The sequence below is a fragment of the Elephas maximus genome, chromosome 16, assembly GCF_024166365.1.
Source record: "Elephas maximus indicus isolate mEleMax1 chromosome 16, mEleMax1 primary haplotype, whole genome shotgun sequence".
Classification (NCBI taxonomy): Eukaryota; Metazoa; Chordata; class Mammalia; order Proboscidea; family Elephantidae; genus Elephas; species Elephas maximus.
Window position 1 is genome coordinate 39,766,059 of NC_064834.1, and position 144,179 is coordinate 39,910,237.

The window sequence follows — 144,179 nt, forward strand, 5'->3', positions numbered from 1 at the left end:
CTAAATGTACAATGTTGCAGACCCCCTTTCTATAGTGGGAACTAAAAAATTTTTTGAAGTATTTTTCAGAGTGAGTTAATGAAAAGCTTTTAAGGATGGGTGAGAGAAAACCATTCCCACCTCCTTAACTCCTCTTTAGCAATATTGCACTGAGAGAGAGCCAGACAGCCAAGCAGCCTTTGATGAGAAAGTAATGGAGAACAATTCTCTGGGCTGCTGTACATACAGTGCTTGTCCTGGGAGGGTAATCCAGTTGACAGGAACTACAGACCATTACTTCGCACCACTGGCAAGGAGCTATTATGCTAATCGCAGAAATATCTTCCTCTAATTAGCTCCTATTCTCTGTTAAGCATGGGTTTTTTTTTTTTTTTTTAAGAAACACTTCTGGCTTTTTTTTTTAGTTAGTAAAAATAATTCAGAATAAACATTTACTAGTAAAAGTACAACTGAGCAATGTGAGCCAGTTATTTTCCCCAGCAGTAACATGACCTATGTGTCGGGGGCCACAGGAGCTATGTGTCCTGAATATTGTGACCCCTGTAGCGAATCCCCCAGTACCTTTTCCATGTCGTCCCAGTTGGTAATGATGCCATGTTCTATTGGGTACTTCAAGGTCAGGATTCCTCTTTTGCTTTGTGCTTCGTCACCCACGTAGCTGTCTTTTTGACCCATTCCCACCATCACCCCCTAAAAAGGTTCAAGAGGTAACAAGTCAACCTCCCCCAAAACTTGTGACTTATGTATAATCAAATCAAAAAGGGTTAAATTATTGAGCTAGAAAGCGTCTCTTTTGGTAGCAGCAATAGTACAATGACAATTATTGTCACTTGGCTCTTCAGCAATATCCCTTAGTTGATTGCAAACAGGCTCGAATCTGTGTCTTAACAATAGAGGACCCTTCTCCTGATACAGGGGACCCTGTGGGTAAAAAAAAAAAAAATTTTTTTTTTTTTTTTTTTGGTGGGTAAGGCCACTTTCCATTTCACTTTCTATCTTTATGTTTCTTGATGAGCCCTGTTAGGGCAAAGATGGTGGTGTCACTGTAGCAAATTGCTTGGCACGTATCTGACACTCAGTCCTTATTTGTTGAATGAATATGAAATTTTACGTTTTAGTTAAATGACATTTTGCCTCTTACAAATCCTTCAAGCTGTACTTTTAAGTCATCATCTACTCAAGAGTATATAAATACTGTTTTCTAACCAGAAGCAGAAGTCTACAAATGACTACTTGGTGCTTGATTGCTAGTAGATTAATCCACACCAATCAGCTATTAAGACATTTGCCCAAACCAGTCAGCTGCATTTTTTTTTTAATCATTAAGGTAAAGCTTAGAAAAAAATTTCAAAAAGGAAGGAGAAATCTTGTAGCTGGATTTTAAATTGCATTGGAGTGAGCATTTTAGAATTGCAAAACTTCTGCAGCTAATATAGATCTAAAAAATAGTGCTTGTCACAAATATCACCGTTGCACAAAGTTCAACAAAGAGACAGATTTCATTCATTGATGGAAGCTTCTATCATTTATTCAACTGAGGGTCATAAACATCCATCAGATCAGCTCAAAGCACAAATCACATTTCTGATTCAAATTTCTGAGGTGAAATTGCCCAGTTTTTGTCCTGTGTCTGTCACCAACATTTTGTTTATACATAACATTATGTAAAATTACCATGTGGCTGTCCAGATGAGTTTTTTGACAGGTAACATTATGAAAAATTACATATGGTAGCAATGCTTACTTTGATCTAACCTTAAGTTCTATGACGATGAAGGATCTGGGTTTTTATTTTAGTTTCTTTCCTTACAAAGAGCAGCTATGGGAGATATCACAGTAACTCATAAAGATTTCTGATGATGGTGATAAAGACAATGATTATATTAAATAAAAAGAACACAAAAAATGGGCAGACCGTATGTAGAATAGACAACTGCCAGACAACCTGTCTACATTATATATGAAATTGGCACCTACTCCTGGACATTAATTCTTGAAAGTGTGCTTTTAGCAAGCTTGCATGACCATTGGGCAGAGAGTGACAGACAATCTGTGCATACCCATGGACATGGAGGGACCTAATCAACAGCCCTGTTCCCTTCCGTTCCATCAGAATTTTGCTCACCTGATGTCTGGGACGGCCCACAATGGATGGGAAAACAGCCCTGGGAGCATCGTCCCCAGCGAAGCCAGCCTTACAGAGCCCAGAGCCATTGTCACACACCAGGGCAGTGCTGTCCTCTTCTTCACACATCTTCAGCTGGAGCTACTTCACACAATCCTACAGGGAACAGGAGGAAGGCAGCCTGGCTGTAATCCAGGAGCTCTGGCCTTTACCTGACCACTCCTTTCTTCTGGGTTGGGTTTGGGGCCCCGCCTCTGTTCTCCTCTGCTGACTCTTGTTTAACACTACATTTATTGTATTTTATGCAAAATAACGCTCACCTACATTTGTTTGCCAGCCATGCCCCACCCTGAGATATTTTCATAAGTGCTGCTATGCCAATTTTTTTTCAGATGTTGCTGTAAAAAAAAAAAAGTTAGCATAGTGCACTTACAAAAATACCTTGTGTGGGAGGAGGGTGCAGTTGAAAACCAAATGTAGAAGGCATGCGCTATTTGCCTAAAAATGCAGTACCGCAACAAAAAACAAACCTATTGCTGTCAAGTTGATTCCGACTCATAGCAGCCTCACGGAACAGAGTAAAACTGCCCCACAGGATTTCCGAGGAGCAGCCCGACCTTTTGGTTAGCAGCCTAGCTCTTAATCACTGTGCCACCAGGGCTCCTCGGTTCCTCAAGGCATTTTAATTTAATCTCCCATGCAAGAGACCCAGTTTTAATTCTTGGCCAAGGTACCACGTGTTCAGCTACCATCTTCCTGTCAGTGGAAGTGTGTATATTGTTATGATGCTGAACAGGTTCTAGAGGAGATTTCAGACTAAGATAGACTAAGAAGAAAGGCCTGGGAATCTACTGAAAATCAGGCAATGAAAATCCTATGGATCACAATGGTCCAATACACAACTGATCATGTGGATGGCAGAGAACCTGGTGCAGGACTAGGCAGAGTTTTTTTCTGTTGCGCATGGAATCGCCATGAGTCAGGGGATGGCTTGATGGCAGCGAACAACAACAATTTTAATTAGATTGTGAGCTTCTTATAAGCAGAAACTCTGACTTCCATGTTCATAGGACTGACCCTTAGCACAGTGGCTGGCACATCAAACATGCTCAATAAGCACTTCAAAGATGGACTGAGCTACCGAACGAATGAAGAAACTTTAGATGCAGATGCGAATCCCAGAGCTTGACAGGGCAAGTCAGCTGCTGTTTGTTAAAGAAGTATCAAGTCAGCTGCTGTTTGTTAAAGAAGTATCTAGAATTTGCTGTCTGTATCAATCCAAACTCATATTTTTCTAGATATATTATAACTTTTAATTTTTTTTCCAAAAAGGTAGATGTCGAGAGATAGGAAATGTAAAAAATTTAAAACATTGGAAAATGTTGAATGTAAAATGTTTAAAATAAAAATATCTTTTGGATCTGAGGGATTTATATTTAACCTTCAGAGAAACACGAGATGATTCAAAACTTTTAAGAACGCACTTTAAATTTTAGCGGCTGTAATTATTCTCCATCAATGAATGTCACTGTTTAAACAACCTAAGAGTCCAGCTGTGAGGGTGAGTCCTATGAATTATGCATCTTGTACTAGCACACTGTGCTACAGCTAAGAAGGATAAGGAAAAATAAGCTACAGGTGGGTTCTTTTGTAAAAAATAATAGGTTAGAGAAAATGTACATTATATATGATCCCATTAAAGAATATATTTATATGCATTGTAAAAGATTAATCATATTCGCCAAGATGTTGACTGGGGCTATCTTCAAGTGATGGATTTTATACATGTTTTAAATTTTCTTCCTTGGATTTCCTAATGTCTTCCAAATTTTCCCAGTGGAGCATGCTGCCCTTTGGTAATAAAACAACATTTTAAATAGCCACTCTTAAGCTTGGATGCTTTAACAAAATTTGAAAGGCTGGAGCATAAGTGTTGATTTATTAATTTGGGAAATTGAAGGCCTCCTAGAGGTCATTTTCATCCCATGCCCTCATTTTACAAATAAGAAAACCCAGGGAGAGTGACTTGCTCAGGGTCACAATGGATGTTGGATGCAGAATTCAAACCAGAGATACAGTCCGCTTGGCTACAAAGTGCCTCTTGGCTTCCAATCCAGGACTCTTTCCATTTTTCCAAGCAGAATTAAGGGGAAATAGCCCATAAAGGGAGCTCTGGTAGCACAATGGTTAAGAGCTTAGCTGCTAACCCAAAGGTCGGCAGTTCCAATCCACCAGCCGCTCCTTCAAAACCCTCTGGGGCAGTTCTGCTCTCTCCTATAGGGTCACTATGAATCAGAACAACTTGACAGCTATGGGTTTTGTTTTTGTTCTTTAGCCCACAAAGAGAGTGAGATACCCAGAGTTCTCTGCCTTGGCATTGAGATCTTGGATAGGATTTTAAGTTGAGGAAGATTCTTCTTTTTTTTTTAAAAAAATTGGTGAACTCATTGCACACTCAGACTTCAGGGTAAAAGGCAACTCTTTTAAAGAAATTTCTGAGAAATAAGAACTCAAACTATTATGGCTGGAGTTCTACCAGACTCTTCCCACAAAGTCGAGGCTCTGTCTTTCCAAATGCCTAGACCTGCCACAGCAGTGCCTCATAGTGCATAACCCTTTGCGAAAAATGTGAACCTTGAAGAAGACAATGCATTTAAAACTCCAGGCACATAATATTACTTCCAATTGACATGTGAGGAAACTGAGGCTCAAGCATTGAAGTGAGTTCTACAAGTTTCCAACACTGGCAAAAGTAGGACAAGGGGGATTACAGAGCACAGTGACTATGAGCTTGGACTCTGAAGTCAGACTGCCTGGATTTGGATCCAGACTCCATCACTTACAAGCTGTGTGACTTAGAAAGTCATTTAACATCTCAAAATATCTTCCTTATCTATAAACTAGCAGTAATATTTATACACACCTCATAAAGTTCTTCTAGAGATTAGACTTCTTAAAAAGAAATAAATAGTTTATGTGGCTTACACACATTATGAGCACTCAATAAATATTAATTTTATTTTAATTATTACATAATTATTATCATTATCCACATTTTTAAAAAATTTCTAGCCCTTTGCTTCCTTTACACACTGCCTCCAGGCTTAGAATATAAATCCTTAACTTGTACAAGAATAGAAAACAGGACTTACAAGTGGCTCACCCTTTCCTTTCCCACGCATCCCAGGCACTGAATTATGTTTAGCAGTCATGTGATTTGCCTTCCTTCCTAGCAGGATGGAAACCCCTGGTGGTGTAGTGGTTAAGTACTATGGCTGCTAACCAAGAGATCAGCAGTTTGAATCCACCAGGCACTTCCTGGAAACTCAATGGGGCAGTTCTACTCTGTCCTATAGGGTCGCTATGAGTCGGAATCGACTTGACGGCAGTGGGTTTTTTTTTTTTGTTTGTTTGTTTTGGCCTAGCAGGTTAAGAAGCTAGAAGAGAGGAGAGAACTGAAGGGAGACAAGACAGAAGAAGCAATAGGAGACCAGGGTGCTTGTCGGAGGCAGCCAGCACCAAAGAATTCAGCAGGCTCTCGGTCCATGTACTGAGCATACTTTCTAAACCAAAAACAAGAGCTAAAAACAGGATAAAATATTTGGAATTAGGACGGTCTCTGAAAATGGGAAGGTGTGGTGGTGCAGTGGTTAAGCGCTTGGCTGCTAACTGAAATGCTGGCTGTTTGAACCCAGTCGCTCCTCAGAAGAAAGATGTGGCAGTCTGCTTCTGCCTTGGAAATCCTGTGGGGGCTGTTCTATCCTGTCCTGTGAATAGAGGGATATACTTATAGCCAGTGTGTTGGCCAGGGAGGGTTTGGGGAGAAGGTCTGAGTGTACTACAATATGTCTTCAGCATCAGTAAGTATGTCCAGAAATCTCAGAATTCAGTAAATGTATGTTTATTTGGTCAAAAATGCCCAGGAGGAACTGCATAATCTCTAAAGAAAGCCATGATGTTAGAGAAATCTTTGTGTTCCTGGAAAGAAGCTGCCCCAGTGGCTTACAACTCTTATCTGATCTGAATGAGTAGCTTGGTTTGGAGCACAGCATTTCCTAATTAGGTAAAACACGCTCGAATGTCTGCTTTTGGAACTATACCCGGGTCAGAGGTTTTGCTCCAACCAACTAGAATGCATCTTGTGCCAAAAATGAGTAGTCTGTGGGAAGGGGAGGAGGGAAAGAACATTAGAATTCCCAGCTGGTTAATCTTGAAACACGAACCATATTTAGTCATGAACCACAAAATGGAAGGAAACTCTCAGCATGAAAACTCCAGCCCGGGCTGAAGCTGCTAAGCCCTGATTTAGAACTCAGTTCAGCCTGTGGTGGCAGGACTGGCTCCATGGTCTCGCCTGCATCACCAGGCTGAGGGGAACTTTAAAAGGCTGAGAGAAATACAAACCAGACAACCCCTCACAGCTGTCAGGTGTGCACGCTGCGCCTCCCTCTGTCTTTGCAGAGAAAGATGCAGCTGGTTGCCTGCTGTGCCGGCAGCAAATGATGCGCAGCTCTGAAGTGTGAGCCAACAGTTGCGCTCAACAGACACACTTTTCCAACATAAGGCAGTACCAGGTAGAGCCAGAAGAACCCAGAAGCAAATACACAAATTCAGCCAAAATCAAAGATGAGGTAACTACCCCTCTCCTCACTTCCCAAATCCACTTCCAGATACCAAAACTCCAGTCCAATGAAAACCCGCCACACCAAATCTGAACCACAAAAAAATCCAAGTTCTCTGTGCCTAAATATAAATAAATGTCTCACCTATAGCAAGCAGGTAGGCTGCATGCCTGTAAAGGGCTGCTAAGTTTGGGCTGTTCATTTAGTATAAGCAGATTTTACAGGTGACATGAATAAAGGAAATTTCATTCCATCTTCCCTTCCACCTCCTCCTCTCTACCAAGCTGCATATTAACCTTGTGATTAATAGTTAGAGCTAAAAGCTAAAATCATTTTAGTAGTACAATCTTCAAGCAAAAACATCAAAAATCATGAGCCCAGCCAACCCCCTGCAGTGTCTGGTTATCCTGGGTAATGAAAGAGCCGCTGGAATTATAAGTCATGTCCCTGGGATGGTGTCACTTACCCTGACAGTGCTCAGCTGGGCTTCTCCGCTCTGGGTGGTGGTCAGGGAAGCTCAAAGCTGAAGGGTTATATAGCCCCTTGGCCTGTTCCCCTCCCACTTGCTTCCCAAACAAGGAACAAAGACAGACTTGAGCCTGTCTTTCAGTCTAACACAACCATATAGGGATCTCAGCACAAAACTCTCTAATCTGGGTGGCCGGAGGCCTGGGTCTCTTCCACTGCATTCCACTGCTCTGCTCATGCAATGGGAGGCAGCCCAGCTGCCTGTGGGAGATAAACACCCAAGCCTTCAGAACAACTGCTGAAATACCCATAGATACTGAGCTAGTCTGAGGGGCAGATGCAGACAAGATCTGCACATACCTCAAAAGCTGCCAGTCTGCTGTCATGCTGGCATTTCCCAGTGAGCCGAGGGCAGAATGGGGTTGCCTTCGAGGAGCAGAGGCTTTTTAACTGTCCTACAAAGGTGACCTGCAATGATGAAAGCAATTGCCTGAATTGTCTATAAATATATACATGGAGTGCCAATTTTATAGTAGTCACTCTGTCTTTACGGATTGAGTTCACAAGTGGTGTTAATGGAAATGGTCACTGAAGTAGAAACAGGGTGTGAGGGCCCGTATTTCACAAAGAGGAACTTGGAAGTCGGCATTGTCATAACCATTGTAATCTCTTGGTGCCTTAGATATGCCCACTGATTTGTTACTGGACAATTTAGCATCATGACTAGGGGACATACTTTGACCAAGAGATCATCTAGCATCTTGCCACAGAGAGAAAAGGGAGTGTCCAAAGGCAACCCCTCTAGTCCAACTCTTTCCCCACTAACGCATTTGACAGGTAATAGACAAGGAGACCCAGCCATCTCTCAAAGATAGGCAATGAATGAACAATAATCTGGCCTTAAGCTCTCACTCCCTAGGGTCGCTAGGTAGCTTCAGTAGTGTTACATTTGTCTCCTCCCTCCTTCCAAGCTAAAGTTCTAGCTACATTCATGATAGAACTATTTTTGATGAATACCATAAGTATTTCTGGACTGCTGACGTGTCAGAAAATTTCAGAATGAATGGTTTTGTTTTACAGCTGTGGCCAGCTGTTCACTCATGTTACTGCCTCTGATCTGTTTGATTTATACTATGTACACATATACTTGTTTGTCACTAAGGAATTGCACTGTTGATTATTAAAAATTTTTTTAAAGGGTTTAAGACTAAATCATAATAGGATTTCTCAAGAATTTGTCAATCATATTTAGTTTCTCTCAACCAGAAAACATAACTGTCCAAATATTTAAATATCAAGACTACACAGTAAATACAGAGTTGAGCATTTAGGATTTATCCAATGGCTTTCATCACAGGGGGACAGGTGTGGATTATCCAATAGGCAAGGTAAGCGTGGTGCTTACCTTGCTTACCAGATCATCTGTAGTGAACAATTTCACATTTTTCACCACATCAAAGATTTTCCTTCTAGGTATGGCTGGCATCTGTCTCTCTCCCAACCCCACAGCACATTCCTACAGAATCAAAGCCTCTTTTCAAATTTACAATCCCTTCACAGGGGTGGATGAGCCAGTAAGCAAGGTAAGCACAGGCTTACTTGTGCTTACTAATCTGTAGTGAATGTTTTCACATGTGGTGGTGAAAAGCATGTGAAATTGTTCACTACAGATTAGAAAGTAAGCACAAGTAAGCCTGTGCCTACCTTGCTTATGGGTAATCCTTCTCTGCAGAGGGATAATGTGAAACAAAAATTATGTATTTTCTTTTTTTATTGTGCTTTAAGTAAAAGTTTACAAATCAGTCTTTCATACAATAACTTATACACACCTTCCTATGTACTCCTAGCTGCTTTCCCCTTAATGAGACAGCACACTCCTCCTCTCCACCCTTTATTCCCTGTATCCATTCAGCCATCTCCTGTCCCCCTCTGCCTCTTCATCTCGCCTCCAGACAGAAGCTGCCCACATAGTCTCATGTGTCCACTTGAGCCAAGAAGCTCACTCCTCACCAGTATCATTTTCTGTCTTATTGTCTGGTCCAATCCCTGTCTGAAGAGTTAGCTTCGGGAATGGTTCCAGTCTTGGGCTATCAGAGGGTCCAGGGAGCATGAGCTCCAGGGTCCTTCTAGTCTCAGTCAGACCATTAAGTCTGGTCTTTTTATGAGAACTTGAGGTCTGCTGCCCACTGTTCTCCTGCTCCATCAGGGATTCTCTGTTGTGTTCCCTGTCAGGGCAGTAATCGGTGGTAGCCAGGAACCATCTAGTTCTTCTGGTCTCGGGCTGATGTAGTCTCGGGTTTATGTGGCCCTTTCTGTCTCTTGGGCTCATATTTATGTTGTGTCTTTGGTGCTCTTCATTCTCCTATGCTCCAGGTGGGTTGAGACCAATTGATGTGTCTTAGATGGCCGCTTGCTAGCACTGAAGGCCCCAGACGCCACTCACCAAAGTGGGATGCAGAACATTTTTTTAATACATTTTGTTATGCCAATTGACCTAGATGTACCCTGAAACCGTGGTTCCCAGACCCCCAGTCTTGCTACTCTGGCCTTCGAAGCGTTCGGTTGTATTCAGGAAACTTCTTTGCTTTTAGTTTAGTCCAGTTGTGCTGACCTCTCCTGTGTCGTGTGTTGTCTTTCCCTTTACCTAAAATAGTTCTTGCCTACTATCTGATTAGTGAATACCCCTCTCCCTCCCTCCCCACCCTTGTAACCATCAAAGAATATATTCTTCTGTATTTAAACTTTTTCTTGATTTCTTATAATAGTGGTCTCATAATATTTGTCCTTTTGCAACTGGCTAATTTGACTCAGCATAATGCCTTCCAGACTCCTCCATGTTATGAGGTGTTTCACAGACTCTTCATTTTTCTTAATCATTGCACACTATTCCACTATGTGAATATGCCATAGTTAATTTATCCATTCATCTGTTGATGGGCACCTTGGTTGAGTCCATCTTTTTGCTATTGTAAACAGTGCAGCAATGAACATGGGTGTGCATGTATCTGTGCGTCTGAGGGCTCTTATTTCTCTAGGATATATTCCAAGGAGTGGTGTTGCTGGATCGTATGATAGTTCTATTTCTAGCTTTTTAAGGATGTGCCAAATAGATTTCCAAAATCGTTGTACCATTTTGCATTCCCACCAGCAGTGTATAAGTGTTCTAGTCTCTCCACAACCTCTCCAACATTTATTATTTTGTGTTTTTTGGATTAATGCCAGCCTTGTTGGGGTGAGATGGTATCTCATTGTAGTTTTCATTTGCATTTCTCTAATGGCTAATGATCGTATTTCCTCATGTATCTGTTAGCTGCATGAATGTCTTCTTTGGTAAAGTGCCTGTTCATATCTGTTGCCCATTTTTTAATTGGGTTGTTTGTCTTTTTGTTGTTGAGTTTTTGCAGTATCATGTAGATTTTAGAGATCAGAAGCTGACCATATTTGTTGTAACCAAAAACTTTTCCCCCAACTGTAGGTAATCGTTTTACTCTTTTGGTGAAGTCTTTGGATAAACATAGGTGTTTGATTTTTAGGAGCTTCCAGTTACCCAGTTTCTCATCTGGTGTTTGTGCATTGTTAGTTGTGGTTTGTATTTTGTTTATCCCATATATTAGAGCTTCTAGCATTGTCCCTATTTTTTCTTCCATGATCTTTATCATTTTAGATTTTATATATAGGTCTTTGCTCCATTTTGAGTTAGTTTTTGTGCATGGTGTGAGGTATGGGTTTTGTTTCATTTTTTTGCAGATGGATATCAAGTCATGCCAGCACCATTTGTTAAAAAGACTGTCTTTTACCCTGTGTTTTCTTGATTGGGTTTGAGTAGAAGCTGGATCTCCTCCTTCTCCTACTTTTATCTCAAGCCATGTCTATGCAGTCCTTGGAATGTTTATAAAAGAATGGTCCTTTAAAAACCAAAGAGAAGAGTTTTTGCTACTCATCTTTATTATCTTGCATTATTTTCTTCCTTAATCATAGTGGTGTACATCCATAGCCCTGATAGTAATCAGACTGTGTAATATAAACAGGCATACAAGAAGAGAACTCAGGTTTAGTTTTTCTTACAAGGCTTTTTCTTTTTTTTCCTTCCATCTACGACATTAACCAGAGAAGAGTTGTCACTGAAAATAAATTTCTGAGGAAGTGATTAAATGGTCTCATTGTCTGCATTCTAGATTTACACTTTCATGCACCATCCACGTCTTTTCACTGAGAGAAAGCAGCACTGGACGAGTATGTGTGTGTACAAAGAAATCTGCAGTCAAGTGGCCGGATATCTCTTGATGCCATCAGCCGTGTATCCAAGGAATTATGGAGCAATAAAAAGCAGTAGTGTTTGATGGCTTGGTTGCAGTTCAGGGAAACTATGAAATAAATTCCAAGCTACAAGCACATATTCAAGAATCATTTCCAGACACGATGTTCTATAAACATCACACACCATCTTGGTAACAGTATTTAGTGATGATTTATTATAAATTCCTTGAGGTCTTGGTCAACCACATATTTTTAATCCTTTTGGGACCCAGTCCAAAGCTGAGGAGCAGTGGGTACTCAATAATTACCTAAAGATTTCTTGATTATTCTTTATCCCCAGTGGCTTGTAGATTTAAATTAGGCCATGCCAATATTTACAACTCATAGTGACCCTATAGGGTTGCTATGAGTCAGAATTGACTCGAGGGCAATGGGTTTGTTTGTTTGTTTTTTAATATTTACAAATATCTATATAATATGGATATGTGGTAAGGAAAAAGATTTTCTGCTGCTGTTGAAAAATTGGGCTGTAGGAATTGTTTTCCCTGGATTGATCACGTTCGTTAGCTATTTTATTCAGCTCACCAATTCATTTTGACTGAGGAAATAGAGTGAGAGCAAGGCATACTGGGTTTCCCAGTACATGGGACTTTGATGCTAAAACCAAGAAAGTCCTGAGCAAACCAGGTGAAGTTGGTCAACCTAATCTTTGCCAATGATGGCTGGCCTGTCCTATGCACTACTCCTAAGGATCCTTCAGGAAGCTTCCTCTCAGGTGCAACTTAGAAGATCACAAATGCCCACTCTACATCAGTGGTATAGACCAGCACTGTCTAATAGAGCTTTCTGTGATGATGAAAATGTTCAGTATTCTCACTGTCCAGTACAATAGCCACTAGCCACATGTGTCTATTGATCACTGAAATGTGGCTAGGAACTGAATTTTTTATTTCATTTAATTTTAATAGCTGCATGTGGCTAGTGGCTCCATATTGGACAGCACAGGTATAGACAGTGATTTTTAAATTTGGCAGCAACTAGAAACACCTAATGGGCTTTTTAAAAATACCAGTGCCCAGACCACACTCCAGACCAATTAAATCAGAATATCTGGATGGAGGACGAACATCCAATAGGCCGCCAAGGATAGGAACCACTAGAATAGACCAAGGATCTCAAAGCATGATTTATGAACTGACTGCATCCCATTCAAAAGGAGAGTGTGTTAGTAATTCACAAACCTGAACTGCCCACCCACACACACATACCCCAAACACACACATGCACACCTCCTGAATCACACTGCCTGGGGGAAAGTCCTGAATCTATTTCTCTTAAAATAAACTTTTTACTTTTGAACAGTTTTAGATTTCCAAAAATTTGTGAAGATGGTGCATACCCAGTCTCTCCTATTATTAACATCTTACATTAGTATGGTACACTCGTCGTAGTTAATGAACCAATACTGATACACAATTATTAACTAAAGTCCACACTTCATTCATCTTTTTTTAGTTTTTACTGAAAGTCTTTTTCCACCCCCAGGATCCCAGCCAAAATATCATATTACGTTTAGTCATAGTGTCTCCTTAGGCTTCTCATAGCTGTGACAGTTTCTCAGACTTTCCTTGTTGGTGATGACTTTGACAGTTTTGGGGGTACTGGTCAGGTATTTTGTAGTATGGCCCTTAACTGGTACTTGTCTGATGTTTTTCTCATTACTTGACTGGGGTTGTGTGTTTTGGGGAAGAAGAGCCCAGAGGTAAAGTGTTATTCTCATCACTTCATATCAAAGGTACACATAATCAACATGGCTTATCACTGTTGATATTAACCTTGATCACCTGGCTGAGGTAGTGTTAAGTTTTTCCACTGTAAAATTTCCTTTTTTCACCAATTTCCATTTTATACTCTTTGGAAGAAAGTCACTATGGACAGCCCACACCTCAGGAGTGGGGCAGAGTATCTACATAAATTATCTGAAATTGAATCTATTGTTAATAGAATCCTGAATGATTCTTATCCATACCAAAATTTGGAAATCACTGGTACAAACAGACAAATGGGGTAGAGCCAAATGATGCCTTTGGGTTCCTTCCAGCTTGATGACTCTGATTCGCTGAGTGTGGATGACATGGTGAATGGGTAAATTTGCTGGGCTTCTGAGGAGACTGATTGATTGTCACTTATTGAGTCTAGAAACCAAATTGCAGATCCTCTGGACACAAAACAATGCATAAATATAGAGTTGCTGATATTACCACTACGGGGTGTTTTGAAGTTGGAACCCAGTATATTGGAGGGGAAAAATGCTATACTAAGGAGGCTATATATAGTGCTTTGGACCAAAGTCATAGACAGCTTGAGAAGTAAACTAAAGAAGAGCAAGTATCAACTGCGTCAGCTAGAGAAATGGGTGTTAGGATGGAACAAATGATCCTGGGATACTCAGGGCAGTGTAAGAGGTTCACCATGGAACATGAGCAGTCTAGGGGACTTCAGAACTACAATACCATTATTAACAGGAAGGAGCATATACTGAGCAGTTACCATGTACCAGGCAGTCACTTAGCATTTTGCATGATATGTTTCACTCATTCCTTACAACTAACTGATGAGGTAGGTGTATTAACATATCCATTTTTTATTTTGGGAAACTGAAGCTGGAAGAGTTTAAATTACCAAAGTCACACCATTAATGAATGGTGAGTTTAGGATTTCAACTCAAATCTGTATGACTTTAGGATCAGAGGTTAAAGCAAGGGAGAAGGCCAGATACATTCTTAGGGGAAAGGGTATCCTCAAACATATCTGAAGGATGTAATGAAGAGAAGTAACTATGTTCTTACACAGGAAGGTGGACAAAAGAACCATCCTGATTGAAGTCACTGACTTTGGAGAACAATATAGGGCAGGCAAGCTGAAGATGAAACTATGGGCAAGAGTTTTGGCAGATGAACTCTTCAGAGAGTTTGTGATGTGAGAGGTAATTCAGGAACTCACTTGTGACTAATGGAAGCCTTGAACTTGTAATACAGCTATCTTTCCAAGGGGCAAGTGTTTTGTTATTGTATTTATACGCCGCAGAACCTCTCTACTTCCTGGATCTCTGCTTGGCTTTGGCAAAGCTGCAGCCAGAAATTAATTTATTAGCTTTAGGGCATTGATTAGCAAAATGTTAAATAGTAACAATCAAGGAAATTGTTGGTAACGTGTGGTGAGGATTTTAAAAGGCCTAGAAACCTGGTCACACACAGGAGCAGCTCTGAGTAACTGTGAACGCTTAGTCAGAAGTGAGAACTTGGAGAGATGCAAAGACTTCTTAATGCACACAAGTGTTTTGAGGTAGGAGAGGGGCTGTCTTCCATGTTCCTTGGGAAAAGTATGTCTAGAATTCCTGGGCCGTCTACTAGGATGTAGACTTTACTCACCTTCCCCTAGAAACTCAGGTTAAAATTTCTAACAACTTAGTTTACATTGAGGACAAATTGTCTTATGAGACAGCGAATGCCATGTTCACTGAACTAATTCAGCAGAAGCAAAATGGCTTCAGGGCTATTATAGAAAAGATTCTTGTACTATGTGGGAGATTTGAGTAGCCTTTTAAAGTACCTTTGAACTCTTCATTTCTCCAACCCCTTGATAGAGTATCAGTGACATCATGCTAAGTGATACATCTAGGATGACTGCTACTGCCCACTTCCATTTCTTACAAAACAAAAAAGGTCGATATTGGTAATTACAAATGTGTAGCCTTAAGAGTCTGATACTTTTCTCAGCCTGGCTGATGTACATATATCAGAGGGAAACTTAACAAAATACAGTAGACAAAGAATAGCCTCAGTTTAAAGCAAAGACCCCTGGTATGGAAATTCCATAGTCTTGATTTTGCCACCAAGAAGCTATTGTGACCTGGGACAAGGTCCTCACATGTCTGGATTTTGAATACTCCTAAAACGAATAATCCTCCCCCAACCCGCCAAAAAAAAAAAAAAACCCAAACTCATTGCCATCAAGTGGATTTTGACTCAAGGCAACCCCATGTGTTACAGAGTAAAACTGCTTCATACGATTTTCTTGGTTGTTATCTTCATGGAGATTTGACTTGACTGCAACGGGTTTAGTTTTTTTTTCAATATCTTCATGGAAGCAGATCTGCAGGCTTTTCTTCCTGGTACCACTGGGTGGGTTCAAACCACCAATGTTTAGGTTAGTAGTCAAGCACAAACCATTTGTACCACCTAGGAACCTCCACTACAGCTGCTAACCAAGAGGTCGGCAGTTCAAATCCACCAGCCAATCCTTGGAGACCCTATGGAGCACCTCTGCTATGTCCTACAAGGTCACTATGAGTTGGAATCAACTCAACAGCAACGGGTAACAGAGAAACTTCCTAGAGTGAACAGTTTGGGCTAGATCACCTCTCAGTTTTCTTCAAGTTATTCTATGCATAAGGAAATCCGAAAATTCCCAGGATGCCAATTCTGTAGGCAGAGTTTGAGGAGTACAGAATTTGGAGGAAATGCTTAATAATGCCTTGTTGTTAATTGCTGTCAAATTGATTCTGACTCATGGTAACCCCACATGTGCAGAGTTGAACTGCTTCATGGAGTTTTCAAGGCTGTGGCCTTTTGGACGCAGATTGCCAAGCCTGTCTTCCGAGGTGCCTCTGGGTGGATTTGAATTACCAACCTTTCGACTAGTATTCAATTGAGTGCTTAACCATTTGCACCACTTAGAGACTTCAATAATGCCTTACGTAGTCTGAATTTGATTCCAAAAATTCACCGGGGAACAGAACTTCACATTTGTTTAGTGGCTGGCATGTGCCCAAGCATAGTGCTTATTACAGAGGTAATAAAATAAGTAAGGGATGAGTAAGGGAGTAAGGAATTAACCTACAAGCCTGACTTACTAAGAGCAGGTATGATTAGAACTTAACGATAAACTTTATTTTTTAACAGTCATCTGAGTTTATATAGTCACATAACTTTTGTCCCTCTCTTAGAAGTCACCTTGGGAAGTTAAAATCTTTCAACAATGTCCTTCATTGCTCAGATCTTCTGGGACCTTGACCTATGGAACTATAGGCTAAATCAACTGTAGTGTTGGCAAATCTCTGTACTTTGAGGGTTGATTTTATCAGTATTTGCAGCCAAGGGTCATTCTCATCCAAGGCTGGTAAATAAGGTGAGCGGGCAGGCTTGAGTGTTGCCATTTTGAGTCAAAAGGAGATAGCTTCTGGAATAATCAGACTGATGTCTTGTGTGATTTGTGAAGAACCAGGGTTTACATTCATTTAGCTATACATTCATACAGGTTTTCTTAAAGGTCTCTTATTTCTGGATATCCATACTGTAAATACCTTCATGACAATACTGCAGTCTCTAATTACTTTTTAGCTAGACTAAAAAGCCCTTTCTGACTCTGATATCTCACTTCTGATTCCTGCTATTTCTAACAGGCTCTATCTAAGTTTAGAGTATGCATCCATGCATTTTGCATTAAAAAAAAAAAAAAAGCCCCTTTGTTTGGAATCTATTTCAACTCATAGCAACCCTATAGTATCTACGCATTTTACATCAACTGCTGTTGGGGAAATAGAATCAAAAAATAAAATCGACCCCCAACCCAGAAAACCTCTCCACAAAAAAAAAAAAAAGAAGACAAGAAAGAAAAACGTTATTATTGAATAAGCATTAAACCGGAATGTGAAGCATCATAGGCAATCAGCTAAAGAGATTGCAAAGACAGAGTTTTTATTTTTTAACACTCATCTAAGTTTATATAGTCACATAACTTTTGTTCCTCCCTTAGAAATCACCTTGGGAAGTTTAACTCTTTCAACAAGGCCCTTCATTGCTCACATACATAACTGAGTATGGAGTTCGGTGGGGGAGGGGGGGAGCAGAAATGAGCAAGTGTTGGACTGCTAACTGCAAGGTAGGCAGTTTGAACCCACTCAGAGGCATTTCGGAAGACAGGCCTGGTGATCTGCTCTGAAAGGTCACAGCCTTGAACGTCCTAAGGAGCAGTTCTGCTCTGCATACTGGGGTCGCCCTAAGTCGGAATCAACTCAACGGGAACTAACAACACATATAGCTGAGTGGCTACAGCCTATTACAGTCATGTGTTCAAGATATACTACTTTTCTAGTATCTTTACGGCCAGAGGTAGGTTTGGAATTTGGGGCGTGGGCCACCTGAAAAACAAAAACCAAACTCACTGCCATCAAGCCTATTCTGACTCCTGGCTACCACCCCAGTGTGTGGGGGGGCCACCTGAGGTTATGCTAATCTCCTCTAGGAAGCTGGAAGTTAGGGGAAAATTACCTGAAGTTACATTTTAAAGAGGCGGCTGCCAGGTCCCAGTTAATAAATACACTTACTTTTCAAAGAGACAAAGAAAGAATTTACAACTACAAGTTATCTAAGGTGAATTCTGAAAGAACAGGGAAGAGGCTCCTTTGTTTTTTCAACACGGAGAATGGAAACATCTAAATTTCAATTTGTGTCTGTCCTCGTTCTCTCCGTGTATCTACAAGATTAAACTATTAGGAGAGCAAGAATGTTCAAAGGAGTCTCCCTTCCACCCCCCTCCCATTTGCTGTCTCCTAGCGATTTTCACTTCAAGTTTCACAAGCCATAGCACACAAATTCATAAGCCCCCAGGCATTGCATTTCCAGAGCCTGGAATGTCTTCCCTCTTCTTATTTCACTAAATTATATTTCTGCCTTTTTTCCAAAGGCTGTTCAAAATGCATCTACAGGAAACCTTCCTAATTTTTTCATGTGGAGAGTATTCTAATCACTCCAGTGATTCCCTCCACACATTTACGTGTTACAAGCCATTCTATTTTCTCATGTTTCCCATACACCCTCTATTAGGTTGCATATTTTTGGAGGCAGGGAGTATGGGTGTGTTGATTACTACCTTGGAACACTCTGCTGTTCCACATATAAGGGGAACTCAGGAATGTAGTGAAGCAACTTACTTACTCCAAACCTTAAAAGAGCTGCAATGACCATCTCAGACATTGTTATTTTCAGCAAGTTTTCCCAATTTATTTTAAGTAAAGAATAGGTAAGATGTACAAGATAAGGCAAGTTCTGCAGCCCTAGCCTTTCTTTAGCACGTTTTAAGATTATTACAACATGACAGCTTTGCCATATTTTCCTTAAACGGAGTGTGGCTGCTGGGTGTCCCAGCCTGAGCAGGTCAAGCACATTAGGAATATCAGTTTGAATCAACTGCCAAAACCCACTGCACACAACAGAGGCCCTCTGGGCCAAGCAGGCTGGGCCCTGGTTTGGGAGGTAAGGTCATCAGGCAAAGCATCCATGTTTCTCCTTGAACTCCCACAAAATGTAGTTTTTTCCCAGAGATTACTAAGTGAAAAACCAATTGCCATTTAGTCAGTTCCAACTCATGGTGACCCTACGTGTGTCAAAGTAGAGCTGTGCTCCACAGGGTTTTCAACAGCTGGTTTTTAGGAAAATCGCAGGCCTTTTCTCCCAGGCTCCTCTGGGTGGACTTAAACCAACAACCTTTCTGTTAGCAGCTAATTGATTCCTGGGTGGTGCAAACTTGCTTGACTGCTGAGTGAAGGAACCCTTTATTAAAGGTACAGCAGACTCACTGAAGGAGTCTCTGTTTTATGATATATCACTTGTTTTCGGCTGATTTGCTGCTAACCAGTTATTGATGGCCATAATGGCGGGTCTCTGGGACAGAGTGTGACTCAGTGGCTACAGCCTTACTTGTACCAGTTACTACAGAGACAGTTCTGACTCGTGGTAACTCCATGTGTTTCAGAGTAGAGCTGTGCTCCATAGGGTTTTCTTTTTATTGTGCTTTAGGTGAAAGTTTACAGCTCAAGTTAATTTCTCACTCAAAAATTTATGCACATATTGTTTTGTGACATTGGTTGCAATCCCCACAATGTGACAGCATGCTCCTTCTTTTCACCCTGGGGTCCCTGTGTCTCTCTGTCCAATTCCTGTCCCTTCCTTCCTTCTTATCCTGCTTTTGGACAGGAGCAGGCCATTTGGTCTCGTGTATTTGATTAAACTAATGCCTGTGAACTTTTGAAGGTAGATTTCTTCCAAGGTGCCTCTGAGTGGATTTGAACTGCTAACCTTTTAGTTAGTACCTGACCACTTAAACATTTGTACCACACAGGGACTTTTGGGACAACCATACAAAAAGTAAATTGTCCCTTATATGTAGTTAACCAATGTTTTTTCGCATAACCGTCCTTGAAAGTTGTGAGTGGGAATAGAGTTTCTTAAAGTATGGGCTAAACTTTTGGGACCATAGTCATTAGAATCACTTGGGGAGTTTGTAAAAATATACATTCCTGGGTGTTACCTCAGCCAGAGTCTCTGGAGTGAAGCTGGAGATGTGCATTTTAGCAAGAGGAATCTAGAACCACTGGGACCGAGGGAAGAGGATAACGTGACATACTAAAAAAAAAGCTTTAAAAACCTGATTCTGACTCACAGTGACCCTACAGGACAGAGTAGAACTGCTCCATAGGGTTTCCCAAGGAGTGGCTGGTGGATTTGAACTATCAACCTTGTGGTTAACAGCCGAGCTCTTAACCACTGTGCCACCAGGACTCCTAATGTGACATAGTACTCTCAAAAGTATAGAAGAATACTGAGGGATCACTTTTCATCATGATCATTACCATCTATCATTAGCTCACAGGGTCCCAGCCATATGCCCCGTAAAACAGAGTGGATAAAAGATATAGACAGGGGAAGGAGATTATACCAGGCTGGAAGCCTGTGCTCTATTTTAGGCCTGCCACTAATTGTGTGGCTTTGAACAGTTCACTAACCCTTCTAGGGTTGGTTTTGTCATCTGTAACTGTACATTGATCAGCAAAGTGTTAAATTTTAATAATCAAGGAAATGGCCAGTACCATGAGGCCTAGAAACCTGGTCACACACAGGAGTAGCTCTGAGTAATTAAGCATGCATAGTCAGAAGTGAGGACTTACAGAGTTTAATGTCCTTTCTACCCCTAATACTCTCTGACTGAAATATTGAATTTTGAAACTATAAATAGAAAGTACAAACTCTTTTGTTGGCATCTGCGAGGTAAAGGCAAAAGAGGTTGATAGTTTGCACAAAATGAAAGCGTGACTCAGATACAGAGGCTAAAACTCTGCCCCAGGAGCCAGTAACTCGTCACCTACTGGCTGTGTGATCCAGGCAAGTTATCTGCACCTCAGTTTCCTCATCCGTAAAGTGACAATGATACCCGCTCAACCACTTCCTGGGGTTCTTGAGCAGGTCAAAGACATAAACCGTTCAAATGTTTTGAAAACTGTAAAGTACCTATCAATGCGGTGTAGTATCAATAGTCACATCTAGGTTTGGATTAATTCAGGTGAGGATCAGGTATCATGAGGTGCTTAAATGCTTGCTATCCAGCGTGATGTGGAAAGCACCGTGGAAGTAGAGTTCCATTAGAAAGACTCTGAGGCTTGAGTGAGAAGATCCCAGAAAAAGCCAAGTGGCCTGAGCAGGGCTGAGGGAGGGCAGGCAGACTGTATACCAAGAACCACCAAGAAGTTTATACGACACTTATTTTAGCAGCAGACATATTTAGCCCCTAAGAAAGAAAGTGAACAGGAGAGGCCCTACAATATCTTTGGATGCTTCAAGAATTTTAAAAGCTGCAACTTGGAATTCAAAGCATTCACTTCCTTTTCTAACAAAATTGAGACCCTATAGGGTAATTTCATTCTGAGGACCTCCCTCCCACTTCTTTAAAGCCTGTTTGGAATTTGAGATAGTAGGATGAAAGGCATCATAAGGTAGGAGAAAGAGTATGAGCTCTGGAATTAGGTTGGATTCAAATCCCAGTTTTCCATCAATTTATTCTGAGTCTTTGGGGAAATCACCCAGTGTCTCTGCTCCTCAGTTTTCTCATGTGTAAAATGGCAATGATAAAGCCAGGTGTTGCGAGGGCTGATGAGAAAGCACAGGGAATACTTAATACTGGTGACTTTCACGACCACGGTCCTCAGCATCATTCCATTCTTCCACGGAACAATCCACACTGCTGAAATTGCTAAACGCAGCACATCCCAGCAACCTTCACACGCTACTGAAAATTGGCATAATGGCCTCCTAGTCTTAAACTTTTAAAGATAGAAGATGAACACAGATGCAACGGAACAGTGTGTTTCGGGATTCTCTTCCTATCAGCTGTATCTTGTGAAGGCCAACAAAAGGAAAAGCTGAATCTCTGTGAATCGCTTCAGCCAGTTCAGAAGCATTTTATTCATCACCTAATTCAAAACAAGGTTTTTCTTCCCTCCCCAACCCCTGCCTCTTGGAACAATGCTAGAAATAAATATAAATGTGAATTTCTTTTAAGCAAATGGCTATCACAGGAATTTGTCAGTATGATCATCATACTACAAACTTTTATTTTATCCAGAATTCAAACAACTATAGTGCCCAAATAGCAACAGCTTTTTTTCAGTGACATGTAACAATAATTCTGGCTTTTCAGTTGTGACCTAAACGTGCTTCGTGGTTCAGACATTTCTTCAGAAGTAAAGCATTCAGTTCAGTACTTTTTGTGTATATAATTATTTATATTTAGCTTGTGTCTTATATATATATGTATTTAAATAGGTCTTTGAAAATTGATAAGTCAGATGTGTTAGATACAGTACCCCTCATTGATCCAGGATATTTGCCTAACCAGAATATCTCATTATGCTTGCTGAGTCAGAAATATGATTTTAATCAATTTTCTTATTTTGCAGCAACTATGCAAGTTTTTTTTTTTTTTTATGCATGATATAAGTGATTCCTTCCAGGGACAGGCCTCTAGCAAATCTACATGCAGTCTTTGGTCACCTTGGGTTTAAAACTCATAACGGAACAATTGAAAACACGTTTGTTTTCCTGAATCCATGACAACGACTTTATGCAAAAACCAGCTGTGAACGCCAGTTGACTCCACTGACCTGAAAGAATGCAGGCATGGTCTGTATTTTGCATACGTATTTGTCGGTGGAGTACTTTTTTGGTAGAGAGGAAGAGAAAATTCTGGCTTCTTCAGAGAACTACAAGAAGTAACCCCTCCTCCAAAAGCAGTCAAAATACCACTCTGGAGAACCTTGACTTTATAAGGGAAGGCAGCTTCTGAATCACAGAAAGCCTTTTCCTGCTTAATTCTCACTGGCTAGCCTGGAATGACACTCAGCTAAAAATGTTTCAGGCAGTTGTTGAGTTAGGGGTTTCTGACCTCTTTTCTAATAACAGAACGTGTACATGTTACGGCGTCTGTAGGTCTATACCTTACTCACCCCTTTTAAAGTCCTTTTTTTGGAAAGTAGATGTCGAGGGAGGATTTCCCAGGCTTTGAGAAGGAAAAGTTTCTTTGTATAAATTTGGCATTTTGGGTAAAACATTATATTGTTTGATTTTTTTTCCCCCAGACAGCAAAAAAAAAAAAAAAAAAAAAAAATCCATTGCTGTCAAGTCAATTCTGACTCACAACAATCCCATGTGTTACACAGTATAATGGATCCATAGAGTTTTCTTGGCTGTAATTTTCATGAAAGCAGCTTACCAGGCCTTTCTTCCACAGCATCACTGGGTGGGTTTGAACTGCCAACCTTTAGGTTTGTGGTCAAGCATAAACCATTTGTGCCAACTGGGAATATTTTCAGACACATCTAGACTGAAAATGGATTCTCAGTCTGGGTAGAAGCTCCTTCTGAATAAGGAAAAGTATCCCAAAAAACATAAAAAGTGAAGGGTTGGAAAGCTATTATCTGTGTGTTATTCCAACTTTATGAGGCATTGGTGGTCTAGTGGTGGAATTCTTGCCTTACATGTAGGAGACCCATGTTCATTTCCAGGCTGGGGCACCTCATGTGCAGCCACCACACCTCCCTCAGTGGAGGACTGCTATGATGCTTAGCGGGTTTCAGTTGAGCTTCCAGAAAAGGACAGACTAGGAAGAAAGGTCTGGCAATCTACTTCTGAAAAGAGTCCAGTGAAAACCCTGTGGATCACAACAGTCCTAGCCTCAACTGGCCATGGCGATGGCACAGCATAGGGCAGTGTTCTGTTCTGGTACGCATGGGGTCACCATGAGTCGGGGGCTGACCGGACGGCAGCTAACAGCAACATTGTGACTTTGTCATTTTTTTTTTTCTCCTTTTGGAGCCAAGAAGTAGAATCCAAATGGTGGGGGTGAGGGAAATTGGAGCATGTTGCTGTTTCCACAGAATTAAAATAGATTTTTCAAATGCCCTGCTCACCTCGCCATCTCCCTCATCTCCCAAAAAAGGCCTTTAGTGCCAATGTTCCATCCAAAACACAGTGCATTGGAAGAAATGACTATTTCCACAGTCCAGTATGTCTTGGGGTCACAGCTGTTATTCTACATCAATGGGCCTTGAACATCTCTATCTGAAAGAGCCTGAAAATCCAAGGAAAGACATGCCCAGGATGGCATATTCTCTCTTGTGCAAAGGAGATTATCAGAGCTTCAGCCTTCATTTGTTGTGGTCACTTTGGGGCCGTTTTACTGAGATTTTTCAGATCTCTCAGATTATCAATTTCTCAAGGAAGCCTGCCCTGGTCTCCACATCTCCCTCTCAACTAGACCCATGTATATACTTTAATATCACTCTACCTTTTCCTCGTGGTGTTTATAATAGTATGCAATAATATATTCCACTAAAAAAAAACCACTGCCATCGAGTCGATTCTGACACATAGTGACCCTATATGACAGAGTAGAACTGCCTCATAGGGTTTCCAAGGAGCGCCTGGCAGATTCGAACTGCCGTCCTTTTGGTTAGCAGCCGTAGCACTTAACCACTACACCACCAATATATGTAATAATATATTCCCATCCAACCCACTGCCGTCGACTCATATTACATATGATTATTTCATTAATCTCTGCTGTCTCACAAGACTGAAGCAGGGACTCTGATTATTTACCATTATATCCCAAGTGTCCATCATAGTTTCTGGGCATCAGAAACCAAACCAAACCTGTTGGCGTCGAGTGATTCAACTCATAGCGACCATATAGGACAGGGTAGGACTGCCCCATAGGGTTTCCAAGGAGTGGTTGGTGGATTCGAACTGCCAACCTTTTGGTTAGCAGCCGAGCTCTTAACCGCTGTGCCACCAGGGCTCCAACCGGGCATCACAGGTGTTCAGCAAACTGGGTGTTGGTAAATTATAAACTCTGCCAAGGCCTTTATGATGAATGAATGAATGAATGCCTATACCCATTGTGAAGTTGGTACTTTATGAAAAAAATGCTGATTGCAGACCTCAGATGTAACTGCACTGATAAGTGAGTTGGTGGGGTGCAGGCGTGAATTTAGACAAATTTTTAGAGATAAAACAGTGCTCCCAGTATTCAGGCAACCCATAAACCCCTTATGTTTAGTGTCAAAATGCAGGATAAAAACCAAAATAAATAAATAAATAAACCTGTTGCCATCAAGTCAATTCCACTCATAGAGACCCTATAGGACAGAGTAGAACTGCCCCATAGGGTTTCCAAGGAAAGGCTGGTGGATTTGAAATGCCGACCCTTTGTTTAGCAGCCAAGCTCTTAACTGCTGTGCCACCAGAGCTGTTAAAAAAAGACATTTTTACTTTTATGTACCTGTATCAAGGCACCCTGGTGGCACAGTGGTTAAGAGCTATGGTGCTGACCAAAAGTCGGCAGGTAGAAATCACCAGGTGCTCCTTGGAAACCCTATGGGGCAGCTCTACTTCGTCCTATAGAATTGCTATGAGTCACAATCGACTCGTTGGCAACAGTTTGATTTTTTGTTTTTGTTTTAATAAAGGCACCTACCCCTCACCGGCAAAGTCACTGCCCCTTTCAAGTAGGTCTGGCTCTCCAAGGAGGGCCTCTCCAACTTTTGCTTCCTACTCCATCCTCCAGAGATCTTCCCTAAACCTGTCGCTCTCCGGTCAATTCTGACTCATAGTGACCCTATAGGACAGAGTAGAACTAGTTTAAATTCAACTATTGACTGACCTTCAGGCAGCATAAAAATAAGGGGCTGTCTAATGTTATTTATAATAGCGATTGAGGAACAACAGGAGTTTTGGAAACAGGCAATTTAGGGAAACTTTTGATTCCCATTTATCTGTTAATCCGTTAACATTTGGAAATCCTGGTGGCACTGTGGTTAAGAACTCGGGTGCTAACCCAAAGGTTGGCAGTTAGAATCCACCAGGAGCTCCTTGGAAACCCTGTGGGGCAGTTGAACTCTGTCTTGTAGGGTCACTATGAGTTGGAATCGACTGGAGAGCAACAGATGGATGATTCCCATTTACTTGTTAATCCATTAACATTTAATTTGTTATGTCATTGGATTTAGGTCTACCATTTTATGATTTGTTTTTGTTCATCCCCTCTGTTTTTGTCCTTCTCTTTCTTCTCTCCCGCCTCCTTTGGTACTATTCAATATTTTCTAAATTCCATTTTAATTGACCTATTGCCTTTTTTGGCTATATCTTTTGCTTTTTTTTTTTTTTAGTGGTTACTTTAGGGAATAGAACATACATCCTTAAGTATTCAAGATCCACTTAGAGTTAATGTTATACCATTTCATGAAAATGTAGAAACCTGACAAGGGTCTAAGTCCATTTACCTCCCACTCTGTTGTGATGTACATTGTAAACCCCAAACAATGGGATAATTTTTGCTTTAATATTCTCTGTGTCATTCCCATTTTAGTGTATGTGCTGCCAAAGTGAGCATTCCATTTATCATTTTTTAAAAACATTTTATTGTGGTTTAGGTGAAAGCTCACACAGCAAACTAGTTTCCCATTCAATAATTCATAACACTAATTTTTCTGTGACATTGGCCACGATCCCGGCAATATATCAGCACTCTCCTCATTTCTACTCTGTGGTCCTTGTTTCCATTTGTCTGGTTTCCCTGCCCCTTCCTGCCTTCTCATCTTTGCTTCTGGGTGAATGTTGCCCTTTTGGTCTTGCATACTTGACTGTTCTAAGGTGCACTTTTCTCACAGGTGTTACTGTTTATTTTACAGGTCTGTCCATTACTTGGCTGAAAGGTGACCTCTGAGAGTGGCTTCAGTTGTACGTTACAAAGGTATCTTAGGGGCATAGTTTTGGATGTTCCTCTGGTCTCTATCAGACCAGTAAGTCTGGTCTTTTTTATTAATCTCAGTTTTGTTCTACATTTTTTCTTCCACTCTAACTGGGACCTTCTATTGTGTTCCTGGTCAGAGGGGTTGGTAGCGGTAGTCAGGCAACATCTTGTTTTTCTGGTTTCAGTTTAGCGGAGGCTGTGGTTCATGTGGGTACATTTATCTTTTTATCTGTTCCTCATCCATTTCCCCAATAGCTATTTGAACTGAGAATCTTAAAGACAAATTTGTAGCATTCTAGGCATTTTAGATGGCAGATACAAAGACTGTGTGTGTGTGTGTTTGTTATGTGAGGGCTGAACTATTAAAAAGAACTATTGCAGAATACTAAAGCAAGATAAAACCCATGTAGAATTCATGGTTGTTTTATTTTACAAGCTACACTTCTATGTCCTTAAACCATAACCTGGTTGCCATCAAGTCGCTTATGACTCATAGTGACCCTACAGGACAGGCTAGGACTGTCCCATAGGGTTTCCAAGGAACGGCTGGTGGATTCGAACCGCCGACATTTTGGTTAACAGCTGAGCTCTTCTTAACCACTGCACCACCGGGGATCCTTATATGTTGTTAGTCTCTCCAAAAATAACTTTAACTTCTAAATTTCACTTTTCTATTTTCATTTTGCTTGGACCTTCCCCAGCCCTATGCCTTTCCTCTGTGGGACCCTTAGTTAGGAATTCTCTGCTTGGATAATTCCTGGCACTTCTTTGGAGATGGAGCCCAGAAGATTGACCCCGGAGAGCCTCATTGTGGACCAGATGGATTCCCACACTCGGGAACTTCTGGGTCATCATCACCATCTGAACAGCTTTAAGAGACACAGGAAGAGGAATGTCCTGATGGGGGAGTGATTAGACAGTCCAGAGGTTACCATGATTGTGAAATCCTTTCACTGGAGCTCAATGTAAACAGGACACTTTCCTGTTACGAATCAACTCTTCCTCCCCCTTTCTATAGAAAAATAACATTTCATCCTGATTAACCAATTTAAGTAAGTACCCACAGATGTGAGGCAGCATGCCCTGTCACCTAGGCACTGTTGGGGGTACAATGACACACTTGTCCCTGGTTCCCCAAAAGCCTCTTTAACATGAGCCATTCTTTATTTGGGTACAAAGTGCTTACACTGAACAAACCCTGAACAGTCCTTAGTAATTTAAAGACATATAAGTAAAATCCATATTCATTTTTTGCAACTGAACCAAAGCCTTTTCCAAAAAATCGCCAGGCAAACTAGTTTTGCCATGCCAAATATAAACAGGTACATATGCCCATGCTTATTCAATCTGTATGCTGAGCAAATAATCTGAGAAGCTGGACTATATAAAGAAGAATGTGGCATCAGGATTGGTGGAAGATTCATTAACAACCGACCTTATAAAAATGACACAACCTTGCTTGCTGAAAGTGAAGAGGGCTTGAAGCACTTACTGATGAAGATCAAAGACTACACCCTTCAATGGGCTCAAGCATAACAAGAACCTCAGGATGGCGCAAGACCGGACAGTGTTTCATTCTGTTGTACATACGCTATCAGTCTGAACCTACTTGACTGCGCCTAACAACAACATATGCACATACATGTATATTTCCCTGTCTGTTTTGCATATTTACTTAAACATATACATTCGGAACTATACATTTTTTGTTAACTTTTAAAACTGAGATTAAATTAGACATCGAGAAAGCCCATAAACATAACCTGACTAAAATGATATTTTTTAATTGGCTTAAATCTCCAGTAAAGAAACCAGGCTCTCAAGACCTCTATTTAGGAAACCAAAAACAAACAGAAAAATATTCTTGGCATTTTCCCAAAATAGACGTCCAAGGAGTTTCAACTTTAGTCCAGGTGATTTATGGGTCATAAGTGAGACTGAAGGTGAAGCCTTATCTGGTTAATTTGAAGATGTGGGAAAAGCAACTCTCATAGCATGCAATTTATTAAATGTTCTCAGAATGAACTCTTCTGGGAGCCAGAGAGATCAGTTAATGGTTATTAAGTGATAAAAATATTTTTGTGAAATTCTACCTGACCATTGACCTTGGCAAGTTGTTCCTGTCTCCTGTCTTTAAAAACAAAATAAACGAACAAACAACACCACCAACAAAAAACCCCACATAGACCAATGGAACAGAATGGAGAACCCAGATGTAAATCCAGTGACCTATGGTCATCTGATCTTTGACAAAGGACCAAAGTCCATTAAATGGGGGAAAAGATAGTCACTTTAACAAATGTTGCTGGTAAACCTGGATGTCTATCTGTAAAAAAAAATGAAATGGGAACTGTATCTCAGAGCATACAAAAAACTAACTCAAAATGGACCAAAACCTAAAACAATAAAGATTATGGAAGAAAAAGTAGGGACAATACTAGGGGCCCTAATACATAACATAAATAGAATACAAAGCATAAAACTAACAACGCACAAACACCAGAAGATAAACTAAATAACTGGGAGCTCCTAAAAATTAAACACTGACGCTCATCAAAAGACTTCACCAAAAGAATAAAAAGAGAACCTACAGACTGGGAAAAAATTTTTGGCTACAACATATTCAACAAGGGTTTAATCTCTAAAATCTATAGAATAACACTCCAACAACAAAAAGACAAACAACCCAATTAAAAAGTAGGCAAAGGGTATGAACAGACACTTTACAAAAGAAGCCATTCAGGCAGCTAACAGACACATGAGGAAATACTGATTGTTAGCCGTTAAAAAAAAAAAACCCAGTGCCCTATGGGACAGAGTAGAACCGCCCCATAGAGTTTCCAAGGAGCGCCTGGCGGATTTGAACTGCCGACCCCTTGGTTAGCAGCCGTAGCACTTAACCACTACGCCACCAGGGTTTGCTGTTAGCTGTTAAAAATGCAAATCGAAACTACAATGAGATACCATCTCACCGCAATATTACTAACACGAACTAAAAAATAAGAAAATAAATGTTGGAGAGGTTGCGGGGAGATTGGAACTCTTACGTACTGCTGGTGGGAGTGTAAAATCCTACAACCACAATGGAAAATGATATAGAGTCTCCTTAAAAAGCTAGAAATAGAAATACCGTATGACACAGCAATCCCACTCCTAGAAATATATCCTAGAGAAATAAGATCTGTCATATGAATAGACATACGCACACCCATGTTCACTGCAGCGTTATTCACAATAGCAAAAAGGTGGAAGCAACCCAAGTGCCCGTCAACAGATGAATGGATAAACAAATTATGATACATACACACAATAGAATACTACACAATGCTAAAGAACACTGATGAATTTGTGAAACATCTCACAACATGAATGAATCTGGAGGGCATTATGCTACATGAAATGATTCAATCACACAAGGACAAATACTGTATGAGACCACTATTATAAAAACTCACAAAAAGATTTACACACAGAAAGAAACAATCTTTGATGGTTACCAGGAAGTGTTAACTTTGGTGAAGGGAAAGACGACACACATTATAGAGGAAGTCAGCACAACTTGACCAAGTCAAAGTCATAGAAGCTTCCTAGATACATCCAAACACCTTGAGGGACTGAGTTAGTGGGGCTGAGGGCTGGGGACCATGAACTCAGGGGACATCTAGGTCAATTGGCATAACATTGTTCATGAAGAAAATGTTCTCCATCCTACTTTGGTGAGTAGCTTCTGGGATCCTAAAAGCTTATGAGTGGCCATCTAAGATACATCTATTGGCTGTCTAATATACACCTATTGGTCCCAGCATGATTGGAGCAAAGGAGATTAAAGAAAACCAAAGACACAAGGAAAACGTTAGTCCAGGGCTAATGGACCACGTGAACCATAGCCTCCACCAGCTTGAGCCCAGAACTAGATGGTGCCTGGCTACCACCACTGACTGCTCTGACAGGGATCGTAATAGAGGGTCTCAGACAGAGCGGGAGAAAAATAAAGAACAAAATTCAAATTCGCCAAGACCAGACTTACTGATCTGACAGACTACAGGGATCCCCAAGACTGTGGCCCCCAGATCCCCTGCTAAATCAGAGCTGAAGCCATTCCCAAAGTCACCTTTCAGCCAAAGATCAGACAGGCCTATAAAACAAACAATAATACACATGAGGAACATTCTTGTTAGTTCAAACAAGTATACGAGACCAAATGCACAACACCTGCCCAAAAGCAAAGAGGAGAAGGCAGGAAGGGACAGGAAAACTGAATGAGTGGACACTGAGAACCAGGGTGGAAAGGGAAAGGGGGAGAATGCTGACACACTGCGGGGATTGCAACTAATGTCCTCAATTTGTAGATAAAATTTTTGAATGAAAACCTAATTTGCTCTGTAAACTTACACCTAAAACACGATAAAATGAAAAAGAAAGAAAGCAAACGCACTGTGTGGAATCGATTCCAATTCATACCAGCCCTGTAGGACAGAGTAGAACTGCCCTATAGAGTTTCCAAGGCTGTAAATCTTGTGAATGCTGACTGCCACAACTTTTTCCCACAGAGCTGCTGGTGGGTTCCAACTGCTGACCTTTTGGGTTGCAACCAAGTGCTTTAACCACTGCACCACCAGAGTTGCTCTCTGCTATTCACTGGAGGAAAAGTAAGGTTACAAAACACAGAAGGAAGAAGTAAAAATTAAATGTGCATCAAAAACTGGGCATTGGTAACAAAAAAATCAACTTTTCGTTTTACGTTTAGAAGCATTGTCCACTACCCAAAACACTGAAAGACAGAGAGAGGGAAAAGCACAATTGAAATTACAGATTCTTTAGCTGCTATTAAGGTGACTCTCATGAGCTATGGGAGCCCTGGTGGCACAGTGTTGAAGAACTCAGCTATTAACCAAAAGGTCAGCGGTTGGATTCCACCAGCCACCCCTTGGAAACCTTATGAGGCAATTCTACTCTGTCCTATAGGATTGCTATGAGTCAGAATTGACTCAAAGGCAATGGGTTATTTTTTTTGGTTTTGGGAATGGGCTATGAGCCCTGTTAGTGCAGTTGTTAATCACTGGCTGCAAACCATTGGTTAGTGGTTCGAACCCACCAGCCACTATGCAGGAGAAAAATGTGGCAATCTGCTTCTGTAAAGACTTACAGCCTTGGAAACCCTATGGTGCAGTTCTACTCTGTCCCATAAGGTTACTATGAGTCAGAATCCAACTCGATGGCAGTGGGTTTGGTTTGGTTTGGCGTGGTGTGGTTTGGAATGAGCTACACTGTTGGGAGAGCCCTGGTGGCACAGTAGTTAAGAGCTTGGCTGCTAATCAAAAGGTTGGCAGTTTGAATCCACCAGCCACTCCTTGGAGGTCCTATAGGTCAGTTCTGCTCTGTCCTATAGGGTCTATGAGTAGGAATTGACTGGAAGGCAAAGGGTTCGGGCTCCTTTGGTTCATTGTTGGGGGAGAGGCAGAGTGAGGAATGTGAGAGCTGAGACAAAGGGAAGGAAAAATGGGTCAGTGAGTTCCCAGGCTCCACAGCATGGTGCTTTGCCAGCCTTGGCTCCTAGGAAAGGAGGCCTTGTGATTCATCACAAAGCAGATTCCTGCTGACTTCAAAGAGATATGTTCACCAAGAGAAGATGCTAACACTCAGGAGAGATGAGAATCGGATTAAATAATCATCAAGAACCCTTCAAATGTAGGTTGATCTTTGGATAATATTAAACTCTGGCAAGTGTAGGCAGCAATAACCTTAAAAATTAAGTTTGAGGAAAGAAAACATGATAGTCTAAAATGAGACTGATTTTCCTTCCTTCTTTTCCTGTCTTCCTTCCTCCATCCTTTCTTCTTCCTTCCTTAGTTCTTTCCTTCCTTTCCCCCGTTCCTTCCTTCTTTAGTTCTTTCCTTTATTCATTAGTTCTTTCTTTCCTTCTTGTTTTTATTAACATGTCTGTTAACCCTAAGAGGTGGGGGAAAGACAACATGAATGCAATTGTTTTCATGATTCTATCAAAAAGCAGGACAAAATTCAAGCCCAGATCAACAAGAAAAGGCTAAAAATGCTTGACTGTATAATTTGATCGCCCTCAAGTTCTGAATCCACAATCAAATGGTAGGTGGATTCAAGAGCAAGAGCAAGATCAAAGGACATTTCAAGTGTCTGCATCCTCATTACACACATTCTCCAACATCTATAAAGTGCCTGTAAGGCTTTGGGGTGAGCCCTGGTGATATGGAGTAGTAGAAAACACAGTTTCTGCTTTCAAGGAGCTCCCAATCTAATTATGGCGACTGACTGACAGAAAAGGCAAAGTTCAGTTATAAAGTGGCCCAAAGACTGAACTGGGCTTCTTTCCACTTGAAATTTTTCTTTTCTTTTCTTACCAATTTCACGGCTTCCAAGCTCCTCATCCTTCTGGTCTTGATGGAAGGAAATTAAAGAGGTCTGTTTTAGATACATTAAAGAGTTTGGGGCAATGAGTGGGAAATGGGCAGGAATTAAAAATAATGCACTTGAAATGTAGACCTAAGAAGTCAGAGTAAGAGGTATAGGTGTGAATGTCATCTGGGAAGAGGTGATAGTTGAAGATTTAGGGCATTTTTGAAGGAGTAAGGTGAACAGAGTCTCTGGGTGGCCCAAGCAGCTAAGCGCTCGACTACTAGCCTAAAGGTTGATGGTTCAAACCACCCAGAGGCATCTTGGAAGATCGGTCTGGTGATCTGCTTCCGAAAGATCACAGCCTTGAAAACTCCATGGAGCAGTTCTACTCTATGCACATGCGGTCCTAATGAGTGAGAATCAACTGGATGGAGACTAACAACAAAGGTGAACAGAGGCTTGAGGACAATGCTTTAGTGAGCCTCAGGATGCTGGTCATGACCGGTTTTATAGCAGCAAGGAAGCACCTGCCAGGGAAGAACGAGACCTAGAACAGTGGTGCCTGGTAAACCAAAGAAGAGAAGCATTTTGGGAGGCAAAGAGAGGTTGGGGCTGACTATTATAATCATTAGTTTCATGTGTGGTCCCCACTCATTTGTCAAGTCCATGAATGCAGGGACTGGATATCTAGTTCACAACTATTGCCCAGGGTCTAGCACAGTTCCCTGTCTATCTGGCACTGTCCCTGACACAGAGTAGGTACTCGTAAATATTTATTTCATTGAGGAATGATTGTTGGGAGGCTAACTTAAACTTTAAGTCCCCATTCTGGCTAAGAATATGCTTCATGTGATTTAAAGTCAAGAACAGTTCCAAGGCAATGCATAAGTAAGAGTATGATAGATCAGTTCCAAGTGAATTTGGATTTATCTCAAGTATAAAATTTAAAAAGAAGAGAATTTTCACATATTCCAAATATAAAAATCAGCCTCACTTACTCCTCCAAAGTGCTGAGAAAGTTCTAAGTTTGGAAAGGTCACAATGGGGTGAAGTGAATTAGGAAAGACTACGAGGTTTTGATTTTGACTTATATGAAAAGTGAGATTTGGATTGTCCAGGTGGAGGAAGTTGGTCCTTCCAGAGGGAAGTGCGGATGTCAGGGTGGGAACGGGGTACGAGGAGGCAAAACACCAGGAAGTTGGTTTAAGCACAGGGAAAAGACACGGCACCATAAAAGAGGGAATTGGAATAGGTGGAAAAAGTGGTAAACTAGGAGACACTAGACCTATATCCCAACCCCTGCTCTAACATACACAGGCTGTGTGGTCTTGGGCAAGTTATTTAATGTCCTCAAATCTAAGATTCTTAATCTGTAAAATGAGGATAAAATTCTATATTATAAATGAGAAGATTATATGAGATCATGTGTATGGAAAGCATTTTCCTAGTGTTGTTAAATTCTTGGTAAATGTTGGTGAGTTCTTAATCACTGGAGAGAGATGGCTTGGAGAGAGATGGGTTTTTTGAAGGAAGAGGCCATTCTTTAACCTCCATCATTGTGGTTTATGGACTGTGGCTGTATTTACAACATAAAAATAATCTAGTAAATTCTATTTTGGGTGAGATTTAGACTAGCATCCAAGAAAAGGAAAGCAAAATGGAGAGATGCAATCCTAGGACATGGGGAAGAGCCAAAGGTCAGACATTTCCCAATTTAATCCAATGTATACTTTGCTAATAATGCCACAAAGAGGTAGGTGGACGGTGGTCTGGGCCATGGTGCTGTAGGAAGAGAGAACTGTGGGGTAGGTGGAAGAGGGAGATGGGAAATATGGTAGAATGAAGTTAGGTAAGATATTTTGGACCCTTCCAGAAAAAGTGTCCAGGACCTGGATACTACATATTTCAGTCTGTGCTTGGCTATATACAAAGATTTCAGATTGGTCCTATAAATAAAATAGCATGGGGCAAACTGCCTTATTCACTAAAAAGTTGGGAGATACAATATTGTGCAAAGGACACAGTTTTAGAGTCAAGCAGACCTGGGTCCCTTACTTGCCAGGTGAACTTGATCAAGGTATCTGCCTACAGGAATAAAAAAAACTATTCTTTCCTCATAGGTGTGGATATGCGAATTAAAGGAGATAATATACAAAAAGCTTGACACATAGTGAGTGCTCAGTTAGATAGCATGAATGAACTGGTTCAGGAAGAGGGTAGCACATTGTTAAAGGCAAGAAGCAATTACCTTGGTTCAAATTCCAGCTCAGTAAGTTGCTTGCTGTATGACAATTGCAAGATCCTTAGCCAGTCTGGGCCTTAGTTTCTTCATCTGTATAGTGAGCATTATAAGAGGACCCTATCTCATAGGATTTTTATAAGCATTAAATAAAATCATACTTAAAAGCACTTAGAATAATCCCTTGTTCCTAGTAAGAGCCTTAAACATGTTAGGTATTATTATTTAAAAAAAAAAAAATCAAAAAAAAAAAAAGAGCCTTAAACATGTTAGGTATTATTATTTAAAAAAAAAAAAAATCAAAAGCTTTGTGTATATTAATAGTTTTCAACATAAAAGACAATGGATTATGAGATGAGAGATCTCACTGAGCTTATTTATTTATTTTGAGTAGAGAAAAATTAAGACATAAAAGGCAGAGTATGTGGCATAGAATTGTCCATGTCCCCATGACAGAAAATTTTTTTAAAAAGGCAGAGATTCAGAGGGGGAAATTCATGGACATTTATGGTCACATTATTCTGATTGGCTGAGGGAATCAGCAGGCCTCCAGCCAGTTTTCTTTCTGTTCACAGAAATAAATGCTCAGTGTTGGGAAATGAACTAAGGTTTGTTTCGGGGGTGGGGGGTGGTTCTTTTCCTTGATAGGAAGACTTTATTTATGTAGTCTGAGCAGACTTGTTTCTATTAAGTGAAAGTTTGGCCTAAGTTGTATATTATTAAGCTAAATAGAAACTGGAAAAAATATATTTATTATGAGATTAGTTTTTGATTTTTCTGTATTTCCCATCTAATCTCACTAAGGAAATGCTTAAATAACACTAATAAAAAACAAAAAAACATTGCTGTTGAATTGTTTCTGACTCATAATGACCCTATAGGACAGAGTAGAACTGCCCCACAGAGTTTCCAAGGAGCGCCTGGTGGATTCGAACTGCCAAACTTTTGGTTAGCAGCCATAGCTCTTAACCGCTACGCCACCAGGGTTTCCAAAATAACACTAATCCAACTGGCCGTATATCAAAAGTTGAGTTGTCTTGTTTTCATCTGTATGATATGAAGCAACTGGATTGATGGATTGTTTCCCCAAGCTCACAAGACTTGTCACCTCAAGTGCCCTTTCCAGTGGGGGCATTGGCATCATCCATGAGCTTCTTAAACAAACAGAATCTCAAGCCCCTTCTCAGATCTACTGAATCAGAATCTGGATTTTGACCACATCCCAAGGTGATTTATATGCATATTAAGGTTGGAAAAGCACTGAGTTAGTTTGGAGTTTTGAGCCCACAATCTTATACTGTATTTCAGTCCAATCCAATTTACAGGGGTAAGAGCTATGGTTCTTGGACGGGGAAATGGCAAAATTTCTTTCTCGATGGAATTAGTTGGTACAATAAAAAATCCCCTTAGCTTAATATAGTAAGATTTTAGTACATAAAGTCTGAACTTTATGGAAATAAGAAGACGAAAGTATGCTGATAATCAACAGGAAACCATGCACTCAATAGAACAACCAAAACAACTGGGTTTTGTACTTCCTTGAGGAGAGTTTACTTTTTAATCATAAGGCTGCTGATGTAACTTTTTTTGTGAAGAGGAAGTGGATTCGGCAAGAACTTTAGGCCTCAGCCAACTAGTAACCACGTGACCTTGGTCAAGTCACTGCAAGTGTGTCATCTGTGAAAATGGAAGATGGAACAGAGCCAACTTCACAGGGTAGTTAGGTGTGTGGTTTAGATGAGTTGATAGATATGCAAAGAACACACAACTATCCCTTGTACTATAGAAGCATTGCTGTTGTTGGGAGCCTAGTCCAGTGGATTCCGACTCATAGCAACCCCATATGACAGAGTAGGAGTGCCCTACAGGATTTTCTCGGCTGTAATCTTTACAAGAACAAATCACCAGGTCTTTCTTCCCATGGAGCAGCTAGGTGGGTTCTAACTACCAACCTTTAGGTCAGTAGTTGAGTGCTTAAGCATTGTGACACCAGGGCTCCTCATATATAAAAACCCACTGCCGTATTATTAATGATACCTTATTTTTGTTTGATTTCACAATTCCTCACTCCTTAAACTATTCCTCCTAACATATTCTCATGGTTTAAATAAAAATAAATCTAAAGGAAAAAAAAAAGTTGATAAACCCCTTGGATGACTTGAAAGTTCCCAGAGGATTTCAAAGCCAGATATGGAACGCCTGCTTAGTATCATTCCTCAACGTGGAGGATGGTGAATAAGCCAATTTCCCCCTCAGTTCAGATTAGAGAGTCAGATTGCCCAGATACCCTTTCTGTTTGGATAAACGATAAGATTTCAGATTTGCGAAGAGGTTATGGGGAAGTTTGGGACGGTAAAATGCCTCTTCCTTCCTTGGGTGAGGGGAGCATTACTATCACCCTTTTGCATGCGATTATTCCAATCTGTTTATAAGTAGTATTCTTGTCCAACTACAGGAAGTTATAATGTCAGTGAGAACGTCTTACTACTGGAAAGAGTTCTAAAGTGGAATGAACCTCCTCATGAGGTAGTGGGAGCCAGGTGCTGGAAAGGTTCAAACTGAGGCTGGTGCTTGCTCTTAAGGCTGCTGTAGAAGTGGGTCTAGTTTCAAGTGGGAGGTGTTAATCTGATGTCTCAAAGGTCTCTCTGTGGCTGTAGACTGGAGGCTGTTAGGAGTGGGTGGGAATAGCCTAGGCCCCTAACGAGACTGTACATTGAAGTTTTATGTGTTAAAAGCACCAACCTGCTAAAAGAAACATTTAAAACTCTGCAGTTTTGGTCAACTTGTTTTGGTATTTGTGTTGATTTTTCTTTTGCTTCAATATACTAAAAGAACTTCAAAAGATGCAGGCCAATCTCCCCCAGCCAGGCCTCTCCTGACCTTTGACAGGTCTTGTTCTAAGTGTACATGAATCTCTGGGGTCCACTGTTCCCTTGCTCCATGTTCTGTTGACACTTTCCAAAAGAAATCCAATCCAGCCAGCATATTATGATGGTCCACAGGAAGAGAGGACTCATCAAAAAGGGTACCACAAAGAACACTTCCTTGGGGAAAAAAATATCCCATCAGACAGGTTCTTACAAAGCTATTCCTCTTGACCCTCCATAGGCCTCACTTCCCTGAAGCCTTCCTCACCCCACTGGTACCCCACCAAATATCCTCACCTCAACTCTAAACCTCACAACCATTTCTCATGTAGGGCAATTTTGCTCAGTCCCAGCCTCCCCAAGCCAGCAGACTTAGACCCACTGTAGTACTCGGGACAGTCTTTCAGGGAATCATCCTACTTAGAAGGCAGTGTGGATAAGGGAGGAGGGTTCTTAGAAATTTTAACTAATTTTAAATCAATACATGCCACCTTCTTTTTTTTTTAGAGTTTCCTATTATGGTTTTGAGCTACTTTATAATCATTTAGGCACATCGCAAAGCAGACCATTGAGATTATTGCTCTTTTCTTTTTCAAACAAGACTGTTTAGTGACATAGAACCAATAAATGAACCACCACAGACACAGCACAACCTGGGCCTGCAGTTTGCATTTAGTTATTCATGAATTCATTGGGTATCTGTCTTAATGGCCAGGTCATACACAAAGAGAGAAACATCTCTCCACCTTCGGAACTGACTCTGATCAAAGGTGACAACAAACCACTATCAGGTCAGGAAGTGAAGAGTCTGATCCAATGATTCCTTTTCAGTTCTTTTGGGGAAAGTTTTAAAAATACAGTCTTCTTCCTGAAGAAATCAAGATGATGGGCTGCAGGCAATGCTATGCTCTCTACCTAGTGAGGAGAAGAGCAGCACAGGTATAGAAAAGAGGCACTGAGATTGGTCACTGTGGGCAAGGCCTATGCAAGTTGTCACCCATAAAAGATGTTAGTGACCAACATGGTCATGAGACGACCATTTACAAACTGCAAAAACAAAATACAGTTACAAAATGAAGACAAACTCCCAGACAAATTGTTATTGCTGAGTTTATGTTTACCAGACCCCTAATTATTTGTCATTTGTTTCAAAGTTTATCTTGAATCTTGAAATAAGATCAAGATCAATGCCTTGATAAAACCAGCTGCCGTCGAGTCAATCCTGATTGTTGGCGACCCCATGAGTGTCACAGTAGAACTGTGTTCCATAGGTTTTTCAAAGGCTGATTTTTTTTCAGAAGTAGATCACTAGGCTTTCTTCTGAGGTGTCTTTGACTGGACTCAAACCAACAGCCTTTTGGTTAGCAGCCGAGAGCATTAACCATCAGGACCACCCAGGAAGAGTAGAACTGCCCCATACGGTTTCCAAGGAGCACCTGGTGGATTTGAACTGCTGACCTTTTGGCAAGCAGCCATAGTTCTTAACCACTACACCACCAGGGTTTCCAATGCTGTAAGTAGGGTTTACAAAAGCAATTAAGTCTGATTACTTCATGTAATTAAAACAACAGAGTTGAAACTTCCATATATTGCATGGAGGTTAAGAGCCCCGGCTTTGGACTGGGGTAGACTTGGGAGCAATCCTCCACTCTACTGCTTCCCAGCCACGTGAATTCTCTGAGTCTCAAATTTCTCATCTGTAAAGCAGAGATAATAGTACCTACCGCGTGTGGTTGTTTTAAGGGTTAAACGAGATAATTCATGTAAAACACTTAGCACAGTGCCTGGTACATTTTAAGGATTCAGTAAATGAGTACTAACTGAGGGAGTTGTAGTAGGCCGTGAATCTAAAGTGAGGGGTGGAAAACAAGGCATTTATTTCCCAGTGGTCTCCTCGCACTCAGCAACAGAAGATGGTGGTCTGTCAGTGTCCCACTTAGAAACACTTCAACCACAAGCCTGTGGAGTCAGTTGGCTCACCTGCCATTCACGGCATCCTAAACTCTGATTTGGATTCCATTTCTCTGGGCGCTCCTTTCCTAAGAAAGAGGCCCACCAAGGGCCTGCTTTAGATATCCTTCTCAAGCCTGTTGGAAGGCAGGCCTGGTGGTGGGTACTTAGAGAACCAATCTTCCAGTGCTAGATGAGGCCTAGAAGGCTACAACAACTGCCCTCCGCCTAGTGCTGCTCTGACACCTTTTCTTGCTGTTTCTCATCTCCTCCCTTCCAGCATCATGTGGAGGGCCTGAGGACAGGCCCTGGTGGTCACTGGAGGACAGAGAGCAGGTCTTCTCCTATAGTAAAGTACTTTAGCAATGGTGGTTTGCAGGCAAATATTTTGTTTCAATAGTTGTGTGTTTATTTTTTATAGATACCTTCTAAAAAAAAAAATTTTTTTTTTTCTATTTTTGGCAAGGAATGCTGATTTTCCATTTATGGTTATAATGTAATGTTTCATTTTAAAATAATATTAAGAAACGAAGTAAGTTGATTTAAAAATATGTATTAATTAAATGAACATCCAAGTTGAACACAGAAAGGCAAAAGGGTGGGATGTGAATGGCCAAGATTTAGAAAATAATGCTTTAAACAAACTCCCCCCACCAAAAAAAAAAACCAACTTGTTGCCGTCAAGTTGATTCTGACTCACAGTGACCCTATACGACAGAGCAGAACTGCCTCACAGGGTTTCTAAAGCTGTAATCTTTACAGAAGCAGACTGCCACGTCTTTTTCCTGTAGAGCAGCTGGTGGGTTTGAACCACTGACATTTCATTTAGCAGCTGAGTACTTAACCACTGTACCACCAAGGCTCCTTAAAGCAAGCCCACCCAGGGCCAAACCTCATTTACCCCAGATCAGCACCTCTTCTCTAGCTTTCCATGTGCTGAACACTTGGTGGTAGGCACACTTCTCAAGTGTGGATTCCTAGAATATCTATGATTTCAGGGTACCCTGAGATGCAGAAAACCGAATTATTAATCCAGGGCCTGCAGAAAAGCTGATTTTTCTATGCACTTATGGCCTACATGCTCTCTGGATCTTAGATGCTACAGTTTAAACTTTCTTTAATCCATCGTCTTTTCTAGGTTACTACACCATTTTTATAGTGGGAGAAATTGGGAGATTTAGTAGCTGGCTCCACATCTCAGATGAAGCATGGCCAAAATTTCTAGCCTGGTCAGCCAGGCTACAAAGCACATTTGCTTGGGCTGAGCCGTTCTGGCCTTCAGGCCCAAGTACAGGCACATACAGAAAGTAGTATAGGAATGGAGCTTGAAAGCTGCTTGCCTTTCTTTTCATCTGAACTGTGGCCCCACGTTAGAATCTTGTGTCTGTGAAGGAAGAGCAATGTAAAAGTAGTAGCTAGTATTCCTTGACGGTGCTAGGTGCTTTGCATACATCATTTCTTTGACCCTGTAAGAATGAATATAATTTGAAAACCAAACCCAACCCAACCTGTTGCCATCAAGTCGATTCCATCTCATAGAGACCCTATAGGACAGAGTAGAACTGCCCCATAGGGTTTCCAAGTTGCCGCTGGTAGATTCCAGCTACTGACCTTTTGGTTAGCAGACAAACCAGGGCTCCATATAATCTCAAGGAGATGAAAATGTTTATATGATCAGGTTCACAGATTATCCAAATCAAAGCTCTCCCTTCCTCTTTCTTCTCTTTCCCAAGAACCCGTATTCCCATTAACTGTTAGAAACAAAATTCAATCTGCTTAGTCACTTGGCTGGAGCCTGGTGGTGCCATGGCTAAGAGTTCGGTTGCAGTTCGAATCCATCAGCTGCTCCTTAGAAACCCTATATATGGAGCCGTTCTACTCTGTACTATAGCATCCCTGTGAGTCGGAATGGACTCCACGGCAACAGGCTTGTCACTTGGCTGATGTAGGCTCTGATGCCATCTAGTGATAGAAAGTTTTTGGTAAAAGTAATGTCCCTGGATCTTCAGCTATCTCCACAGGATTGTTTAGGCAAGTATCCTTACATGAGCTGAAAATTATAATTGTTAATTCGTAACAGAGAAACCCTGGCGGTGCAACGGTTAAGTGCTTGGCTGTTAACTGAAAGGTTGGCTGTTTGAACCCATCCAGCTGCTTCTATTTTGCCCACTGTACAAACTGCCCTGCAACCCTGGTTAAGAGCTACCACCGCTATCCAAAAGGCTGGCAGTTTGAATCCACCAGGGGCTTCCTGGAAACCCTACGGAGCAGGTCTACTCTGTCATAGGGTCCCTATGAGTCGGAACCGACTTGACAGCAGTGGGTTTGGTTTTGTTTGACAAACTGCTTCCAAACTCACGCACATTAACAGTGTCATTATACAAACTTCCCTTCTGTAAAAGCCATGCAAAATTATCTAAACAGATAACTACTTTTCCAAAACAATAGTGACTTTGAACAGTGTTAACCAGAGCACTAAAGAATTATAAGTTTTTTTTTTTTTTAAGAAAATTGGCCAGGAAATAATGAGTAACAAAAGAGGGGAAGTAATTGTGAGCGAATGTTACAACCGGAGCTGTGTGACTTGTCATAGTAGTTAACTTTGTTCTCTTGAAAAATAAAAGTTAAGGGGCCTTCCTCAGAATCTCACAGAGCAGTTTCTGAAAATCTTTCCATATAATGTAGTTCTGTTGGGACTCATAGCGACCCTACAGAACAGAGTAGAACTGCCCCCATAGGGTTTCCTATGCTGTAATCTTTAGGGAGCAGATCCTCGGGTCTTTTCTCCCCCGGAGATGCTGGGTGAGTTCAAAGCGACAAGCTTTGGGTTAGCAGCTGAGCGCAACCACGACTCCATGTTCAGTAAAATAGTTGTCAGTCCTTACACCATTTATAGGTTCCTGCAAGCGCCTCATATCGCAGACACAAGAGAGTTTGGTGACAGCCAGGTTTTCCTCTTTGATTCTCCCCAACGATTAACCAAGGACCCCAGCAGCACGGGTGTTCTTTGCGCTCCAGTCTCGGTTCAGTGCCCTTCCCAACCTTCCTGTTTTGTTTGATTGCAGCAAAAGGGTTTAGTACGGAGAGCGTGTGAGCTCTCAGGGTCCTCACCTGAACTGAGCGTGGCAGCGGGTCCCGGAAACGCCCCAGAATGGGGAATGCCCATTTGTGCTCCTTCCCCGCCCCCCCATCCGCCGCGCACAAGCCAAGTTGCTGATTCAAAGGAGCCCTCCCCCGACCGGGCGGTCCCCGGCAAAGTTTGTCCCCACCCCACCCCCCGCTCTACCCAGGAGGCATTTTGTAAGTTGTCTCTCCGGAGAGGAACACACAGGTGGTTACAGACGCTTCTGGGGGGAGAGAAAGGGAAGAAACTTGGAGTCAGTGTGTCCGAGCGCAGGCAGCGGACCCCGGCCGGGAACAACCCCCCAGGCCGGGGCTGGGCAGGCTGTCACTTCGGGATCTGCTCTAAATTCGAGAGGCCCTTTCACTTGGGCGGGCGAGTTGCTCCACTGCCATGCCGGGGTTCTGGATCCTCCTGTCTCTGGTGAGTCCTCCCCTCAGTGGAGACTTCTCCTGGCTTGGCCCAGGGGCGGGCGGGCGCGGGAGCCCTAAGGGGCAATGGCCCGGGGGGATGCGCGCTTGCTGATCCAGGCCGCGACCGGCATTTGACAGACAGGCTCCCGGGAGGCGGCTAGGACTTTCCCTCCCGCCGGGGTGGTCAAGGAGGGGGGAAACTCCCTTTTTTGGGTGCTCGATAAAAATGTGGACCCCGCGGGGCAGGCGGAGCAGCTCTGGGCTCTTCCTGGGAGGGCAGTCCGTGCCGCAGGAAAGAGGTGGGCGCGGGGGGCTGGCAGGGGTTGGGGCAGGGCCTGGGAGGTTTGCGGGTCGCTGGAGGGAGACACTGGCGGGGGACAGGAGGACGTCTGCTAGACCAGTCCTTACTTGTCAAATCAAAGGGGTGGGTGTGTGTGCGGAGGAGCCAGCGAGCGGCCAGAGAGCCTGCGGTCTTGCTCGTTTCTGACAGTTCCCAAAGTTGGGGAATCAATGAGCACGGAGGCAATGGTTAAAGCCGAAGCTTCAGAAGTCACCGTTTTCTTCTTGAAAAAGTTACGTTGGGGCTAACTAAGCCTCAGGAGGCTTGTTTACCCTTTGTCACAAAAGAGAAAAAGAAACTGTTTTTGTTTCCCTTCCGGGAATCCCTTTCCTTAAGACTCTGAGTCACTGTGGCAGGGTTTTTTTTTTTTTTTTTTTTCTCTCCTTCTTCTTTTTGTTTCATCCTTTCTTAGCTTGCAGTCCCACGGTGGTTTCTGAAACCCGTGGTGGGAGAAAGCCCTAGCCTCCCTCCTCCGCAGTGTGCCTATACCCACTGCGCATGCTCCCAGGCGACCTTACTAATTGAAGGTTTGTGGCAACTGGGAGCTGGTTTTCCAACAGCATGGGCTCACTTGTGTCTCTGTGTAACATTTTGGTAATTTTTGTAATATTTCAGAATTATTTCAAAAATAATTTTCATTATTATTATTATATCTGTCATGGTGATCAGAGATCTTTGATGTTACTACTGTAATTGTTTTGGGGCGACAGGAACCGTGCCCGTATAAGATGGCGAACCCTTAATGGATAAATGTTGTGTGTGTTGTGAGATGGGCTATTCCTCTGTCTGTTTCTCTTCCTGTCCTCGGGCCTCCTTATCCCATGAGATAGACAATATTGAAATTAGGCCAATTAACAGCCCTACCATGGCCTCTAAGTGTTCAAGCGAAAGGAAGTGTCATACTTCTCTCACTTTAAATCAAAAGCTAGAAATGATTAAGCTTAGTGAGGAAGGCATGTGGAAGGCTGAAAACAGGCTGAAAGCTAGGCCTCTTGCACAGAACAGCCAAGTTGTGAATGCAAAAGAAAAGTTCTTGAAGGAAACTAAAAATGCTACTCCAGTGAACACATGAATGAGAAGAGAAAAAGCCTTATTGCTGATATGGAGAAAAGTTTTAGTGGTCTGGATAGAAGATCAAAGCAGCCACTGCATTCCCTTATGACAAAACCTAGTCCAGAGCAAGGCTCTAACTCTCTTCAATTCAATGAAGGCTGAGAGAGGTGAGGAAGCTGCAGAAGAAAAGTTTGAAGCTAGCAGAGGTTGGTTCATGATGTTTAAGGAAAGAAGCCATCTCCAATGGCATAAAGTACAAGACGAAGCAGCAAGTGTTGATGTAGAGGCTGCAGCAAGTTATCCAGAAGATCCAGCTAAGAGAATTGATGGAAATAGCTACACTAAACAACAGATTTTCAAAGTAGACGAAATAGCCTCATATTGGAAGAAGATGCCATCTAGGACTTTCATAGCTAGAGAGGAGAAGTCAATGCCTGGCTTCAAGCTTCAAAAGACAGGCTGCCTCTCATGTTAAGGGCTAATGCAGCTGGTGACTTTTAAGTTGAAGCGAATGCTCATTTACCATTCCGAAAACCCTATGGCCCTTAAGAATTATGCTACATCTACTCAGCCTGTGCTTTATAAATGGAACAACAAAGCCTAGAGGAGAGCACATCTGTTCACAACAAGTTTTACTGAATATTTTAAGCCCACTGTTGAGACCTACTGCTCAGAAAAAAAGTTGTCTTTCAAAATATTGCTCATTGACGATGTACCTGGTCACCCAAGAGCTCTGATGGAGATGTACAAGGAGATTAATGCTGTTTTCATGCCTGCTAACGCAACATCCATTCTGCCTGGATCCAGGAGTAATTTTGACTTTCAAGTCTTATTATTTAAAAAATACTTATAGAGCTGCTATAGGTAATGATTTGTAAAATTTATTGTATAGACGGTAAGTTGAAAACCTTCTGAAAAGGATTCATCATTCTAGATGCCATTAAGAACATTTGTGATTCATGGGAGGGGGTCAAAATATCAACATTAATGGGAGTTTGGAAGAAGTTGATTCCAAGACCCACGTAGGACTTTGAGGGGTTCAAGACTTCAGGGGAAGAAGTAACTGTAGATGTGGTGGAAATAGCAGAGATTTAGAATTAGAAGAGGCACTTGAAGATGTGACTGAATTGCTGCAATCTCATGATAGAACTTTGATGAGAAGCTGCTTCTTATGAATGAGCAAAGAAAGAGGTTTCTTAAGACGGAATCTACTCCTGGTGAAGATGCTATGAACATTGTTGAAATGACAAGAAAAGATTTAGAATATTACATAAACTTAGTTGATAAAGCAGCAGTAAGGGTTGAGAAGACTGACTCCAATATTGAAAGAAGTTCTCTGCGGGTAAAATGCTATCAAACAGCATTGCAGGCTACAGAGAAATCTTTTGTTGTCTTATTTTAAGAAATTGCCACACAGCCAACCCAACCTTTAGCAACCACCTCCCTGATCAATCAGCAGTCATCAACATCGAGGCAAGACCCTTCACCAGCAAAAGGATTATGACTTACTGAAGGCTCAGATGATGGTTAGCACTTTTTAGCAATTAAGCATTTTTTAATTAAGTTATGTACCTTTTTAGGCATAATGCTGTTGCACATTTAATAGACTACAGTATAGAGTAACCATAACTTTTATATGCACTGGGAAACCAAAAAATCTGTGTGACTTGCTTTATCATGCTATTTGCTTTATTGCAGTGTCTGACCCCAAACCCACAGTATATCTGGTGATATATAGGCACATAGCCCCATTCTTTACCACTTTGTTTCTCTTTCTGTCTCTCTTCCTTTTTGGAGTTGGTTTTCTCTTCCCTGGTTTCTGGGCATTATTTTTCTGGCGCTTAACAATAAATAAGTTTGAAATCCCAAAACATTAACAAAGTTACCTTAGAAATTTGGGCGAGAAATAGCTGTGAATACTGCTTTTTCTTTTTTAATAACATGTGGCCCCACCTACAAGGTTACTGTTGTTGTTGCTAGATGCCATCAAGTCAGTTCCAACTCATAGTGACCCTATGTACAACACAACAAAACACTGCCCAGTCCTGCACCATCCTCACAATTGTTGCTATGTTTGAACCCATTGTTGCAGCCACTGTGTCAATCCATTTTGTCGAGGATATTCCTCTTTTTTGCTCTCTACTTTACCAAGCATGATGTCCTTCTCCAGGAATTGATCCCTCCTGATAACATCTCCAAAGTACATGAGACAAAAGTATCACCATCCTCACTTCTAAGGAGCATTCTGGCTGTACTTCTTCCAAGATAGATTTGTTCATTCTTCTGGCAGTCCATGGTATATTCGATATTCCTTACCAACACCCTAATTCAAAGGCATCAATTCTTCTTCGGTCTTCCTTATTGATTGTCAAGCTTTCATATGCATATGAGGTGATTGAAAATACCGTGGCTTTGGTCAGGCACACTTAGTCCTCAAAATGACATATTTGATTTTCAACACTTTAAAGAGATCTTTTGCAGGAGATTTGCCCAATGCAATGTGTCATTTGATTTCATGACTGCTGCTTCTACGGGCATTGATTGTGGATTCAAGGAAAATGAAATCCTTGACGACTTCAATCTTTTCTCTGTTTATCGTAATGTTACTTATTGGTCCTGAGTTGTGAGGATTTTTGTTTTCTTTTTGTTGAGGTGTAACCCATATTGAAGGCTATAGTCTTTGTTCATCAGTAAGGGCTTCAAGTTCTCTTCACTTTCAGCAAGCAAGATTGTGTCCCTTGCGTATTGCAAATTGTTAATGAGTCTTTCTTCAATTCTGGTTCCTCATTCTTCTTCATACAGTCCAGCTTCTCAGATTATTTGGTCAGCATATGGATTGAATAAGCATGGTGAAAGAATACACCCCTGACACACACCCTTACTGATTTTAAACCATAAAGTATCCCGTTGTTCTGTTTGAATGACTGCCTCTTGGTCTATGTACAGGTTCCTCATGAGCACAATTAAGTGTTCTGGAATTCCCATTCTTTGAAATGTTATCCGTAGTTTGTTATGATCCACACAACTGAATGCCTTTGCATAGTCAACAAAACACAGATAAACATCTTTTGGTATCCTTTGCTTTCAGCCAAGATCCATCTGACACCAGCAATGTTATCCCTTGTTCCATATCTTCTTCTGAATTTGGCTTGAATTTCTGGCAGTTCCCTGTCAATGTACTGTTGCAACTGTTTTCCCAATATTTTCAGCAAAATTTTACTCATGTGTAATATTAATGATATTATTTAATAATTTCTGCATTGTGTTGGATCACCTTTCTTTTGAATAGGCCCAAGTATGGGTCTCTTGCAGTTGGATAACCAGGTTGCTGTCTTCCAAATTTCTTGGCATAGTTGAGTGAGCACTTCCAGTGTTGCATTCATTTGTTGAAACATCTCAACTGGTATTTTGTCAATTTCTGAAACCTTGATTTTTGTCAATGCTTTCAGCGCAGCTTGGACTTCTTCCTTCAATTCCATTAGTTCTTCTTGATCATATGCTACCTCCTGAAATGGTTGAATGTTGACCTATTCTTTTTGGTATAGTTACTCTGTGTATTCCTTCAGTCTTCTTTTGATGCTTCCTGTTTAATTCAATATTTTGCCCATGGAATCCTTCAATATTGCAACTCAAGGCTTGAAGTTTTTCTTCAGTTCTTTCAGTTTGAGAAATGCTGAGCACGTTCTTCCCTTTTGATTTTCTAACTCCATGTCTTTGCGTATTTCATTATAATACTTTGTCTTCTTGAGCTGCCCTTTGAAATCTTCATTTCAGCTCTTTTACTTCATCATTTTTTCTGTTCCCTTTAGCTACCCTACATTCAAGAGCAAGTTTCAGAGTCTCTTCTGACATTCATTTTGGTCTTTCCTTCCTTTCCTGTGTTTTTAATGATCTTTTGCTTTCTTCATGTATGACGTCCTTGATATCATTCCACTACTCATCTGGTCTTTGGTCATTAGTGTTCAGGGCACCAAATTTATTCTTGAGGTCATCTCTAAATTCAGGTGGGATATACTCAAGGTCATACTTTGGCTTTCGTGAACTTGTTTTAATTTTCTTCAGCTTCAACTTTAACTTGCACGTGAACAATTGTCTGTTCTGCAGTTGGCCACTGGCCTTGTTCTAAATGATGATGTTGAGCTCCTCCATAGTCTCTTTCCACAGATATAGTCAATTTGAAATACCAGTGGCATAACTTCCAGCATCACAACAACATGTAAGCCACCACAGTATGACAAACTGACAGGTGAGCGGTGGCCTAAAAGGGTGGTCCTAGCCTGTCTAGGACTAAGGCCAGGCAACCGCTAGCAGTCAGTTTTGTCTCCTACATTTCTTAGAGGCGTTGTCTTAAAAAAATGTTTGAGAGAGAAGAGAGAGTGTTTGGAAAAGAAACCAAGGTATATAAAAGGTATAGTTTTGGAGAGAAAATAAAGAACAATTATTTTATGTATAGGCCTCTGGGTTGTATAAGTGGTTTGTGCTCGGCAAATAACTGAAAGTTTGGTGCTTGGAACCCACCCAGAAGCACTGTAGAAAAAAGGCCTAGTGATGTGCTTCTATAAAGATCATAGCCAAGAAAACCCAGTGGAAGCCTTCTATTTTGTAATACACAGGGTCTCCATGAGTTGGAATTGACTCAAAGGCAATGGGTAAAGGTTTAATGTAAAGTTTAATCATTCTCCTTAAATCAGTATAAGAAACACAAAACGGGGTTACAATGGGTTTCTATTTATTTTTGTTTTTAAATGGACTTTACTTATCACAAATGACTTGAGAAATTTTATGAACACAATAAAATTATGAAATGCAAATTAAAACATTAACAACCAAGATGGAAAAACACAAATGATGGCAAGATTTTGAGGCAAAAAATAAACTGATATATGGAGACTATCAGGGCCTCCACCAGTAGCTACAATTTAGATGAATGAGAAGCCTTCAATTTTTCATGTCCATAACACAATTACCACCCTTAGTGGCAAACTAGAGTTTTATTTGGAAGAAGAAATATTATTTTTTGAGCTGAGTTTGGGGGGGCGGGGGGGAGGGTGGCGAATTAGAGTCAAAAAGAAACTAGAATTTGGATGTTGCCTCTAAGTCTCTTTGGGACAGCACACGAGTCATTTACTTCTAAATAACTCTTAGAGTGGAAGTATCATTATTTCAAAGGAATCTCTCTGAGGGCTACTAGAATGCTTTAAGGAAAGCAGATCACTTAGCAACCCACACAACTGACAGTTGGAGAGAGTAACCATTTTCTAAGAGATGGTCAGAAACCTGAATAAGGAAATCCCCCCCTTGAAAGCCCCTAGTGAGTTAAGTGCCTTTTGGTGATTTATCTTGGGTCCCAAAAGTCCCTTAAAGAGTACATGTTTCGTAACCTGTTACAAAATCATAAGACTATTTGCTTATGATTAAAAAAATAATAATAAAGAATGGAAGGGCATAATTTAAAACTTGATCCACAAGATAAAAAGCACGTTGAAGGCAAACTTACAACTGTGAATCTGTTTCTTCTTTTTTAAATAGCCAAATTGTAGAAAAACTGAACACATGATGTAGAAATAAAAAGTAAAGCTAATAATGAAAAAAATAAAGTCACTAATTATTGCATCACCCGAATACAAGCATTGTTAGTTTTACTTATAACCTCCCAACCTTGTCTATGCAATACATCATTGCATGTTTAAGCAGTGCTAAAAAAAAAAAAATTTTTTTTTTTTAATTTATAGTCTGCATTTATTTATTTATTTATTTATTAACATTTGTTGCCACTATTTAAATGTTGGGGTCCCTGAGTGGTGTAAATGGTTAATATGCTCAGTTGCTAACTGAAAGATTGGAGGTTTGAGTTCATCCAGAAGTGCCTCAAAAGAAAGGCCTGGTGACCTACTTCCAAAAAATCAGACGCTGATCTTCAACAAAGGCTCAAAGTCCATCAAAGGGGGAAAGACAGTCATTTTAACAAACGATTCTGGCAAAACTGGATGTCCGTCTGCAAAAAAAAAATGAAACAGGACCAATAAACAAAAACACCATACACAAAAACTAACTCAAAATGGATCAAAGATCTAAACATAAAGACGAAAACTGTAAAGATCATAGAAGAAAAAAATAGGGTCAACATTACAGGCCCTAATACACAGCATAAACAGGATATAAACCATAACTAACAAAACAAACAACAGCAGGTAAGCTAGATGTCGCAGATTGAATTATGTCCCCCCAAAAATGTGTGCATAAATTCGCCTGGGCCATGATTCCCAGTATTGTGTGGTTGTCCTCCATTTTGTGATTATAATTTTATGTTAAAGAGGATTAGGGTGGGATTGTAACACCCTTACCCAGGTCACATTCCTGATCCAAGGTAAATAGAGTTTCCCTGGAATGTGGCCTGTACCACTTTTTATCTCTCAAGAGATAAAAAGGAAAGGGAAGCAGGCAGAGAGTTGGGGACCTCATACCACCAAGAAAGCAGCACCAGGAGCAGAGCTCATCCTTTGAACCTGGGGTCCCTGCTCCTGAGAAGCTCCTGGTCCAGGGGAAGATTGATGAGAAAGATCTTTCTCCAGAGCCAACACAGAGAGAAAAAGCCTTCCCCAGGAGCCTATGCCCTGAATTTGGACTTCCAGCCTACTAGACTGTGAGAGAATAAATTTTTCTTTGTTAAAGCCATCTACTTGTGGTATTTCTGTTATAGTAGTACTAGATAACTAAGACAGTAGATAACTGGGATCTTTTAAAAATTAAATATTTATACTCATCAAAAGTCTTCATCAAAAGAGTAAAAAGAGAACCTACAGACTGGGAAAAAAATTTCAGCTATGACAAATTTGACAAAGGCCTAATCTCTAAAATCTATAGGAAAACTCAACACCTCTACAACAAAAAGACAATCTAATTAAAAATGGGCAAAGGATATGAACAGACACTTCAGCAAAGAAAATATTTGAGTAGCTAACAGACACATGAGGAAATGCTCATGATCACTAGCCATTAAAGAAATGCAAATCAAAACTCCAGTGAGATACCATCTCACCCCAACATTACTCACAAGAATAAAAACAAACAAACAAACAAACAGAAAATAACAAATGTTGGAGAGGCTGTGGGGAGAATGGAACTCTTATGCATTAATAGTGGGAATGCAAAATGTGTACAACCATTTTGGAAAACAATATGGCACTTCCTTAAAATGTTAGAAATAGAAATACCATACAATCTAGCAATCCCACTCCTAGGAACATATCCTAGAGAAATAAGATTTGTCACACAAATAGACATATGCACACCCATGTTCACTGCAGCATTATTTACAATAGCAAAAAGATGAAAACAACCTAAGTGCCCATCAACAGATGAATGGATAAATTATGGTACATATACACAATGGAATATAACACAATGATAGAGAACAATGATGAATCTGTGGAACATCTCACAACATGGATGAATCTGGAGGGCATTATGCTGAGTGAAATAAGTCAATCTCAAAAGGACAAATATTATATGATACCACTATTATAAAAACTCATGAAAGAAACAATCTTTTATAGTTATAAGGGAAGGGAGGGGTGGGAAGGGAAAAACATTAAATGGACAATAGGTAAGTGGTAACTTTCGTGAACGGTAAGACAGTACACAGTACTGGAGAAGCCAGCACTACTTGACCAAGGCAAGGTCACGGAAGCTTCATATACACATCCAAACTCCCTGAGGGACCAAATTACTGGGCCAAATGCTGGGAACCATGGTCTCGGGGGACATCTAGCTCAATTGGCATAACAGTTTATAAAGAAAATGTTCTACATCCTACTTTCGTGGGTAGTGTCCAGGATCTTAAATGTTTCTGAGCGGCCATCTAAGATACTCCACTGGTACCCAACCCATCTGGAGCAAGGGAGAATGAAGAAAACCAAAGACACAAGGGAAAGATTAGTCCAAAGGACTAATGGACCACAACTACCACAGCCTTTACGAGACTGAGTCCAGCGCAACTAGATGATGCCTGGATAACACCACCGACTCCTCTGACAGGGATCACAGTAGAGGGTCCCAGACTGAGCCAGAGAGAAATGTAAAACAAAATCCTAACTCACAAAAAAAGACCAGACTTACTGGTCTGACACAGACTGGAGAAACCCCCAGAGTATGGCCCCTGAACACCTATTAACTCAATACTGAAATCACTTCTGAGGTTCACCCTTCAGCCAAAGATTAAACAGGCCCATAAAACAAAACGAGACTAAATGGGCATACCAGCCCGGGGCAAGGATGAGAAGGCAGGAGGGGACAGGAAAGCTGGCAGTGGGAAACCGCACATCGAGGAGGGGAGAGTGTTGACACGTCATTGGGTTGGCAACCAATGTCACAAAACAATATGTGTATTAATTGTTTAATGAGAAAGTAATCTGCTCTGTAAACTTTCATGTAAAGCACAGAAAAGAAAAAGAAAAAGAAAAAAAAATCAGTCACTGAAGGCCCTGGAGCACAGTAGAGCACAGCTGCACTCTTGCACACATGGGGTCTCCATGAGTCAGAACTGACTCGAGGGCAAGTGTTTTTTAATTTAAATATTGGAAGATTTTGATTTCTCTTAAAAAAAAAAGAAAGAAGAACAATCTGGGCCCACACCATGCAAGGCCCCTAGACCAACGGAGCTCATGACTGCCCCTTTCTTCCAGGTAGGCACACTGCAATTAATCTACCCCTTCCACTCCTCATTGTCTATTATACCCAGGTGTTTTTTATTACCTAAGTGGCCCCTCGGCCTTTAAAAACTCTGGGATTGTAGTTTAGGATGTGGTGGCCCTCAGATTACCTGTTTGCAAAGATGACTTTTCTTCTTTTCAGGCTTATTTTTGGAAACCTTATGGTTTCCCCAGGAAAAGTAAAATTCTGATTTGCAAGTATAGAACACTGACACTGTTAGTCTATAAAACTATTCTTTTCTCACATGTAAAGGTAGTAGCCTGCTAATCTTGGATTTTGCTTCCTTTGGCCCAGTTTTTCTCCAACTGTAGTGCGCATCAAAATCATAGGAAGGCATTTGTTAAAGATCCCACTCCCAGAATCCTGATTCATTAGGTCTGTGGGGGGCCTAAGCATCTACTTTTTTGTTTTCGTTGTTGCAAGGATCCCTTCGTGAGTCTGGTACCTGTCAGAGTTTTGAGAATGATTTTTCTAATTCTAGCACTAAGTTTAAAATTAAACCCCAGGTAAAGTTTTCTAGGGTCTCTTATTTATTGCTTAGTCGGTCACAGGCCTCACCAGTCACTTATTCCCACTGCTCCAAGCATCTCTCTTCTGGTCTTTCCAAAAATTGGCCTTTAGGAAGAGAAAGGACATTGCTGGGATAAGATACTTGGTGAATTTTTATTTAGACACTTTGAAAAAATTAAAATGAATGAATCTTCGCTTATCTCTTTCCTGTAGAAAATTATTTTGCTTTATTTTTATTTTAGTTTTTCAATAAAGTACCTGTTATAAAATGTCATTACTATTTGCCTAATTTTTGCACAAATATATTAAAGAAGTGTTATATTATTGGAAACAAGGAACTATTATAATGATCTTTTCAAAATTTCTTTTTCCTCAAGTGTTGATAAATAATAAAAAGTCTGAAAAGCAAGAGACAATGAATTAGTTGGCTAAATGTCATTTCTTGCTCCATTTCTTGTCCTCAACAGCAGAAGACTATAAGCTTTAACCTAGCCTAGCAAGTGCCAGTAAGAGCGTGAAGAAGCAGTTCTGGACCCTGTGGATACATTGATGATCCCAGTTCTAAAAATCCTGGGAAATGTTCTATTTAGCTCAGTGATGGTTGAAGATGAGAAATCCCCCTTGGGCTCAGCTCTAAGACATCCCAGATGCATTATGCATCGCTGCTGTACTTCAAATCAAGAACGTCAGGGAATCAAGAGGCTCTAGTTCTGGTCCCGAATCTCTTGAACCAGATGTGCAACTGTGGGCAAGTCGCTTCACCGGTTTAGGGCATAGCTTCTTCATGTCATCTCTAAAATCCTTTCTGCTCTAAAATTGTGATTATAATGAGACACCAAATTTCAGTTTAAATGAGTAACGTCTTAGGAATTAACCGGAGAATTTGCTGGTGTCAACACCTTTTTAAAAAAATTCTCACTTTTGCTTCTACCATCCTCCCACTGCCCACACTGCCTCCTGTTACTCTTAGCTGAATTCTGAGAGAAGATTTGTGCGGGGGTGGTGGGGAGCTCTTTTCTCCAAACCTCCTAGCCCATCTAGTCTCATCAATGTATCTGAAGTTCAGAACCAGGGGTTTCAATTTCTGCGTTACTACCTGCGATGTCTTTCAAATCGCTCTCTTAACACGCCTTTTTAAATGAAATTCTAAGTATTTTAGTTTATTGTACTTGTATAACAAATAAAAAAAGTATTATACTTGTATAATAAGATTCACTTTTTAAAACACCAGCTGAAAATATAAAATAATATGGCCGATATTTTAAAACAAATTTTCAAAAACTCACACATTGAAATGAATGTCTTTTGTCCTCCCAGAGTACTCTCTGTAGGTGACTAAGGAATGAATCTCTGTATTACTGGAATTTTTTCAGTCAGTTTGTAAGCCACACAAGTCAGCCTATGTCCTTTGTAGATGTGAACAAATGAGTGTTAATCTAAGACATAAATCTACTCATTCACAGTTTGGTAATAGGACAATAAGATGCTAAATTCTGAGATTCATTTTGTTTGTCTTATCATCTTGTGACAGCCCAGGAAGGAATTCAAGTGTCATATTTTCTCTGTAGAAATCTATCAAGGTGTGGTTAAGTACTCTTTAAAAAAAAATGAACCAAGATTTAATGAGAGCTAGAACTTACTGCAAACTATAGTTACCAGTTTGTGGTGATTTGTAGAACTGTGCTTTTAATTTCAGAAATTAAAAAGATAAATTTCCGTGAGCGTGACGCATCTCTTTGTCCAAAGATTTTACTTCAAAAACAGGACAGGATTTTCTTCAAAAACAACACTGCTATTATGAGTGGTGATATACTTCATCTCAGTGGGCCAAACAGAAATAAGATAGTCCTGGTAAATAATTTTGGGTGGGGGTAAATAATAGGTGAAAGAAATATCCAATTAAACAACAGTTAATGTTCATTACGAAGTTCAATTTAGTAAAATTATGACTATTTAAAAAACTTCGAAGAGCAAAAAGATTTATATGAAAGAGTAAATGATAATAATTTAAAGATTAAAAAAATCCAGTTTCCAAATGGTAGGTAAACTCTTGTGAATTCACTACCATCATTATCCATATATTCTAATCTCGTTAAAAAGGAATAATACAAATGAGAAATCAATGTAGATTTACATACAGGGTCGCTATGAGTCAGAATTGACTCGATGGCACTGGTTTTTTTTGTTGGTTTAACACAGTCTTGCTGCCTCTAAACTTGACTCCATTGATTATTTTATCATACAACTAATACAGGTGCATTGTAGAAAAACCAGATGAATTACACAAAATGAAGAAAAAAAATCACTCATAGTATTGCCAACTAGAAATAAATACTATGAACATTTCGATGAGTTAAAAGTAATTTTGGCCAAACATTTTTTTCTTGAAATTTTCCTCTTTTACTCCTTTTCCTTTCACTTTCTTAAACCCTAATACCCAGTATTGAATTGTCTGGAGCATTGTTCTGCAGTAACTGAGCACAATGGTCACCTTGAATAAACTCCCTTCCGAGCTTTGGTTAGAAGTAAAATACTTCACGGTGATGACTGTAGAGCTGGTTGCTGTCATGATAACGTGTTAACCCACTTGCCATCTCGTGTCTGTGCTAAGTATTGAAAAGTCTCACTGACAATTCCTGTTCCAGTCATCTGTCTACTCATTTTTTAAAAAAAAAATTTATTGTCTTTTAGGTAAAAGTTTCAGCACAAATTAATTTTTCATTCAAAAAATTTGAGACATTTGTTGCAATCCCTGCAATGTGTCAGCACTCTCCCTTTTTCCCTTTTCACTCTGGGTTCTCAGTGTCCATTCACCCAGTTTTCTTGTCCCTTCCTACCTTCTCATCTTTGCTTTTGGGCAGGTGTGGCCCATTTGGTCTCGTATACTTGATTGAACTAAGAAGCATGTTCCTCACGTGTGTTATCTTTTGTTTTATAGGCCTGTCTAAACTTTGGGTGAAAGGTAGATGTTGGGAGTGGCTTCACCTCTGAGTTAATAGGGTGTCTGGGGGCCCTAGTCTCAGGGCTTCCTCCAATAACCATCTGACTAGTAAGTCTGGTCTTTTTTTATGAATTTGAATTTTGTTCTATATTTTTCTCCCGCTCTGCCCAGGACCTTCTATCATGATCCCTGTCAGAGCAGTCTGTAGTGATACCAGGCACCATCTAGTTCTTCTGGGCTCAGTCTGGTGGAGGCTGTGCTTCATGAGTCCATCAGCCCTTTGGACTGATATTTTCTTTTTGTCTTTGGTTTTCTTCATTATCCTCTGCTCTGAAGATGCTGGGATCAATAGATGTATCTTAAAGGCTTCTCGCAAGCTTTTAAGACCCAGATGCTACTTACCAAAGTTGGATGTAGAATATTTTCTTAATGAACTATGGTATGCCAGTTGGCCTAGATGCCCCCTGAGACAATGGTCCAGAGCCCTCAGCCCCAGCAACTCAGTCCTTTAAGGTGTTTGGATGAGTATAGGAAGCTCCTATGGCTTTGCCTTGGTCAAGTTGTGCTGACTTCCCTTATATTGTGTGTTTTCTTTCCCTTCACCGAAGTTACCACTTGTCTACTGTCTAGTTAGTGATTTCTCCTCCCCACCACTTCTCATGGATAACCATCAAAGATTGTTTTTTGCTGTGTGTAAACCTTTTCTTGGATTTTTATCACAGTAGTCTCTTATAATGTTTGTCCTTTTGTGATTGACTTATTTTACTCAACATAATGTCCTCCAGATTCATCCATGTTGTGAGATGTTTTACAGATTCATCATTGTTCTCTATCGTTGCATAGTTCCATTGTGTTTATGTACCATAGTTTGTTTATCCATTCATCTGTTGATGGGCACTTAGGTTTGTTTCCATCTTTTTGCTATTGTGAATAATGCTGCAATGAACATTGGTATGCATATGTTTATTCGTGTGATGGCTCTTATTTCTCTAGGATATATTCATTGGAGTGGGATTGCTGGATCATATGGTATTTCTATTTCTAGCTTTTTAAGAACACGCCATATTGTTTTCCATTGGGGTTTTACCATTTTACACTCTCACCAGCAGTCCATAAGAGTTCCAATCTCACTGCAATCCCTCCAACATTTGTTATTTTCTGTGTTTTTGATTTGTGCCAGTAATGCCTAGGTGAGATGGTTTCTCATTGTAGTTTTGATTTGCGTTTTTCTAATGGCTAATGATCACAAGCATTCCCTCATGTGCCTGTCAGCAACCTGAATGTCTTCTTTGGTGAAGTCTCTGTTCATATCCTTTTGCCCATTTTTAAACTAGATTATTTGTCTTTTTGTTTTGAGATGTTGAAGTATTCTATAGATTTTAGAGATTAGACCCTTGTTGGATACATTGTAGCCAAATTTTTTTTCCCAGTGTGCAGGTTCTCTTTTTACTCTTTTGGTGAGCTTAAATGTTTAATTTTTACGAGCTCCTAGTTATCTAGCTTATTTTCTGGAGTTTGTGTATTGCTAGTTATGGTTTGTATTGTATTTATGCCATATATTAGGGCTCTGAGCATTGTCCCTATTTTTTCATTCATGATCTTTATCATTTTAGTTTTATATTTATGTCTTTGATCCATTTTGAAGTTAGTTTTTGTGTATGGTGTAAGGTATGGTTTCTGTTTCATTTTTTTTAACAGATGGACATCCAGTTTTTCTAGCACTATTTGTTAAAAAGGCTGTCTCCCCCCGCCCACCCCCAATTTAATGGACTTCAGTCCATTGTCAAACATTAGCTAGCCACAGGTGGATGAGCTTACTTCTGGGTTCTTGATTTTGTTCCACTGGTCTATGTGTCTGTTGTTGTACTTCTACCAAGCTGTTGACTATCGTGGCTGTATAGTAGGTTCTAAGATCAGGTAGTGTGAGGCCTCCTACTTTGTTCTTTTTTTTTCCGGTAATGCCTTTCTTATCTGTGACCTCTTTCCTTTCCATTTAAATTTGGTAATTAGTTTTTCCATCTTGTTAAAGAATGCTGTTGGTGTTTGGATCAGGATTGCAAAATGCATTTACTTTGAAGGTTCAGTGTGTACTTAACACTCAAGCTTCTTGCCAACAAATTGAATTGTTTGCGTACCTAACTGAAAGAAAAGTAATTATGAAATTGACTTACAAACCTGAGACAGAGCCTGGATTTGAGCCACAAGTGCTGGGTCTGTGTCCTCCCTTAGCCACTCCTAACTGTGGGTTATTGGAAGTTCTGTGATCAGCTTCCTCAATTATAAAATAGGACAATAATAATTCCTCATGCATAGGTGTATTTTCACTACCAAGGAGATGATATATGTGAATTAACTTTGTTAAAAGCCATGCAAGTTTCATGTTGCTCGAGTCAGTTCTGACTCATGATGACCCCATATGATAAAGTAGAACTGCCACATAGAATTTTGCAGGCAGTAATCTTTATTTATTTTTTTTAATCTTTAATGAAACAGATTGATGGTCTTTCTCCCACGGAGCTGCTGGGTGGGTTCAAACTGCCAACCTTTCCGTTAGTAGCCAAGCACTTAACCATCGTGCCACCAGGGCTTCTTTGAGGAATATTAGATATCTAAAAATAGGAGTAGAGATTTTTTTTCCAATTGCGATATTCTTATTTTTTAAGTAGTTATATTTTGATTTCATTAGATTGCAGAAATCAAAGGGCTAGCTATCAAAATGCATCCTAAAAAGTAAAGGTTTAGGGACAGAAATTTTTAAAGGAAAATATGATAGTATACTTAAATTTGTGCTTTTATTGGTTTGGACCCACCTAGCGGCACCGCGGAAGGAAAGGCCTGGCAATCTGCTTCCATAAAGATTACAGCCAAGAAAACCCTATGGAGCACTTCTACTCTGTAACACATGAGGTTACCATGAGTGGAATCGACCTGAAGGCATAAGACCATAACAACAACATTGAACCTGTACTATAATAGAGATAGGTATCTGAAGTTTTTTCCAGTAAATTCAGCAAAAACTGGACAGGAATATCAAAAGAGAGTTTCGACTTTAATAAAAATCTGAAGCAGACTTTACTGATGATGGTATCCCATGTCCTGGCCTGTGCCATTAATTTACTTGTGGACATTAGCCATAGATCCCCACACATGTGCATGCACACATGTGCACACACACATGCACAAACACATACACTGACATGTAGCCACCTCCCTCATTATTTACCATCACTTAAAGTAAAATAAGAGTCATAAGAGTGCTCCAGGTTTGTTTGTTTTATAATACTATTTGCATGGAATTTTCAGACTCTTTATATAACAATACCCGTTAACCAAACCTGTTGCCATCAAGTAGATTCCGACTCACAGTGACCCTATAGGACAGAGTAGAACTGCTCCATAGAGTTTCCAAGGAGTAGCTGGTAGATTCGAACTGCTGACCTTTTGATTAGCAGCCGTAGCTCACTATTTCTTTTAACCACTGTGCCACTAGGGCTCCCAACTGTAATAATAGCTCTTATTAGTTTTTATTTTTAATAGCGCTGGGACATAATATAGTCACATCTATACTTCAAATTGGTATATAAAACCAAACCAAAAACTAAATCCAATGCCATCGAGTTGATTCTGACTCATAGCGACCATGTGGGACAGGGTAGAACTGCCCCATAGAGTTTCCAAGGAGCGCCTGGCAGATTTGAACTGCCAACCCTTTGGTTAGCAGCCGTAGCACTTAACCACTACTCCACCAGGGTTTCCAAACTGGCATATAGGATTCCTTTAATAATTCCCTGTTAAATCAGAATTAATCTTGCTAAAAAATCAAAACAGTTGCAAGGATTAAGAGTTTGAAGCAAAAGCCTAGGGGAATGCAGAGAGCTCCTTTTGTGAATTTTGTTCTCTTTCAATGCACATAGCCCATGCACCAAGCACACCGTCCCCAGGACAACGTGAGTTTCTCTTTTCTCCATCTGCATATGTGCATAATTGACCGAGTGCCCTTGGTATTCAGTGAACCTCTCTGGTCTTAGTGTCCCCATCTGATGCTTATGGTCCCTTTCTGCTTTGTCATTCCAGCGTCCTGTGAGATTATAGCATCTCTGGTTGTAGTAACTGTGTGATCCCACTTTGGCCCTAAGAGTTAAACAAGTTAATTTGTGAGGTTCAGGAGACATTGCTTTTTACTTCTTTTAATAACTGCTAGTGATGTTTTGCTGAGGACCTCAGATACTTGTCCACTTTGGCCAAGTCAAGTTCTTATAAAACCTCTGGTGTGACCTGTCTAGAAAGCCCTTCCCAGATATCCATCCACGCTGCCATCAAGCCACTGCCCAAATGTCATCTTATCCAATGGCTTTCCCAAGCCACTCTTTCAAAAACAGCACTGCCCACACCTCAAACTCTCCATGCCCCCTAAGTTTGCTTTATTCATTTAAATAGCACTTGTCCATCCATAAGGAGCCCTGGTGGCACACTGGTTAAGTGCTCAGCTGCTAACCAAAAAGTCAGCAGTTTGAACCCACAAGCTGCTCCACAGGAGAAAGATGTGGCAGTCTATTTTCATGAAGGTTACAGCTTTGGAAACCCTATGGGGCAGTTCTACACTGTCCTATAGGGTTTCTATGAGTTGAAATCAACTTAATGGCAGTGGGTTTGGGTTTGGGGTATCCCTCCATGGCACTTATTTTTTTGTTTTTTGACCATCTTCCTCCACTTGCATGTAAACTCTGTGAAAGCAGAGACTGTTCACTGCTCTATTGCACATAGTAAGTACTCAATAAGTATTTGCTTAATTAATTAATTAACTAATATTATCCCCAGCAGAATACACATTGAGGTTTCTCTGATTGTTTTAGTCTTTATTATGATGGAGTTTGAAAATAATTTTTATTCTTCATTTTTTTTCCCCCATTTATCATTTGCCTTAACTTATTGACATCTCAGATCTTTGGTTTAACTCATTTTTCAGGCCTTTTCAGCCTTTTCTGAAAGAAAAAAAATTGAACCCTTAGAGCATTTAGTTCTTTGTGGGTTTCCTGCCTTGTTACTGTAAAAACGCGCCAGTTTCTGCCTGGAAAGTTTGGGTTAAATCTTTGCATACTGCAAACCTAAGATCATGCAAAACTTTATAAAAAAAACAACATATCGTAGCAAGCTGTATGGAGAGGAGCTTGTATCACATCATGAAACAGTTACAACATAGTCTTCAGACCCAACTTTCTATTTTGCAATTGAAATAACTCTTTGATGTTAACTGAGTGACAAAGTTTTCCTGTAATTCAACTCTGCAAAGCAGGCATGATTAAATATGTCATGGGGTTGGGGCTGGTAGCAGTGGCTCACGGCCTATATATTTTGTCTCTTCACTGCTCTACCATAAAAAAAAAAACAAACAAACATAGGTTTCTCAAATTCTGAGTGTGGTTTGCACATTGGATTTTGATTTTGAATCAGAAATGTCAAAGCTAATGCAAAATGAATTAGGAAATATGGTACATTTCTTTTCGGCAACTCGACTAAGTTGAGTATATGTGCATTTTTCCAGAAATAGTACTAATGGTTAACAATTCATAAATATACTGTGCTGCTTCCCTGAATACTTGACCATTTAAATTGGGAATGTGGACCTGCTCATAATACCGTCTTATGAATATTGGGCACAATTAGCATATGAAGGAGGGCAGGCCATGCACGCACACACACACTCTATTGGATATTAAGTTTGAATGGCTTTGACATATGAATTTTGTCTTCGTCCAATCCCTGTAAATCCCTTTGAATTTAATCTGTGTCATGATTTTTTTTTGTTTTCAGTTTGAGGTAAGAAACCGGAATTCAAAGACAAGGAAAACTAATATCTCTCCATTAGCTCTTTTCTTCACAACAATGAAGGTATCTGGCAAGAGAAGGGAATTGTTCCTACTCAGTTTGATTGTTTCAATTCAGATTCAATTATCTGTTGCAGACAGGATTTACTGATTTCTTCCAACTACAGAGAAATTTTCACACTGGTCTGAGACTTTCCATGTGTTGGCAATGTCTGGAATACCAACCTTAGTAAAATTAATTCTTGACTGTCAAATACAACAATGAAGTTGTGATGGAATTGTTGCTGTTGGTAGTTGCTGTCCAGTCCACTCTGGCTCAAGGCAACCCCATGTGTGCAGAGTAGAACTGCTCCATGAGGTCTTCAAGGCTGTGCCCTTTCGGAAGGAGCCCCCAAATTTGAACCATTTTTATTTGAACAAACAGATAAAGTTTCAAATTTTTAGTTTTCAATCCCATTATTATTTACCTCGATTGCTGTAAGTGATAATGCCCAAGTGATTGATGCTTTCAATCCCATAATTATTTCCTAAAGTTCTCAATTCAGATACCAAGCACTCCGTATTGATTCTCTGATCTAGAACAACGAGTGTTAGCAGGAGGACAGGATGACCTTCTACTGTAGGAAGTGGCGAACTGATATCATGAAAAAAACAATTGATGCTAATAAAGATTTTTTTTTTGTTCAAAGCTGAATGTTGTGCCTTAGAAAAAGATTACAGATTTGAATGTGTTTGGAAAAATAAGTCATACAAATATATAGAACAACCCCAAATTATTAATACATCACACTTCACATGACCATATGCAAATCTGTTCTTTGAAACTTAACAACCATTTTCCGTTATAATCAATGCTATTCTTCTTTGTATTCTCAGAACTTGGAACATACTAGGTGTTTGAGAAATGCCTGTTGGTTAGAAGAGGTGATGGTTTAGTATGAAGCCCAAATATTTAGGCGTAATTCCTCTGATCTGTGTGCCAGTTCTGTTTATCCCATACATGTAATTGTTCATATATTGAAAATGATTATACTCTATGTTAAATTCACTAGTCTGGGTAGGGGAAAGAAGACTGTAATAGGAGTTAGGAGGCTTAGACAAGTTCTAACTCTACATTTTGCTAATAAGTGTGCCTGGACAAGTCAGATAATTTCTTGGCTTTGTGATGTCATTCTCCTTCTTGGCAGTCTATATATTAGAAATGCATCCATCCAAGGAGCAAAAGTGAACCATCACATCACCGTCATCCTTCCTCCCTCAGTCAGAGTTCCCATGGTATCCTGTGACCTGAAGGGGATACAGGCTTTGGTGACAGAGAGGGAAGGATTAACAGGGAAGAGGTGGGGGCTCCCATGGCAGTGATTTTTAAGTGTGGACCATTTAGTTCTTGACTCAGAAGATGCTGGTATTATTGCTATACAATAAATAAATAAATAAATAAATAAGACGTGTTGAAAGCTGTGAAGAAATAACCTCTGGAAAACAAAACTTAAAACTAACCAGTAGTTAATGTTTTCTGTGTCATTCGTAAGAGAATTTACATATTTTATATAAGGGGAGAGATTATTTGAATATATGTTTAGAGAGACAAAAAATAAATACTTAGGAAACCCAAGAAAGAAATCAACCAAAACTGGTGATTCAGTGGTCATATACAAACAGGGAAGAAATAGAACATGCTACAATGCTATAAGCTAAGTACCGGGTTTGGTGGAAATTATCACTTTTTTATCCTCACAACAATCCTTTAAGACAGAAAGTACTGTTCTTGCTTCACTGACGAAGACACTGAGACTCAGAGAGGTTTTATAACTTGCCTAAGGTCACATGGTATTGGTAGCAGAGCTAGGTTTCAAACTCCAGTCATTTCTAAGTTCATCCTTTTTCCTGCTCCGCTCTGCTGCTGCTCATTGGAATTTGATGATGATGTAATTTATTAGGCATTTCTTTATTATGTGCCAGGTACTAAGCTAAGAGCATTCAGTGTGTTATCCTTTTACATTCTCAAAATAAACCTGTGAGGAAGAGGTGATTTTCACTTTATAAATAAAGAAACCGAGACTTGGAGAGCTTAAGTGACTTTACTCCAGTCACAGGCTTGGTAAATGGGAGCCAGTGTTCGCTTTTGAGTCCAGATCCTTGGCTGCTACCATCCACTGTGCTGTTCCCAGTGTGGCTGGAGGACTGTCAGCATTGGCTGTCATGCAGTTGATCTGCACATTTATCGGACATGAGTTAAGAAAAGAACAGAGCCCACACTAACTTGGGCTATGCCACAGCAGACACAGTGATTTGGGGTAGGTTATACCTGTTTGGAGCCCCGGTGATGCAGTGGTTAAGAGCCCAGCTGCTAACCAGGAGGTCAGCAGTTTGAATCCACCAGCCACTCCTTGGAAACACTATGGGGCAGTTATACTCTGTCCTATAGGGTTGCTGTGGGTCAGAATCGACTGGACAGCAACAGGTTTTTTGGGCATACCTGTTTACCAAGTGGCTTAGTTCAAAAGTCAATAAAATGTTTTTTTTATGCTTTTCTTTTACAGATATTCACATTGATTGCTGGAAACGATAATGCCGGAGCGACTGCCATCAACTTTGAAGGGTCAAAATTGAGGAGGAATATTACAAAAAGGGATTATAGATGCGGGGAAGACCTGCATCTTGCATCCCAAAATCATGACAGCCACCTGTGCTGTCAGTTATGTCCTGCTGGTATGTTACTCGAAATGTCCAGAGCTTAGAATGAAAACCAGGGTGAGGAGTAGAATATAACAGTAATGAATAAAATGCTTTCAGAGCTTTTGGTTCCCCTGCATTATAACATTACAGGAGGAAAAACATCTATGAGATGATTTTCCCCAAACCAGTTTAACTCATCTTTATCACGCTGGGTTGACATGGTACAAATAAATACGATTTACAAATGACATATACCTCTGAAATGAGAGGATTTGTCTAGCTCCATGTTTTAAGAGTAAGGAAGACTCATCTGTGAGTATTGAGTTTTTACATCAGAACTGATGTGACTATATCACAATACTTGTGGCACTCTGAAACCAAGGGATTTCCACCCTTCAGAGATGTGTCTCAGCACTTCCCTTCTGTCAAAAGTTCTCTAAGAAAGCTGTCTGTCCTTGCACTGAAGCCTGCAAAATACATTTGAATTTTTTGCAGTTGAATAGCTAGATGAGTTAGAAAAGCAACGGACAAAAACCAACATTTCAAAAAATCAGTTTTTTTGAAATGCAAAACCAATTTCACATCGGAAACCCTTCAAACATTGGCAAAGTAGAAGCTAAGCAAAATGTAGTGGTGCAAACCTTTTCTCAAGTGAAGTAGAGTCGGCACTGTTTCCTACAGATATAGATCTTTCTCAACAGCATGGTGAAGAAAGACAGGAAGAAAAAGGAGGACAACACACAGGTTGCTGCTGTAGATTGACAGAACCAGACAGGACAACGAGAGGTCTTAGGGTTGACCTTCCAGGCTTCCAGCACTCAAACTGTAAACTCAAGTGGCCCCTGTTTATAAAAGATTTAGCAGTCTCCTTTGGCCTCCTGGTCCATATTTTAATAACCCATATTTTAATAATATGGACAATCTTTGTCATAATATGGCCCATTTATACTAAAGCCAATTTACTTTTATCCTTCACAAAAGGGGAATAAAGAATGACTTCCTAATTTTTTGGAACATGATAAATACAAGCAATTTGTCCCATGATTTGAAATCTTTATTCAATTTTCAGTTTGCAATCAATTTTTAGAAAGTAAAACGCAAATTAAAAAGAAGGTAATACGCATTGCATAGCAAACTCTCAAAGATTTTTGTTTGTTTGCTTTTTTTGCTTTGTTGTGTTTTTGTCTAAGAAGTGATCTCAGCCCTGGTGAGTTTGCTTTTCAGGTGAGAACTGTCATATAACACTGTTGGAGTGTAACTTGTTACAACCTTTTTTAAAACAAAATTGGACATATGGGTCAAAAAATTGAAAATGTTCATATTCTTGGACACAGTAACCCACTTCTAGAAAACTGTTTTAAGAAGATAATAAAAAATATAGGAAAATATTGTATGCATGGCATTTCATTATGGTGCCTAACAATGTGAGATTGGTTAAGTAAATTATGAAATATCCAAAGGCTTGAATATTATGTATCAAAGCCATGTTTTGTGATATATTTCTGGTATAATCCTCAAGTATATAAATCCCTTTAAGTGATTTCCATTCAATCGCCTGCTGGATAACTGACTCTCTCCATCCCCCCTCTAAATGATCCTGAATAGTGTTCAACACGCAGTGAACACTTTTCCCACTTCTATTCCATCTTGTTGAGTTTTAGGCGTATCGAAATATTCAAATTACATCCAGATCTGTCTATGCTTATTGACTTTGTTATATTAGTATATAATTTAATTAAATATTATATAAATCCATGATTTACAAATGCAGGAAAAAAAGACAGGTTTTGTTACTTTGAAAGCTAGGTTGAATGCTTTGGAGAATTTCAGTAAAGGTGAGTTGCTAATTTATTGTTGACAAATTGGGTGAGGGCAAATAACTATGAAAAACTAAGTAAATTTTAAAAATCCAGAAAGACTTTCATGCAGATTATTGGTGTCTTAGCCTTTTTTTTTTTTTTTTATAAAAAAAAGAAAGAAGGAAGGGAGGAAGGAAAGAAAGATAAACAGAGTCATAGGTAATATATTATGGGTATGACTTAAAGCAAAAAGAATCTGGAATTCTAATAAACTGTTGTAAATAACAGGATTGGTAAACATCTTAGTTACCTAGTGATGCTGTAACAAAAATAAAAAAGTTCATGTTTTTATAGGCATAGGAATGCACCAAGTGGGTGGCTTTAAATTAATTTTTGACGGTTCCAGAAGCTAGAAATACTAATTTAGGGTATGGGGAATAGGGAGGTCCCTCTTTGTCTACTTCAGATTCTGGTAACTACCAGCAATCCTTGGCGTTCCTGAGCTTGTAGATACATCTACCATTTCTGTCTGTCTTTGTATGGCATCTTCCCCCTCTGTGTGTCTCTGTCTATTCTGCTCTTTTTATAATTCAGAAGTGATTAGGTTTAGAACTTACCCTACTTGTATGACCTCAATAAAATAATAAAAGAAAACCCTTACACCCTTTCCTCACTTATCAACACAGTTCGGTTCCAAAGACCAGGTCGTTATGTGAAATCGGTGTTATGTGAAAACGGAGGATGACCACATCAGATCACAAAATGGAAGGTAACTATATCATTACATAAGTGCCAAATTACATTGTTACATAACTGACAAACCACTGAGAATCATGGCTCAGCCAAGCTGACACATAACCTTAACCATCAAAGCCAGTGCTACTCTTGCTTTGCACCTCAGCATTTGTTACTGCCAGCTGCACATCATTAATGTGCAGAACAGTAGATAGTAGATTTTTTACTATTTACAGTGTATTGCATACATATTGTATACACACACATACACACATACATATATACATATATATGTTCATGTTTTTATAGGCACAGGAATGCACCAAAATTATAATAGTATCTCAGGAACATTGATATACAGTGCTTTTTATACTCTGCTGCCTTTGCCACATTTTCTACATTGAACATGTTACTATTACACTCAGAAAGAAATTACCTTAAAAATCTCATTTTTAAGAAAACAACCACTCATTATTCATATTTTTATAAATTTAGGTTGTATACTTTGGAGGAAAGAAAGAACCTGCCAGTTACTGTATCCCTCTTATGCTTGGAGTCACTGTGCTAGACACATTCTACATGTTAGTTCATCAAACAGGCCAATTCATTTAGATATCATGTAACTTCACCAGCAATAAAATAAAACTGTACTTTGGTTGGGTTTTCTTTAAAATATTGTTATAACTTTATATAGCTCTGGTATACCATATTTGAATTTGGTTCAGGGCATCCACAGTTGGCTTTTTTTTTTTTTTTTCAATTGACAGACTTTTGTTTACTAAAATACAATGTTAAGTTTCATAATTTGCTTATGTAGTAAATATTTTGTTTTATCACAAAGAATGCTGAGGTTATTTAAAAGTCATGTATCTTAAAAAGACAGCATAAACTGTATTAGATGTATGCAGGATTGGAACTGATTAGGCTTTGCCTATTTTTCTAAATTAGTTAAAAAAAAAATTAGTTAAGCCACTAATAGTCACTTCTAATGCTTTTCTCTTAGATTTCCCTTTATATTTTCTTCTTCATTCTCTGCCACTTTGCCTTAATCTGGTGATCCCGATAGCACTTATCAGAACCTGTCATTATATATTTATTCATATATTGTCTGCCTTTACAGCCATTCTATATTTATTTGCATGTTGTCTGCATCTACCTCAAGAAGGTGAATTCCCTGAGGACCATGACTTTGTCTTATTTCCTCCTCTATCTCAAGCCCTTAGAAAGTTAAAAAAAAAACATTGAATTTGCTAGATGTCTTAGTCGTCTAGTGCTGCTATAACAGAAACACCACAAGTGGATGGCTTTAACAAAGAGAAATTTATTTCTTCACAGTAAAGTAGGCTAAAAGTCCAAATTCAGGGTATCAGCTCCAGGGGACGGCTTTCTCTCTATCGGGTCCGGAGGAAGATTCCTTGAACTCAAACCTCCCCTGGTCAAGGAGCTTCTCCGATGCAGGGACCCCAGGTCCAAAGGACACACTCTGCTCCCGGTGCTGCTTTCTTGGTGGTATGAGGTCCCCACTTTCTGCTCGCTTCCCTTTCATCTCTTGAGTGACAATACGTGGTGCAGGCCACATCCCAGGGAAACTCCCTTTACACTGGATGAGGGAAGTGACTTGAGTAAGGGTGGTGTTATAGTCCTACCCTAATCCTTTTAGCCACAGGCAGAGATTATGATTTATAACACATAGGACAATCACAAAATGGAGGACAACCACACATGGCCTAACCAAGTCGACACATATATTTTGGGGGCACAATTCAATCTATTACACCAGGAGAAGGCATTGCTGCATAATGCTTAGAAACAGCACTACAATGGCCCACTTTATTTTTAAATTGAATGCAAATGTGACTATTATTTAAAATTGTATTACAGTAACAAATTTTATATATTTTTTAAGTGTGTTTTAGGTGAAAGTTTACAGCGCAAATTAGTTTCTCATTCAAAAATTTATACACAAATTGTTTTGGGACATTACTTGCAATGTGTCAGCACTCTCCCCCTTTCCCTTTATAGCCCAGTTCCCCGTGTCCATTTTTCCAGGTTTCCTATCCCTTCCTGCCTACACCTCTTTGCTTTTGGGAAGGTGTTGCCCATCAGGCAGGTTTTGTGTACTTGATTGAGCTAAGAAGCACTTTACTCACGTGTGTTATTGTTTGTTTTATGGGCCTTTCTAATCTTTGGGTGAATGGTGAACTTCGGGAGTGGCTTCAGTTCTGAGTTAGCAGGGTATCTGGGGCCCGGGCCATAGTCTCTGGGGTTCCTGCAGTCTCTCTCAGGCCAATAAGTCTGGTATTTTTTTTTTTATGACTTTGAATTTTGTTCTACATTTTTCTTCCACTTTGTCCAGGACCCTCTATTGTGATCCCTGTCAGAGTGGTCAGTAGTGGTAGCTGGGCACCATCTCTTTCTTCTGGGCTCAGGCTGGTGGAGGCTGTGGTTCATGCGGTCCATCAGCCTCCTGGACTAATATTTTCCTTGGGTCTTTTGTTTTCTTCATTCTCCTTTACTCTGAATGTGATGGGACCAATGGATGTATTTTAGATGGTTGCTCGCAAGCTTTTTAGACCCCAGGCACTACTCACCAAAGTAGCATATAGAACATTTTCTTAATGAACTCTGTTATGTGAATTGACCTGGATGTCCCCCGAGACCATGGTCTCCAGCCTTCAGCCCCAGTAGTTCAGTCCCTCAAGGTGTTTGGATGTGTCTACGCAGCTTCTATGGCTGTGCCTTGGTCAAGCTGTACTGACTTCCCCTATATGGTGTGTTGTCTTTTCCTTTACCAGAGTTACCACGGATCTACTACCTGGTTAGTGATTCTTCCTCCCCCTTCCCTTCCCTCCCTTGTAACCATCAAAGATTATTTTTTTCTATGTTTATATTGAGTTTATATAATAGTGGTCTCACACAACATTTGTCCTTTTGTGATTGACTTATTTCACTCAACGTAATGCCCTCCAGATTCAACCATGTTGTGAGATGTTTTGCAAATTCATCGTTCTTTATCACTGCTTAGTATTCCATTGTGTATATGTACCGTAATTTGTTTATCCATCCATTTGTTAACGGGCACTTATGTTGTTTCCATCTTTTTGCTATTGTGAATAATGCTGCCATGAACATGGGTGTGCATATGTTTATTCGTGTGATGACTCTTATTTTGCTAGGATATACTCCTAGGAGTGGGATTGCTGAGTTGTATTTTCTATTTCTAGCTTTTTAAGAAGGCACCATATCATTTTCATAGTGGTTGTACCATTTTTTACTTCCACTGGCAGTGCATAAGGATTACAATCGCCTGCAACCCCTCCAACATTTGTTATTTTCTGTTTTTTTTGATTAGTGCCAGTAATGTCAGTTGAGATGGTATCTCATCGTAGTTTTGATTTGCATTTCTCTAATGGCTAATGATTATGAGCTTTCCTCATGTGTCTGTTGGCTGCCTGAATGTCTTCTTTGGTAAAGTCTCTGTTCATATCCTTTGCCCATTTTTTAACTGGATTATTTGTCTTTTTGTTATTGAGGTGTTGAAGTATTCTATAGATTTTAGAGATTAGACCCTTGACAGATATATTGTAACCAAATTTTTTTTTTCCCTATTCATAGGTTCTCTTTTTGGCAAAGTCTTGTTCTTCTTCTTCTTTTTTTTTTTTTTAATAATTTTTATTGAGCTTTAAGTGAAAGTTTACAGATCAAGTCAGTCTCTCACACAAAAACTTATATATACCTTGCTACATACTCCCAATTACTCTCCCCTTAATGATACAGCCCGCTCCCTCCCTGCACTCTCTCTTTTCGTACCCATTTCTCCAGCTTCTAACCCCCTCTACCCTCTCATCTCCAGGCAGGAGATACCAACATAGTCTCAAGTGTCCACCTGATCCAAGAAGCTCACTCCTCACCAGCATCCCTCTCCAACCCATTGTCCAGTCCAATCCATATCTGAAGAGTTGACTTCAGGAATGGTTCCTGTCCTGGGCCAACAGAAGGTTTGAGGCCATGACCACCAGGGTCCTTTTTAGTCTCAGTCAGATCATTAAGTCTAGTCTTTTTATGAGAATTTGGGGTCTGCATCCCACTGCTCTCCTGCTCCCTCAGGGGTTCTCTGTTGTGTTCCCTGTCAGAGCAGTTATCAGTTGTAGCCAGGCACCATCTAGTTCTTCTGGTCTCAGGATGATGTAGTCTCTGGTTTATGTGGCCCTTTCTGTCTCTTGGGCTCGTAATTACATTTTGTCCTTAATGTTCTTCATTCTCCTTTGATCCAGGTGGGTCAAGACTCGTTGATGCATTTTAGATGGCTGCTTGCTAGCGTTTAAGACCCCAGACACCACTCTTCAAAGTGGGATGCAGAATGTTTTCTTAAGAGATTTTATTATGCTAATGGACTTAGATGTCCTCTGAAACCATGGTCCCCAAACCCCTGCCCCTGCTTCGCTGGCCTTCAAAGCATTCAGTTTATTCAGGAAACTTCTTTGCTTTTGGTTTAGTCCAGTTGTGCTGACCTCCCCTGTATTGTGTGTTGTCTTACCCTTCACCTAAAGTAGTTCTTACCTGCTATCTAATTAGTGAATACCCTTCTCCTACCATCCCTCCCTCCCCCCTCTCGTAACCACAAAAGAATGTTTTCTCCTCAGTTTAAACTATTTCTCAAGTTCTTATAATAGTGGTCTTACACAATATTTGTCCTTTTGCAACTGACTAGTTTCACTCAGCATAATGCCTTCCAGGTTCCTCCACGTTATGAAATGTTTCACAGATTCCTCACTGTTCTTCATCGATGTGTAGTATTCCATTGTGTGAATATACCATACTTTATTTATCCATTCATCCATTGATAGGCACCTTGGTTACTTCCATCTTTTTGCTATTGTAAACAGCGCTGCAATAAACACAGGTGTGCATATTTCTGTTTGTGTAAAGACTCTTATTTCTCTAGGATATATTCCGAGGAGTGGGATTGCTGGGTCATATGGTAGTTCCATTCTAGCTTTTTAAGGAAGTGCCAAATTGATATCCAAAGTGGTTGTACCATTTTACATTCCCACCAGCAGTGTATAAGTGTTCCAGTCTCTCCACAGCCTCTCCAACATGTATTATTTTGTTTTTTGGATTAATGCCAGCCTTGTTGGAGTGAGATGAAATTTCATTGTAGTTTTGATCTGCATTTCTCTAATGGCTAATGATCGTGAGCATTTCCTCATGTATCTGTTAGCTCCCTGAATGTCTTCTTTAGTGAAGTGTTTATTCATACCTTTTGCCCATTTTTTAATTGCATTATTTGTCTTTTTGCAGTTCAGTTTTTGCAGTATCATGTAGATTTTAGAGATCAGGTGCTGAACAGAAATGTCATAGCTAAAAACATTTTCCCATTCTGTACGTAGTCTTTTTACTCTTTTGGGGAAGCCTTTGGATGAGCATAGGTGTTTGATTTTTAGGAGCTCCCAGTTATCTAGTTTTTCTTCTACATTCTTTATAATGTTTTCTATACTGTTTATGCCATGTATTAGGGCTCCTAATGTTGTCCCTGTTTTTTCTTCCATGGTCTTTATCATTTTAGATTTTATATTTAGGTCTTTGATCCATTTTGAGTTATTTTTCGTGCATGGTGTGAAGTATGGGTCCTGTTTCATTTTTTTGCAGGTGGATATCCAGTTATGCCAGCACCATTTGTTTAAAAGACTGTCTTTTTCCCATCTAACTGTTTTGGGGCCTTTGTCAAATATCAACTGCTCCCATGTGGATGGATTTATGTCTGGATTCTCAATTCTGTTCCATTGGTCTGTGTACCTGTTGTTGTGCCAGTACCACGCTGTTGTGACTACTGTGGTGGTGTAATAGGTTCTAAAGTCAGGTAAAGTAAGGCCTTCCACTTTGTTCTTCTTTTTCAGTAATGCCTTACTTATCCAGGCCTCTTTCCCTTCCATATGAAGTTGGCAATTTGTTTCTCCATCTCATTAAAGAATGTCATCGGAATTTGGATCGGAATTGCATTAAATGTATAGATTGCTTTTGGTAGAATAGACATTTTTATAATGTTAAGTCTTCCTATCCATGAGGAAGGTATGTTTTTCCACTTATGTAAGTCTTTTTTGGTTTCTTGCAGAAGTGTATTGTAGTTTTCTTTGTATAAGTCTTTTACATCTCTGGTAAGATTTATTCCTAAGTATTTTATCTTCTTGGGGGCTACTGCAAATGGCATTGATTTGGTGATTTCCTCTTCGATGTTCTTTTTGTTGGTGTAGAGAAATCCAACTGATTTTTGTATGTTTATCTTGTATCCCGATACTCTGCTGAACTCTTCTATTAGTTTCAGTAGTTTTCTGGAGGATTCCTTAGGTTTTCTGTGTATAAGATCATGTCATCTGCAAATAGAGATAATTTTACTTCTTCCTTGCCAATCTGGATGCCCTTTATTTCTTTATCTAGCCTAATTACTCTGGCTAGGACCTCCAACACAATGTTGAATAAGAGTGGTGATAAAGGGCATTCGTGTCTGGTTCCCGATCTCAATGGGAATGCTTCCAGGCTCTCTCCATTTTGGGTGATGTTGGCTGTTGGCTTTGTATAAATGCCCTTTATTATTTTGAGGAATTTTCCTTCTTTCCTGTTTTGCTGAGAGTTTTTTTTTTTTTTTATCATGAATGAGTGTTGAGCTCTGTCAAATGCCTTTTCTGCATCAATTGATGAAATCATGTGATTCTTGTCTTTTGTTTTATTTATGTGGTGGATTACATTAATAGTTTTTCTAATGTTGAACCATCCGTGCATACCTATTATGAATCCCACTTGGTCATGGTGAATTATTTTTTTGATATGTTGTTGAATTCCATTGGCTAGAATTTTCTTGAGGATTTTTGCATCTAAGTTCATGAGGGATATAGGTTTATAATTTTTTGTGTGTGTGTGGTGCCTTTACCTGGTTTTGGTATCAGGGATATGGTGGGTTCACGGAATGAATTTGGCAGTATTCCATCCTTTTCTATGCTCTGAAATACCTTCAGTAGTAGTGGTGTTAACTGTTCTCTGAAAGTTTGGTGGAATTCTGCAGTGAAGCCATCCGGACCAGGGCTTTTTTTTGTTGGGAATTTTTTGATTACCTTTTCAATCTCTTCTTTTGTTCTGGGTCTATTTAGTTGTTCTACCTCTGTTTGTATTAGTTTAGGTAGGTAGTGTGTTTCTAGGAATTCATCCATTTCTTCTAGGTTTTCAAATTTGTTAGAGTATAATTTTTCATAGAAATCTGATATGATTCTTTTAATTTCAGTTGGGTCTGTTGTAATATCGCCCGTCTCATTTCTTATCGGGGTTATTTCCTTCCTCTCCTGTTTTTCTTTTGTCAGTTTGGCCAGTGGTTTATCAATTTTGTTGGTTTTTTCAAAGAACCAGCTTTTGGACTTATTAATTTTTTCAATTGTTCTTCTGTTTTCTATTTCATTTAGTTCAGCTCTAATTTTTATTGTTTGTTTTCTTCTGCTACCTGTGGGTTTCTTTTGTTGCTCTCTTTCTATTTGTTCAAGTTGCAGGGATAATTCTTTGATTTTGGCCCTTTCTTCTTTTTGTATGTGCATTTACTGATATAAATTGGCCTCTGAGCACCAGTTTTGCTGTATCCAAAATGTTTTGATAGGAAGTGTTTTCATTCTCATTGGATTCTCTGAATTTCTTTATTCCATCCTTAATGTCTTCTATAATCTAGTCTTTTTTGAGCAGGGTATTGCTCAGTTTCCAGGTGTTTGATTTACCTGATTTTCCTGTTATTGATTTCTACTTTTATGGCCCTATGGTCAGAGAAGATGCTTTGTAATATTTCAGTGTTTTGGATTCTACTAAGGCTTGCTTTATGACCTAATATGTGGTTTATTCTAGAGAATGTTCCATGTGCACTAGAAAAGAAAGTACACTTGGTTGCTGTTGGGTGGAGTATTCTGTATATGTCTATGAGGTCAAGTTGATTGATTGTGGCTTTTAGATCTCTTGTGTCTTTATTGAGCTTCTTTCTGGATGTCCTGTCCTTCACCGAAAGTGGTGTGTTGAAGTCTCCTACTATTATTGCAGAGCTGTCTATCTCAGTTTTCAATGCTGATAGAGTTGTTTTATGTATCTTGCAGCCCTATCATTTGGTGCATAAATATTTAATATGGTTATATCTTCTCGGTGTGTTGTCCCTTTAATCATTATAGAGTGTCCTTCCTTATCCTTTCTGATGGATTTAACTTTAAAGTCTATTTTGTCAGAAATTAATATTGTCACTCCTGCTCTTTTTTGATTGTTGTTTGCTTGATATATTTTTTTTCCATCCTTTGAGTTTTAGTTTGTGTCTCTAAGTCTAAGGTGTGTCTCTTGTAGGCAGCATATAGATGGATCTTGTTTTTTAATCCATTTTGCCACTGTCTGTCTCTTTACTGGTGCATTTAGTCCATTTACATTCAGTGTAATTACGGATAGGTATGAATTTAGTGTTATCATTTTGATGTCTTTTTTTGTATGTTGTTGACAGTTTCTTTTTCCCACTTTATTTTATGTGCTGAGTAGATTATATATTGTCCTTTACTCATATTTGTTGTTGTTGATTTTGTTTCTGCTGAGTCTCTATTTTCTTCTTGTATTTTGTTTTGATGAGTAGGATAGTTTGTCTCCTATCTTTGTGGTTATCTTACTATTGATCCCTATTTTTCCAAATATAAACCTAACTTTTATATCTTTGTATCACCGTATCTTCCTTTCCATATGGAAGGTGTATGGTTACATTTCTTAGTCCCTCTTTATTATTTTAATGTTATCTTCTTTTATATAATAACATCGCTGTTACCCTGTTTTGAGCTTTTTTTTTTATAATCTTGCTTTGTTGTTTTTGATTTCCCTGTCTGGGTTGACTTTCAGTTGTTCTGCCCAGTGTTCTAGTCTTGGGTTGATACCTGATATTATTGATTTTCTAACCAATGAACTCCCTTTAGTATGTCTTGTAGTTTGGGTTTGGTTTTTACAAATTCCCTCAACTTGTGTTTATCTGGAAATGTCTTAATTTCACCTTTATATTTAAGAGACAGTTTTGATGGATATATGATTCTTGGCAGGCAATTGTTTCCTTCAATTTTTTAAATATGTCATCCCATTGCCTTCTTGCCTGCATGTTTTCTGCTGAGTCATCTGAGCTTATTCTTACGGGCTTTCCTTTGTAGGTGACTTTTCGTTTATCCCTTGCTGCTCTTATAATTCTCTCTTTATCTTTGGTTTTGGTAAGTTTGATTATAATATGTCTTGGTGACTTTCTTCTAAGACCTACCTTATGTGGAGTTTGATGAGCGTCTTGGATAGATATCTTCTCATTTTTCACAATATCAGGGAAGTTTTCTGCCAACAAATCTTCAACAATTCTGTCGGTATTTTCTGTTATCCTTCCCTGTTCTGGTACTCCAATCACTTGTAGGTTATTTCTTTTGATAGAGTCCCACGATTCTTAAGGTTTCTTCATTTTTTTTTAATTCTTTTATCAGATTTTTCTTCAAACATATTAGTGCCAAGTGATTTATCTTCGAGTTCAGAAATTCTAGCTTCTACTTGCTCAATTCTGCTCCTCTGACTTTCTATTGAGTTGTCTACTTCTGTAATTTTATTGTTAATCTTCCGAATTTCTGATTGCTCTCTGTCTATGGATTTTTCCAGATTATTAAACTTTTCATTATGTTCCTGAATAATCTTTCTAATTTCTTCAATTGCTTTATCTTATGTTCCTTGGTTTGCTCTGCGTATTGCCTCGTTTCCTTCCTGATGTCTTGAAGGGTTCTGTATATTACACTTTTGTATTCTGCATCTGGTAATTCCAGGAACGTACTTTCATCTAGAAGATCCCCGGATTCTTTGTTTTGAGAGCCTGTTGAGGTATCATGGTCTATTTCTTTATGTGACTTGATGTGGACTGTTGTCTCCGAGCCATCTTTAAGTTATTGTATTAGTTTATGCTTGCTTACTGTGTCGTAGCTTCTTGCTTTGTTTTGTTTTGATATACCCAGATGGGTTGCTTGAGTGAGCTAGCTTGATTATTTTTGCCTTTCAGGCTCTGACGTCCTGTCCCCAGCTGGCTAGAGCTGTTATCAGGTACATCAGTCTAAATGTCCATTCTGTTTTCTTGTATGAATTCAGCTCAGGTTTCCAGATAGCTGATCATCAAGTGTGTGGTACAGGCTCTGTCCTACAGTCTTAGAGGGGCAGGGGTGATTGGCGTATATACTGGTACCGGATTGCAGCAGAGGGTCATGCTCTGAACAATGCAGGGGGCTGAGAACCGACCCCTGAGTGTCTCTGAGGAAAGCATGTCCCTGTTCCCTAGAGTGTGCGGGTGGGTGGGTTCTGCAGACCAACAAGGGGCACCCAAAGTTTTTGGTTGTAAGGACTGGGAGGTACCAATTATCCTTGGACCCCTGTCATGGGTGGCTGGGTGACCTTATGTGGGTAGGTGAGGACCTTGTTTAATAGGCAATGTCAAACATCAAACACACATCTCTCCACTGCACAGCTGAAACGGTTGGAGTCTGACAACAAGGGTGTATTCTCCCGAAATAGGCCCACACATGTCCATGCAGAAGGGAAAGGTTCTCAAGGTCCACGGACCATTTATGCCTGGACAGAAACTGCTTCTGTCCTGAGCTCCCCCAGTTAGTGGAGCTGGCAAATTATCTTTTCCCCAATTGCAATTTTTTTCGTTCTTCAAGGCCTGGAGGGGGGCTCTAGGCACCCAACAGGGCCTATTTCAGGCCCAGGGAATTCAGCCACTGAAGCCAGCTTGTGGGCAGGGGGATGCGGGAAAATACGCACAAGTACTCTGCTTTTGCCGAGCGTGCCGCTCTTCTCTGGTTCCAGAGGTATGGGTAGGCTGTGTGGCTGGCTGCTTCTCCCTGAGAAAACTGCGGCAAAATGCTAGTACGAGCCAGTTGCCACCACTGCTCTGGGAATGGTGCCTGAGGGCTCCCCACGATTCAGGTCTGGCAACTCCTCTCCGCTTCTGAACGACCTCTTCCTCCCCTGCCCCTCAGTTCATTTTCTAAGCTTGCCTTTGAAGCTCAGGGCTCCTAGCTTGTCACGAATATACTCGTTTCACTTGTTTTTTCTCGTCTTTGTTGTAAAGAGGGCTCACCGGAAGCATCTGTCTATTCCTCCATCTTGGCTCCGCCCCCCCGGCAAAGTCTTCTGAAGAGCAGAAGTGTTTAATTTTCAGGTGTTCCCAGTTATCTAGTTTATCTTCTGGTGTTTGTGCATTGTTAGTCATGGTTTGTATTGAATTTATGTCACGTATTAGGGCCCCTAATTTTTTGTCCATGATCTTTATTATTTTAGGTTTTATATTTAGGTCTTTGATCCATTTTGAGTTAATTTTTGTGTATGGTGTGAGGTATGGGCCTGTTTCATTTTTTTACAGATGAACATTTAGTTCTTCCAGCACCATATGTTAAAAAGAATGTCTTTCCCCCATTTAATGGACTTTGGTCCTTTGTCAAAGATCAGCAGACCATAGGTGGATGGCTTTATAATTATGTCAGAGTTCTCAATTCTGTTGTATTGATCTATGTGTCTGTCCTTGTACCAGTACCAGACTGCTTTGACTACCGTGGCTGTATAGTAGGTTCTGAGATTGGGGAGTGTGAGACCTCCTACTTTGTTCTTTTTCTTCTATTATGCTTTGTTTCCTTGGCCTCTTTCCTTTCCATATAAGGTTAGTGATTAGTTTTTCCATTTCCATAAAGAATGCTGTTAGTATTTGGATCAGGATTGCATCATATCTGTAGATCTTTTCATTTAGGATGGACATTTTCACAACATTGAGTCTTCACATCCACGAGCATGGTGTGTTTTTCCATTTATGTGGTATCTTTTGGCTTCATGAAATTAGTGTTTTGTAGTTTTCTTTGTACAGGTCTTTTACATCCCTGGTTAGATTCATTCTTAAGTATTTTATCTTTTTACCAAAAACCAAACCTGTTGCCATCAAGTTGATTACAACTCTTAGCGACCCTGTAGGACAGAATAGAACTGCCCATAGGGTTTCCAAGGAGCAGCTGGTGGATTTGAACTGCTGACCTTTTGGTTAGCAGCCAAATGCTTAACTGCTGTGCCACTAAAAAAAAAGGGCCCCTTTGTCTTTTTACTGGGTATTATAAATGGTACTTTTCTCCCCTGATTTCCTTTTTGAAGTTCTCTTTGTTGGTTTATAGGAGTCCAAGTGATTTTTGTGTGTCTTTTTTTTTTTATACTGTATCCTGCTACTCTGCTGAATCTTTCTATTAGTTCCAGTAGTTTTCCTGTGGAATCTTTAGGGTTCTCTGTGTGTGGGATATCATCTGCGAATAGGATAGTTTTACTTCTTTCCAATTTGGATGCATTTTATTTGTGTTTCTTGCCTTATTGCTCTAGCTAGAACTTCCAGCACAATGATAAATAGGAGTGGTGATAAAGGGCATCCTTGTCTTGTTCACATTCTCAAGGGGAATGTTTTCAGTCTTTCTCCATTGAGAATGATTTTGGCTGTGGGTTTTTTATAGATGCCCTTTATTATGTTGAGAAATTCCCCTTCTATTCCTACTTTATTGAGCATTTCTATAAGGAATGGGTGTTGGACTTAAATGCCCTTTTCTGTGTCAATTGAAATGATCATGTGATTCCTTTGTTTTATTTATGTGGTGGATTACATTGATTGATTTTCTAATGCTGAACTATACTTGCATATCTGGTATGAACCCCACTTGGTTGTGGTGTTTTTTTTTTTTTTTTTTGTATAATGCTGAGTTCTATTGGCTAGAATTTTTTGAGAATTTTTGCATCTATATTCATGAGAGATATTAGTCTGTAATTTTCTTTTTTTGTGGTGTCTTTGCCTGGCTTTGGTGTCACGGTTGTGTTGATCTGACAGAATGAATTTGGGATTGTTCCTTCCTTTTCTATGCTTTGAAATAGTTTGAATAGTACTAGTGTAAGTCCTTCTCTGAATATTTGGTAGAATTCTCCAGTGAAGCCATCTGGGCCGGGGTTTTTTTTGTTGTTGTTGTTATGAGTTTTTTTTATACCCTCTTCGATATTTTCTTTGTTTAGATGGTCTGTTCAGATTTTCTCTCATTTTGTGTTAGGTAGGTAGGCAGTATATTTCCAGAAATTTGTCCATATCCTCTAGGTTCTCAATTATGTTGGAGTACAATTTTTCATAGTATTCTGTTATGATCCTTTTAATTTCAGTCAGTTCTGTTGTAATGTCCCCCATTTCATTTCTCATGTGGGTTATTTGCTTTCTCTCCTGTTTTTCTTTTGTTGGTTTACCAATGGTTTCTCAGTTTTGTTAATCTTTTCAAAAAACCAACTTTCAGTCTTGTTGATTCTATTGTTTTTCTGATCTCTATTTCATTTGGAGCCCTGGTGGCATGACGCTTAAGAGCTCGGCTGCTAACCATAACGTCAGGTGTTTGAATCCACCAGCTACTCCTTGGAAACCCCGTGGGACAATTCTATTCTGTCCTATACGGCCGCTATGGGTCAGAATCGACTCAACAGCAGTAGGTTTTGGTTTTATTTCATTTATTCCTGCTCTAATGTTTATTATTTCCTTTCTTCTGGTCGCTGTGGACTTCTTTTGCTTTTCTATTTGTTCAAGTTGTAGGGTTAATGTTTGGATTTTGGCCCATGTGTCTGTTTTAATGTGTGCATTTATTGCTAAAATTGACCTCTGAGCACTGCCTTTGCTGTGTCACAATGGTTTTGGTATGATGTGCTTTCATTCTCATTTGATTCTAAGAATTTTTTGATTCCCTCTTTGATTTTTTCTACTACTCAGTTGTTTTTTTAAGTAAGATGTTATTCAGTTTCCTTGTATTTGATTTTTTTCATTGCTGTTCTTGTTATCGATTACTACTTTTATGGCACTGTGATCACAGTAAATGCTTTGTATTTTTTCAATCTCTTTTTACAGGCACATTTAAGCCATTTACATTCAGTGTGACTGTCGATAGTATGATGGTTAAGATTGTGTGTCAGCTTGGCTGGGCCATGATTCTCAGTGTTTTGGCAGTCATATAATGTGGTGATCACTTCCATGTTGAAACTTGATATGTGATCATCCCCATGATGGGATCTGCTGTGAGTAGCCCATCAGCTGAAAGGTAGTTTCCTTCAGTGTGTGGCCTGCATTGAATATAAGTGGACATTCTGGCAAGGCTCGGTGGCTTTTTGCTCGTGCCGAATCCTGCAGCTGACTCCTGTTCATCTGACTCCGGTCCTTGGGACTTGAGCCAGCAGCTTACCTGTGGTCTTGTCTGCTGATCCTTGGATTCATCGATCTTTGCAGCCTGTGAGCAAGAACTCTGCTCTCTGACCTGTGGATCTTGGGTTCACCAACCCTTGTGGCTACATGAATCAGGAGAAGTCTATGTTCTGACCCATCAATTTGGGATGTTTCAGCCTCGAAAATGCATGAGTCATTTCCTTGATATAAATATATATATATTTATATATATATATATGCTTTACTGGTTTTGCTTCTCTAGAGAACCCAGCCTAAGACAGATAGGTATGAGTTTACTGCTGTCATATTGTTGTATCTTTTTTGTGTGTGTGTGGTGCTGACGTTTTCTTTGTTCCTCTTACTCTCCTGTGCTGAGTACCTTTTGGTTTTGGATTTTCTTTTCTTTTTTTCATTTTTACAGATTTAAGTTTACATAGACTTTATATTTTTCTTCTTTTTTACTGTGAGGAGTAGGTTACCTTGAAATTTACCCGTATCTTCCTAAGTTTGAACCCGTCTTTTATTAACTTGATATCACTTTGACTTCCTCTCCGTTTGAAAGTTCTATACTTACACCATTTATTCCCCCTTTTATTGTTTTGACCTTGTCATTATTTTACAGATTGATATCTCTGTCTCCCTGGTTTAAGTCTTTTAATTTTGTTTTATTATTGAGAGCTCTTTACCTATGTTGGTATCTGGCTGATACTGTTATGTGTCCTAGACTCCAGTTGTTTGATGTTGTTGGTTCTCTAACCAATGGACTTCCTTTAATATTTCTTATAAGTTTGGTTTAGTTTTTATGAATTCCCTTAATTTCTGTTTATCTGGAAATGTCCTAATTTCACCATCGTATCTGAGAGAGAGTTCTGCCATATATATTATCCTTGGCTGGCAGTTTTTTTCTTTAAAGGTTTTATATATATGTCATCCCATTGCCTTCTTGCCTTTGTAGTTTCTGCCAGGTAATCAGAGTTTAGACTTACTGTTTGCCCTTTGTGACTTTTCATTTTTCCTCAAGCTGCTCTCAGGACTCTGTCTTTGGTTTTGGCAAGTGTGATTTTGATATGTCTTGGTGACTTTCTTTTGGAGTCTATCCTGTATGGGGTTCATTGAATTTCTTAGCTGGTCAGCTTTTCTTCTTTCATGATACTCGGGAAATTTTCTGCCAGCAAATCTTCAGCAATCTTCTTTGTGTTTTCCATTTTCTCCCCCTGTCCTGGTGCAAATTTTTGCTCTTGACTATGTCCCACATAATTCTTGGGTTTTCTTCATTCTTTTCTCTGATTTTTCCTCATAGTGGTATCCATGGATTTGTCTTCGGTCTCACTGATTCTGTCTTTCATTTTTTCAAATTTGCCCCTAAAACCTTATATTGAGTTGTCCATTTCTGAAATTTTGTTGTTTATCTTTTGGATTTCTAGTTGCTATTTTCATATGATTTCTAATTGTTTATTTGTTTTGACATTCTGTTCTTGTGTAGTTTTCTGAATCCTATTGTTTGTCTGTGTTATTCTTGATTTTAGCTATGTTTTCAATGGTTTTATCTTTGTTTTCCATAATTTATCTACTTTTTTCCTTGGCTTTGCCTGTGTTTTTCTTCATCTCTTTCCTAATCTCTTACTCGTACCCATTGCCGTTGAGTAGATTCCAACTCATAGTGACCCTAAAGGACAGAGTAGAACTGCCCCATAGAGTTTCCAGGGAGTGCCTGGTGGATTCGAACTGACAAACTTTTGGTTAGCAGCTGTAGCAATTAACCACTACGCCACCAGGGTTTCCTCATCTCTTGGATGGCCCTAAATATTAGTCTTTTGAATTCCATATCAGGTAGTTCCATTGCCTTGCCTTCCACCAGAAGGTCATCTGTTTATTTTGGTCACTACCGGAGCCATTTTGTCCTGGTTTTTTATATGCCCCGATATTGTCTGCTGTCTCTGAGACATTAAGGTACTTTTTTCTGTATTTATTGATTGTGTGTTTGTTTGATTTGTCCTGCTTCTTTGTTTTGTTTTAATATGTCAGGGTTGGCAGGCTGGGTGTGCTTTCTACTTGCTCATCTGTGGGCACAATAGCTCTCACCACCTTGTCCAGGTGTGCAGGGCAGCAGCAGGCAGGGTCAGCCTACTTTGCTGTACACTGGTTTGGCAAGGTGGCTGAGGGCAGACTGTGCTGGTGCTGTCTACCTCCTCGTGTTCGTCCAGTGGCATGGGAGCATTCACACCCCCTCACCAGAGAGGCAGGGGTGTCAGATGGGGAATGGTAGAGTGGCAGGAGGGGAGGGGCAGTGCAAGCCCAGTGCAGTGGCAGGCCTGAGCCGAGGATGCTTTAGCCATGGTGGTACTGCAAGAACCAATAGGAAGGGGGGTGTAGCATATGGGGGCAGGTGCCGTAGCTCTTGTTAGGAGCTCCATAGAGTTTCCCTCCTGTACTCCCTGCCTGGGGTCATTTCTGGCTGTGCTACAAGATGAAGAAGCTTGTGCCATGTAGTTGGCTGGTGATCTCCACTCCATATCTCTCCTCATTCTTTGTTTTTGTTCAGTTTCTTCTTCCATTTGGTCTTTGATTTAGTTGTTTATCCCTTCTTTTGATACTTAGGTTTCCAGGATAGATGTTTGTAACTATTCTACTTAGTTTTTCAGGTCTTTGCTGCAGAGGGAAAGCATGATGTGTCTGTCTAGGGTGCCATCTTGGCTCTGCCAGCTAAATTTTATAAATTTTGCATAATAAATATGTTCAGGTTTGCCTATCAAAACTGACTGTGCCCCTTGATAGAAAAGGAATAGAAGGAAAGGGGAAAGGGAAGGGAACTGTGATTGCTTACTAAGTGGCAGGCCCTGTGCAGTTCTGACAGCAACGTAAGACAAGTATTATTATCCCCATCATGGGGATGAAGAAAGTTAGACTTAAGGTAAGCACTTTGTTAGAGATCTTATAGCTACTGAGGGATTGACCAAGGTCTTCAGAACATGCTCTTTACCTTACAGTACACTATCACTTATCAATATTTGTAGACTTTGGAGAGTAAATGAGAAGTCAAAGCAAGGTGAATTAGTTAAGTCATCTCAGTGGCCAGTGGCAACCATCTCCACCATATGTACTCAAAAAGTTAATTAACTCAAAAAGTTAATCAGTCAAAGCACTGCTTTTTTGGTCACTTGGCCATTCTAAGTCTCCCCTTTTTTTTTTTTTATTGTTAATCCTGGTGGTTCAACAGTTAAGTACTAGGCTTTTAACCAAAAGGTTAGTGGTTTGGACCCATCTAGCAGCTCCACAGGAGAAAGACCTGGCTATCTGCTTTCATAAAGATTACAGCCAAGAAAACCCTATGGGGCAGTTCTACTCTGTCACATGGGTTGCTATGAGTTGGAATTGACTCGATGGCACCGAAAAACAACATTGTTAATCAACAGGTCGCCATGAGTTGGAATCAATTCTAGGGCAACTAACAACAGCAACACTGTTAATCAAGTTCCCCGGGTAGCACAAATGGTTTGCGCTCTACTACTAAGTAAAAGGTTGGCAGTTCAAACCCACGTAGGTGGTAGTGGAACTGATTAGACTTTGACTATTTTCTTTTTTTAATTAGTTATGTCACTAATAATTAGAGTCACTTTTAGTGCTTTTCTCTTAGATGTTCCTTCATATTTTCTGGTTTTTTCTTCTTGATTCTCTGCCAAGAAAGAAAGGCTTGACAACCTGCTTCCATAAAGATTATCCAAAAACCAAACCAAAACCATGGCCATTGATTCGATTCTTACTAATAGTGACCCTACTGGACAGAGTAGAACTGCCCCATAGGGTTTCCAACTGCTTCTTTATGGAAGCAGATTGCCACATCTTTCTCCTGTGGAGCGGCTGATAGGTTCAAAATGCCGAACTTTCAGTTAGCAGCCAAGCACTTTAACCACTGTACCACCAGGGATCCTCCCATAAAGATTACAGACAAGAAAATCCTGTGAAGGAGTTCTACTCTGTAACACATGGATTCACCATGAGTTGGAATCGACTTGACAGAAACAGATTATTGTTAATCATTCTATTTCTGCAGGCAGATTCCTTCAGTCATTCCTTTTTACTTTTGTCGGGAGATTTTTTGTCTCTTGACGTGATTTATACAATAATCGAGCTCTCCCCCTTGTACTTATATATCACTAGCCTAACTCACAAAGAGTCCGGGTGGCATGACAGTTAAGCACTCATCTGGTAACCAAAGGTTGGTGATTCTAACCAGGGAAAGACCTCCAGAAGAAAGACCTGGAGATTTGCTTCTGGAAAGATTACAGCCTAGGAAACCCTCCAGGGCAGGTCTAGCCTGTCATATGGGGTTGCTGTGAGTCAGAATCAACTCAACAGAACCGAACAACAACAGCCTAACTCCCCATTTTGGTAGTTTTTATGGTCATTCCTTCATACTTCCTATGCTCTTGCATGAGCTCCTAACATTCAAACACTTGCCCCCTTTGTCTTGGACAGGCACATGGAAAACTGCTGACTGCAAAGACAATGAAGGACACCCTAGCTGTACGCCCTGCAAAGAAGGGCAGGAGTACACAGAAGAGAAAAATTATTTAGATTACTGCCGCAGATGTGACTTTTGTGATGAAGAACATGGTAAGTGTCTTAAAAAGCAATCGAAAGAGACCAGTCATGATACTCCATGTAGAACCATTTTTATGGACTGAATCTAAGCAATTTTCCCAGAGATAGGAGAATGACTGAATATGGACCCTGTGAATAGGGTTCATCAGGGCCAATTAAAGCAGCAGAAATGATTTGTTCTCTACCTTGACTGATACTTGTGTGATGGCTCTTGTTCTTGGCCAGAAAGATTGTGGAAGCCTGAAGATACATGCACAGAGAAGAAGCCTCTGGATGAAAAAGACTCTTGTCCCTAATCAGGGTCTAAATCAATGTTGTTCAACCATGGCTGTAAACAAATCAAAATCTCTAAGTGAGGGCCTTGACACTAGTCTGATTCAGTAGGTCTAGGGCAGGACCTGCCATTTTGCATTTCTAGCAAGCTCCTAGGTGATGTTGATACCACAGTTTGGGTAGCCAGCCTCTAGACTAGAAGAACAGGTGAGGCATCTGGGAAAAAGGTGGGATTGTCTGTCCACTTAAAAGCCTATGAGATGATTGCTGGCCTTGGTTGCTGGACTGTCTGCCCATTTAAAACTCTGAGATGATTTCTGGCCATTTCAACTTGGGGTTGCCTGTGTTGCATTTAAACACTAGTTGTGTTATGAAAAGTGTGATGGGCATGACTGTTGATATAAACTGTGGATATTTGAAATCCATTCAGCTCTGCCCACCATTTTCATAATCCATTTAAAAGTAGCTTCTGTAATTAATTGTTTGCAAACTGGTTTTCTAGGCTTAGAAGTGGAAAAAAACTGTACCCGAACCCAGAATACCAAGTGTAGATGTAAAGCAAACTTTTTTTGTAACGGTTCTTCATGCGACCTCTGTGAACCTTGCATCACGTAAGTTTTAGTCTTTCTCTGATTAAAACACTAGATAGACCTTGAGGGATGATGTCTCCCGAGGGAGAGGAAACAATGGCTGGGAGTCAGAAATTTGGGTTGTAGTCTTCCCTTGCCTCCAAGCAGCCAGATGACCATTGGTTTATTTAAACATCAACTCACCAAACATTATTTATTTATTGGCACATTCCTGGCACCAAGAGTCTCAGTCTAGAGGTAAAGAGAGTCAAGAAAGGCAATGGTTATTGAGTATCAACACCATGTGGCATCAGAAGAGTCTTGTGCCAGAGTGCTATGAGTTATACAAAAAAGTGTTTCCACTCTGTCTGGGGAGATGGGGGTGAAGCTATGACACATGGCTTGAGTCTCAAAAAAAAAAAAAAAAAAAAAAGAGCACCATCCCATGCACACAGATAGAAAGCGCATTTCAGGCAGGGGAACAGCAGCTGCAGAGAGACAGAAGAAGCTGGAGAAGGCGCCAGGGCCAAATCATAAAGGGCCTTGTATTTCATCCAAAAGAGCTTGGTTTTGATCCAAAGTTAGAAAACCTGATTGTCCAGCTCACTTTTCTGCTGATTAACTGGGTGAGTTTGGGCAGATTGCTTAACATCTCTGAATTTCAGTTTACGCACTCATAAGATGCCAATAAGATTACTTGTCCCATCTGCCACATTTCTGTGAAGATCAGATTGGATAATATGTGTTACGAAAGTAGCTTTTGCTTTGTAAGATATTATTTTGTATGAATATAAAGGTTTAGGATTATCATTTTCTTCTCTTAAAACTTGAAATTCATTTTGAGAAACTTCTAAGAGTTCATCTAGTAGGCTTAAAGAGTAGGGACAAAATACTTGATGTCTCTTCTCACTAGAAAAATGTTGTTATGTGAAGCTACCCTAGCCTCTTCCTTCCAGCCCCAAATGTCTGAGAGGGCCTCGTGGTGGAAGGACAGGTATGGATTTGAGGATGCGGGGGAAGCACAGGGATAACTTAGTAAAATAATAACAGTAATAGTCGTTCTAACTACTGTATGATCTTCAGTTAATTTTTTCTCACCACGACCATTTGAGGTGAATGGTATTATTATCACCTTCTTATTTATGAGCATACATGCTCCCAGAGGTTAAGTGACTTGCCCAAAGTCAGGTAGTTAGGCGAGGGACAAAGCCAGGCTGTGAACTCAGACATTCTGATTGTCAGTGTTTGGCTATCTGAAGACAGTCCCACATGAGCCTCTTGAGTCTCCCAATCACCACTTGATGTTAAAACTGACAACCTCTAATGGCCAGCTGGGCAGGCTCCCTAAGCAGAATCATAGGCAGTGGCTATCATTTGGCCATTTTATTGTTGTATGCAACTTTTTTGAAATTGCTTTGGGTGGTTTATGACTCCTGAAGACATTTGTCATTCGAACATATAAATTATATTACAAACTTGTACCAGCTTTAGATATTAATCTAGGAATCTTTAAAGGAAGAGGTTTGGCAGAGATGCAAAAATGAACAAAATGGCCCCAGATTTATAGTGCATCATTGAAATGATCAAGGAATCAGTCCAGCAGGGTGTTTAGTATTTCCTCTATATTTTTTTCTAGGTGTGAACATGGAATCATTGAGAAATGCACACCAACCAGTAACACTAAATGCAAAGGAAAAGGTTATTATTTTTTTTTTAATAGTTATATTCTCCTTTCTCCCATCCCCAGGGTAAAATATAAAGAAAAGCTGATCCCCTTTGATGCTATTTCTGAGAATATTTTGCATAATCTTAAAGATTGCTTATTTTCATATGAAATGTCCAATGTTCTAATCCATAGAATCTGGATCTAACTTACCGTGGTTACTGTGCCTCCTGGTGATTCCAATAATTCTTGCAATAATTTGGGGTAAGTTCCTACTCTGTTCAAACTGTACATTGAAGTAACACCGCAAGTAGTTGTTCAAATAATTTCTCTCTGTCTCCTACCTGTAAGAAAGCTTCTATTAGGTAGGTATGGAGTCCCTGGGTGGTGCAAATGGGCAATGTACTCAACTGCTAGCCAAAAGGTTGGAAGTTGGAATTCACCCAGACATGCCTTGGAAGAAAAGCCTGGCAATCTACCTCCAAAAGATCAGCCATTGAAAACCCTAGGGAGAAATAAGTCAGCCACAAAAGAACAAATATTGAATGACCTTGCCTACATGAAATAAGCAAGTACATAGAAATCAAAGATTATTATTATTTGGGAGGAAGAGAGAGAGATTTTGCTTAGAGGGGGGCACTGAGTTTATATTAATGGTGGTGGGATAATTTGGAAAAGGATAGTGATAATGGTTGTACAACATGAAGAACACAATCAATGTCACTGAATTATACATGTAGAAATTGGTTAAAAAAAAGAAAAGAAAGAAAGAAGACCCTAAGGAGCACAGCTGTACTCTGACACACATAGGGTTACCAAGAATCAGAATCCATTTGACTGCAGCTGGTTAGTTTACCAGATAGGTAGCTCTATTATACTGTTAAATTCCTGCCACCGAATCCCCCCCTGAAAACTGATAAGAATGGATGATATTATCCTTCAGCTAGTCTTTCCAAGCAACTGTTTGGGGACAATGATTGGTATTCCCATCCTCCCTGCGATCAAGGGTGTTTTCGTCCAGGCAACTGCAGAGTTGACCAAGAATCAGAGATCACCCCATGTATAAACAGAACACAAGAATCAAGGAGCCTTCTATGAGCAGGCATCGCAGGAACACTTGATGTATTCATTCCTTTCTCTGCCTTTTCTCCTTTGACCAAATTCAGTGCTTTTTTCATTCTTAATCCTCCTTACCTTAAAACATTGTGGTGACACGTCATATGTAAAGGTTACTTAGTAAAGTCAGTAGGTAAACTAAAATTGTGTATAATCATAATTGCTGCACAAAATCCCTTTAAGTCACCCATAAAACAAAGTACAGGGCCAAGTCTCAACAACTATGAAGAAGCCAGGTTTTCCTTCTCTGTTGGAACAAGTCCCTGTTTCTTCAGTTCAGCTGAAGATAAAGTGGTTGCCTTGCGTTTAGAGGTTGTTTAGCTAAAAATCCATGCTCAATATTTAAACTATAATTGTACTCAGAGACTTACAGGTTCATGTCTTCTATCTTGCACTTGCTCCAAGGCATATACTTACTGAGTGTGTACACTTGAGTTTTTTCTGAGTATGTGTACTTAAATTTTGAATATTAAATGTCATTCCTCAGCAAGATGATGTGGACTTCCCATGTTCTAAGGCTTCTGTGCCCTGCTGTAGCCATGCCATGCAACTCCACTGGTAGGGGTCAGGGTTGTGTGGTGATGGCCATGAAATAACTCAAAAGCCAGACTCAGGCTAAGCCAGTGTGTAGTAATTGCATAACTCAATTAAGATATGATGTATCTCTAGAACACTTGGGAGCCTCTGGGTGGTGCAAATGGTTAACATGCTCAACTGCTAACCAAAAGGTGGGAGGTTCAAGTCCACCTAGAGGCACCTCAGAAGAAAGACCTTGCAGTCTACTTTCAAAAAATCAGCCACTGAAAACCCACGGAATACAGTTCTACCCTGACACACACAGGGTCACCATGAGTCAGAATCAACTTGATTCCAACCATATTTCTTTGTTTGCTTGCTTTCTGGCTAGAACTCTTGAGGCCATGGGATGGGATTTCCAAAATCAGGACAGTGCTGCCTTGTGTGGAACTTGGCCACTTTGAGTTTCACTGATGAGTTTCTCCTTCTTCCTTTTCACATTTCTTTTAGCATGAGAGTATATTCTCACGTGCTTCCTACCAGGCTGATACCTGAGTCTGACAGAAATTTCTTTGAATTTTCAGGGTGGTTGAAATATAAAAAGGGCAATGCAGAAACCCCTGAGAAGTCTAAATCTACTGTAAGTGTTTCATCAGCTTTCTTTTTTTTTAAAAAAAGCAGTAATTCCTCTTTTTATCTATTTTTTTCAGCAAACATTTATTGTATGCCTACTTGTGTACAAGCGTTAGAAAGGCATCTAAAATGAATTCAGATGTGGTGCTTAATTTATAAGTAAGTCTCTACACAAATAAGAATCAACAAAAGGGGTTAGTGAGAATATGTTCAGTGTGAGTTTAAAAAGGACTTAGTGAACATCCATGGTCTCTGTTGGTATGACTCCTGCAGAGAGATTGCAGAGACATCCCTTTGCAGGGCCTGGACAGTATCAGGGTTCCATATCCAAGCCTGTACCAGGAGATAGTTCTTAAAGCTCATTCTAAAGGGACAGCTCAACCCTCTCTACCTGTTGACCTAATCTCTTGCCATAACTTTTTCCAATACGGGATATCAAGGCATTTCAAAAAGCAAAAAGATACACTGGGAATTAAGTTCCACTTAATTGAATAATGATTTTTGCATTTGGGGACAGTCTCAGTGGGAGTTAAGTTTCTTTAAATCAATATGGTATAAAAATTTCAACTTGAGCCATTTTCTGGTGTCGAAAATAAGGATAATTACAGTGAAGTAACTTTCAGGATGATTATGTTTATTATGCTTATTTTCATGTGTCTATGTGAAAAATAATCTCAAGAATTATTCTCAAGAAATCCTTAAGTTCCTTCCCTTTGTAAAATGTAAGCCAATGTTGCTTTGTTTCTGGCAACACTGGAGCCTTTCAGAGTAAGAATTTGAAGGGTAAAAAAACCCCTCTTAATCAATTAGTCTAGTTTCCTAATTTTATACACCAAGCAACTGGTTATACTTCCTTCTGAAATAAGGAAGAATTAGAAGAGTATCTTAAAACCATTCTAAATATGTTTTTATTTATCTTTCTCCTCACCTTCATTTTCTCTCCCTAGGAAATGGAACCACTGAATTTCAGAGGTAAGGTTTTTATTATAGCCAGTTTTAAAGTAAAATAAAGTTACTCATTTCAGTGATGTATTGCGGGGCCTTGCTACTTCTTGAGCTTATAGTTCTTACTACTCACCATCAAGAGTTTATCAGAGAATTTCTTTAAATTTATAACCATCATACATAGTTAAAATAAATCAGGTAGCCACGCTGTAGATTGTAGATACTTGTTACTTCTGGTGATGGGAAAAGTAGCACAGAATGTGGGTGTAATCAGCACAGCTTGGCCAAAGTAAAATGTCACTAAGAGGTACAAAAGAGAAAATGATGTTTGTGCTAAAGAATATGATATATGTAATTTGGCAACAACACCAACAATAACCAAAAAGGAGTGTATGGACACAGATGTAGGTGCATAGGCATATATGTGTACAGATAGGTACAGGGGCACACGTATGTGTGCACAGATAGAAGTATCTATATGTACGTGTACATACAGATATGTGTGTGCACACATATATGTTCATAGAGAACACAGTTACAGGTACTTCTCAGACATAACCAAACGCTTTGCAAGAATGATTTTCTTGGGTTTAAAGGCTTAGGTCCTTAGTCTTATGGGACAACTCAGTCAACTAGCACTACAAAGCTTACGCTCTGCACCCTAGTGAGTTGAGTAGCATCGAGGATCTTAAAAATTTGCGAGCAGCCATCTAAGATACAACTATCGGTCTCTACTTGTTAAGAGTAGAACAGAACGAAGGAAACCAAAGTCTCAGAGAAATTAGTCTACGGGGCTAATAAACTACACAAGCCACAGCCTCATCTACTTTGAGACCAGAAGAACTAAATTGTGCCCAGCTACCACTACTGGCCATTCTGATCAGGGTCACAATAGATGGACCCAGATAGAATAGGAGAGAAAATGCTGAACAGAACTCAAATTCTTAAGAAGTCCAGACTTAGACCAGTTGAGACTGGAAGGCTCCCTGAAACTATCACCCTGAGATATTCTTTAAACCTTGAACGGAAACTATTCCCTGAGGTCATCTTTTAGTGAAATAACAGATTAGCACACAAAATAAAGAATATTACCTGTGAGTACAGTGCTTCATTAAAAAATCTTCTATATGAGACCAAAAGATCAACAATTACTCTAAAGCGAAGACGAGAAGATAAGGGGCAAGGAAACTAGAGCACTGGAAACGGAATAACCATAACGCAGTTAAGGAGAATGTTGACACTTTGTGAAAAATGTCACTAATGTCACTGAACAACTTGTGCACAGATTGCCAAATGGGAACCTAATCTGCTGTGTAAACCTTCACTGAAAACACAATAAAATATTAAAAAAAAAAATCAGGTAGCAATGGGACACTATATTCTAAGCCTTAAGAGAATTTTTCTTCACAACCATTTAGGCACATAATAGAACTCCTGCCTAAACTGATTTAGAGGTCAATCTTAACTGTAGACTCGGTTTATTATGGGTGTAGCCAAGCTCTCTAACAACATACATGATCATGTTCAGTTCTGTTCTTTGACTTGTGATACATAGATAAGATGATAATGAACCCTTTGCCCTTACTTTTAGATTTGTGAGTCACTGATCATCAGATTCATAAAGGAACTTAGGAATGATCTTTCCCAGCCGTAGCATTTTACAGATGAGAAAAGAAGATAAAAAGATGGTATATATCTTTTTCAGGTTATATAGCAAATTAATGGGGACATAGCAGGAGTTGGGATTAGAACTCAAGGTTGCTTTTGTTCCCCCAATCAGCTCTTGAGATCTCTAGGACTTAGTTGTATTCTTAAGTACCAGAAGGGGAGAAATAAAAATGGCCTGTAGTAATAAGAATTTCTTTTAGAAGAAACAAACTTTCCAAGACTTTTCTATTTTTCAGATGTTGACTTGAGTAAATATATCACTTCTATTGCTGAACTAATGACACTAAATCAAGTTAAAGAATTTGTTCGAAAGAATGGTATGAAAGAACCCAAAATGGATGAGATCAAGAATAACCATCCTCAAGATACAGCTGAACAAAAAGTCCAACTGCTCCGGAATTGGTATCAACATCATGGGAAGAAAGGCGCGTATGATGCTTTGATTAAAAGCTTACCAAAAGATATTGCAGAAAAAGTTCAGGATATGGTTCAAAAGGACATTACTAGTAATGATGAAAATGCAGACTTCAAAAGCGAAAATGAAAGACAAAGCATGGCCTAGAGTGAAAAAGAACTCAGTTCTGAGTATGCGTAATTAATAGAAAGAAAATTAGTGTTTGGATAAGTTTGTAATAGCTGAGGGCTGTAAATATTGCATGGCTTTTTACTCAGTGTGTTTTATTTTTTCATTCATTAGATTTGTAAACCTAATATGTTTACAGGTTTTAAGAATCTAATGATTCTGCCTTCAGGGATGTTTAAAACCTAGTTAAGAAGACAGACATCATCAAGAGAACGTGCAGTGGCATGTTAAATACATAGGAGTGTGCGCAAAGGACAATTGCTGGGATTATGCTCTACTGTCTAAACCCTGGTGGGGTAGTGGTTAGGTGCTACGGCTGCTAACCAAAGGCTCGGCAGTTTGAATCTGCCAAGTGCTCCTTGGAAACTCTATGGGGCAGTTCTACCCTGTTCTATAGGGTCGTTGTGAGTCAGAATCTACTCTACAGCACTGGGTTTGGTTTGGTTTTGGTTTTATCTAAAGTATCTAAATTATGGAGCCCTGGTGGCACAGTGGTTAAGAGCCCTGGTGGCACTGCTAACCAAAAGGCTGGGAATTTGAATCCAACATTCACTCCTTGGAAACCCTGTGGGGCAGTTCTACTCTGTCTTTTGGGGTCTCTATGAGTCGGAATCGATTTGATGGCAACAAGTTTATCACAACCTAGGAAACCCTATGGGCAAGTTCTACTCCATCATATAGGATTACTATGAGCCAGAGTCAACTCAATGGGCACACAACAACAATGTACATGCACACACACATAAATATAAATATGATCAAGTCATATATGCTTGTAACCTGCTTTTCACTCAAGAGTGGGTGGTGGACATTTTCCATGTTAATAAATATAATAAATAAATAAATATAGATACATAATAATTCCTTTTTGGGGGGTGTATGGTATTTTACTATTTGGAGATACCATATTTTATTAATATATAATGTCATAATTTATTTTGCTAAATACAAATGTTACACAGGAATGTGAAGATATTTATCCACTATGGGCCATTAGCAATTTGTTTCTTACTTGATTTTTGTTTAACCTTAAAAACGCAATGAAGAGGCACAAGGACGCAATGACTTAGAAAGCATGTACTGCTAGGATGGCAGGCTCAGGTGAATGTAGTGCTCCTAGGTGGCCAGGGAAGGGGAGGCTCCAGACAAAGCTAGGAGAGCAGACTGATGCTGAAAATTTACTTTTCCAGATAGCTATATTTGGGTCAGAGCCCTGGTGGTGCAGTGGTTAAGAGCTCAGCTGCTAACCAAAAGGTTGGCAGTTCAAATATTTGGGTCAGCCCTGCCTGAGACTTTCCAGCCCTGCCTGGAAACAGAACAACCAGAATGGAAATAATGAGAATGCTGACACATTGTAAAAAGTGTAACCAATGTCACTGAGTTTCCGGCCAGGGAAGGGGAGGCTCCAGACAAAGCTAGGAGAGCAGACTGATGCTGAAAATTTACTTTTCCAGATAGCTATATTTGGGTCAGAGCCCTGGTGGTGCAGTGGTTAAGAGCTCAGCTGCTAACCAAAAGGTTGGCAGTTCAAATATTTGGGTCAGCCCTGCCTGAGACTTTCCAGCCCTGCCTGGAAACAGAACAACCAGAATGGAAATAATGAGAATGCTGACACATTGTAAAAAGTGTAACCAATGTCACTGAGTAGAAACTGTTAAATTAGAACCGAATTTGCAATGTAAATTTTCTCCAAAATCACAATAAAATATTTTTTAAAAACTACAACTAGCATCACAATTAATGGGGAAGGATTGAAAATACATTACCTGAATAGTCCTTTCAAAGCTTCTATGAACTGGGTTCTGATATCCTCATTTTACGGATGTCGATTAACTTGTCCAAAGGCACACAACCAGTAAAGGTTAAAGAATCCTAAAAAACTAACAGCCTGTTTTCAAGCAAAATTGCAACCTTTCAAAGTTTTACTTGGATTCTAAAATTAGTCTAACTGCCCCTGACCTTGAGCTTTGCTTTTTGATAAAATAGAACATAAGCAGCAACTTTAAGATGTCTGACACCAAAAAATCTCAGATTCACTCTGGAGGTTTCATCAGACAGTTCATCAAAGACATGGTTTGGGAGGTATGATTGGAGGGGAGTAAGGATGAGGTTATTGGACCAGGATTAGCCTCATTTACGTGTTCATTCATTCATTCGATAAATGCTTACTGCATTTCTACGCTGCACTGTGTCTCATGAGCCAAAATAAACACATTTACCTCCAGCCTACAGTCTAGAGACAAACATTAATGGATTGGTGATGCGATCCAATGCTAAATCACAACTGTGATGGAAGCTATTAGAAGAAAAGATAGAGGGTAACATGACAGGAAGATTGGACCTAGTGTGCGAGGTCAGGAAAGAGACCAATGGTCTGAAATCTGAAGGAAGGAAAAGCGTGCAAAAGTCTCCATGGCAGAAGCGAGCACACAGAGCAGAGAGAAGGAAGGAAGGGCAGTGTGGCTCAGCAGGGAGACCAAGGCCAGCCAGGCAACCTGGGCTGGTGGGAGGTGCTAACTGTGGCACTTACCATGCAACAGCTTGGGGATTTCTCCATTTGAGACAGGGGAGGGGCCCATGAAGATTTCTAAAACCAAGGACCAGTCAGTAATTGGCAATTTGCATAGATGCCTGGGGTGGCTTAAACAGATTTTTAGTTATCTTGAGGGCTGATTGTTTTATGTCTATCTGGCCAAACAACACTGGGTGTTTTGGGTTTTCTGGACAGTCTGTGGTCTGTATGATGTGTCTGCTCAATGATAGGCTCTAAGATAATTCTGTGTGAGTTTGCAGAGGTCAGTGTGGTGAAGTGGAAAGGAGGAAAGGAGTCCCCTCATCTCTGCATACTCCTGGGAATGGGGGGCGAGGGCATGTCCCACTCCCTGATACTGAGATAAAACCTTGGCCCTGGGATGTTCCACACCCACCTTTACCCTCCCCCCCACCCCCGCCATCAGGGAGAACTTGAGGACAGGCTTATGTCTCATTCATACTGTGTGCCAGCGACTAGCACTGCCAGGACCACGTGCTCCATAAATATGTAGGGAACAGTTGAAAGGATCACCTCTACAGGCACCTTCCCATCTGTACAGAGGAGAAAAAGAGCAAACGAGAAAGGAATTGGGGAGGGAAGCCAACACGGTGCCCTAAACTGACACACTATGCTGTCCCACTGCAGCAAAGACCTAAAAAACTAAGTAAAACAGATATAATCATCAATCCTGGAATCCTAAGCATCTAATGAAAGGATAAAGATCAAACTAGATCAAACATCAAATGGAAGAAAAAACTGTTGGAAAACAGAGAACGAGGAAACATACAGAGTGGTGGTCCCCTGCCAACTAACATAGTGCAGTGACCCTGGACAGGGAGTATGGGAAGGCACCTTCATGGACATCCCAACGGGAGACAGAGCACCCAGTAACCAGAGAAACATGCTTTCCCACTCCTCACCTTTCTGCCCCATATACCACCTGACCCCCCTTCTCACCGGCCCCCAGGTTCACCCTGCCCCCATCCACCAGCTACCCTTTTATTTTTCCTTTCTCTCTTTTATTTTCTTTCTACCCCCCACCTAGCCTCACATACCACCTCCCCCTTCTTGCCAGCACCCATCATACTGCTGTAGCTAGAATGCCCCCAGTACTCAAGCCCACTGCCACACCAGGCCTGCACCACTCCTCTCCTCCTGCCAACCAACCAGCTACTGAATGGACAGACGTGAGCCTGTACCACACCCCTTCCAACACCCCTTCCCATCTGGCAAGGGTCTGTGAACATTCCCGCACTGCTGAACCAACATCAGGAGGCAGACAGCACCCACACAGTCCACTCTCAGTCACCTCACCAAACCAGTGTACAACTAAGTGGGTTCACCCTGCTGCTGCTGCCCTACCCACCTGGACAAAGTGGTGAGAACTATCATGCCCACAGATGAGCAAGCAGCAAAGCATGCCTGGCCTACATGCTCTGAGATATCAAAACAAAACAAAAAAGCAGAACAAAACAGAAGAATGCCAATAAATAAAGAAAATAATATCTTAATGTCTCAGAGAGAGCAGACAATATCAAAACATATAAAAAAGCAGCACAAGATGGCTCCAGCAAGTGATCAAAACAAAGAAAGCCCTCTGGTAGAAGAAAGGGCAGTGGAACTACCTTATATGGAATTCAAAAGGCTAATATTTAGGGCTCACCAAGAGATTAGGAAAAAGGTAAAAAAAAAAAAACAACACAGATAAAACCAAGGAAAAAATAGACAAAGCCATGGAAAACACAGACAAAACTAACAAAAACATAGCCAAAATCAGGGAAAGCACAGAAAAAGCAATAGAGGAATTCGGGAAAATATACAAGAATAAAACATAAAAATAAATAAATAATTAGAAATCATACAAAAACAGGAACTAGAAATCCAAAAGATAAACAACAAAGTTTCAGAAACGGACAACTCAATAGAAGGTTTTAGGAGCAAATTTGAAACAACAGAAGACAGAATTATCAAGATTGAAGACAAATGCATGGACACCACTTTTTTGAGGAAAAATCAGAGAAAAGAATGAATAAAACTTAAGAATTAAGTGGGACACAACTAAGAGCAAAAATTTGCCTGTGATCAGAGTTCCAGAACAGGGGGAGAAAATGGAAAACACAGAGAAGATTGCTCAAGATTTGCTGGCAGAAAACTTCCCAAATATGAAAGATGAAAAGCTGACCATCCAAGAAGCTCAGTGAACCATATATGTGATAGACCCCAAAAGAAAGTCACCAAAACATATCATAATCACACTTGCCATAACCAAAGACACAAAGAATCCTGACAGCAGCTCAAGAAAAATGAAAAATCACTTACAAAGGGAAAACAAGAAAACTAAGCTCTGATTACTTGGCAGAAACTGCACAGGCAAGAAGGCAATGGGATGACATATACAAAATCTTTAAAGGAAAAAAACTGCCAACCAAGAATGATATATCCTGCAAAACTCTCTCTCAATATGATGATGAAATTAAGACATTTCCAGATTAACAGAAATTAAGGGAATTTGTAAAAACCAAACTTACAAGAAATATTAATGGGAGTCTTTCAATTAGAGACCAACCACATCGGACAACAACTGAAGTCTAGGACACAGGACAGCATCAGTCAGATACCAACCTAGGTAAAGAACTCTCAATAATAAAACAAAGCTAAATGACTTAAAACAGGGAGAAAGAGACATCAATTTGTAAATGATGACAATATCAAAACAATAAAAGAGGGAATAGATGGAGTAGGTATAGAACTTTCAAATGGAAAAGTAGTCAAGGCAATATCAACTAATAAAATACTGGTTCAAACTTAGGAAGATATGGGTAAATATCAAGGTAACCATGAAGAACGTTAACAAATCTTCAGAAGAAAAACACAGACTCAGTAATAATGAAAGAAAAGAAAAGAAAATCCCCAGACAAAAGGAACCCAGCACAGGAGAGTAAGAGGAACAAAGAAAACATCAACACCACACACACACACAAAAAGACAATATGACAATAAACTCAAACTTATTGATAATCACACCAAATGTAAGTGGCTTAAATGCACCTGTAAAGTGACAAAGAGTGGCAGAATGGATAAAAAACATGACCCATCAATATGCTGTCTACAAGAGATACACCTTAGACAAAAATATAGATAAATTAAAAATCAAAGAACGGAAAAAATACATCAAGCAAACAGTAATCAAAAAAGGGCAGGAATGGTAATACTAAGTGCAGATAAAATAGACTTTAAGGCAAAAATCAACCACAAAAGACAACAAAGGACATTATATGATGATTAAAGGGATAATCCACCAAAAAGACATACCTTAATAAATATCTACGCACCCAACAACAGGGTTCCAAAATACATTAGACAAACTCTAACAGCACTGAAAAGTGAAATAGACAGTTCCACAACAATAGTAGGAGACTTCAACACACCACTGTTGGTAAAAGACAGAACATCTAGAAAGAAACTCAACAAAGATACGGAGAATCTAACCAACTTTACCTCACGGACATACATAGAACACTTGACCCAACAGCAGCAAAGTGTACATTCTTTTCCAATGCGCGTGCAACATTCTCAAGAATAGACCATATTTTAGGCTACAAAGCAACCCTCAATAAAGTCCAAAACATCAATATAATACAAAGCGTTCTCGCTGATCACAATGCCACAAAAGTAGAAATTAATAACAGGAAGAAGGAAAAAAAATCAAATACATGGAAACTGAATAACACCTTGCTTAAAAACAGCTGTGTAACAGAAGAAATCAAAGAGGGAATCAAGAATTTTGTAGAATCAAATGATAATGAAAACACACCATATCAAAACCTTTGGGACACAGCAAAGACTGTGTTCAAAGGTCAATTTATACCAATAAACACACACATCAAAAAAGAATAGACTGAAATGAAAATGCTAATCCTACAACTTGAACGAATACAAAGAGAACAGCAGAAGAAGCCCACAGGCGCAAAAAGAAAGAAAGTAAAAATTATAGCAGAAATAAATGAATTAGAGAACAGAAAAACAATAGAAAGAATCAACAAGACCAAAAGTTCGTTCTTTGAAAAGATCAACAAAACTGACAAACCACTGGCCAAACTGACAAAAGAAAAACAGGACAGGAGCAAATAACACAAATACGAAATGTGATGAGGGACATTACAACAGACCCAACTGGAATAAAAAGGATCAGAACAGGATACTATGAAAAATTGTACCCCCACAGATTTGAGAGCCTAGAGGAAATGCACAAATTTCTAGAAACATACTACCTACCTAAACTAACACAAGCTGAGATAGAAAATCTGAACAGGCTCATACAAGAAAAGAGATTGAAGAGGTAATAAAAAACTCCCAACAAAAAAAGCCCTGGTCCAAACGGCTTCACTGGAGAATTCTACCAAACATTCAGAGAAGAGCTCACATTAGTACTAGTGAAACTATTTCAGAACATAGAAAACGAAGAAATACTCCTGAATTCATTCTATGAAGCCAGCATAACCCTGATACCAAAACCAGGCAACGACACCACAAAAAAAAAAAAAAAAAAAAAGGAAAATTACAGACCAATATTTCTCATGAATATAGATGCAAAAATTCTAGCCAGTAGAACTCAGCATCGCACTAAAAAAGCAATACACCCCAACCAAGTGGGATTCATACCAGGTATGGAAGGAGGGTTCAACATTAGAAAATCAATCAGTGTAATCCATCACATAAATAGAACAAAAGAAAAGAATCACATGATCATCTTAATTGACATAGAAAAGGCATTTGATAAAGTCCAACACCCATTCCTAGTAAAAACTCTCAATAAACACGAATAGAAGAGAAATTCTTCAGCATAATGAAAAAGGGGCCCTGTACATCATCTCAACGGAGAGGCTGAAAGCCTTGCCTCTGAGAATTAGAACCAGACTAGGATGCCTTTATCACCACTCCTATTTAACATTGTGCTGGAACTCCTAGCTAGAACAATAAGGCAAGAAAATAAATAAATAAAACGCAGCCAAACTGGAAAGAAAGGAGCTAAACTATCACTATTCACAGATGATATGATATTATACACAGAGAACCCCAAAGATTCCACACAAAAACTACTGGAACTAATAGATTCAGCAGAGGAACAGGATAGAATATGAACATAAAAAAATCAGTTGGATTCCTATACACCAATAAAGAGAATGATGAAAAGGAAGTCAGGAAATACCATTTATGCTAGCATCTAAAAAGATAAAATATTCCGGAATAAATCTAACCAGGTACATAAAAGACCTACACAAAGAAAACTACAAAACATTATTGCAAGAAACCAAAGGAGGCCTACATAAATGGAAAAACATACCACGCTCATGGATAGGAAAACTCAACATTGTGAAAATTTCAATTCTACCCCAAAAGATCTACAGATATAACCCAATCCCAATCCAAATACCAATAGCATTCTTTAATGAAATGGAAAAACTATAAACCAACTCTACACGGGAAAGAAAAAGGCCCTAGGTAAGCAAAGCATTACTGAAGAAACAGAACAATGTAGGAGGCCTCACACTACCTGATGACAGAACCTATACAGCCATGGTAGTCAAAACAGCCTGGTACTGGTACAACAACAGACACATAGACCAATGGAACAGAACTGAGACCCAGATGAAAATCTATCCACCCATGATCAGCTGTTTTTTGACAAAGGACCAAAGCCCATTAAATGGGGAAAACACAGTCTTTTTAACAAATGGTAGTGGCAAAATTAGATGGCCATCTGTAAAAAAAAAAAAAATAAAACAGGACCCAAACCTCATACCATACACATAAGCCAATTGAAAAATAGGCCAAAGACCTAAGTATAAAATCTAAAACAATAAAATCATGGAAGAAAAAATATGGAAATGCTAGGGGCCCTAATACACAACATAAATTGAATACAAACCGTAACTAACAATGACAAACATCAGAAGGTAAACTAGATAACTGGGGACTTCTAAAAATTAAACACTTATGCTCATAAAGACTTCACCAAAAGAGTAAAAAGAGAACCTACAAACTGGGAAAAAAAAAAATTTGGCTACGACATATTCAACAATGGTTTAATCTCTAAAATCTATAAAATATTTCAATACCTCAACAACAAAAAGACAAATAAGCCAATTAAAAAATGGGCTAAGGATATGAACAGAGACGTCACCAAAGAAGATATTCAGGCAGCTAACGAACACATGAGGAAATGCAATTGTTAGCCACTAGAGAAATGCAAATCAAAACTACAATGAGATACTATCTCACTTTAACATTAAAACAGAAACTAACAAATATTGGTAAGGTTTCAGGGACATTGGAACTCTTATGTACTGCTGGTGGAAATGTAAAAAGGTACAGCCCCTATGTAAACAATATGGTGCCTCATTAAAAAGTGAGAAATATCAATACTATATGATCCAGCAACCTCACTCCTAGGAATATATACTAGAGAAATAAGAACCATCACACGAATAGACATATGTACACCCATGTTCATTGCAGCATTATTCACAACAGCAAAAAAACCCCTAAATGCCCATCAACAGAAGAATGGATGAACAAACTATGGTACATACATACAATGGAGTACTACACAAAACTAAAGAACAATGATGAATCCGGGAAACATCTTACAACATGCATGAATCTGGAGGGCATTATGTGGCCTGAAATAAATCAATCACCAAATGAGACCACGATTATAAAAACCTAAGAAAAGGTTCACACACAGGAAAAGAAAAAAAAACTTTGATGGTTACAAAGGAGGGGAGGGGTGGGAAGGTGAAATCACTAACTAGGTAGTACATAAGTGTTAACTTTTGTAAAGGGAAAGACAACACGCAATATAGGGGGAAGGCAGCACGACCTGACCAAGGCAAAGTCATAAAAGCTTCCGAGACTTATCCAAATACCTTGAAGGACCAAGTTACTGGGGCTAATGGCTGAGGACTATGGTCTCTGGTGACGTCTAGGTCAACTGCTGAAACAGGTCATAAAGAAAATGTTCTATATCCACCTTTGATGAGTAGCCTCTGGGGTCTTAAAAACTTGCAAGCAGCCATCTAAGATACATGTATTGTTCCCATTCTGTCTGGAGCAAAGGGATTGAAGAAAACCAAAGATACTAGGAAGATATTAGTACAAAGGAATAACGGACCACAGCCTACACAATGCTGAGCCTAGAAGAACTAGATGGTGCCCTGCTACCACCACCAGCTTCTCTGACAGAGAACACAATACAGGGTCCCGGATAGAGAGGGAGAAAAAAGTAGAATAAAATTCAAGTTCACAAAAAAATGCCAGACTTTCTGGTCTGACAGAGACTGGAGGAGCCTCCAAGAATATGGTGCCTGGACACCCTGCTAACTAAGAACTGAAGCCACTCCTGAAGTCCATCTTTCAGCCAAAGATTAGATAGGCCTATAAAACAAGCAATAACACTCCTGGGGAACATGCTTCTTGGTTCAATCAAGTATACGAGACCAAATGGGCAACACTGCCCAAAAGCAAAGACGACAAGGCAGAAAGGGACAGGAAAACTAGAGAGATGGACACAGGGAACCTGGGGTGTAAAGGGAAAAGGGGAGAGTGCTGACATAATGCAGGGATTGCAATCAATGTTACAAAGCAATTGGTGTATAAATTTTTGAATGAGAAACTAATTTTTCCTGTAATCTTTCACTTAAACCAGGAAAAAAAAAAACTTGGCCCTTTCAGGAAGAATTTGCAAGGCCATTTAAATGGGGGAAAAGACAGTCTTTTTAACAAATGGTGCTGGCAAAACTGGATGTACATCTGTAAAAAAAATGAAACAGGACCCATACCTCACACCATACACAGAAACTAACTCAAAATGGATTAAAGATGTAAATATAAAGCCTAAAACTATAAAGATCATGGAAGAAAAAATAGGGACAATACTAGGGGCTCTAATATACTGCATAAATAGAACACAAACCATAACTAACAATGCACGAGCACCGGAAGATATGCTAAATAACTGAGAATTCCTAAAAATTAAACACTCAGGCTCATCAAAAGACTTCACTGAAAGAGTAAAAAGAGAACCTATAGACCAAAAAATACATCTGACAAGGGTATAATCTCTAAAATCTACAAGATACTGCAACACCTCAACAACAATAAGACAGATAATCCAATTAAAAAATGGGCAAAGGATATGAACAGACACTACACCAAAGAAGACATTCAGGCAGATAGTAGACACATGAGGAAATGCTCACGATCATTAGCCATTAGAAAAATGCAAATCAAAACTACAACGAGATACCGTCTCACCCCAACATTACTGGCACGAATCAAAAAAACAAACAAAAAACAGAAACTAACAAATGTTGGAGAGGTGCAGGGAGATTGGAACCTTTATGCACTGCTGGAGGGAATGTAAAATGCTACAGCCCCAATAGAAAACAGTGTGGTGCATCCTTTAAAAACTAGAAATGGAAATACCATATGATCCAGCAATCCCACTCCTAGGAATATATCCTAGAAAAATAAGAACCATCACGTGAATAGACATATGCATACCCATGTTCATTGCAGCATTATTCACAATAGCAAAAAAGATGAAAACAATCTAAGTGCCCTGTCTTAGTCATCTGGTGCTGCTTATAACAGAAATACCACAAGTAGATGACTTTAACAAAGAGAAGTTTATTCTCTCAGAGTCCGGTAGGCTAGAAGTCTGAATTCAGGGTGTCAGCTCCAGGCTTTCTCTCTCTGTCGGCCTTCTTGTCAGTCTTCCCCCAGACTAGGAGCTTCTCCATGAAGGGACCCCAGGTCCAAAGGACGCGCTTTCTTCCTGGCATTGCTTCCTTGGTGGTGTGAGGTCCCCAACTCTCTGCTTGTTTCCCTTTCCTTTTATCTCTTATAAGATAAATGGTGGCGCAGGCCATACCTCAGGGAAACTCCCTTTACATTGGATCAGTGATGTGACCTTTGTAAGGGTATTACAATCCCACTCTAATCGTCTTTAACATAAAATTACAATCACAAAATAGAGAATAACCACACAATACTGGGAATCATGGCCCAGGCAAATTGATACACACATTTTTGGGGGGACATAATTCAGTCCATGACATTCCACACTTTGGTCCCCCCAAAAAATCACATCCTTGCAACATGCAAAACATATTCATTCCATTATATCATAGCAAAAGTCTTAACTCCAAGTCCAAAAGCCAAAAATTCCTCTTCATCTGCGAAATCTAGAATACAAGTTATCTGTTTCCAAAGGTACGATGGCAGAACAAGCACAAGCTAGACATTTCTATTACAAATGGGAGAAATTGGAAGGAAAGAAGGCATAACAGGCACCAAGCAAGTCAGCAGAACACGTTAAATTAGCCCTCAAGGCTTGAAAATAATCCTCTTTTCTCTGAGACCATTTACACCATGGCCCTGCCCTCCAGACTCCAGGTATTGGCGACACTCTCCAGATTATGAGTGAAGGCCCCTCGGCCCCGGGCTTCATGTCCGCCTTCCAGACCCACTGGGACAGCAGCTCAGCTCCCTTGGCTTTAGGGCCCATTCTCCTAGTCCATCTGAGTGGCAAGTCCACCCTTAGAAACACCAGAGGCTGTGGCTCTATCCTTTGAAACCCCAGAGGTCCTGGCCATACCTTTTGAGACTGAGGCAGCTGGGCTGCTGGTGTTCCTTGTCTCTTCAGCTTCTGCTTTCTGGTTTCTTGGCCTCTTGGCTCCTTGGGCTTCATGCCCTCATCTGCACCGCTGTGGCAAGTGTTTCAAAGCTCAATAGCTCCACTTATAAGTACCTGGAGGAACCCCACTCCTCCAGGAAGCCTCCTGCACACAGGCACTCAGCTCTCTCGCTCTGTGGGTTGGCTCCAGCGCTGTCTTGTACTGGTCTCCTGGTTCTGCTGTCGCTGTTGGCCCTCTGCTGCTGCCAGTTCTCTCTCTGCTGCTGCCTGTTTTCTACCATTGCCAGGTCTGCTGCTTCTCGCCATCTATGTCATCTCCAGTGTAACAGCTCTTCTCATTTCCTTCTGAGTCCTCTATCCATTCGCAGTTTCAAAACCATTACCACATTTTAGGTATCTGTTAGAGTAGCATTCCGCTCTCTTGGTACCAAATTCTGTCTTAGTCATCTAGTGCTGCTATAACAGAAATACCACAAGCGGATGGCTTTGACAAAGAGAAATTTATTCTCTCATAGTCCAGTAAGCTAGAAGTCCGAATTCAGGGCATCAGCTCCAGGGGCAGGCTTTCTCTCTCTGTTGGCCTTCTCATCAACCTGCCCAGTCCATGACATGCCTGTCAAGAGAGAAATGGATAAAAAAAATTATGGGACATACACATGATGGAATACTATGCAATGATAAAGAACCATGATTAATCCAGGAAACATCTTACAACATGGATATATCTGTAGGGCATTATACTGCATAAAACAATAACAAAAGAACAAATATTGTATGAGACCACCATTATAAAAACCCAAAGAAAGGTTTACACACGGAAAGAAAATAATCTTTGATGGTTACAAGGGAAGGGAGTAGTGGGGAGAGGAAATCACTAACTAGACAGTAGATAAGTATTAAGTTTGGTGAAGGTAAGGACAGTGCACAATATAGGGGAAGTCAGCACAACCTGACCAAGGCAAAGTCGTAGAAGCTTCCTAGATACATCCAAACACCCAGAGGGACTGAATTAATGATGCTGAGGGCTGGGGACCCTGGTTGCAGGGTCATCTAGGTCAATTGGCATAACAAAGTTCATAAAGAAAATGTTCTACATCCATCTTTGGTGAGTAGCCTCTGGGGACTTAAAAGCTTGTGAGCATCTAAGTTACATCTACTGATCCCATCCCATCCTGAGCAAAGGAGAATGAACAAAACCAAGGACACAAGGGAAATATTAGTCCAAAGGAATAATGGGCCACATGTACCACAGCCCCCATCAGCCCGAGCCTAGAACTAGATGGTGCCCAGCTACCACTACCAATTGCTCTGACAGGGATTACAAAATGTAGAACAAAATTCAAATTCACACACACAAAAAGAATAGATTTACTGGTCTGACAGAGACTGGGATAACCCCGGAGATTATGGCCCCTGGATACCCTTCGAACTCAGAACTGAAGCCACTCCCAAAATTCACCCTTCAGCCAAAGATTAAAAAAAGATTAGGCGGGTCTATAAGACAAACAACAGCACACGTGAGGAATGTGCTTCTTAGTTAAACCATGTATACAAGACCAAAAGGACAACACTTGCCCAAAAACAATGACGAGAAGGCAGGAAGGGACAGGAAAAATTGACTGATGGAAACATGGAATTGGGTTGTAGAAGGTGAGAGTGTTGACACATTGCGGGGATTGCAACGAATGTCACAAAACAATTAAAAAAAAAAAAGGACGTTCAGTCGGCTAACAGACACATGAGGAAATGGTTGTGATCATTAGCCGTTAGAGAAATGCAAATCAAAACTAAAACGACATACCATGTTTTAATTATCTAGTACTGCTCTAACAGAAATACCACAAGTGGATGGCTTTAACAAAGAGAAATTTATTCTCTCACAGTCTAGTAGGCTAGAAGTCCAAACTCAGGACACCAGCTCTAAGGGAAGGCTTTCTCTCTCTGTTGGTTCTGGAGGAAGGTCCTTGTCATTAATCTTGCCTTGGTCTAGGAGCTTCTCTGCACTGCTTTCTTGGTGGTATGAGGTCCTCCTTTCTCTCTGCTGGCTTCTCTCTTTTATATCTCAAAAGAGATTGGCTTAAGATACAATCTAATCTTGTAGATTTCACCAATATAACTGCCACTAATTCATCTCATTAACATAACAGTGATAGAATTTACAACACATAGGGAAATCACATCAGATGACAAAATGGACAATCACACGTGACTGGGAATCCCCTGGTCCAGCCATATTGATACACATATTTTTGGGGGACACAATTCAAATCACGATACCATCTCACCCCGACATTACTGGCACAAATTTAAAAAATCAGAAAATAACCAATGTTGGAGAGGCTGGGGGGAAATTGGAACTCTTGTGCACTGCTCTTGAAAATGTAAAATGCTATAACCCCTTTGGAAAACGATATGATGCCTCCTTAAAAAGCTAGAAATAGGAATACCTTATTATCCAGCAATTCCACTCCTAGGAATATACCCTAGAGAAATAAGAATTGTCACACAAATAGATATATGAATACCCACGTACACTGGATCATTATTCACAATAGCAAAAAGATGTAAACAACATAAGTGCCCATCAACAAAAAAATGGATAAACAAATTATGGTACATACACACAATGGAATGCTATGCAAAGATAGAGAACAGTGATGAATCTGTGAAACATCTCACAACATGGAAGAATCTGGAGTGCATTATGCTGAGTGAGATAAGTCAATCAGAAAAGGACAAATAACTGTATGAGACTACCATTATAAAAACTCAAGAAAACGTTTATACATAGAAAAAAAAATCTTTATGGTTATGAGCGAGAGGAGTCAGGAAGAGGAAATCACTAATTAGATAGTAGATGAGTGGTAACTTGGGCTCAGTGGTTAAGAGCTTGGCTGCTAGCCAAAAGGTCCTTGGAAACCCTATGAAGCAGTTCTACTCTATCCTATAGGGTTGCTATGAGTTGGAATCGACTCAAAAGCAGTGGTTGTGGTTTTTTGGTTTGGTTGGTGAAGGGAAAGACAGTGTACATTACAGGGAAAGTCAGCACAACGTGACTAAGGCAAAGTCATAGAAACTTCATAGATACATCCAAACACCCTGAGCAACCAAATCACTGGCCTGAGGGCTGTGGTATCATGGTATCAGGGAACATCTAGGTCAACTGGCATAACAGTTCATAAAGAAAATGTTCTACATTCTACTTTGGTGAGCTGCCTCTGAGGTCTGAAAAGCTTGTGAGCAGCCATCTGAGATACATCTACTGGTCCCATTCCATTTGGATCAAAGGAGAATGAAGAAAACCGAAGACACAAGGAAAATGTTAGTCCAAAGGATTAACAGACCACAGTACCACAGCCTCCACCATGGAGCCCAGAGCAACTAGATGATGGCTAGTTGTGGCTACCACCACTGACTCTTTTGACAGGGTCGCAGACAGAGCAGGAGAAAAATGCAGAACAAAATTCAAATTCACAAAAGAAGACCAGACATACTGGTCTGAAGGAGACTGGAGGGACACCCGAGACTATGGCCCCCAGACACACTGCTAACTCAGAACTGAAGTCACTTCTGAAGTTCGCCCTTCAGCCAGAGATTACACAATCGTATAAAACAGTAACACACATGAGGAATGTGCTTCTTAGCTCAGTCACGTAAATGAGACCAAATGGGCAACACCTACCCAAAAGCAAACACAGGAAGGCAGGAAGGGACAGGCAAATGGGACATGGAAATGGGGAACCCGGGGTGGAGAAGGGCAGGGTGTTGACACCTTGTGGGGATTGCAACCAATTTCACAAAATAATTTGTGTATAAATTGTTGAATTAGAAACTAATTTGCTCTGTAAACTTTCACCTAAAGCACACACACACACACACACAAAACCCCACAAGATCTAGAGGTATGTTGACTCCAGAAAGTACTTCATGAAGTCCCTTGTATCTGTTGGTTATTACATGACACTAATGTCCCTGTGGAGTCCCTGGGTGGTCCAATCGATTAATGTGCTCAGCTGCTAACCTGAAAAGTTGGCAGTTCGAGTCCACCTACAGGCAACTCAGAAGAAAGGCCTGGCTATCTGTCTGTGAAAAATCAGTCATTGAAAACCCTATGGAGCACAGTTCTACTCTGCCACACATGGGATCACCTTGCCTAAACATGTAAATTAACTTCATCTGGGAGAAAAATCTCAGCTACAGAGCCAAAGCCCATCTCTCTCCCAAATTCATGATCTAATGAATCATTGGAACGTGAAGTTGGCTCAATACATCCAATTTCCATCTCCATTGCTGAAAAGTGATTGGCATGCCTACTGTGCCAAGACTGAGTGATAGGAAATCACCTCCTGGTCAATGACAAAGTTACGCTTAGGTTTCAGGTGGCCACAAGATGGCAGTGTTTCTCCTAGTACTACATTCGCTCAGACTTGGAAGAGTTCCTACGTGGCGCAGATGGTTAAGAGCTGGGCTACTGACTGTAAAGCTTGGTGGCTCGAGTACACCCAGAGATGCCTCAGGAGGCAGGCCTGGTGACCTGCTCCTGAAAGGCCACAGCCTTGAAAGTCCTGTGGAGTGCAAAAGGTTGTTATCCCTATGGAAATATATTCCAGTCATTGTGTTTTCTGATTTTTTTTCCCCCCACCAGTGAAGCATAAAAAGCATGGGAGAGGGCAAAGACTGGATCTGCAGTCAGACAAATTCACGTTCAAATTCTAGCTCTGTTGTGAATAACTGTGTGACCTTGGATTTAGCATCTCTGAGTTTCTATTTTCTCATCTATAAAATGAAGACACACCTCACCTGACCTCCTCACTCAGTATACACTGATGAGGCACAGATAAGAAAGTATATCTGCAAGTGCAATCAATTAGAATGTACTATGACACTGGTTCTTAGCCTTTAATGTGCATGAGAATCACCTGAGGAAGTGATTAAAATGCATATTCCCAGGCCCTGCTCCCAGAGATGATACAACAGGTCCAGCTCTGTGTCTGAGAATCTGCATTTTACCAAGTACCCTTGATAATTATGATGCCGATGGTCCTTGGACCCCAGTTGGAGAAGCTGTACAGTGCAAATATATACTAGCGGAAGGAGAGAAATCAAGGCACAGAAGTTATTCTTTGCTTCCATTAATTAAAAAACCAAGCCAGTTGCTGTGGAGTTGATTACGACTCACAATGGACCCATGTGTTTCAGAGTAGAACTGTGCTCCACAGGATTTTCAATGGCTCTGCTATTTCAGAAATAGATTGCCAGGACTTTCTTCCAAGATGCCTCTGGGTGGATTCAAACTGCCAACCTTTGAGTTAGTAGCCACTTAATTTTTAATTAAAGTTTTTCAAAATCTCCACTAGTCTTAGATTAATTAATTGAGGATAGAAACCTGCGTTTGATTCATCCTCTTAGGTTCGGAAATGCTTGTTGGGTGATAGTCACACAACAATGGTGGACAGTCTGAGCATCCCTGGCAGCGTTTTCCCATCTATAGGTATATTTGGGTAACAGGACTTGGCAGACCCAATAAAATTGTCTTGGGCTATGCCTTTGGGCCCCCATGGACCCTACTTTGCTTCCAAATAAGTAATCTAGTGCTTCCTGGTGACAGCTGAATCGTGGGCTTCACCCTGCTGAAACAGGCAGTTGTGCAGAAAGTTCAGCAATAAAGTTTTATGAACCTCCTGGGGTTCTTTCTTCGTCATCCCCTAAGCCCTTCCTAGATAGAACATATTCTGTTCTGAGCATTTTCTCCACCCCCACTGCCCCCTCTCCACTGGTTGACCTTTCCAGTGGTTGACCTATGCATCATACCTCACTCATCCTTTCACTGAGAAAGGGCTTTCTCAAGAAATTGTATTTTGGAAAGTCCCTTAACTCTAGAAACCCTCAAGTGAGGCTGTGAATTTTAATCACCACAGAGTCAAAAAGAAATGCATTGGCAGCTAGTTACTGTCCAAAAAAAGAATCGCAGGCTTTTCAGAATTTTTCAGCATCAGAAGATGACATGAGAAAAATGAAACATACGTAAAGCTCAGCCGACTTCTATTTCTTAAGGCCAGTTTGCTTTGGATAAAGATTCAGAATACGGATGGCATCACCAAGAGCTTTGACAGGTCATCTCATAGCCGCACCTGAGTTTTTTCTCCTTGCTGTCTAAAAGGTCCAATGTGCAAATAAGGAGACTTACTGTGCTAGTTTCCTGCTATTTGTCTGTGTGTTCATTTGTTTTTTGAGGCGGGTGCTGGAGGTAGGGTCTCAGGTGTGGAGAGGGCTGAGGTCCTCTTATTCTCCAGTTTATGGCACATTATCATCAGAAGTCCATGCAAGAATCCATCTTTGTTTTATTTTCACTAATGCGCTTAATTCTCAGATTCCACTTTCAATCTCATCTTGAGTCAGTAACCATTCTAACGTATTTAATGTGAGTCTTTTTGTTTGTATGTGGTCTTACAAAATAGTTATTGCTGTCTTGTGTATCTGCCTTTTTAATTTATATAAATGACACTGCGTTTGTTACATAGCTCATTATGTTTTTACTCAGGACCACGTTTTGAGGATCAATCCATACGTGTGTGTGTGCATATATATAAATGTATGTGTGTGTGTATACATGTTTATACATACATACATATATGTGTATATATATATATGTAAACCCTGGTGGCGTAGTGGTTAAGTGCTACAACTGCTAACCAAAATGTTGGCAGGTGGAATCCACTAGGTGCTCCTTGGAAACTCTAAGGGGCAGTTCTACTCTGTCCTATAGGGCCACTATGAGTCAGAACAGACTCGATGGCAGTGGGTTTTTTACATATGCATACACAGAACACCTGGCAGAAAGTTGGTGTTAAATAAATATATGTTGACAAAAGGATCAACTTTTGCTTCTCATACCCACAAAGTACTTGGGTCTTTTTCAAAACTAATCTACCTTTTGAACTCCAGGATAGATACAATTATTATTAACAATAATAATAATTACTTCATATATATGTTACCTCTTTTTATTTTCACAAGAACATTCTGAGGTAAGTATTATTACCTCCATTTTAAAGATGAAGAAAATGAGGCTCAGAGAAGATAAGTCCTTATACGAATACAGACAGCGTTCTACTGAGAACTCAAACTGGGTCTTTATACTCCAGGGAGATTTCTAAGATAATAAGAGGTGCCATTAGGAATCTCTCTGGAGTATAAAAAAAAAAAAAAAAAAGAACCCAGCAAATCTCAATCATGCCCTCACTGGGACCTTAATGAACCTTCATTGAACACCAACAAGGGTTTGCCATGAGATCTAGAGTTAGATGAAGTGGTTCCTGACCCTCAGAGAATGGTCTCAATTCACAATAAAGATGACTAGACAGGTTCAATTTGGTCAGACATTTTTAAATGCCTCTTGCTTTTCATAAACTGTGTGTGTGTGTGAATTCCCTATTCTATTTCAGATTTACAAAATGCAATGGTGCCTAACAAGAACTCAAGACGCGTTGTTTGTTTCCATGTGGTTCTTTTAAGACTGCTCTTTATAAAATTATTGAGATAGCAGCTAAGTGGCTTTAGAAACACACACGCATCCATACAAAAACACATAGACCTTTAATATTACATTTTGTTACCTCAACAAATATTTATTGAATATTTATCAAACTATATTCTTGCACTCAGCCAAGTGCTAGGAATGCAACAACGAATAAGAATGAACACTGTTGATTCATACCATCTTGAATTTATTGCATTTATCTCATGATAGAGGTATATAGGAGAAAAAAATCTAGAGTAATGAATTAAATTATTTCTACTATAATGAGATGTATCAAGGAGCCCCAGTGGTACAGCAGTTAAGTGCTCAGATGCTAACTGAAAGATTAGTGGTTCGAACTCACCCAGCAGCTCCATGGGAGAAAGGTCTGGTGATCTGTTCCTGTCAAGATTACAGCCTACAGGAGGCGGAGCCAAGATGGCAGAATAGACAGACACTTCCAGTGAGCACTCTTTACAACAAGGACCTGAAAAAACAAGTGAAAGGAGTATATTTGTGACAAGCTGGGAGCCCCGAGCATCAAAGGCAAGCTTAGACAATGAACTGAGGGGCAGGGGGAGGAAGAAGCCATTCAGAAGTGGAGAGGAGTTACCGGACCTGAATCGAGGGGAGCACTCAGGCACCATTCCTGAGAGGTGGTGGCAGCGGCAGTGACAGGCTGGTGCTAGCGTTCAGCCAGTTTCCTCAGGGAGAAGCAGCCAGCCACACAGCCTACTCACACCTCCGGAAGCTGAGAAGAACGTCACTCTCGGCAAAAGCTAAGTACTTGCGTGTATTTTACCGTCCCCCCCCCCCCCGCCCCGCTCCCACCCCAAGCCAGCTTCAGTGGCTGAATCCCTGGGCCTGAGATAGACCCTGGTGAGCACCTAGAGCCATCCTCCTGGCCTTGGGGAAGGAAAAAATTTGCAATTGGGGGGAAAAGATAATTTGCTAGCTCCACTAACCAGGGGAACTCAGGACAGAAGCAGCTCCTGTCCAGGCATAAAATATCTGTGGACCTTGAGCACCTTTCCCTTCTGCGTGGACCTGTGTGGGCCTATTTTGGGAGAATAGGCCCTTGCGGGCAAACTCCAACCATTTCAGCTGTATGGTGGAGATGTGGGTGTTCGACATTTGACATTGCTTTGCCTGTTAAGCAAGGTCCTCACCTACCCACATCAGGGACCTAAGGACTGGTAGCTCTACTCAGGTCACCCAGCCACCCGCAACAGGGGTCCAAAGATAACTGCTACCTCCCAGTAATTACAAACAAAAACTTTGGGTGTCCATGGTCCTTCTGCAGAACCCACCCACCAGCATGCTGTAGGCAACAGAGACATGTTTTCCTCAGAGACACTTGGGGGTTGGTTCTCAGCCCCCTGCCTTGTTCAGAGCGTGACCCCCTGCTGCAATCAGATACCAGTATATATGCCAATCACCCCTGCCCCCAAGACTGTAGGACAGAGCCTGTGCCACACACTTGATGATCAGCTACCTGGAAACCTGAGCTGAATTCATACAAGAAAACTGAATGAACACCTAGACTGATATACCTGAAAACAGCTCTAGCCAGCTGGGGACAGGACACCAGAGCTCCAAAGGTGAAAAGAATCAAGCTAGCTCACTCAAGAAACCCATAGGGGTATCCCAAAATAAAACAAAGCAAGCAGCTATGACACAGTAAGCAAGCATAAATACAGTTAATACAGTAACTTACAGATGGCTTGGAGAAAACAGTCAATATCAAGTCACATAAAGAAAAAGACCATGATCACCTCAACAGGCTCTCAAAACAAAGAACCAGGGATCTTCTAGATGAAAGTGCATTCCTGGAATTACCAGATGCAGAATACAAAAGCTTAATATACAAAACCCTTCAAGACATCAGGAAGGAAATGAGGCAATATGCAGAACAAGCCAAGGAACACTCAGATAAAGCAACTGGAGAAATTATAATGATTATTCAGGAACATAATGAAAAGTTTAATAAGATGGAAAAATCCATACACTGGCAGCAATCAGAAATTCAAAAGATTAACAGTAAAATTACAGAATTAGACAACTCAATAGAAAGTCAGAGGAGCAGAATTGAGCAAGTAGAAGCTAGAATTTCTGAATTCGAAGATAAGTCACGTGGCACTAATATATTTCAAGAACAATCAGATAAAAGAATTAAAAAAATGAAGAAACCTATCTATTAAGAGAAATAACCTATGAGTGATTGGAGTACCAGAACAGGGAGGGATAACAGAAAATACAGAGAAAATTGTTGAAGATTTGTTGGCAGAAAACTTCCCTGATATTGTGAAAGATGAGAAGATATCTATCCAAGATGCTCATCAAACTCCACATAAGGTAGATCTTAAAAGAAAGTCACCAAGACATATTGTAATCAAACTTACCAAAACCAAAGATAAAGAGAGAATTATAAGAGCAGCAAGGGATAAATGAAAAGTCACCTGCAAAGGAGAGCCAATAAGAATAAGCTCGGACTACTCGCCAGAAACCATGCAGGCAAGAAGGCAATGGGATGACATATTTAAAAAATTGAAGGAAAAAAATTGCCTGCCAATAATCATATATCCATCAAAACTGTCTCTTAAATATGAAGGTGAAATTAAGACATTTCCAGATAAACACAAGTTGAGGGAATTTGTTAAAACCAAACCAAAACTACAAGAAATACTAAAGGGAGTTCTCTGGTTAGAAAATCAATAATATCAGGTATCAACCCAAGACCAGAACACTGGGCAGAGCAACCAGAAGTCAACCCAGACAGGGAAATCCAAAAAAAAAAAACAAAGAAAGGTTTTTTTTTTTAAAAAAAAAAAGCTCAAAACAGGGTAAAGGTGATTTATTTTATAAAAGAAGACAACATTAAAATGATAAAGAGGGACTAAGAAATGTAATCATATACCTTCCACATGGAGAGGAAGATACGGTGATACAAAGATATAAAATTTAGGTATAAATTTAGAAAAATAGGGGTAAATAATAAGGTAACCACAAAGAAGACAAACTATCCTACTCATCAAAATAAAATACAAGGGGAAAATAGAGACTCAGCAGAAACAAAATCAACAACAAATATGAGGAAAGGACAATATATAAAGATAATCTACTCAGCACATAAAATAAAGTGGAAAAAAGAAACTGTCAACAACACACCAAAAAAGACATCAAAATGATAGCACTAAATTCATACCTATGCATAATTACGCTGAATGTAAATGGACTAAATGCACCAGTAAAGGGACAGACAGTGGCAGAATGGATTAAAAAACAAGATCTGTCTATATGCTGCCTACAAGAGACACACCTTAGACTTAGAGACACAAACAAACTAAAACTCAAAGGATGGAAAAAAAATATATCAAGCAAACAACAATCAAAAAAGAGCAGGAGTGACAATATTAATTTCTGACAAAATAGACTTTAAAGTTAAATCCATCAGAAAGGATAAGGAAGGACACACTATAATGATTAAAGGGACAATACACCAAGATGATATAACTGTATTAAATATTTATGCACTCAATGACAGAGCTGCAAGATACATAAAACAAACTATCAGCATTGAAAAGTGAGATAGATGACTCCACAATAATAGTAGGAGACTTCAACACACCACTTTCGGTGAAGGACAGGACATCCAGAAAGAAGCTCAATAAAGACACGGAAGATCTAAATGCCACAATTAACCAACTTGACCTCATAGACGTATGTAGACACTCCACCCAACAGCAACCAAGTGTACTTTCTTTTCTAGTGCACATGGAACATTCTCTAGAATAAGCCACATATTAGGTCATAAAGCAAGCCTTAGCAGAATCCAAAACACTGAAATATTACAAAGCAACTTCTCTGACCATAAGGCCATAAAAGTGGAAATCAATAACTGGAAACTCAGGAAAAAGAAATCAAACACTTGGAAACTGAAGAACAGTCTGCTCAAAACAGACTAGATTCTAAAAGACATTAAGGGTGGAATATAGAAATTCAGAGAATCCAATGAGAATGAAAACACTCTCTATCAGAACCTTTGGGACACAGCAAAAGTGGTGCTCAGAGGGCAATTTATATATCAATAAAAGCATACATCCAAAAAGAAGAAAGGGCCAAAATCAAAGAATTATCCCTACAGCTTGAATAGATAGAAAGAGAGCAACAAAAGAAACCCACAGGCACCAGAAGAAAACAAATAATAAAAATTAGAGCTGAACTAAATGAAATAGAAAACAGAAGAACAATTGAAAGAATTAACAAGCCCAAAAGCTGACTTTTTGAAAAAATCGACAAAATTGATAAACCACTGGCCAAACTGACAAAAGAAAAACAGGAGAGAAGCAAATAACCCAAATAAGAAATGAGACGGGCGATATTACAACAGACCCAATTTAAATTAAAAGAATCATATCAGATTACTATGAAAAACTATACTCAAACAAATTTGAAAACCTAGAAGAAATGGATGAATTCCTAGAAACACACTACCTACCTAAACTAACACAAACAGAGGTAGAACAACTAAATAGACCAGAACAAAAGAAGAGATTGAAAAGGTAATCAAAAAATTCCCAACAAAAAAAAGCCCTGGTCCAGTCGGCTTCACTGCAGAGTTCTACCAAACTTTCAGAGAACAGTTAACAGCACTACTACTAAAGGTATTTCAGAGCATAGAAAAGGACAGAATACTACCAAACTCATTCTGTGAACCCACCATACCCCTGATACCAAAACCAGGTAAAGGCACCACAAGAAAAGAAAATTATAGACCTATATCCCTCATGAACGTAGATGCAAAAATCCTCAAGAAAATTCTAGCCAATAGAATTTAACAACATTTCAGAAAAAATAATTCACCATTACCAGGTGGGATTCATACCAGGTATGCAGGAATGGATCAATATAAAAACAATTAATGTAGTCTACCACATAAATAAAACAAAAGACAAGAATCATGTGGTTTTATCAATTGATGCAGAAAAGGCATTTGAGAAAGTTCAACACTCATTCATGATAAAAACTCTCAGCAAAATAGGAATAGAAGGAAAATTCCTCAACATAATAAAGGGCATTTATACAAAGCCAACAGCCAACATCACCCTAAATGAAGAGAGCCTGAAAGCATTCTCACTGAGATGGGGAACCAGACAAAGATGCCCTTTTACCACCGCTCTTATTCAACATTGTGTTGGAGGTCCTACGCAGAGCAATTAGGCTAGATAAAGAGATAAAGGGCATCCAGATTGGCAAGGAAGAAGTCAAAGTATCCCTATTTGCAGATGACATGATCTTATACACAGAAAACCCTAAGGAATCCTCCAGAAAACTACTGAAACTAATAGAAGAGTTAAGCAGACTATCAGGATACGAGATAAACATACAAAAATCAGTTGGATTCCTCTACACCAACAAAAAGAACATCGAAGAGGAAATCACCAAATCAATGCCATTTGCAGTAGCCCGCAAGAAGATAAAATACCTAGGAATAAATCTTACCAGAGATGTAAAAGACTTACACAAAGAAAACTACAGTACACTTCTGCAAGAAACCAAAGGAGACTTACATAAGTGGAAAAACATACCTTGCTCGTGGATAGGGAGACTTAACGTTATAAAAATGTCTATTCTACCAAAAGTGATCTATACAGTTAATGCAATTCTGATCCAAATCCCAATGACATTCTTTAATGAGATGGAGAAACAAATCACCAACTTCATATGGAAGGGAAAGAGGTCCCAGATAAATAGGCATTACTGAAAAAGAAGAACAAAGTGGGAGGCCTTACTTTACCTGATTTTAGAACTTATACAGCCACGTAGTCAAAACAGCCTGGTACTGGTACAACAAGAGATACATGGACCAATGGAACAGAATTGAGAATCCAGACATAAATCCATCCACATATGAGCAGTTGATATTTGACAAAGGCCCCAAAACAGTTAGATGGGAAAAAGACAGTCTTTTTAACAAATAGTGCTGACATAACTGGATATCCATCTGCAAAAAAATGAAAGAAGACCCATACCTCACTCCATGCACAAAAACTAACTCAAAATGGTTCAAAGACCTAAATATAAAATCTAAAATGATAAAGATCATGGAAGAAAATTAGGGACAACGTTAGGAACCCTAATATATGGCATAAACAGTATACGAAACATTATTAAGAATGCAGAAGAAAAACTAGATAAAACTGGGAGCTCCTCAAAATCAAACAGCTATGCTCATCCAAAGACTTCACCAAAAGAGTAAAAAGATTACCTACAGACTGGGAAAAAGTTTTTAGCTATGACATTTCTGATCAGCGCCTGATCTCTAAAATCTACATGATACTGCAAAAACTCAACTGCAAAAGACAAATAACGCAATTAAAAAATGGGCAAAAGATATGAATAGACACTTCACTAAAGAAGACATTCAGGTAGCTAACAGATATATGAGGAAATGTTCACGATCATAAGCCATTAGAGAAATGCAGATCAAAACTACAATGAGATTTCATCTCACTCCAACAAGGCTGGCATTAATCCAAAAAACACAAAATAATAAATGTTGGAGAGGCTGTGGAGAGATTGGAACACTTATACACTGCTGGTGGGAATGTAAAATGCTACGACCACTTTGGAAATCGATTTGGCGCTTCCTTAAAAAGCTAGAAGTAGAACTACCATACGATCTAGCAATCCCACTCCTTGGAATATATCCTAGAGAAATAAGAGCCTTTACATGAACAGATATATGCACACCCGTGTTCATTGCAGCACTGTTTACAATAGCTAAAACATGGAAGCAACCAAGGTGCCCATCAACGGATGAATGGATAAATAAATTATGGTATATTCACACGATGGAATACTACGCATCGATAAAGAACAGTGAGGAATCTGTGAAACATTTCATAACGTGGAGGAACCTGGAAGGCCTTATGCTGAGTGAAATTAGTCAGTTGCAAAAGGACAAATATTGTATAAGACCACTATTATAAGAACTTGAGAAATAGTTTAAACTGAGAAGAAAACATTCTTTTGTAATTAAGAGAGGGGGGAGGGAGGGAGGGTGGAAGAGGGGTATTCACTAATTAGGTAGTAGATAGGAACTACTTTAGGTGAAGGGAAAGACAGCACACAATACAGGCGAGGTCAGCACAACTGGACTAAACCAAAAGCAAAGAAGTTTCCTGAATAAACTGAATGCTTCGAAGGCCAGCATAGCAAGGGCAGGGGTCTGCGGACCATGGTTTCAGGGGACATCTAAGTCAACTGGCATAATAAAATCTATTAAGAAAACATTCTGCATCCCACTTTGAAGAGTGGCATTTGGGGTCTTAAACGCTAGCAAGCGGCCATCTAAGATGCATCAATTGGTCTCAACCCACCTGGATCAAAGGAGAAAGAAGAACACCAAGGACACAAGGTGATTACGAGCCCAAGAGACAGAAAGGGCCACGTGAATCAGAGACTACATCATCCTGAGACCAGAAGAACTAGATGGTGCCTGGCTACAACTGATGACTGCCCTGACAGGGAACACAACAGAGAATCCCTGAGGGAGCAGGAGAGCAGTGGTATGCAGACCCCAAATTCTCATAAGACCAGACTTAATGGTCTGACTGAGACTGGAAGGACCCCAGTGGTCATGGCCCTCAGACCTTCTGTTGGTCCAGGACAGGAACCATTCCCAAAGCCAACTCTTCAGACATGGATTGGACTGGACAATGGGTTGGAGAGGGATGCTGGTGAGGAGTGAGTTTCTTGGATCAGGTGGACATTTAAGACTATGTTAGCATCTCCTGCCTGGAGCGGAGATGAGAGGCTGGAAGGGGTTAGAAGCTGGTGAAATGGACACAAAAAGAGAGGGTGGAGGGAGACAACAGGCTGTCTCATTAAAAACCAACCAAAACGAAACCCAGTGCCATTGAGTCGATTCCAACTCACAGCTGTCTCATTAGAGGGAGAGTAATTGGGAGTGTGTAGGAAGGTGTATATGGATTTTTGTGTGAGAGACTGACTTGATTTGTAAGCTTTCACTTAAAGCACAATAAAAATTATAAAAAAAGAAAAACAAACAAAAAGCTATATTGCTCACATGTCAGTAGGTTAAATATGGACGGTTTCCAAGGATAGAAGTTTTCAAAGATACTTTAAGAGACTGAGGGTAAAATCCAGCTTCAGATGGGAATGTGTCAAAGAGTCGACCTGCAGTGGACTCATTGTTTATATACCAGATGTTTCTGTATATACATTTTCTCAAGTAGAAAGGAAGACTATCATTACCTCATTCAAAGCATTCTTCCCAGATTTCGCTGGCCCTACTTCAACCTGAATTATAGGTCTGTCTGCCTTAAACTCCTTCTCCACAAATTCCCAGGTTCCTCAGGGTAATGCTAAGAACTTCCCTGCCTCCTGGGTTCCACATTATGTTAGGTAAGGTAATGCTAGCTGCTGTAACCAATAAACCTTCACATTTCCGGTGCTTATCACACACACACAAAAAAAGATTACAGCCTACAAAACTCTATGAGGCAGTTCTACTCTGTCACATGGGGTCGCTATGAGTTGAAAATCGACTCAACATTACTTTAGAACAACAACAACTAAGAGGTATCAAAGAAAAGTAGAGGTGCTATGAACTGGTATAATGGGATAATGGGGAAACCTAATCTGGACTAGGGTAGGGTAGATGACCAGGAAAGGGCTTTCCGAGGAAATGACACTGCATGTGTATCCTTCCTATCTAAATGTACCCGTATATAGATATGAATGGATATATTCATGAAAACTTAAGGATAATTATCTCCAGTGACTGGAATTTTGTGGGAACATATACATGACAGAATTTATTTTTTAAAGGCATTATGAAGATAATGTATATAAGTTTTGTGGAAATTTCAGTTCAAGCATATTTGTAAAAATCCATAGCTGGGTTAAACTGCGCAGATTTTGCATCTTTGACTTAATAAGGAGCTGTACCATGTTCACAGAGAGACTTGAGAAATATCAGAGGTGTCATTTTTCTGAGGAATAGATTGAATCCACATGTGTCTGCTGGACCCTAATTGAAGCCATCACATGAGGCTACTTTTCCTGTAACACCAGGCAATTAGTCTCTTTTATGGAGCACATACACCATGGACTTCCAGAAGAATGAACAAATCGGTCTTAGAAGAAATACAACCAGAATGATCCTTGGAAGTGAGGATGACAAGTCTTCATCTACTTTGGATGCATCATCAAGAAAGATCAACCACTATAAAAGGACATCATGTTTGGTAAAGCAGAAGGTCAGCGAAAGTGAGAGAAACCCTCAATGAGACGGATTGACACGGTAGCCAAAACAAAGGACTCAAACATACCAAAGATCATGAAGATGGCACAGGACCAGGTAACATTTCATTCTGTTATCCATAAAGTTGCCATGAGCCAGTCGACTCTTGACAACTAACAGCAGCAGCAACAATGGAGCACACACTCAGGACAGAGCCCCTATACTGTGTATGGATACAAAATAAGACTTTGACGAGAGTTTCTACTACTTGAGAGCTTGCTATCTAGTGGAAAGGCAAGACAAGCACATAAAAACGCATTCTGAACCCACATAGGCAGCATTCTATTATTCCTTCACAGTAATCCAAATGACCACTTGTCTGTCACTTTGTCATACTGTGGTGGCTTAACCATTGCTATGATGCTGGAAGCTATGCCACTAGTATTTCAAATAGCAGCAGGGTTACTCACGGTGGACAGGTTTCAGTGGAGCTTCCAGATTAAGATAGACTAGGAAGAAGGCCCTGGCATCCAGCCTAAGACAGACTAAGAAGGACCTGGTGATCCACTTCCAAAAAAAAAAAATTGGCCAGCGAAAACCTTATGGATAGAGTGGAACACTGTCTGATACAGTGCTGGAAGATGAGTCCCTCAGGCTGGAAGGCACTCAAAATACGACTGGGAAGAACTGCCTCCTCAAAGTAGGGTTGACCTTAATGACACGGGTGAAGTAAGCTTTTCAGACTTTCTTTTGCTGATGTGGCACAACTGAAAATGAGTAGAAACAGCTGCAAACATACATTAGTAATCAGAATGTGGGATGTATGAAGTATGAATCAAGGAAAATAGGAAGTCATCAAAAATTAAATGGAACGCTTGAAGATTGATAGAGAAGGACATCGTCTTGGTAAAGTAGAGGGTCAGAGACAAAGAGGAAGACCCTTAATGAGATAGATTGACACAGTGGCTGCAACAATGGGCTCAAACATAGCAAAAGTTGCGAGAATGGCGTAGGACCAGGCAACGTTTCATTCGGTTGTACATGAGGTCACTAGAAGTCAGAGCTGACTCAATGGCACCTAAGAATACAACAGTAACGTAGAAAGTTAGGGCATCTTAACTGTGGTCATTTAACTTCTGCAGCAATGAGTACAGATGAGTCAGCTGGCAGGGATCATGGAGTATGTCCTGTACTGTCCTCCAGCCCCAGAGATTCTAGTGCAGAGGTGTAGCCCAGAGACATGAATTCCTAAGATGCTTCCCAAGTCATCAATTCCAGTGAGGACCTTTGAGAACTACCTAGAGGATGGTCTTCACAGAGGCCTTGAATCCTCTAAAATTGTATATTAATTTGGGCTTGCATGTAAATTTGTCTAGAAAACAGTCTGTTGATGAGCTTCTCTAAAATCCGTATTGAAAATGGGTTAAAAATCACCTCCTTGGAGAGTAAATATTGCTGTGCTCTTACCAAGAGCCAAGTCCTGAGCTGGCACTTTACATATATTGTTTTATTTCAACAACAGACTGTGAAATAAGTATTGATGTCCCTATTTTACAAATGATAAAACTGAGGGTCAGCGGAGCTAAATATCTCTACTATGTCCCCCCAGGTCCCTGGGTGGTACAAAAGATTTGCTTTTGACTACTAACCTAAAGGTTGTTGATTCAAACTCACCTGGTGGTATTGTGGAAGAGAGGCCTGGCAATCTGCTTCTGTAAAGATTACAACTAAGAAAAACTTACGGAGCTCAGTTCTACTCTATGACATATGGGGTCACCATAAGTCAGAAGCAACTTCATGGCAATGGGTTTGGGTTTTGGGGGGTTATTTTCCCCCAGGATTATATGGCTCAAAAGGTGAAACCAGAACCTGGACTCCAGTCTTTCTTCTTCCACCTCTTTATTGTGTGTGTTTTTAAGTTTTTGTTTTAATGTCTTTATTAAGATATAATTCACATACCGTAAAATTCAGCTGCTTAAAGTATACATTCAATGATTATTAGTATATTCACAGAACTATTTAACCAGTACCACAAAACAAGTTTGGAATATTTTCAGCACCCCAGAAAGAAATCTCATACTCCATTTCTCCTACCTCCAGCCCTAGGCAACCACTAATCTATTTTCTGCCTCTCTAGACTTACTTATTCTGGACATTTCACAGAAATGGAATCACACAGTATGTGGTCTCTTGTGACTGGCTTTTTTTCATTTAGCATAATGTTTCCAAGTTTCATTCATGTTGTAGCACATATCAGTACTTCATTTTTTAATTGCTGAATAATATTCCGTTCTATGCATAAACCATATTTTATTGATCCGTTCACCAGTTGATAGAAATTTGGGTTGCTTTCACTTTGGGTCTATAATGAATAATGCTGCTACAAACACTCATGTACAAGTTTTTGTGTGGACGCGTGCTTTAATTTCTCATGGGTATATACCTAGAGTAGAATTACTGGGCCATGTGGTAATTCTGGTGGTGTAGTGGTTAAGTGCTATGGCTGCTAACCAAAAGGTCAGCAGTTCAAATCCACCAGGCGCTCCTTGGAAACTCTATGGGGCATTTTTACTTTGCCCTATAGGGTCCCTACGAGTCAGAATCGACTTGACGGCAGTGGGTTTCGTTTGAGTTTTTTACGGTAACTCTATGTTTAACAGGAAACCCTGGTGGCGTAGAGGTTAAGTGCTACAGCTGCTAACCAAAGGGTCAGCAGTTTGAATCCGCCAGGCGCTCCTTGGAAACTCCATGGGGCAGCTCTACTCTGTCCTATAGGGTCGCCATGAGTCGGAATTGACTCGATGGCACTGGGTTGGGTTCTATGTTCAACTATTTAAGGACTTATTAAACTGTTCCGCAAAGTGGCTGCAGCATTTTACATACCCACTAGCAAAGAAATGATCTAATTTCTCCATATCTTCCTTAACACTTGTTACTGTCAGGTTTTTGATTACTAATTATTTTCACTATTGCCATCCTAGTGGGTGTAAAGTTTGCAGCTGGGGGAGTCAGTGTGTGTGTGTGTGTTTTTCTCCACACTGTCTTTTTCTGTCAAATTCTGTTTCCAATCAGATTGAAAAAGACAAGCAGTGTGTGGGGAATCGGAAAAGAAAAATGAATAAAGTGTCATTTGCAGTTGCAACCATGTGTCTCAAATGATTCCTTCTTGCTCTTCATCCTCTTCTTCTTATGATCAATCTTTATATGGATTTTCTGCTCAAAACACTGATTGGCAACATAGAAAATCAGATTTTAAATTACTTAACTGGCACATTGTTCCAATCTTTGAGTAAAATCGATGATTCAGGAAGATACACCATAATATCTTGTTGATTTACATAACTTTTGGTGTTGTTAGGTGCCATCAAGTCATTCCAACTCATAGCAACCCTACGTACAACAGAACAAAACAGTGTCCGGTCCTCCGCCACCCTCACAATCGTTGCTATGCTTGAGCCCTTTGTTGCAGCCACTTTGTCAATCCATCTCATTGAGGGCCTTCCTCTTTTCTGTTGATTCTCTACTTTACCAAGCATCATGTCCTTCTCTAGGGACTGGTCCCTCCTGATAACACGTGGCTGTAATTTTTATTTCAGTTCTGTTAAAATGAGAACTATTCCAAGGGCACTTCTGTCCTCTCACCCTTCCCTGACCTTTCCCTTTTCTGGCTTCCCTCCACCCTCATCTTCCCAATGTGGGATCAAAGTGATTTATTTTGGGGGAGTTTACCAATGTGGGGAGTTGTCAGAGATATAAATTTAGGGAAAGGGAAAGTCATCAAGTTATGGTGTATGGGTGTGTGTGCATGTGTGTGCACGTGTGTGCATGTATGTGTTCTGTTCTGAAATTTCCATGGAATCAAACACATGGTGAGCAAAATACAATTATACAAAGAGATGAAATACATAAAATAGTAAGGCAAGCAGTTATTTATATCTCTGAGTTCTCTCAAAGTAGGATAAGGAGAGTATTAGTTTATACCTAAAGTTATTGCTCAACAAGCAACAATTCAACCGCTTGTGCTGGTAGATTCTGGAGATAGGAAGGAAGATTGGTAGATGAGCATTAGCTATCATATCCACCTTCTCAGTCAGCCACCAAGCAACACTAGCAGATCCTCTTCAGAGGTAACAGTTTTGGGAGCAGGGGTAGAAAGGCAAGAATATTTGAAGCCAAATAATGCAATCAATTGGAAATATGTTTCAGTATCTAAGTACTTTCTTTGAGGGTATTCATTTCATTTATATATTCATTCATTCAGTCAAGAAATATTCATTACCAGTCACTCTGTGTCCCAGCCCCTCAAGAACGGGAATAATGTCTTTGTATTGCCTGCAGCTAGCATAAGTGTATTAGTTGTGTATTGCTGTGCTGGTGGCGCAGTGGTTAAAGCTATCGATTGCTAACTGAAAGGTCAGCAGTTTGAAACCACCAGCGGCTCTGCTGGAGAAAGATGTGGCAGTCTGCTTCCATAGAGATTTACAGCCTTGGAAACCTTACCGGTTCACTATGAGTTGGAATCGACTCGATAGCTCACTGTGCTAGACCCAAACTTAGCAGCTTAAACTAAGAAATATTTATTGCCTCACACCGTTTCTGATAGTCAGGGATCTGAGAGTGGCTTAACTGGATGGTTCTGGCACAGGGTCTCTCATGAGGTTGTAATCTAGCTGTTGACCAGAACTACAGTCTCATCAAAAGGCCCAGTTAAAGGAGGATCCATTTCTAAGCTAACTCGTATGGTTGTCAACAGGCCTCAGTTCCTCTCTGATTGCCAGTCTGTGGCTATTGGTCAGAGACTTCAGTCCCTCACCATGTGGACCTCTCCATAAGCTGCTGGAGTATCCGTATGATATGGCAACTGGTTTCCTCCAGAGTGAGTGACCCAGGAGAAAGAGTGAGAACCGCTAAGACAGAAGCTACTGTCTTTTTATAGCCTAACCTTTGGTGTAACATATCATCACTTTGCCATACGCTGTTGTTTACACAAGCCAAACCTGGTATAAGCTGAGGGGAACTACATGAGGGTGTGAATACCAGTTGGCAGCAATTATTAGGCACTATAATATTGACTATAAGCCTGAAGTGTTCAACTGCGGGGAAATTCTCTAGGATAAGGTATAGATCAGATAATCAGAGTTAACTATATTAAAAAGCGAAGTAGAATTTAGAAGGTCACTCAATATAAAGAAAGCAAATGGAAATGAACTGCTTTTAATAATCAAGATCATAAATGAAATATAGCATTTAATTACTTAAGATCATATTTCCCTGACTGCAATGATACCTGTCTTTTGAGATGACAATTCGTTTTGTAATCCCTTGATAATTATAGAAGCCAGGAATCATTACATGTATCTCTTGGGCTATCAGTTTAGTTTCCTGAGACATTAAATTTTAACATACAGGAAAAATTTTATAACAGACCTAAAAGAAGATGAAAATATGGAAGTTTGAGCCTCACAGAGAAAACAACTTTCAATTTTCTAATAGATCAGTGTGAATTAATAGAAAGACCTAAGTTTTCGAGCCAGGCAAATCTAGGCTCAAATCCTAGCTCCAACACTTAATAGCGGTGTGGCTTTGGCCAAAAACAGAACCTCTCTGAGCCTTATTTTCCTCACATGTAAAATGTGTATAGAGTAGTTATGAAGATTAGATCACATAGTATTAATCTACATCAATGACAGAAAAAAGAAGAATGGAGTATGCATGGGGCACAAATCTATCTCCTCAGGTTCCCCCAGCTCTACCTTTCAGCCCTCCAACTGTTTGCTCCACCTCAGTCACTACTATTCCCTACACTCTGCTTGTTGTTGTTGTTACTTGCTATCAAGTCGAGTCAGACTCATGATGACCCCATGTGTGCAGAGCAGAACTGTGCTTCCTAGAGTTTTCAGGCTGTAACCTTTTGGAAGCAGATCACCAGGCCTGTCTTCCATGGCCAACTCTGGGTGGGTTCAAACTGTCAACCTTTCAGCTAATAGTTGAGTACTGAACCATTTGCACCATGCCAGGACTCCTTAGTCCCTCATATTCTTGGGCCTGAGGCCACCCAGTAACTTGCTCTGAGAGTTTTGGGTCCCCTGCCTCATTTGATCAGCTGTACAACTGTTGTTTTTAGCTGCCATCGACTTGGCCCCTCAAGGTTATCCCTGACTCATGGTGAACCCTAACTTACAGGAACTCCATGTCTAATGGAACAAAATATTGCCTGGTCCTGATGGGTTGTGGGTCAGACCATTGTGCCCTACAGGGTTTTCACTTGCTAATTTTCAGAAATAGGTCACCAGGCCTTTCTTCCTAATCTGGCTTAGTCTGGAAGTTCTGCTGAAACCTATTCAGCATCATAGCAACACACAAGGCTCCAATGACAGATGGCTGGTGGTTGCACATGAAGCGTACTGGCTGAAAATCAACCCTGGGTCTGTCGTATAGAAGGCAAGAATTCTATCACTGAACCATCAATGCCCCTAGCTGCACACCTATCAACCCGGTGACTGGTTCTGACCACCATTTCTGGGGCTGGATGGAACACCACACAACAGGGTGTGATTTTTGGCTTCCCAAGTGATCAATGAAGGGATACACCCAGAAGTGCAAGGAAGTTATCTCCTTGTGGGGAAATTTTTGACCACTGAGAAACAAGAGTAGAAAGGGTTCTGGGCAGATAAATTCTCTCTCCTTCCTCTTTCCCTAAAACACAATTTTTCCTTGCCACCCAAATGGAGATGACCCAAGCAGAGAAGGCTGCCGAGCAATCTGGTATGTCTAAATTACCCTACTGAGCAATCTACTGGGTCTTGTCATCACTTGCCACAGAGTAGTAGACAGCCTCGTGTCAGATGGGTTTACATCCTTTCTTGCCAAGATCCTCAGACAGGCATTTTAGCAGAGCTCAGGTCTACACAGTACTGCCATCACTTCCCATCTAGGTCTAAAATTTTTTCTTGTGGATTTTGGGTAAGAAATTGCAAAGATCTATGACACTGCATTGATAAGCTAATAGAACACTCATGCCTTGAACACAAGCCCAGTATTCCTGGAAGTCTCTTTTACAGAAGATCAGGCCTTCTGGAAAGTTGGAAATAGTCATACAAGAGAAGAAATATCCCAATTGGTTGTTTCACCCTAAGGAAAAATTACTTAAGCTAGGAAATTTATGTCATTTTCTTCTTCACTTTTCACATCCTATCCATCACCAATGCTGGTCAATGTAACTTCTTAATATTTTTCCCAACCACTTCCCTGTTCTTTCTCTAGTTATCAACTTAGTTGAGGTTCCCGTCATCATTCCTCTTGACAGAATCCTCAGAACTGGTCTTCCAGCCTCATCCCACTCAAACCTGTTATCCTAACTGCTACCAGATCCAAAAAAAACCAAACTCATTGCTGCTGCATCAATTCCAACTCATAGTGACCTTATAAGACAGAGTGGAACTGCCCCATACAGTTTTCAAGGAACACCTGGTGGACTTCAACTGCCGAGCTTTTGGTTAGCAGCCATAGCTCTTAACCACTACACCACCAGCGTTTCAGCTACCGTATCAAAAAACCATATCAGCCTATCTAAAATACAAGGCAGATAGCTTTGTTCCCTTGCTCAAAGATGTTCAATGATCCTTCATAGCATTTGAGAGAAAGCCTTCAGGGTAAACTCATTCTATGAAGACACTCTCTCCCTACCCAAACTAGATTAATTACAAAACAGTATGGTAAATACAGCAGCCAAGAAATCAAACAACAGATTGTACTGGAAAAATCTGCTGCAAAAGATCTCTTTAAAGTTTTCAAAAGCAAAGATGCTACTTTGATGGCTAAGGTGTGCCTAACCCAAGCCATGGTCTTTCCAATCACCTCATATTTATGAAAAATCTGGACAATAAAAAAGGAAGACAGAAGAATTGATGCACTCAAAATGAGGCGTTGGAGGAAAATATTGAATATACCATGGACTGCCAGAAGAATGAATAATCCAGCCTTAGAAGAAATACTACAACAATGCCCCTTAGAAGCAAAGATGTTGAGACTTCAGCTCGCTTACTTTGGACACATCGTCAGGAAAGATTAATCACTAGAAAATGTCATCGCATTTGGTAAAGCTGAGGTTCATCAAAAATGAGGGAAACCCTCAATGACATGGATTGACACAACAGCCAGAACAATGGATTCAAACATACCAGTAATCATGAAGATGGTGCAGAACCAGTCAACGTTTTGTTCTGTTATCCATAAGGTCATCATGAGTCCAAGTCAACTCCACAGCAACGAACAACAACAACAGTGGGGTAGTTGGCAACATTTTAAGAAAGATATTGATGTCTGAACAATGTTTTCTTTCAACTAGTTTTAGAAAGTGTCCAACTCATTTACTGTTCTTTTTCTTATATAAAGATGTTTACTACAGTAGATCATGTTATTGTTCAAAATATTCCCTACTCCTACCTGTGAAAGGGTTTTGCACTAGCCTCTTATGACTTATCATGTGATCTGTGCTCCTCCTTAAGGGAGGATTATATTTTCCCACCTCATTGAATTGATTTTTTTTGGCCACATGACTTCTTTGTCTAAGGAAATGTGAGTAGAACTTACATGTACTACTTCTGAGTAGAAGCGTTAGGAGCCAGAATGTGGTTCCTCTGTTTTCTTTTTCCCTTTTACAATGGGATCCCAACTCACTGCTGTTGAGTCAATTCCAACTCATAGTGACCCTATAGGACTGAGTACAATTGCCCCATAGGGCTTCCAAGGCTGTAAATCTTTATTTATGGAAGCAGACTGCCACTCTTTCTCCCGAGGAGTGCCTGGTGGGTTCGGTCTGCAGACCTTTAGGTTCGCAGCCGAGTGCTTTAATCACCTGGGATCCACAATGAGATCAACATGTCACAAACAGAAGTTATTCCTTCCACTCAGGCCCTAGAATAAAAATCAGCTGGAGCAGAGCTGCAGCTGATCACAATAGATAAGTAATGAAAGTGAGAGAGAAACATTTGCTGCCATGAGTCACTGAGATTCGGGAGTTGATTGTTACTGTTGCATAATCTAGTATATGCTGATCACTGATTCACTTATGTAATGTTTCAGTTATCTACTGCCCCAAAACTGTTGTTGTTGTTGTTATGTGCCATTGAGTCAGCTCTGACTCACAGAGACCCCCTCCACAACGAATGAAACAGAATGGTACTTGGTCCTGCACCATTCTCACAATGGACGCTATGCTTGAGCCCATTGTTTCAACCGCTGTGTCAATCCATCTTGTTGAGTGTCTTCCTCTCTTTCACTGACCCTCTATCAAGTATGATGTTCTTCTCCAAGAAATGGTCCCTCCTGATAACATGTCCAAACCATGTGAGACAAAGTACTGCCATTCTTGCTTCTAAGAAGCATTCTGGGTGTACTTCTTCCAAAACAGATTTGTTTGTTCTTCTGGCCAAACCGAAACCAAACCCATTGCTGTTGAGTCATAGTGACTCGACAGGACAAAGTAGAACTGCCTCCTAGGGTTTCCAAGGAGCAGTTGGTGGATTCAAACTGTTGACCTTCTGATTAGCAGCTGAGCTCTTAACCACTTCACCAGCAGGGCTCCTGTTCTTCTGGTTGTTGTTGTTGTTAGGTGCTATCGAGTCGGTTCAATTCATAGCGACCCTATGCACAACAGAACGAAACACTGCCCAGTCCTGAGGCATCCTTACAATCATTGTTATGCTTGAGCTCACTGTTGCAGCCACTGTATCAATCCATCTCGTTGAGGGTCTTCCTCTTTTTCGCTGACCCTGTACTCTGCCAAGCATGATGTCCTTCTCCAGGGACTGACCCCTCCTGACAACATGTCCAAAGTATGTAAGACGCAGTCTCACCATCCTTGCCTCTAAGGAGCATTCTGGCTGTACTTCTAAGTCAGATTTGTTTGTTCTTTTGGCAGTCCATGGTATATTCAATATTCATCACCAACACCACAAATCAAAGGTGTCAATTCTTCTTCGGTATTACTTGTTCATTGTCCAGCTTGCACATACATATGATGCAATTGAAAACACCATGGCTTGGGTCAGGCACACCTTAGTCTTCAAAGTGACTTCTTTGCTCTTCAACACTTTAAAGAGGTCCTTTGCAGCAGATTTACACAGTGCAATGCGTCTTTTGATTTCTTGACTGCTGCTTCTTCCATGGCTGTTAATTGTGGGTCCAAGTAAAATGAAATCCTTGACAACTTCAATCTTTTCTCCGTTTATCATGATGTTGCTTATTGGTCCAGTTGTGAAGATTTTTGTTTTCTTTATGTTGAGGTGCGATCCATACTGAAGGCTGTGGTTTTGATCTTCATTAGTAAGTGCTTCAAGTCCTCTTCACTTTCAGCAAGCAAGGTTGTGTCATCTGCATAATGCAGGTTGTTAATGAGTCTTCTTCCAATCCTGATGCCCCGTTCTTCTTCATATAGTCCAGCTTCTCGGATTATTTACCCAGTATACAGATTAAATAGGTATGGTGAAAGAACACAACCCTGACGCATACCTTTCCTGACTTTAAGCCAATCACTATCCCCTTGTTCTGTCTGAACAACTGCCTCTTGATCTATGTAAAGGTTCCTCATGAGCACAATTAAGTGTTCTGGGATTCCCATTCTTCACAGTGTTATCCATAATTTCTTATGATCCACACAGTCGAATGCCTTTGCATAATCAATAAAACACAGGTAAACATCCTTCTGGTATTTTCTGCTTTCAGCCAGGATCCATTTGACATCAGCAATGATATCCCTGGTTCCACGTCCTCTTCTGAAACCAGCTGGAATTTCTGGCAGTTCCCTGACAATGTACTGCTGCAGCCATTTTTGAATGATCTTCAACAAAATTTTGCTTGCATGTGATATTAATGATATTTTTCTATAATTTCCACATTTGGTTGGATCACCTTTCTTGGGAATAGGTATAAATATGTATCTCTTCCCGTCAGTAGGCCAGGAAGCTGTCTTCCATATTTCTTGGCATAGACGAGTGAGCACCTCCAGGGCTGCATCCCTTTATTGAAACATCTCAATTGATAATCCATCAATTTCCAGAGCCTTGTTTTTCACCAATGCCTTCAGAGCAGCTTGGACTTCTTCCTTCAGTACCATCGGTTCCTGATCATATGCCACCTCTTGAAATGGTTGAACGTCGACTAATTCTTTTTGTATAATGACTCTGTGTATTCCTTACATCTTCTTTTGATGTTTCCTGTGTCGTTTAATATTTCCCCCATAGAATCCTTCACTATTGCAACTTGAGGCTTGAATTTTTTCTTCAGTTCTTTCAGCTTGAGAAACGCTGAGCATGTTCTTCCCTTTTGGTTTTCCATCTCCAGCTCTTTGTACATGTTTATTATAATACTTAACTTTGTCTTCTTGAGCCACCCTTTGAAATCTTCTGTTCAGTTCTTTTACTTCATCAATTCTTCCTTTTGCTTTAGGTGCTCGACGTTCGAGAGTTAAGTTTCAGAGTCTCCTCTGACATCCATCTTGGTCTTTTCTTTCTTTCCTGTCATTTCAATGACCTCTTGTTTTCTTCATGGGTTAATACGTCCTGGATGTCATTCCATGACTTGTCTGGTCTTCGGTCACTAGTGTTCAATGCATCAAATCTATTCTTCAGATGGCCTCTAAATTCAGGTGGGATATACTCAAGGTCATATTTTGGCTCTTGTGGACTTGCTCTGATTTTCTTCAGTTTCAGCTTGAACTTGCATAGGAGCAACTGATGGTCTGTTCCACAGTCGGCCCCTGGCCTTGTTCTGACTGATGATATTGAGCTTCTCCATCGTCTCTTTCCAGAGATATAGTCAATTTGATTTCTGCGTGTTGCATCTGGTGAGGTCCATGTGTATAGTCGCCGTTTTTGTTGGTGAAAGGAGGTATTTGCAATGAAGAAGTCATTGGTCTTGCAAAATTCTATCATTCGATCTCTGGCATTGTTTCTATCACCAAGGCCATATTTTCCAACTACTGATCCTTCTTCATTTCCAACTTTTGCATTCCAATCGCCAGAAATTATCAATGCATCTTGATTGCATGTTTCATCAATTTCAGACTGCAGCAGCTGATAAAAATCTTCTATTTCTTCATCTTTGGCGCTAGTGGTTCGTGCCTATATTTGAATAATAGTTGTATTAACTGGTCTTCCTTGTAGGCGTATGGATATTATCCTATGACTGACAGCGTTGCACTTCAGGATAGATCTTGAAACATTCTTTTTGACGATGAATGCAACACCATTCCTCTTCAAAATGTCATTCCCAGCATAGTAGACTATATGATTGTCCGAATCAAAATGGACAATACCAGTCCATTTCAGCTCACTAATGCCTAGGATATCAATGTTTATGCATTCCATTTCATTTTTGACGATTTCCAATTTTCCTAGATTCATACTTCATACATTCCAGGTTCTGATTATTAATGGATGTTTGCAGCTCTTTCTTCTCATTTTGAGTCATGCCACATCAGCAAATGAAGGTCCTGAAAGCGTTAGCCTATCCATGTCGTTAAGGTCAACTCTACTTGGAGGAGGCAGCTCTTCCCCAGTCATCTTTTGAGTCCCTTCCAGCCTGGGGGGCTCATCTTCCAGTACTATATCAGACAGTGTTCCGCTGCTATTCCTAAAGTTTTCACTGGTGAATACTTTTCAGAAGTAGACTGTCGGGTCCTTCTTCCTAGTCTGTCTTAGTCTGGAAGCTCAGCTGAAACCTGTCCTCCATGGGTGACCCTGCTGATATCTGAATACCGGTGGCGTAGCTTCCTGCATCACAGCAACATGCAAGTCCCCACGATACGACAAACTGACAGACACGTGGGAGGTTCTTCTGGTAGTCCATGCTATATTCAATATTCCTTGCCAAAAGCATAATTCAAAGGCATCATCTCTTCTTTGGTCTTTCTTATTCGTTATCTAGCTTTTTTATGCATATAAGGCAATTGAAAACACCATCGTTTGGGTCAGGCGTACCTTAGTCCTCAAAGTGACATCTTTGCTTTTTTAAAAAAAAACATTTTAAAGAGGTCTTTTGCAGCAGATACCCCCAAATTGTGGTTTAAAACATCATCATTTATTTTGCTTACAAATCTGTGACTTAGGCAGGACTCTGAGGGAATAGTTTGTCTGGCACCACGCAACAAAAACTGGTGCAGCTGAGAGCTAGAATCACAAGAAGATTTGCTCAATCACATGTCTGGTGTTTGAGGCCAGCTGTCACCTGGAATCTCAGCTGGAGCTGGGGCCAGAGTACCAATCCATGGCCTTCCCATGTCAATTCTTATCTTCCTTGCAGCATGGTGGCTGTGTCCTAAGAGCAAGCACTCCCAAGAGAAAGAAACAGAAGCTGTATGGCCTTTTATGATCTAGCCTCAGAAGTCACGCAGAGTCATTTTCACAAAGGTCACTCACAACTCATACACTGAATGTTAATGTATTTCACTCAGACGTTGCTAGTTCCCCAGGAGAAATACAGTTCTATCAGTTCTTTTTGTGATTCGACTAATAAACAACCCACGCACCAACCCAGGGGCAACAACGAGAAGGCAGGAGGGGACAGGAAAGCTGAAAATGGGGAACTCAAGGTCAAGAAGGGGAGAGTGTTGACACGTCATGGGGTTGGCAACCAATGTCACAAAACAGTATGTGTATTAATTGTTTAATGAGAAACTAATTTGCTCTGTAAACCTTCACCTCAAGCACGGCAATTAAAAAAAATTTCCTACTACATATAACAGTACAACACGGTTAAGAAAAAACAAAATAGAAACTACATGCTTCCCATATTTTATGGAGACCTTCATTAAAAAACAAACTCCAACAATGAATTTAAATGTGGTTCTTTAAAAAAAAAAAAATGAATAAACTGATTTAACTTCTTTTCTATGATAAATTAATCTGAAAAATAAGAGTATGTCTTTCATTTCTAAAAAAATAAAATAAAAATAAAAAACAATCCACTCATCAGGCATTAGTGAAAAGTGTTTATTTTATTAAAAAAATTCATATGTCAGATAGAGTAGGGAAGTTTATGATGCACTTTCAATTTAAAATGCTCCATTTACAATTAAGAAAATAAAATCAATTATGTGGAAATGTAAATTCTCCCAGAATGTAGACATAAAGGAAAAAAAAAGGCTTCGAAGAGATAACTGTAAGGTCATTTTAACGATAAGTATTTGTCTTCTTTTATCTCTTCTTTTTTTTTTTCTTGGAAGAGATAAAAGAAGACAAATACTTATCATTAAAATGACCTTAGAGTTGTGGTTAATATACCCCATATTAAATAGATTCGTTTAATCCAATCAATTAATACAACAACCTAGGTAGGAGTTATACAGTAATCATATCATGCGACAAAGTTGAAAGAAGTTCAAAATGATACCAGAGTATACTTGAACCTAGGGGTCAGAGTTTTAAAACTAATCCCATATGATGAATATTAGCTAAACTCTCCCATTGTCTTAGCAATTACACAAAAAGGATGGGAGCAGAGCTTAACGCTTCTGTCTGCAGCTTAGGAAGACTCAACTTGGAATTCTATACCTCCCCCTCCTCCCCAATTCTTCATGCTGGTTCCAAATCTTTGATTAATAACTCTATTAAAGTTACCAATTATCAACACAGAAATGATAGAAATAACTTCAATTCACCTAGAAGGTAATCATCCTATCAGGTAACCTCATCCTAATACGACGATTCTGCTTTTCTTAGTGGAAATGATTTTTCATCCCTGGAAAATTAATAATAAATATGGAGATAAAGTAAATCAATGGTTCAATGGTAGATTTACTATTTGTGTGTTAGGTTTAAAAATAAGTTTTGTAATCAGTGGTATAATTTCCCAGTATTTGAATTTAAAATGCTTGCAATGTTTAAGAGATTCTGTCATAAGTCTGGTGACTCCTAATAAACTAGGTAATTGATTTCAGAGTTTTGGATTTAAGTTGAATGGTATAAAATAATTTGCCAAAATGTATAAACAGTATTGGAAAGTTGAAAGTAATTTGAGGTTAACTACTAAGCTAGTTTGTTAGATGTACGATGATTATTTTAAGTACTCGGGAAGAACTTGATAGTTAAGGTTGCAAATTTGCTGAGTCTGGCTTTTGGAATACTTAATAAGAACCCTAAACATAATAATTATAAACGTACTTCAAAACATTTGAAGAATTTACAAAGTTTGTAGATAGTTCAGTATGTTTAAATTGAGGTGATAAAACTTCTATCAATGCCCTTTCTGGAAGTGAAATGTTATTTTACATAACACTTATTCAGTGAATGATTGAACTTTTATCAAAGTCCCCCTTCCAGAAGTGATACGTGTTATTTTGTATAACATTTACTCAATCTATAAGTTTTTAAAATCAATAAAAAATGTAAAGGCTTAAGGAAAACTAGGTTTCTAATTTTTTACTTTAATAAATTGAGTATTAATTTAGAACCCAAATAGCTTAAACAGTTTATTTAAATTGAAAGCTTCCTCATGAAGACAAAAAATAACATTGGCAATTTGGATGTCAGAGACCAAATCAACATCTTAATACGTATAGGGATTCCATGTCAGAAACCATCACAATTGGAATCAAAGTAACATCAGATATAACTGAATTAAACTTTCCCAAGTTGGATAAATAGCTGGACATATAGGATTAGAACGTTCAAGGCAAGACAACAAAGTGACTCTTCATCTAAATATATGCTGGCAAACTTTATACATTAAAAGGATGAACATCCAGACAGGGGAAAATTGTTACTAACTAAAAAAGATAAAATATCAAGTTGGTCTCATCAACACTAAATGCCCAAAGACAATGGGGAAAAACAATGTCCTACACTTTTTTATTCCCAGATAAGTCATTTTCACCTATGAATGTAAGGAAAGGATAGCCCGAGTGATTTTGTAAAGTCTGAAAAAAATATAACAACCATATACCCTTCTTAGGGGAAAAAAACAATGGTCTAAAGATAGAATTTTAATGTCAAAGAGATGAATCAAAGTAAAGGATTCAAGAATAGGAATGTCAGGATACAAATGAATTGCAGGTCTTTTCTTCACCATTGATATAAAACTCAGGTTTCCAGACCCTGCCACATAGATTCTAGAATTTGGAGGCCAGTGCTTGTATATGCAGTATCTTCTTCAAGTGTTTCCCTTCTGCTTCTAGTTTAGTCTCAGTACTAAGAAATGTGTTTCTGGGAACAGATTCATCATTCCATTAATTAGGTGGAATCTCTTACTATTTTTTTGAGTAAGACTTATAATAACCCTACCACCGATGTTGGTTCTTCTGAACAAACAAATCTGTCTTGGAAGAAGTACATCCAGAAAGCTCCCTAGAAGCAAAGATGGAGAGACTTCATATCACGTACTTTGGACACATTATCAGGAAGGACCAATGCCTGGTGAAGGACATCACGCTTGGTAAAGCAAAGGGTCAGCAAAACAGAAGAAAACCCTTAAGAAGATGAATTGATACAGTGGCTGCAACAATGGGCTCAAACATAGCAACAATTGTGAGGATGGTGCAGGACCAGGCAAGGTTTCATTCTGTTGTGCATAGGGTCTCTATGAGTCACAACCGACAGCACCTAACAACAACAACCAGTGATGTTACATTAAGTAGTTGTATGTCAACAACAGCCTAGCTCATTATAAGTTCAGATACTGGTCTATATGAATTACAAAGAAAAGAGATACGTAGGATAATATAATTATTTTCATTGCCAAGAAATTTGTAAAATTATTTTTTATGATAAAAAAGTTATACTAAGTGACATACCATTACACATTCTATTTGCTTTTTCAATTAGGAAGAAACTAATAAACCATTCATACCTTTCATCAAGTTCTTTCCCATATTGTATTCTTTTGAGGACCAGAGAATGTGCTAAGTAGGCTTAAATTACCAGTAAGAACTCTAAATATGCAAATAAAAAACTATAAGATAATATGCTAAAATGTTTAATCTGAGTGGTATACTCGTGGTTTTGACTTTTTATGTATTTTGTATTAGTTAAATTTTCTGTAATAAGCATGTATTACTTTTACAATCTGGACAAATTAACATTTTTAAAATTTGGTATACAATGTTCTAAATGCCGTAAAAGATAGTCATACTTACAGTATCATCTAACCATATCATGTGACAAAGCTGAAAGTGTTTAGAATGATACAAGGGTGTACTTGAATTCTGGGGTCGGGGCTTTAAAACTAATCCCATACAAAGAGTATTAACTAGACTCTTCCATTGTCTTAACAATTATAGAAAATGGGCGTTGCTATGTTTGAGCCCATTATTGCAGCCACTGTATCGTGTTGCAACTTGAGCAACAAAAATAAAGTAGGATTGGATTATAACCCAAAGTATGAAATAAATACCCGTGAACCCATACTGATATAAATAAAGGAAGAGATAAATAAATAGGGGAGAAGAAGTAAATCTCCCATGCAGGATAATTCCAGATAATTTCTGTAGACACTGTGTCTTTAAAGACAGGGAAGATAATACCCCCTCCTTAGGTGTAGACTGCATATAATGCCTTCCTTCCAGAGAGAACAGTGTGGAAAAAGGAAAATAACTTTACAGTGACAAAACACCATGAACACTACTTCAGCCAAGTAGTTAAGATCACCATCAATGGACATAAGTCACATTGACATTGTGTACTCTTCATAGGAGGTAATGAAAATGATACTTTACCTCTGTGATTTCCCTCCCCCAAACCAATAACCCCAGTCTAATCGCAAGAAAAACATCGGGCGAATCCCAATTACTTAACATCCTACAAAAAGTCTGACCAGCACTCCTCAAAACTTTCAAGACCATCAAAAAAAAAAACAAGAAATATCTGAGAAACTGCCACAGCCAAAAGCAGCCTAATGAGACATGGCAACAAAATGTAATGTGGTATCCTGAATGGCATCCTGGAACAGAATAAGGACATTACGTAAAAGCTAAGGAAACCCAAATAAAGTATAGATTTTAGTTAATAATAATGTATTGATATTGGTTCATTAACTGTAACAAATGTATCATACTAATGGAAGATATTGATAACGGGGAAACTGAGTGCAGGGTATATGGGAAATCTCTGTACTGTTTTCACAACATTTCTGCAAATCTAAAACTCTTCTACAAAAATCTGCTTAAAAAAAACAAAAAGTTCCTTCAAGCACAAAACTTCCAAAAATAGAAACACATCCATCAACAATGATGATCGAAGTTCAGGTTCAGCCACTTAAACAGAAGGAAAACCTACGTGCTTTGATTTGAGAATGACTTCCACAGAGGTGGTGCGCCCAAACGATTATTCAGAAGCCTGTAGCTTTACTTCCTGGGCTCTTAAAGGCTTTTGGGACATGAAATGGAAATTTCTCCATGAGGATTCAGGCCTTATATGTTCGGAAGCTTCAAAGGGAGGGAGAGGAAAAGGCTTTCTGAAAAGTGTTGAGCTATTCTTGTTTCTTCATTTTGTTCTCTGGATGGTGCATTTTTGCTCTTCAATAATTTGATTTGGTTAAACTGTAGGTAGAGCCATGCATTCTCTTTTATATTAAAATTGTTTTGTGATGGTCAGTTCAAGCTGATCCTTTTGACATTTCTCCTCTTTGCTGTATTAAATTTAAGTCACCCTTGGGTTTGCTTCATTTGCTGATGCTGAATGTTAGATTGTAGCTGTGGGCAAAAATCTGGGAGTACTGTAATTAGGAAAAAAAGTTTGTCCCTATTTTTAAATATTTAAACATAATACAACAAATAGTCATATACCCACTACCTAGGTGTAACAAATATTAGCAGTTTGTTATATTTCCATTTTTTTCTAACATTTAAAAATGCATGTCCAGCAAAAAACTCTATAAAAATACTCCAAAAAAATTCCATTCCAAGAATTTGTCACTGTGCCTTAAATCAAACAGGAAGGAAGATTTACCCGGAAAAGAACAATTACTATTACAGTACAAAACTCCAAGAAATGGGAACTTCATAGAAATCTGCACTTTTAAGAGGAGGGAAAAATATCACATGAGTTTCCTCTTAAAATGTCAGGAAATAATTTACTTCAAAAGAATACAGAAGCACCGAAACCTAACCTTGAATCTACCATTCCTGGAAAAACACAAATGAGGGCACACACACACACACACACACACACACACACAAAGTTTGTCCCCATTGTTTTTTCTTCTTAAAACTTCTGAAATCCCCCCGAGGCCATTTTTACTTTACTTCTAATTCCTTTGGCCCTTACTGTCTAAACAATGATTGCCTTATCATTTACTGTCATATTCTTTAATCTAGACAATTGAGTGGTCTATTATTTAATTCCATAATGCTAGTAGGTCTTATTGTTAATTGTTTTATTATTTAATCACACCAACTTGGCCCTAAAATTCTTGAATAAGAGTGTGAATCTTGTTATAATTTTAAAGCCTCAAAGTTCAGTGATTTAGGAAGTTGTGCACATTGTAAATCTTCAATAAATGCATATTGCTTGAGTGAGTGAGCTGGTATTTGTAATGTTGTAATCAGTGTTTTTATTTATTTATTTATTTTACTTCTGGTATTAGCTCAGAGCAAGTGCTCCCTGTTCCTAAGACCATACATTTATTTTTGCAAAATACTGAAGGTAATGTTCTAGATATTGTGGCACTGTACCTAGCAGTTCCGAAACTTCTAATATATAAGATCAAACATTTATTTAAAAAGGTGTTTGCTGCGTATTATTTAAAACAGAAAAAAAAAGAAAACCTGAAAGAGCCTAAGAAACCAATAATAGAGGCTTGACTAAATAGATTATTTGATGCCCATATGTTATAATTGTGCTATTTAGTTATTTTTAAAAACATGTTTTAGATGAAAATTCAGTCATGTAAGAGAATATCTCTGAAATATCACTAAGAGAAATAAGCAGGATACAACATGATATACTAATAGGATTCCCATTTTATGGCATATATGGGACATATTTACACCAAAATAGTCATGGTAATTGTATACATGATTGGGAATATGAATGAATTTTTATCAGTTTTCTGTTTAGAAATTTTTGTACATTAAATAATTATTATTCATACAATCACTTAAAAAAGTATATAAATGGAAAAAACGTAGTTATCTGCTTTTAAATTTCCTGGGAAAG

General features: G+C 39.7%; 2 protein-coding genes across 4 annotated transcripts in view; one reads left to right on the top strand and one right to left on the bottom strand.

Moving 5' to 3' along the window:
* ACTA2 (actin alpha 2, smooth muscle) overlaps positions 1-7,315 on the bottom strand; it is a 19,707-nt gene extending 12,392 nt beyond the window's left edge. The window contains exons 1-3 of one of the 2 annotated variants that reach the window (XM_049854858.1): positions 7,214-7,315; positions 2,126-2,281; positions 562-690 (exon numbers count right to left, since the gene is read on the bottom strand). In XM_049854858.1, the coding sequence (XP_049710815.1) occupies positions 562-690; positions 2,126-2,254 (258 nt within the window). In that variant the 5' untranslated portion in view covers positions 2,255-2,281; positions 7,214-7,315. Of the gene's footprint in view, positions 1-561; positions 691-2,125; positions 2,282-7,213 lie in introns of those variants that run through there. The other variant, XM_049854859.1, reaches the window with a different exon arrangement.
* A 35,999-nt stretch (positions 7,316-43,314) lies between these two features.
* Positions 43,315-96,382, top strand: FAS (Fas cell surface death receptor). 2 transcript variants are annotated; one of them, XM_049854860.1, is made up of 9 exons: positions 43,315-43,585; positions 65,500-65,668; positions 86,915-87,052; positions 87,816-87,924; positions 89,519-89,580; positions 89,741-89,809; positions 91,762-91,817; positions 92,758-92,782; positions 94,660-96,382. In XM_049854860.1, the coding sequence occupies exons 1-9, from the start codon at positions 43,556-43,558 to the stop codon at positions 94,983-94,985; spliced, it is 984 nt and encodes a 327-aa protein (XP_049710817.1). In that variant the 5' UTR covers positions 43,315-43,555; the 3' UTR covers positions 94,986-96,382. The 2 variants fall into 2 exon arrangements, with proteins under 2 accessions (XP_049710817.1, XP_049710818.1); XM_049854861.1 differs by lacking the exon at positions 43,315-43,585 and adding an exon at positions 68,121-68,203 and having other exon boundaries at positions 65,579-65,668.
* Positions 96,383-144,179: the final 47,797 nt, after the last annotated feature.

Coding starts and splice junctions, on each gene's coding strand:
- FAS (XM_049854860.1), top strand. CDS start 43,556: ATGCCGGGGTTCTGGATCCTCCTGTCTCTG. Junction 87,053..87,815: donor CTTTTGTGATGAAGAACATG/GTAAGTGTCTTA, acceptor CTGGTTTTCTAG/GCTTAGAAGTGGAAAAAAAC. Junction 89,581..89,740: donor CACTAAATGCAAAGGAAAAG/GTTATTATTTTT, acceptor TCTAATCCATAG/AATCTGGATCTAACTTACCG.